Source organism: Ursus arctos, unplaced genomic scaffold (assembly GCF_023065955.2).
Source record: "Ursus arctos isolate Adak ecotype North America unplaced genomic scaffold, UrsArc2.0 scaffold_1, whole genome shotgun sequence".
Taxonomy (NCBI): Eukaryota; Metazoa; Chordata; class Mammalia; order Carnivora; family Ursidae; genus Ursus; species Ursus arctos.
In genome coordinates this window covers 64609326-64753504 of record NW_026622763.1, presented here as the reverse complement: position 1 = coordinate 64753504, position 144179 = coordinate 64609326, and the positions used below count along the sequence as shown (strand labels likewise).

General features: G+C 34.3%; 1 protein-coding gene across 8 annotated transcripts; it reads left to right on the top strand.

The window, feature by feature from the left end:
- The first annotated feature begins 80749 nt into the window (after positions 1-80749).
- Positions 80750-143884, top strand: TFPI (tissue factor pathway inhibitor). 8 transcript variants are annotated; one of them, XM_026492363.4, is made up of 11 exons: positions 80750-81012; positions 99303-99379; positions 102904-102998; positions 104393-104434; positions 107528-107647; positions 114160-114357; positions 121053-121091; positions 125063-125239; positions 126227-126412; positions 142490-142669; positions 143368-143884. In XM_026492363.4, the coding sequence occupies exons 4-11, from the start codon at positions 104425-104427 to the stop codon at positions 143469-143471; spliced, it is 1014 nt and encodes a 337-aa protein (XP_026348148.1). In that variant the 5' UTR covers positions 80750-81012; positions 99303-99379; positions 102904-102998; positions 104393-104424; the 3' UTR covers positions 143472-143884. The 8 variants fall into 8 exon arrangements, with proteins under 8 accessions (XP_026348148.1, XP_057159318.1, XP_026348150.1 ...); XM_057303335.1 differs by lacking the exon at positions 104393-104434 and having other exon boundaries at positions 107298-107647; XM_026492365.4 differs by lacking the exon at positions 104393-104434 and having other exon boundaries at positions 80751-81012.
- The last annotated feature ends 295 nt before the right edge of the window (positions 143885-144179 follow it).

The following is a 144179-nucleotide window of genomic DNA, read 5'->3' as shown; positions in this document are numbered from 1 at the left end:
AAATTTAGAGGACTGTTTCTTTTTCTTCAAAGTCTCATAAAATTAGGACAGCTCTTGGGATTATTAAATCCATATTGACTATCTCTAGAATATACTACAACCTTTCAATATGTGGATCCACACTTCCTTGACTTCAGGAAAGCTCTCTTAAGTTATCTCTTGGGGTATTTTCTTCATGATTTTTTTCCTCTTCTTTAACGACACAAACTGTTAATATCTTGTATCTCCTTTTGCTTCCACATCAATTTATTTTATTTTATTCTACTTAAAATTATTTTTATTCTTCTTAAAGTTGAAAATCAACTTTTCAAACACATTCTCCCTGTTGCTTTGTTTTCATATATATCCTTCCCCCTTTTCCTGTAGTAAATATGAGCTCATTTTTTCTTTTTTCTTTTTTTTTTAAGTAGGCTCCACACCCAGCAGGGAATCCACTACCCTGAGATCAAGACCTGAGCTGAGATGGAGACACATGCTTAACCAACCTGAGCCACCTAGGCACCCCTGACCTCACTTTTTCTGTTTTAATGTTTTTCTTCCTCCTCTTTCTTGAGCACCACTCATTTTTCATCTTTTATTGTCTTCTTATTTCACCCTTGAACCTGTGTCTCTTCCATAAGATCATTATGCATAGAGGCTGTGCATCATTCAGTACGTTAAGCCCATAGACAACTGAATGGCATGAGTTTCCTCTCACCCACGGCAACATTATTCTGCTGTGTACTCTTCATCCTCCTTTTGTTTACAATAGATCTTCCTTCCCTCTCTCCCTCTCCCCCCCAATCTTCCCTCCCTCCACCACTCACCCTCCCATCCCCGCTTCCTTTTTCCCTCCCTTTATTCATCCCTCTCCGTGTGGCTCATACTTCAACCCTTTTCAGCCCTCAAACCTAAAATAGCTAGTAGCTTCCAGGTGCCCCTCTTCTAAGACACATTCACAGGCACCTGGTTGCCAAAAAGGGAGCTCTTCGTGTTTCCTTCCATAGCCCCCTTCTCTGCCACTCTGTGACTCAGACAACTTTCGGTGGCTCCCGCACCCCATCAAGTACCCTCACCTTATTCCAGACAGGGGTCCATGAGGTTAGCTCCTTAGGTCATGGCGTTCTTCGCATAGTGCGTGCTCTGCCAGGGCGGTCTTTGCTCTGCCCTCCATGTGTTTTCTCTCAGACTGACTTTCCGCAGGTCACCTCCTGGATGCGCGCAGTCCACGTCTTCCGTCAGTCACATCCGCACCGACAATGCTGTATGTTCTCGAGCCGCGCTTCTGACGTCGTAGGTCAGACCCGCACTTACGACATTGTTTGTTAGATCCGCGCGTCTTACGTCATCGATCCAACCCGCACTTACGACTGTTAGACCCGCGCGTCTGACGCCGTCAGAGCCACATATTCAACGTCGTGTGTCTGATTCACATGTCAAACCTCGTTCTGAATTTGCGCGTTGGTCAGTGTTCGTTTTGTTGTTGTTATTAGTGAGGTGCACCACGTACAATCAACTCAAGTCTTTAATTTACGTCTGCTTGTATTAGCTGCTGGAATCTATATTGTTTGCTAAAATCCAATATGTCTGTGAACATTTACATGAAAAATGACTGAGGTGGGGTCAGAAGTGAGAGAAAATGAGTTCTAATGTGCATGTTGAAAGAGAATTGTCTAAAGAAACACTGTGAGGATCCTTTAAAAAGTTAAATATATCTCAGTTTGCAAGTTGATAATTTTAAGATCGGATTTTCATAAACTGAGACAGACTGGTTATAAACACAGAACTTGCGTTGTTTTATGAATATAATCCATGGCATTTTATGCGGGCAACAAAATTCTACCCGTTTCCTTGTTCATTTGGAGAAAACGATATAAGGAAGGAGACACAAATCACTACAAGTAGTACAAACACCTCTCTATGAGACTTTTACTTTTTTTTTTTTTTAAGATTTTATTTACTTATTTATTTGACAGAGATAGAGACAGCCAGCGAGAGAGGGAACACAAGCAGGGGAGTGGGAGAGGAAGAAGCAGGCTCATAGCAGAGGAGCCTGATGTGGGGCTCGATCCCACAATGACGGGATCACGCCCTGAGCCGAAGGCAGACGCTTAACTGCTGTGCCACCCAGGCGCCTCGAGACTTTTACTTTTTACTCTATTTTATGAGTTGTCAGAGAAATCACACTCTGATTATTTTAAGAAATAATGCAAGCCATCTGATGATTACAGTTGTCCATTATCGTTTAAGTCATGTTGGCAGCATGGTTTCCTGGAAATATATATATATATATATTTTAAGATTATTTTATTTGTTTGTTTGACAGAGAGTGAGAGAGGGAGAACACAAGTAGGCAGCGTGGTGGACAGAGGGAGATAGAGAAGCGGTCTTCACATGGAGCAGGAAGCCCGGTGCAGAGCTCCATCCCAGGAATCTGGGATCATGACCTGAGCCGAAGGCAAGCGCTTAATGGGCTGAGCCACCCAGGTACCCCAGTTTCCTGGAAATATTTAAAAAGCAAAAGCAATTGTAAACATTTTTTACTCACTGCTGATTCTTGCTGATTGCCTTTTATTTTTATTTTCTGACTAGAAATTCCTACCCTAAATGTTAGAGAAATAAAAGCAATACTTTTACCATTAATCAAGAATACATATTAATACTTAAGATTAGGGGCGCCTGGGTGGCTCAGTTGGTTAAGTCTGCCTACAGCTCAGGCCATGATCCCAGGGTTCTGGGATCAAGTCCCATATGGGGCTCCCTGCTCAGCAGGGAGCCAGCTTCTCCCTCTCCTCCCTGCTCATGCTCTCTCTAGCTATCTCTCTCACTATCTCTGTCTCTGTCAAATAAATAAAAATAAAATCTTGTAAAAAAATAAAGATTAAAAGTAACCATTTTTTGTTCTAGACACTGTTCTTCACTTGATATTATAAATGAAGTTACATTCATTTGAAATAGAATATTATATTATAATAAAGTATGGCATAATTTTGTAATATGGTATTATTATATGAAGTTTATAAATTTCCTTGATAGAAATACTTGATTTCCTTTAATGTGACTAAGTCATTTCTCAATTTCTCTGAGTCTCCCTCTCCAAATAAATAATTATATAAAATCAAAAAGTGATTTATTAAATAGTCATGTTCAAATGGAAATAATACTTTTCTTGTCATAGGTTTTTTAAATTTAGATATAAATACCTATCATGAATACTGAGACTTCTTAATGGAATATCTGTCAACATTGATCAAGTGATTCATGCATTTTTAGAATCACAGGAAAGATACTTAAGTGAGTAAGAAATGAAGAAGCCTCTTTTATTTATTTTAATTGCTTTATATAATTTGGATTGAATTATTTAAAAGAAATATGTTAGCATTTAGATCATGGGAAAAAGTTCAGTAGCTAACTTATCTTAGTATCTTGTCTCAGATACCTTATTTTGTAGTCATTTTAATGTCAGCTTATTTTCAGCAAGCTATTTGTTTTCCAGTCATGAAATATTTTACTCCCATAAATACTACCATCATTAAAAATTTTGCATCCTTCAGGCCATAGATGAGACAGACCCAATCTTCTCCACAAAAAACAATCAATTTAAGACTATGTTCATGAACATAAAACTTTAAAATAAAGTACTAAAGGCATATTATAATACAAACAAAATTACAAAACAATTAAGAAAATAAAAAGTCTCTCTATAAATTTCCCCAAGTAGAAAAAGATAATCATATGAAATGATGCTTCCATTGAAGTGAAAATATTCTGAGGAAGATCATAATTCTAATCTGCTGGATGCAAGATTTTATTTTTCAGGTTGTGGGAGAAGGTGAGTACAGTTAGCAAATGTAAAGCACTTACTATGTGCCAGAGACTTTAAAGGGCTTTGAATTTACATGTATTATAGTCTTCATAACAACCTTGTGACATAAATACCATCATTAACTCTTTTAAGTAATAAGGAGATAAGTAGAGAGAGGTTAAATAACTTGGCAGTAATCATACAACAAATAAATGGCTAAGTCAGAGTACAAACCCTTAAATCTAGCCCCAAAGCTTCTTTACTGAACTGCTGAGCTATGGCATCAACTCACATATATTGGATTGATATACCCATATTTTAGGGAATCTAAGATATTCTCATGCTGGCACTTTTTTTTTTTTTAAGATTTTATTTATTTATTTGACAGAGAGAGAGAGAGCGTACGTGCACACAAGCAGGGGGAGTAGCAGGCAGAGAAAGCAGGCTTAGGCTTCCCCCAGAGCAAGGAGCCTGATGTGGCTCCATCCCAGGACCCTGGGATCATGACGTGAATGGAAGGCAGATGCTTAACGGACTAGTCACCCAGGGGGCCCTGGCTCTTTCTTATTTTTACCACAATCAACAGAATTTTTCACACAACCATATTATGTCAGCCCCTAATCCAATTAGGAATTGTAATCTTATAAACCACAAACTTTGGTAACATGTATTCTTATTTTAGAGAGGTTAAATTGTGGGAGGCAATGCATATGAGAATTTATGAAATAGAGAGACAGTAGTATTTAAATATCTTTAAATATGCTTTATTAGTTTTGATAGGACCAGACATTTAACATTTTCATAGAACCTGTTTCTCCAAGCCTGTTTCAAGTTTTTGCTCAGTGTTTACCATCAGTGGCACCTTCTGGAGCACTCTAATTTAAAATTTCAATCTCACCTCCCACCCACAGTATTCCTAATTCAGTATGCCCTGCTGTGCTTTTCTTCCTTTTTATAGTTTTTATAATTTTGTAACATGCAATAGATATAATTAATTATGTGTATCATTAATGTCTGCCTTCACTGATCACTGCCTCTTTAGAATACAAAATCCTTGAGGGAAAGACTGTTGTTTTGTTCATTGACGTATATCTAACACATAAAACATTGGTACATGCCAGGAATTCTTTATATGTATTTATTACATGTTCAGAAAAATCAATCAGTAAATCATGAAAAAACAAATTCATACTGTATGATCAGTGTTCCTGTAAAACATGACCAGAAAGACATTTTTTTACTTACTTTTATCTGGGATATATTTGTACAATTTTCTTGTGTAGAAAAAGTGTGTAACTTCTATGTATTTAATGTAACATTAAAATTGCCAATACAAATCATCAGTGATCATTATAGAATAATTCTTCTATCACTTCATAATCTGATTAGGGAAAAGTCATTCACTAATCTGAACGGTGAAAAAAACAAACCAATTTACACATTTACTTGATGTCTCTGAGCCTCAGTTTCCCCATGTATAAAACAGAGATAGAAATAGTACACATTTCATAGAGTCATCATGAAAAATATGTGAGATAACTTACATAAAGGAATTTTAAAAGTAGTGTTAACTATTATGTTGTAACACAAGGAAGGATGACAACTTCATCTGGATGCTTATTTGAGGGATTTTTTTTTTTTTAAGATTTTATTTATTTGAGAGAGAGAGAGAGAGACAGCCAGCGAGAGAGGGAACACAAGCAGGGGGAATGGGAGAGGAAGAAGCAGGCTCCCAGTGGAGGAGGAAACCCGACGCAGGGCTCGACGCGGGGCTCAATCCCAGAACCCTGGGATCAGGCCCTGAGCCTAAGGCAGACACTTAACACTGAGCCACCCAGGCGCCCCTATCTGAGGGATATTTATAGAGGCACCTTGATGAGGATTTTTTTTCTCAGATTCACTTAAATAGATTCACTTAGTTATTGATTACTTCCCTTTAAAATGCCTTAGAATGGCAATTTGTAACATATGTAAATAGACTATATCTGTCTTTATCACGACATCCTAACCAAACTGCAAAAATATATCTGCATGAACATTTGTTTTCTACACCAATAAAATTTCACTAATCAATCTCATGCTGGTTGAAAATGATGTCTTTGAGACCAATAGACATCAAAGGTGTAAATAATGTAGATTTTACTTGCAAAAGTGTAGTACAATTATGATAAAAATCATAATGTTTTATATAAGAAACAAAATAACTTTTCAGACTTTGCCATGGTAGAGCAACATCAATTTGGATGATGACATCATACTGTAGTCCCTAAACTATTCTGAGAATGGAAGGATGAGGAGCAACTTATTACATCTTATACAATGAAAATGATAGGATTGTCTTAAGAATTTGACAACTCATAAGTGAAAAAAACCTGAATCGTGACTCTACAACAGATCTGATTATATTTTTATGTAAATTCAACATGTCACCATTTTGAATTCTTTGGATACAGAAAGACACAGAAAAAATTTAATAATTAGTGTGTAGGCAAAAAATTAAACTAGACAAAACTGTTACAAGTTTTCAGGGCTACGAAAAGAAAGATAGCCCATTTGGCACATAAATTACTGTTTATTGACCCAGTTTTATAAGTTTATCAATCATTAGTCCTCTTAATTCTAAAAATTACACAAGTTGGCTGATACTTTAGTCCTCTAATGTGATCATTTTTCATATAAAAATATTCCATAATGCTGTGATTCTCAAGCATTGATATATACTAGAAACAGCTGAAGAACATGTTTAAAATGATGTTTTCTGTACAATCTCAACTCTTGTGATTCAAATTCAATAGTTTTGGCATGAGGTTTGGGGGAATTTACATTTTAATAAGCAAACTCACTAATCATGGTGCTGTTGATGATAGACCACACTTAAAGCAAGACTGCACTAAGCCTATTATTCAAAAATTTAACTTTTTCTTGGTACAAAGAAACAAGAAGCTGAACTAATGTGGAAAAAAAAAGATACATAGGTGCTTTAGGGACAGTAAATTCACCTGATATTGGAGCCCTTGACACAAAATATCACTCCATCAAAACAATATGTTCCTGTGTCTATGCAAAACAAAGTTTCTAACTCTCTGAGGGATAGAAACCCAGTTTGAGAACCATGGGTGATGCGGGCTACAGCTGAGGATTGCTGCTGTAGCAAACAACTCTAGTATCTGAGAGGCATAAAACAACAAAGATTTACTTCTTGTTTATGCTCCATGTCCATCATGGATCTCTACTTATTGCAATCACTCAGGGACTCGGGATGACGGAGGAGCTGCAGTTGCACTGGGATTTTGGCCTCAGTGTCAGACAAAGGGGGAAGGCTCTAAGAGTTCCTGCTGTTGCAAGTAAATACCGAGTCCTATCTTCAGCAATTAAATACTTAGGACTCATTGGCCAAAACGAGGCACCAAACTATTTCCAAACATGAGATAGGAGTGCAATCCTACTATGAGTCTGAAAGGTAGTGAGGTGGAGGAAAATGGGACGATTTGGCTAACAGCAATTTTGACTATCACAAGTCACTATATTCTCTTCTGAGAACTGCTCCTAAAGCCTAGTGCTTGAACATGAGTGTACCATTTAGCTGTCTGCTAAAGACACTTTATGACTCAGGAAAATCTATACGTGAAAAATGCTGTGCATGAGCTGTTTAGACATCAACACTATGACTACTTCAAACAGATGGCAGAAATGTAAAATCTGCAGAAATTGAAGGAAGAAACTTTAATTATTAAAAGATATGCATATCGTTGACAGAGAAACTTGTCCTATTGACTAATTTTTTTACTAGATAATGACTCATTTTCTGACCAGTGCAGCTTCACTAGGTTTTCTGTAAACAAAATTCATCATCCCAAACTGCCTTTTGATTAGTTTAATTAGAATTTCTGCTTCACTGTCACTAAACAAGAGAAACTTAAGGAGTGGAAAGAGGTCGAAGATTTGCCATAACACTCAATTATTCAACACAGAACAATATACAATTTGTTCAGATAGTTGAAAATAACTGATTTTTTAAAACATAATTTCTTTCCTAAACAATACATCTTTCCTCTAAAATTTTAATAGACCCCATTTAAAATTTTGTGATATTCTTTATCTTTTGAAGCAATACTTTCTTCTTCACTCTTTTAAAATAATGCTATTGCTTTTATAATTTTGTTTAGTTTTATTTTATGATTATCAAGACACTAGGTTTTCACTATAAATGAGTCCGTATAACAACTGTCTATTTTTGTCTTATTAATGTGTATACCTGAATCTGTTCAGTTCTTTAAAAGAAACTAATGTCAGTAAAAAAAGTTGAAAAGTTTTCACACTGTGCTTGCAAAAGAATGATTTTAAATGATTTTATCTAGTTTAAGAGGAGCTTCAGTTTCTACTTTGTAAGAATTCACATGCCTAATGTATAAAATATATATAGAAGTGATTTTAAAGGGTCATTTATTTGAATAACCTCTTTCATTGTCTTATTAATTGCATAACATTATTTGGCCTCAATTATTTAAAGGAAAACTAAAAAGGTAGAAATGTGGATAAGATATAATGTTAATAATTATGAGTTCAAAAAGACTATTGATGAACTTGAAACTATGCTATAGGGCTAATGGACAATTTAGGGTTATGTTTTTTTCATGCTGATCAAGGCCTAATATACATTACGATTTAATACTGAAAGTGAGTTCAGTTTTATATGGATCAGTTTATTAAATAATCCTTGTAGAGCCCAATAGAACAAACCGTATGGGGATTTTAGTCATAAGCCCATATATCATATCAATGATAACAGTTTCTACAGTGCATTCAAATTCACCAAGAAATACATTGAGGATGTTCCAGAATTTACTAAGTCTCCTGGCAGCCCTTCTAGCTTTTCCTTATTGCTGAGTCTCAAACTCATTGTATTATGTTTTAGATTTCTACTATGGAATCATACTGCTTTTGGTATCAAAATTTCTGCCAGTTAGCTATTGCTGCAGTTATAAAACAAAACTCAAAAATATTTTATTATATCACAATTTTGAGATTCAGAAACTCAAGTAAAGGAAACTGGGTGTATCTTATTTCTGCTCCTTCGTGAATATTAAAAAGTTAAAATACACAAAATAATTTTTAATAGGGTAAAGGATAAGTGGAAGTAAAATGTTCCAGTGTCTTTGCTGTCTCTGAGAATTGATAAAAGTACTAATTTATACATTAAATAGGAATGAATCAGGGATATGACGCGGAATCTGTAGTATAATCATTAAAAATTGTTAAAGGTTGTTAAAAAATCAAGATAATAGGAAAAAAAACTAAAGTCTATGGTTACTTAAAGCAAAAAATATTAAAGGATGTAAAATGGAATACAAATCAGATGGGTCAAACAGCAAAAATATAGCAGAATGTTAGATTTAAACAAAATGTACCAATAACTACAATAAATGCAATTGAACCAAATATACTTGACCCTTGAACAACACGGGTTTGAACTGCACGGGTCTACTTATGTATGGATTTTTTTTACAGTAGTGTAAATGTATTTTCTCTTCCTTATGATTTTCTTAATAACATTTTCCTTTCTGTAGCTTAGTTTATTGTATGAATACAGTATATAACACACATACAAAATATTTGTTATATGTGTTAATTGACTATTTGTGTTAAGACTTCTGGTCAATAGTCTATTTGTAGTTAAATTTTTAGGAAGTCAACTGTTATATGCAGATTTGCAACTGTGCAAGGGTCAGTGCCTCTAATTCTCATGTTGTTCAAAGGTCAACTGTATTCCAAATGAAAGAAACATCAGATTAAAAAAAATCAGTCATATGCTGCTTATAATAGACATACCTTAAATACAAAAATACATGAATATTGAGAGTAAGCATTTAAAATGCATGCAAATTCAACCAAAAGGAAGATGATATAGTTGATGAAGGAAAGACATTAGGGTTCGAAGCCGACGGCCAAGAAAGAATTCTTGAGACGTCTGTAGTGCAAAAAAGTGGTTTTATTAAAGCATGGGGACAGGACCCGTGGGCAGAAAGAGCAGCACTGGGGTCATGAGGAGTGGCTCATTATATACTTTCAAGTTGGGAGGGAGTTAAGGATAGTGTCAGTCTCTAAGGAATTTGGAAGCAAGGTTCCCAGGACCTTGAGGGGGCTAGCTATTGTTGGGTAAAGTCATCTATTACTGTCTAATCAAATCTTAGTCATGAGACTCTTCAGATGTATATTGGTGGGTCATATGCTTGGGGGATGATCGTCAACATCGCGGGGGGGGGGGGGGGGATGTAGAGATAAGGGATGTTCCAAAGGAATTTTTATGTGTTAAAGTAGACTTACAGGATCCTGGGGATTGGCTAAGATTGACTTTTGCTCTTAGCAAAGTATTAACATCGATGTAGCTGAGTTCTAGAGGAATGTCTGCCTGTTTCAAGGACTTGTCAATGGGCTGTAAGTAGTAAGGAAATTTAATTTTTCTTTTGCCTTTGTTTTCCACATCATAGTTACGTTAGTATCAGATAAAAATAGGCTTTAAACAACAACAACAAAAAATAGTGATAAAGAGGGATATGCAGTAATGGTGAAAGCTCTTAAAATTTCATGTGCTAATAACACTGTCTTAAATGTATAATGGAGACAAATTAACATAACTTACAAGGAGAAAGAGACAAAACAACAATCATACTGGAAAAATTAGCACTTTATATTTTTGGAATTGAGGGAGCAAACAGACAAAAAATTTATTAAGGATATAAAAGATTTGAGAAACAAAATTAATCATGTTGACCTAATTGACATATATAGAACATTATACCAAGAAATTTCAGAATGCATACTCCTTTCGGGAGCACTGGAATATTTACCAAAATAGACCAAATGCTGAGCTAGATTATAACCCTCCACAGATGTTAAATTACACACAGCATAGTATCTTATCAGAATGGTATTAAGCTTGAACTCAGAAACAAAATATAACAGAAAATACCCAAAAGTTTGTAATTAAATTACTTACTTCAAAATAAAAAGCCATGGGTAACAAGGAAATCGTATTGGAAAGTAAAAAGTATTTTGAAAAGAATGACTGTTAAATGGAACCCATTAAACAAAAGGGTCAGCACTGATATAGGATTAATGGCAATTGCACAGTCTTTACTGACTACATGAGATGAAGAGAACTGAAAATCAGATCTAATTATCTACATCAAACACTGAGAAAAACAAAAATTAAACACTATGAAATAGAAGGGAGGCAATAATAAAAACAAAAACCAAAATTTGTGAAATGCCAAATAAATGTCCAATGGAGAAAATTAACAATACCAAAAGTTGGGGGGTTTTTTGGTTAGACTATAGTAAAACTGACACAAGATAAAACAGAAAATTTGAAAAATGTTTAACTACTTTTGTCCTGCCTCACCTCCATGTGGTTGAGTTTTTCTAGGTTCCCAAGTATATACAACTCAGGTGTATAAGTTTGAGGAAGTTAACATTCCATTTGACAACCCTTAACCAAAGTGGCATAAGAGCTAATGAAGGAACATATCTCATCTCCAGGACTAAGGCAGACAATTCTGAGGTGCATTTTTCATACCTACTTACCAGGTTCCACGAAATCATACCTCAGGTACTCTGAGTATTTAACAGCTTGGTTATGCAAATCTACATTGACTTTCCTCTTCCTCTTTCTTAATTCCCTCACTCCTGTTTTATGGGGTACTAATTAAATTACCTTCATCTAATCTGTGTCTCAGGATCTGCTTTTTTTTTTTTTTTCCTCCAACACAGGGAAAGACAGTCCCATATAGTTTCAAGTAATTTGGATCTGTAACTAAAAACCTCTCACAACAAACTCCAGGCCATATGGTTTCCTAAGTGAAGCTACTAATCATATACAAAATCTCCCACAGAATAGGAAAAGAGGGAAAACTTCCAAACTCATTATATAAAGTGAGCATAACCTTGACATCAAAACCTGACAAGGAGATTAAAAGAAAAATTGGGCCAATCTGTCTCACAAATATAGATAATGAAAAATTCTAAACAAAATATTAGCCCTGAATCCAGTAATACATAAATGAGGACAATGGATCATACCCTTTATAATATAAATGTAGTTAAGAATTTGAAGACCATCAATATTATTCACCATGTTAACAGAATGAAGGAGAAAAATCATATAATGAACTCAATACATACAAAATAAGTATTTGCAAAATCTGATATCCTTTCATGCTTAGCATGCTATAAATTGAATGAAAATTGTATAGTTTTACAAAGGTATTAAATTATGTCCACATATCCTAGAGCACATACCATCAATAATGATGAAAACTTTTCCTGTAAATTTGGAAATAAGCAAGAGTGCCTGCTCTTATCAAAACAGACTCATTAATAACAGGAAAATTAAAATCATGTGCAAACCGATAGACTGTAATGAGAACATAGGATTATTTCTGTAACAATCCTGCCAAGATAAATAATCTAATCTAATCTGAGGATACATCAGACAAACACCAACAGAGGGATCTTCTACAAAGGAAATACCTTGTAATCTTAAAATGTGTCAAGGTCAAAGTGATGTGGGAAACAAAGGCAGAAGAAAACTTATTAAATTTCCTTACTACTTACAGCCCATTGACAAGTCCTTGAAACAGGCAGAGTGACATTCCTCTAGGGACTCAACTGCCTAGATGTTAATACTTTGCCAAGGGCAAAAGTCAATCTTAGCCAATCCCCAGGATCCTGTATGTCTACTTTAACATATAAAAATTCCTTTGGAAACTTCATTTATCTCTACACCCCCTCCCCCGATGATACATGTTGATAATCATCCCCCAAGCATACGACTCACCAATATATATCTGAAGAGTCTCATGACTAAGGTTTTATTAGACAATAAAAATGACCTTTTCTTTTTTTTTTTTATGTTTTTTTATTATGTTAGTCACCATATAGTACATCCCTGGTTTTTTATCTAAAGTTCAATGATTCATTAGTTGCGTATAACACCCAGTACACCATGCAATACATGCCGTCCTTACTACCCATCACCAGCGTATCCCAAAATTGCTAGTCCCCTCAATCCTGGAAAAATACCTTAGAGACTTACACTAACCCTAACTCCCTCCCAACTTGAAAGTATATAATGAGCCACTCCTCATGACCCCAGTGCAGCTTTTTCTGCCCACAGGTCCTGTCCCATGCTTTAATTAAACTACCTTTTTGCACCAAAGACGTCTCAAGAATTCTTTCTTGGCCATCAGCTCCGGACCTCACCAACATTCCAAAACTACATTATTTGGTGACCATGAAGGAACCCCTCTCACGCTAGAGAGCTTTCTTTCTGTTCTCAACTCACTTAATAAACTATCACTTCACCCTTTTGTGTCAAAAAAAAAAAAAAAAAAAAAAGGAGAGATTCATTCTTCAAGTCTGCAAGACAAGAACCCTGCCACGCTGCAACAAAAAGAGTCAAGGAAAGACTGAACAACAAAGAGACCAAGAAAGATTATTGAGATGTGACAACTAAAATCAATTTGTGATTCTGAACTGGACTTTTTACTATAAAAGGCATTATTGTGACATTTGGTGAAAACCAGATGGGATGATTTTTAGGTCATGGTGATATATCAACATTAATTCCCTGCTTCTGATGGTTGTAATATGGTTATTTATTTATTTATTTATTTATTTATTTATTTATTTTAAGATTTTATTTATTTATTAGACAGAGATAGAGACAGCCAGCGAGAGAGGGAACACAAGCAGGGGGAGTGGGAGAGGAAGAAGCAGGCTCATAGCAGAGGAGCCTGACGTGGGGCTCGATCCCATAACGCCGGGATCACGCCCTGAGCCGAAGGCAGACGCTTAACCGCTGTGCCACCCAGGCGCCCCGTAATATGGTTATTTATGAGAATGTCCTTGTTTGCAAGAAAATATTCCAGGCTGACTAGTCTCAAATGGTTAAGGAGAAGAAAAGTCTTTTGTACTGCCTGTGCAAATTTTCTGTAAGATTGAGATCATTCTTTTTAAATCCTAGAACTTATAGGGGAAACCTACATGGGTAATGTCATTTTACCTTTTTAATCATTTAAATAACTTATTGATTTCAAATTTGGCTTTTTTTTTTTTAAAGGAATCAGAGTCTACATAGATGATCCTTTCCAGAGTTACAACTGGGTGAAATCAGTGTTTCAGAATCAGCTCTTTTTCAGGCATAAATGAAATAATGGGTGTTTACATTTTAATTGTACTTTCAATATTATTACTAAACATGAATATATATTTTTGGTCTTTTGCTTGATGTTCTAAAAATTCGTTACATTTATAAAATATACATATAAATCTGTATTGGTATAATAATATAACTTGATATGGTGCAAGAGAAAAATATAAACAGTGCCTGAAAGACTATGCTGTCTATTCAGAAATTCTGTTTCTGAAGATGGATGCTGATTTAATGACTATTGATGTAGGAACGAAAGGCAAAAGAAAAAATTAAATTTCCTTGCTACTTACAGTCCATTGACAAGTCCTTGAAATAGGCAGAGTGACCTTCCTCTGGGAGCTCAGCTGCCTCAGTGTGGACGCTTTGCTAAGAGCAAAAGGCAGTGTTGGCTTAACATTGTCCTGACACCCCAGGATCCTGTGAATCTACTTTAACCTTATGGAAATTCCTTTGGAAATTTCCTTTGTCTCTACCCGCTCCCCCCAGATATATGTTGGCAGTCATCCCCCAAGCATATGGCCCACTGATACACATTTGAAGGGTCTCATGGCTGAGGTTTTACTAAATAGTAATACATGACCTTTTCCTAACAATAGCTAGCCCCTTCAAGGTCCTGGAAACCTTGTTTCCTAAATGCCTTGGAGGCTTGTGCTGTCCCTAACCCCCTTCCAACTTGAAAGTATATCATCAGCCATTTGTCACAACTCCGTTGTAGCTCTTCCTGCCCACAGTTCCTGTCTTTTCCCCGTGCTTTAATAAAAGCACTTATTGCACCGAAGATGTCTCAAAAATTCTTTCTTGACCATTTGCTCCGAACCCCAACATTTCCACCTCAACTGTGTTTGTGGGGTTTTTAGAAAGATATTATTATTTTTTTATTTGGGGGAGATAAAGAGAGCACAAGCAGGGGGAGCAGCAGAGGGAGAGTGAGAAGCAGACTCCCCACTGAGCAAGGAGCCCAGTGTGAGGCTCAATCCCGGGACCCTGAGATCATGACCTGAGCTGAAGGCAGACAAATGATTGAGCCACCCAAGCACCCCTGTTTGTGGGTTTGAAAGAGCTACATTTGATATGATTTACGGTTTGAAGGATGGATTTTATTTTACTTTTTTTTTTTTTTTGGCTAAAATTGAGTAGAAAAGTGAGTGAACTACACTGTATATTACTAAAATGCTTTGGTATTTTTCTGATAAGAAATGTATTTATATGTATCAGATTTACAGACAGACCATTAATTTTCACAAAGCAATCTACAGTGAAATTTTCCCAAATCATTTTCTAGCTATATATTTATTGTATTATAAAGCATTTTGCCTGATCAATGAAATTGTGCATATACTATGTGAAATGGAAGCTAATTTTTCACTGGAGTAATAATGCCATTAAGATTAATAAACTAAGCTGAACTTCGATCAGTAGGATCAGTATTGTCACCATGATAATTACTTCCACAAAATATCATTTCTCCTTTTAATATGCGCTTTGTGTGAATGACATGACTTATGTTTATCATGAAATTGTTTTGGTAATCTTAACAATCATTGCAAAAATTTCATATTTAAATGAGAAATCATTTCCATTAATTCATTAAGGATGTCTTTATCAAATGCTTATTATTTTCCACACATGATACATGGAGGGTATTTAGGTTGAAATAAAGTTGCAGTTAAGATATGAGTATGTTCTTTTTTTTTTTTTAATTTTGTTAGTTAACATACAGTGCAATATTGGTTTCTGGAGTGGAATTCAGTAAGATACGAATATGTTCCTATGATCCTAAAAATTTCTATCCTTCTTCCTTCAAAAGACCTGAAACTAAAAGTAATTTTAATTTTTTAACTTAAAATACTTAAATATCTGTTATCTATCTACAGTTATTCACCACTGCATGAAATAGAAAGTAGTGTCACATTGGATTCATACTGTATAATAAAATAGGGGAAACAACTTAAAATTAATGCAGTTTACATATGATAATTCTCATAAGGGTGAAGCAAAGATAATTGGCTAACATCAGATAAGAGATAGACCACAAAGGAGATATAGGGCCTTGAATAAATTTGTGGGCCAGGGAACTAGGGCAACTTACTTGGGTTTTGTTTCTAAATCTATGGGAGGATTGTTGATGCTACTTTCTTCTCATCCTATTCCATGACTTTCCTATAGTGTTTTATGTCCAGGTAGTATTTTTAAAAATATTTTTTAAATATCTATTTATGGAAAGTGAATTTTCTTTTGTTTAATAACTGGTTTTTATGGCTTATTGAAATTTAATTTAAAAGGCATATTTTAAATAAGAAATAATAAAGGTGTTCAACAGATATAACAAAACAAGTAGTAGATGGTCAAGTCAAATATTAAGATGATAGCTCCAGAATGAATGAAATTTGAGTATGAGAGATTAAGATGATCAAGATTAAGATTCGATGAAAGAGTAACCAGGCAAAGAAGGAAGAACATTTCATTCTATGTGAAGGTTCATTAAGGGCAAATGCCTCATGTCAGGCATAGACAAGAGAGAAAGCCAGTAGGGCTGAAATGGAGGTACATAGCAGGGTGAAATATATGATTAGACATAGAAGTAGGGATTGGATTCTGTGTCACTATGTAGGCCATGGGAAGAATTTGTGTACTTACAAGAGCAATGGGAAAACCTTATGTATTTCAGTGGAAAGATGACATGTGTAGGTTTGTAATATGACGTGATTGCATGCCTTAAAGCAAGCAATTATTAAAAAGATACCAGACCAAAGATACAGACGTAGTGAAGAGAAGGGCCATATGCACCCCAATGTTCATAGCAGCAATGTCCACCATAGCTAAATCGTGGAAGGAGCCGAGATGCCCTTCAACAGATGACTGGATTAAGAAGTTGTGGTCCATATATACAATGGAATATTACTCAGCAATCAGAAAGAACGAGTTCTCAACATTTGCTACAACATGGACAGCACTGGAGGAGATAATGCTAAGTGAAATAAGTCAAGCAGAGAAAGACAACTATCATATGATTTCTCTCATCTATGGAACATAAGAACTAGGATGATCAGTAGGGGAAGAAAGGGATAAAGAAAGGGGGGGGTAATCAGAAGGGGGAATGAAACATGAGAGACTATGGACTATGAGAAACAAACTGAGGACTTCAGAGGGGAGGGGGGTGGGGGAATGGGATAGACCGGTGATGGGTAGTAAGGAGGGCACGTATTGCATGGTGCACTGGGTGTTAGACACAACTAATGAATCATCGAGCCTTACATCGGAAACCGGGGATGTACTGTATGGTGACTAACATAATATAATAAAAAATCATTAAAAAAATAAATAAATAAATAAATAAATAAAAAGATACCAGAAAGAATGTAGTAAAAAGGATAATAATTTAAGTAACACAATACTACCACTTCTTTGTATTTTAGAAACATAAAAGAGTTAAAACAGTTTCTTCTGATTAAATGCTCACTCTGGTTTTCTTTTTTCCTTCCTCTGCTTCTCTCCAGAGGGTTTCTGGGGTCAAGCATTCATATTGCTCTTTGAGTCCCCACTGGTCTCTGTGGCAGAATGGTCTTCCTCATAGGCTCATAGCTACTGAAGTATAAATGGTTCTATTCTGCTGTAAACTTCTCATCCAACTCTGGCTATACTGCCCTGAACATTGTGGCTCCCTATTTTAATTCTAACATTCTTTAGATCCACAAATATTCTCAGTATTTCTGTTCCATCCCTCAGCAATCCCCCCACCATTGCTAACTAGGAAATGAGAATGCATCCAATGCTCTGTGGAACATGTGTAACTCATGTGGGATCACTCGTGTCACCTACATTCTTTTCTTACCCACTGCCATCACCCATATTTACAATTGTAGGATATAGCACAAGGCCAAATGGGCACTTTCATGGATTTCATCTAGGGAACTGAGTCACTAGTTCCAGTGTTCTTATGGTTCCTCTTACCCTTCTAGAAGTTTCTACTGTATCTCCAGAAATACCATCATATCCATCCACCAGAACCACAAACATGCACACATCATCCTTGACTTTCCTCACATAGTGGAGATAGTAAGGAATTCATGTTGGATCCTTTGTCCTTCACCTTCTAATAAGGACAGGATTCTGCCCAAACCACCCCACTTCCATGATAGTCTGAGTTCTCTTTATCTCTTGCCCTAATATTCAAGGGCACTAGTCCTGGCTCATAATTTGTTAATATGAGGTTAATGAATTTAGGGAAAACTTCCAACTTGACATTATTATATTACTAGGGAATTTTTTATAAGTTTTTTCATTGGTCATAAAAGCTAAACACTGACTTTTTTTTTTCGCTCTTCTCATTTTACAAGTTTTAATTCTCTCTACTTAATTCTGTTTCTACCCCATATATAGCATGTGTTTGATATTAGTTAACCAAACAGAGGTTGAATGCAGGGACATTCAAAAATAAAACACTTACTGTATTTCAAAAGAGAGTTCATCATTACATAAGGAAGAAAGATACTTATTGTAGTGATATAGAAGGGAGAGGATTGAACTAGATTGGTAGTGATAGAAATGGTAAAAAAGTAAATGGATTTAAGAGACAAATCTGGCCCATCACCTATTTATGTAAATACTTTACATAAAAAAACACACTTACTCATTTATGTAGACTCCATGGCTGCTTTGCATTACAACAGCAAAGTTTAGTTGTCAGGACAGAGACCACATAATCAACAAAACCTAAAATATTTACTGAAAGGTTCTATTCCTTGTCATATAGATGAAGTGCCCATTGTTTACCTCTAACCCTCAAGTCTTTTTCAACGTGGAGCATCAGATGACTGAAGTTCAATTCTTTAATGGTGATTTGGTAGCTCCAAAATTTTCTAACAGATAAAGTAAGGTAAAGACAAGTTCTTTAATTTGTGAATCACCATGGATTTTTGGTCAGAATTTATTTAATGCAGTAATAATAAGTATAATGTCAAATTATGGTTAATTGTATCTAATAACAACAAAAAGTAAAAAGAGGAGGAGATAAATGTAGTTATTCCTCTCTCAAACACGTTAGCAGCAGGAAAAAGAGGAATGCGTTTATTGTTTCTCAGGATTCTGTTTGTGAAGGGTGAGTGGATCTCCCTTTAGTTTGTGTTATCAGGACCAAGCTAGTCTGGGTCACTCTTTCTGAAGGAACCAAATAGAAGTTCAATCCACGGTGCTCAGGTTGTGGCCAAGAAAGGAAAAAAGATTGCCTTTTTATTTTTTTTTTTTTTTAGAAGATTCTTGGTCTTGTTTGTACAACATGAAATTCAGACTAATTGGGTTCTGTAGGAGAAATAAATTTGGAATTTTAGGAGAAATACATTTGTCATTCAAATATAGTAGAATTCTGCTATTTTAAAATGGAATTGCCTATATTGTCATCTATAATTTGAAAAATTCTCTTATGATTTAAGTTTTACGTATGTTTACTTGGGTTTTTTTCCATTTCTTCTTCTGTTTCATTAAAAAGTACGTTATGTGCTTTGTTTATGCAGTAGTTTGGAATAGCAATTAGGAAACCATGATTTATATGCTTTGAAGTAAGTTTCTAAGAAAAGTTCACAGAACTGTAAAAATATTTGTCCTAAGAAGTCTTGTTTTACTAAGAATTTAGAAACTAAAATAGCCTGAGGAATGTAGGAAAACATGGACATTGCAAAAAGATAATTCAGTTCTTAAGAACGACATGAAATAAAGCTAAACCATTTTTAATCTCATTCCCTGAGTAAATTCCCTTTGACAATCTCCGTAAGAGCCTTTTATATTTGATAGGAATCTCTAGATTTGGCCAAAGAAAATGCATTTTAGATTATGCAATTTAAAAAAATATGATTGATTAATTTTTTTTTTAATCAAAATAATGAAAGTTTTAGCTAGTATAGAGGGAAAATGATTTCAAAGGAAATAAACCATTTGTGGGTGAATTTTAAGTATGTTTTAAATTAACTGCTCAACGTTGGACATATTTCTCTTATTTTATTCTGTTTAAGAATGTTTGCAATGATTTAAACATCTGTTCTTTGTTCTGAACAAATTTACACTAATTTACTCCCAAAATTATTTTTAGATATTCTTACTCTCATATATTCATGATCACCTTAATTGATCATGAATCAACTTAAATTTAAATCGATTAATTTAAATGTAATATATTTTGAAGACATGAAAACGATTTTAGGATTTTTTCACATGAAGTGACAATATATACAAGTTCGCACAGACCTATTTAAATTAAATATAAATATAAATTTAGACCAAAGTTAAATTTAGCAGATTTCAACCAATTTTATAGCACAAAATATGTTCCCAATTGAATTTATTAATACACCAAACAATTAGAGCTTGATAAAGTTTTGTGAAGTCCCTCTTTTCTTGTCAAGAGGCAATTCAAAGGTACAAACTTTCAGATTGACTTCGTAGATATATCCTAAATTAATTCACTATAGGAGTTATTTTAGGAATCATCAATACAACTCTCTTCCAGTTTTAAGTTTTGTGATCCAAAATTCCAAATTAACATAGTTTTCCAATCAGAAATCTATACATTTTGGTTTCGGATATTAATATAGATGCCTTAGAATAACAAAAGTGATTAATTCTAGGTCCCTTTAAGGGGCCTGTGTTGTATAGTAATGGATTTAAAAGAGCAAAATTTTTTGTTTAGTTATTATTTTTTTATTTTAAAGATTGTATTTTTTTATTTGACAGAGAGAGAGACAGCCAGCAAGAGAGGAAACACAAGCAGGGGGAGTGGGAGAGGAAGAAGCAGGCTCCCAGCGGAGGAGCCTGATGTGGGGCTCGACCCCAGGACTCCGGGATCACGCCCTGAGCCGAAGGCAGACGCTTAATGACTGAGCCACCCAGGCGCCCCTAGTTATTTTTTTCTAATTAGGTTTATAAGATACATGATTTTATTCTCCAAAGAATGAACCTAGTACAGTTGTCCTAGTAAAAGTTAAGATCTCAAGATTAAATGAATCCACGTGTTTAGAAAAGGCAACATAAAGGGATCTAAGTGGGTAGGAACTGGGCATGAAGAAAGCACTGTAATAGATGATAGATGTATGATAGAGCGTAACAGCCAAAGGCAACCATCACCAGACAATAGAAAGCAGATATGCATAAAATGTCTCAAAACCAGGAAACCTGATATATACTTGGCAAGTGCTCGTTCTGTAGGCTATTCCAGTCTCAAGAACAGAGCCCTCCAGGGATCTCACTATGACCCAATTCAAATCATCAGTCTCACTGTAATCAATAAACGATGATAACAAGCTTGTACAAACACCCACAGATCTCCTCAGACTCATGGTCACAAAGCAACACCGTTAATCAATATGTTTCATATTGTGACCAGAGCAGTGTCATAAATGTGTATTTCTTATTTCAGCAGGAGAGCTAAGGCTAATCCCAGGCCTCCTTAAATTCTCCCAACACAGTCGACCTACCAACTGATAGTCAAGGCCTCCTTAGGACAAATGCTCAAAATTCTTAGCTTGTCAATAGTACTTGCCTTATAACATTATATAGTAAGAAATTATATAGATAATTAAAACTATTATTATGGGTATTTGTAATACCCAAATGTTTGTGTCTGGTATGGAATTAAACAGACAGCTACACCATCTAATAATACCAGCATGAACTTTATCCTATTTTTGTACTAAATATAATTTTTCACCTCCCTAATCATAGAGCTTTCTCTACTTAATGTATACGTCTACTGAATGGTTAAGAAAACAGTCAATCTACCATTAATCAAGTCTAAGACTTCTTCAGGCCAATTGTCCCCCATAAGAATAATATCCTGAGGGGGCTTTAATTGTAAATCCAGATATTAGAAAAGATATTAGAAAAGACTCCCTCTATTCCACATAGCACACTTATGTTGGCTTTTATTTAAAGACAAATGAAAGAGATGGGGTACCTGACTGGCTCAACTGGTAAGCACCTGATGTTGAGGTCATGAGTTCAAATCCCACATTGGGCATAGGGCTTACTTAAAAATAAATGACAAATGAAAGGGAGAATACAGGCAAGCATGGGGTTCTAAGAAACATCCCATGAGCAAGCTTCCCAGGACTCCTTTATTTACACACCCTGACCTTGCTCTGTCTACAGCTTAGACCACCAAGATCTGTACAATCTTAGCTTGGGAGACCTCAAACAAGAAGTCCCAAGCATGGCTTTCATGCCTCTCTGGCTACATAATCTGCCAGACTGACTTAACTGGTTAGATTGGTTGCAAACCTTCAGTAAAGAAACTAAGTTTAGAGGATTTCTAGGAGAAGTTTAGAAATTTAAATAAATCATCATAAATCCTACTACCCTTACTTTAGCAAAGAATCAAAGATCAAACATCCAGGAATCCCCAAAATTAGTGTTTCCAATTCATCTGTAACCTATCTCACATATTTATGATAATCAATACCAGTATTATCATGTTTACAATACACATATTATAATAGTACAAATAGGTAGATAATAGGACATCAGAAATAGAGAACTCTTTTTTAAAAAAAATGTTTTGTTTTTTGTTTTTTAAGTAAGCTCTATCCCCAACATGGGGCTTGAACTCACGACCTTGAGATCAAGAGTTGTACATTCTACCATCTGAGCCAGTCAAGCGCCCCTAGAGAACTTTTATGATAGGTGACAAAAACCCAGCTTACAGAGACAAAGATGCTAAACAGTGTGTGGGGAGGGGATATTGCAAGGATTAAGTATAGGGAGGAAAAACATTACAAAAGTCCCAGGGTGTTGGGTGGGTATGTGCTTTGGAGCAGGGAATAAGGGCAAACTATTCAGTTAGGGGCTAGGGAAGAGAAGAACCAAGTGCAAAATTGACTCACAATCTTGATGTTAAGTTCCTTACCCAAATTTCCTTAAATTATTCCCCATTCAGAGTCTGTTTCCCCAAGAGCCAGAAGTACGAACAATTTTATAGGCAGGTGTTAACACAAGAGATTTCATGATACCACAAGAAGGTATAAAACATTCAAGTATATTTGTTGTAGTCAATGATATTTAAAGGTTTGGCACCATCTGAAGTATGGAAGTAGGAGGTCAGATAATCAGAGATAAAAATGCAGAGAGCTGATTGGTGACAGAAGTGTTATTCCCAGGCCAAATGGGCTTGCAAATACTCTTCTTCCCAAATAAACCCTGACATTGTGCCCCCACCCTGCAGGAATAGAGCTTGTTCAGGACCATTTTTCACATATATGAGCACAGAACAAGTGCATCTAAAAATAGGGATTTCCTAAAGAAAAAAAAAAAAAAAACCCAGAAGGGTTAATTTCTCAATGCCCAATATTAAGCCAGGATCACTACTCCAATGAAGACATGACTTATGAGGAGTAAGGGTGAGGATGTGGAGAAATAGGATGGAGATAGTCATCATACTCTCCAACATCTTCTACTTTGCAGCAGCAAGTTTTCTTTCCCATATGAAAAATGAGGTTTGGGGAATAAGCATTTCCTTCAACAGAGTCAATTCATCAGAACATAATGACAGTATTGCTAAATATTTCTTTGCAGAAAAAAAACTTTTTTGAGAAGTCTACTTCAACATTATATTTTTAAACTAGATGTCTTACAATTTATTATTGAATTATTTCCAAGATTATTAAATGTATTTTCTCATCTAGAAAATACAGCTTATACAATTTTTGCATAACAAATATTCCATATTTAAATTAATGTGTTGTATATGTATATATGAAAAATGAAAATGAATTATAATATAAATTAAAATCAAGAAGAAAGAGGCATATTTCAAATAACTGGATAGACTTGTTTTCAATAACCTAACAGATTAGCAGTAAGCAAGAGTCAGAATTATACCTTACTTCGTTGTTCTTCATGTTCTGCTTCTGTAGTAAAGATCTATCCTAAAATTCTTCCCAGCTGCATCGGTTTCATCTGATCAAGTGATGTACACTTTATATAATGAGCTAGTTTTCCTTCTCCCATTTTTCAACTCAGATTACTAAAAACAGATTACTAAAAACAACTCAGATCACTAAAACCTTATTGAGGCTAAACTATGTAATTTTATATATTTGGGCCCTCAAAGTAGAGTGGTTAAATGAATTGCTTAGGGGTGCCTGGGTGGCTCAGTCGGTTAGGCATCTGTCTTCTGCTCCGGTCATGATCCCAGGGTCCTGGGATCAAGTGCCATGTCAGGCTCCCTGCTTGGTGGGGAGTCTGTTTCTCCCTCTACCCCTCCCCCCTGCTTGTGCTTTCTCTCCCTTTCTCTCTCAAATAAATAAAGTCTTTTAAGGAAAAAAAAATGAATTGCTTAGGTTTTTTGTTGTTGTTTTTCTTCCTCTTTTTTTTTTTTTACCTAGTGAATTAGTCATAAAATCATCAATAAAACCCAAATCTTCTGAATCACAGTTTATTATACACTGATGCCTTGCAACATAAACGGTGAATTTCCTGGCTTTTGAAAGGTATGTTCATTAATGACAAAGATATCCTATATAGTATGCAAAAAAAAGGTTGTAACATCATAAAAATGGCAAAACACAAATTTTGCTATATGAATAGCTTAGCTCAAGTATCAACTCTGCTTATCTACAAATCAAAGTTAAACACCATTTAAAATTAACACATACTTCAATAAATAAGTATACTATTGACTTGTTCTATTTTAGCTCTATATATGTTTTCCATATTGTTTCATGTTACATTATACATTGCTACTTTATATAATCAATTCATTGCAAAAACAGAATTCTATATTTTTCCAAAATCTGGATAATCATATATTTTTTTAAATTTTGCATCATTATGGTATATTTAGCTTATTATATCCCTTTAAGTCATCTAACATTTGCTTCAGTGAAGCCATCTATGTTTTGTCTATATCCTCTATTTATTAAAGATAAAATTTCTGTTGCTGAAACTCTCTGAAAGATCTCTATGAATTTCTGTATTAAAATATAACTAAACTTTATTCTTGAATATTAATTTTTCTCAGGGTTAGAATTCCTTCTGCCTTCCATCAGGAAGCGATACAAATTACAAGAACATGATTTATACTTAAAATGTATTAATTAGTTTTTTATCATGTGAACTGTTCAGATGATAATACCAGTGACACCTTATAAGACAAATTATTAAATTGTAGGTCTGTAGAAGTCCAGTAAGGAATATGTCTTTATATGTGACCCCTAAGTTAACAATAATGTTTTATCCTAATGCATTTATTTGATACATTTTCATTTGCTCTTATCTAAACAAGTTGTTAAAATTTGTTATTTATGCTTTCAACAAAGCCTCATTTTGGAAAATATTGATTAAATATATTATATTTGTAATATAAATTTATGTTATAAATATAATAGGAATGATTAATTTAAGCCAGATTTTGTCTATGAATCATGCCACATTTGTGTATGAAGTAGGGAGATCAAAATGGGCCCTATCAAGAAGCAATTTGCTTCTTAATCATGAATCAACTTAATTTTAATAAAAATCATGAATAAACTTAATCATGAATCATGGTAAACTGAATTCAGACATTAGATGTGAATTTGAGATCAATGACTGGCAAGCATCTTAATCCAGAATGATATGGTTATTAAGATTCTGAAGGACAACTGTATAACTTACAATGTATTAGTAATGAATTACCTTCAGGAAAGTTAGAAATGAGAAACAAAGCCAGATTTATGATGCAGTTAATATGAGTAATTCCATCATTGTTTTTTCTAATATAAGAGGCATTTGTCAAAATTATTTAAGGTATTTTATTAGCTTAAGAATAGATTGCTAGTTAAAATAGGATGTTTGGAAATAATATGCATTCACAAGAAGGGAAAAATTTAAAAAATCTTAAAATGTTATCTCTAAATATTCCAAAGTTTGCCATCAGGCAACAAACAACTGAATCACTATTTGACACTCCCATTGTTACTTCTGGATAGATTGCTAGAATATTGAATTGAATTATTTGTGCCTTTTTTCCTTTCCTTTTATTTAATTTTTTAAAGTAGGCTCCATGCCCAGTGTGGAGCCCAACACAGGGCTTCAGCTCATGACCCTGAGATCATAACCTGAGCTGAGATCAAAAGTTGGATGCTTAACTGACTGAGTTGCCAGCTGCCCTTGAATTGATTTAGTTCTTGTTATTAATAGTAGAATAAGAAAGAGGCCAAAATATGTACATTGAGGAGAGGCAAGGCCAAGTTATATAACTTTTGCCCATAATACTAAAGTTTAGAGACAAAAAATAGATCAAGTTTTCCTTTTAGGAATACACCAGCTCCAGCTTTTTCCTTGAAACTATTGCTGGATCACTGGAAAAAGAGCAGAACCTAAAGCTTAAGACATAAAATGATTCCCAAGTGTTCAAGTAAATGGTTTATAGTGCCCAGCACAGTTCTACCCACATCTGATAGAATTCTCCTTATCCAAGAATGAGTAAGAAAAAAAAATATTGAACTAATGGTGAAGTCAAGGAATATGCCATAGGATATGAACAAAAGAAAAAACAAAAAATATGAGCATCAAATACAAAAAGTAAATAAATATCTATGAATTTTGGAAAAGTATTACTGCATAAATCAAAGTAAATCTTGTCTTTGAGAATATTTGTGTCAGTGTTACTTTGAAAAATGGAAGCAATTGGGGTGCTTGGGTGGCTCAGTCGTTAAGCGTCTGCCTTTGGCTCAGGGTGTGATCCCAGCGTTCTGGGATCGAGCCCCACATCAGGCTCCTCCGCTGGGAGCCTGCTTCTTCCTCTCCCACTCCCCCTGCCTGTGTTCCCTCTCTCGCTGGCTGTCTCTCTCTCTGTCAAACAAATAAATAAAATCTTCAAAAAAATAAAAAATAAAAATGGAAGCAATTAAGATGCCCCCAAATACAGAAATATTAAATAAACTTAGATGTTCCTACAGTGAAATACAATAGAACATTTAAAATTGATGGGGGAAATGACCACAAGTGGTGTTTAAAAAGATAGCGTGTATAAAATATTCATTTAGTGTACATATAAACATATCTATTGAAAGATAAAACAAGATGATAACAGCTATTCTCCCTGGATGAGCATTTGTGAGTAATTTTTTACATACTTTTCATAGACTTTCTGTATTTTTTTTAAAGATTTATTTATTTATTTGAGAGAAAGCGAGTGAGCATGAGTGGGAGGGGCAGAGAGAGAGAGATTCTTAAGCAGAGTCCATGCTAAGTGCAGAACCTGACGCGGGACTCATTCTCATGGGCCTGAGATCACGACCTGAGCTGAAACCAAGAGTTGGAAGCTTAAGCAACTATGCCACCCAGGTGCCCCTGACTTTCTGTATTTTTAAGCTTCCTTTACAATAACTAAATTTTGTAATAAAAAATAAATATTTTAAAAAATATTTTAATGGAAATAATGGAGCAAAAAAGCATAAAAAAGTAGCCCATGGTGGGAATAATAATTCACTATTAAAAGTTAACAATAAAGAAGTCTCCTTAACTCATTTCTACAAATAGGACAGAAGAAAATGAGTATTACATTACTCAGCAAATTGAGAGAACAAGAGTCCTAGGGCACAATTATAAAACAATATAAAACAATCTTTGTTTTTTTTCTTAAGACTGCCCCTGAAAACTCACTACATGAGACCTTTTCATCTCTGTCCAGAATTAAATCTGGGCAGCCCCACTGCTAGTCACTCTTTGTTAACAAAACCACCCTGACTGTTTTAGTGCTGAAACAGCCTCAGTCTATAATTAATGTACACAAACAGGTGTAATAAAACTCTCAAATTCAAAGCTAAAAATCTTCCATATCCTAAGCAGACCAGCTTCTCCTACCCCATCTGACAACTCCAGGGTTGGAGAGATATGTGGGAGAAGATGTAAATGATAATGGGGTCTTTCTTAAATGAAATTCTCTAATCTATTAGTTCCACTGTAAAGGAAATTTAAGACCTACCTGTATACTTATGACTTCCCCTGTCAGCTTCTGGTCCAAATAAACTCTCTTAATTGGGCCCTTCTCGTTCTCATTTTCTCTCTTTCTCTAATAGTCCATGATAGACCCAGCCATTTGACCAGTCATTAGTGGGATTTCTTTTCCAAATTACCCCAGACTGCTACTTTGCTGTCACAAACTCTTGTTTTTCCTAGGAAGGAAATAGGAGTTCATTTGTCCCCTAAACTTCTAAACTTCAGCAATCTATCAAATTCTCCAAGTAGTCTTATTTAAGTCTTTATTATGTCTGAGGTAAAGGGAAAGCATGATCTCCTCATAACAAATTTACAACTTTACCTTGAAAATCCTTTCAACTTTGCTTTTATAACCTCAAGTGGCCAAGGGACCAAGGGCTGCAAACACAATTTTTGAAACTCTTGCAAATCCTGATACGTAGACAAGTACTTCATTTTACTATTTCTGCCTGAACAAGGAGATGGAATGATTGATTGGTCCTTTGACTTCGGTAGAAATTCCCTCCCCCTCCTGCCAAAAACATATCTTGTATACGGACCTGGTTTATGCCTACTACAGAATAGCTCAGCACCACCTGCCTTTAGGGCTTCTTCTCATTGACCTATTTCCCAGCCAGTAGCCTCACATGGCAGTTCTCATAGTTCACACAGTCATAAAGATACAGTCTTATTAACACATAACATTGGCTCAGCCTGTGCTGGGGTGAGAAACAGTTTCCCAGGACCTCCGTTAAAAGCATCACTGAGCGAGTCCAGAAACTCCATCAAGGAAACAAAACCAATGGAGGCTTGTCTTCCTCCAGATGCTGTCAAGGAGATAGAAAGCACAACTCAGAAGTGTGGAGCACATAACACTAGAGGATGACTTTATCTCAGGGGAGACAGGAAATAGTGCTAGTCAGTGAACAGTGGTTTTAGAGTGCCTCTCTGGAGGTATTCTTCATGACTGAGCCAACATCTGAGTTTTCTTGGGAGTTGGAAATGCTTGTGCTTATTTTCCTCCTTCTCTACCTCATTTCCTTTTCTCCTAAATTTTCTTCATTTGAATAACATTCACCAATAAAACATTAGCATGAAAGTTTGCTCAGGCCCTGTTTTCTAGGTAGCTTAGGCTAATGTACCCTAAGAGAAAAGTAATTTACTGAAAAGAATTTAAGAACTTATTGTGAAAGGAACATGATTTGCAGATGGTCAAGAAATTACAAATGCCTATGACATCATGTAACAGCTATTTACATCCTCTAGAAGTACCATTTGAGAAACACTTCACTTAACTTTGGACCAATTTATTTCAAATCTAAAGACTTAGGATTCCTCACTTTTATAGTAGATCTATTACATCCAGAGATACCGTAAATCCACTCATTTGACTTTTGAAAATTCCAAGAGGTCATGATTCTGACTCTGAAGATATTAAGTGGCAATAAAATGAACAGCTCTTTGCATGAAGATATGTGTGCAGCAAGAATTGACCACGATGACTTCCATTTATTATGACCTCATATCATGAGAGCACTGAGCCAGTAACAGCTCAGTCAGAAAGAAGAGCTGACCCAGAGGAAGCAAGGCACTAACCCTGGCATCCAAATTGTTTTGTACCGAAACACCATCTCAGCTGTAGCTGGCACATTGACTCTACTTGCTGACACAAACCGAAAACTGCCACTTGGCATTATCTATCAAAGTCTAGAAGGATAAAGGTTCAACATAGAATGCAATATAATCAGGGTCAGCCTGTAGTTATGAAGACAATTTTCAGAATTCTCATTGGTGCTGAAATTACAGTCCCTATAGTCATGCAACAACCACACTCTGAGAACTTACAGTAAATATTAAAATAATTTCTCTGCATTAACATCAGTTTAATGAACTTAAAATTTGGGAGCAACATCTAACTACTAATTATCCTTCAATTGGTGTAAAAAGAAAGTCATAATTATAAATATGTCATAAGCACAATAATAATACCCCAAATGTAAGGGCATCTGGGTGGCTCAGTTGGTTAAGCACCTGACTCTCGATCTCAGCTCAGCTCATGATCTCAGGGTCCTGGGAACGAGCCAGTCAGACTCCCAGCTCAGTGGGGAGTCTGCTTGAAAATCTCTCCCCCTTGTTCTGCCCCTCTCCCACACTTGCGTACACATTCTCTCTCAAATAAATAAATAAATCTTATTAAAAAATAATACCCTAAAGGTAATGTTCTATTTTTGTCACTAAATAATCAAAATAATTTGTAGTCGCCGTAGGAAAAGGTAATGTTTGTTTAGTGCTTCTGCTGTGTCAGGCCCTATTCTGAGTGCTTTATGTATTAAATTTCCTTTATTCCCATGTGGTAGCAGCCTTCAAGATGGTCATCAGTGATGCCCATATCCCTGGTATTCATACCTTTGTTCAGTGCCCTCCCACATTGCACTGGGTTTGTTCTATTTCACCAATAGCATGCAGAGAAAATGATGGTATGCCATTTATATGATTAGATTATTAAAAGGCAAAGTTTCCATTCTGGGTGCTCTCTCTTTCTCTCTCTTACCACTCCCTATGAGTAAGCAAGTTTCAGTGTTGTGAGTGCTCCTATGGAAAGGCTTTATGGAAAAGAACTAAGACCTCCAGTCAAAGCCAGAGAGGCGGGGACCTGTCAACAATCATGTGAGTTATATTGGAAGTGGTCCTCCAGCCCTGCTCGATCCATGAGATCATTGTAACCCTGACTGTAGCTTTTGGAGTGACCCTGAGCTAGGGGACCCAGCTAAGCCTCTCCTGAACCCCTAACCCTTAGCAGCTGTGCAAGATAATATGTTTTTGTATAAAAGCTGCTGGATTTTAGAGTAATTTGTTAAGCAATAATAGATAATACATCCACAACAACTCTGAAAGGCAGGTGCTATTATATCTTCACATCACTTGTTGAAAGGAGTTTTCTTTTTTCCATTAAACTTTCTTAGCACCTTCATTGTTTATCCACTGATAATATACATATGTGTCTGTTTCTAGAGTCTCTATTCTCTTCCTTTCATTTATCCTTGCCAGTACCTAGCAGTCTTGATTACTGTAACTTTTAGTAAGTCTTATATGTTGTAGAGTAAGATCTCCAGCCTTGTTATTTTTCAAAGCTGTTTTGGCTATTCTAGGTTCTTCGCTTTTCCATAAAAATCTTAAAATTCGTTTATAAATCTGTATACAGAAGCCTGATGGAATTTTTCGTGGAATTGCATTGAGTCTATACATCAATTTGGGAAGAATTAAGATCTTAATAATATTGAGACTTCTTCTAATCCATGAACTCGAAGTATCTGTCCATTTACTTAGGTCTTTAAAATTTCTCTCAGCATCATTTTGTTGTTTCCAGTTGCACATCTTCTATTAGGTTTATTCTATGTAATTTTTGTTTTTGAGCATGTTCCTCACTAAGGTACTCAGTCTTCATTACTGTTCTTACATGCTATGTCTTCCACTGCCTCCCTATTTATCATATTGTTAACCATTATCTAAAAGTAACATTTTTTAAATGATTTATTTATTTATTTGAGAGAGAGAGAGCGTGTGCATGCAAGTGAGCAGGGGAGGGGCAGAGGGAGAGGGAGACAAGCTGAGTAGGGAGCCCAGCATGGGGCTGCCTCCCAGCCTCCTGAGATCATGACCTGAGCCAAAATTCAGAGTCAAATGTTTAACAGACTGAGCCACCCAGGAGCACTTTAAAAGCAACAGTTTTAAGAGAAATTTATAATGTTCATAGTCACCAAGTATCACTAATGAACTACATAGCTCCTCATATTTTAGTCAGTAGAACTAGAGAGCCATAAAACTAAACCATACCACACAATCTCTTAAAAACTGATGTCTTAATTTTCTCTAACATTTCTTTAGGCTGTTTCTAGGAATACTTTTGATTATGATGCATCTAAAAATATAATATATTCCATAATCCTACTTCTTTAAAAATATTGTGATATGTTATTTAAGAAGTATTTACTTACTCATCATGCATAAATTTAGAATGCTTTCCAGATCCAGATATTCCTGTTGGTCATTAATTAGGAGATGTAGAACTCATTAATTTGTGGAAAGATATTTTCAAATACATTCTTCTATCAGATGAATGCTAAAGGACACAAAAAGAATGACCATCAAGACGAAAAGTAGGAAATGGCAAAATGGCCAATGGTTACAGACCAATAGCCAACACACTGATGGATGGACAATTCAGACTAGTGCACAGCATTGCCACAGCCAGGATCGCTGCGCCAGCAGCAGCCGACAAGGAAATGAAACAGTTTCAGATATAAAGGCTCAATGATCAAAATCAATGTTTCTCTTTGATCTGTGAAAGTCCTAATAACTACCTTCTAAAGGACATGTGAAAAGAGTTTATCTTTGTGACCCTCTCTCCTAAATGCTTTTTTTCATTATGCTTATACTCAACAGCTCCCAGGTTCTTCTTTCAAAATCCATATGAATAGTCAACCCACAACACAGATAGGTCTATGGACCCCAGGCATCTGCGTACTTTAACAAAGGCCTTCAAATTCCAGACACTAGCAAAAGGATATTACATTTGTTATTTCATTTTGTTTAACCCGCACAGAACCCTGTATTGGGACCTCCATTCTGAAAGAGGGAAAATGAGAGTCAGAAAAGTAATTAATAAGGAAACCCATCTAGCTATTGTGCTTATAACCACCATGCTCAACTGAGTCCTTTAGTCAATAGTGGTTTATGTAAAGTCAACTAATGATCTCCATCACTGTCATTTCCGAATCGGAAAAACAGTGCCATTGGGAGGCCTTGCAGCATGAATGACAGAATTCCCACAGGAAGCAGACTATCACGCCTCAATGGCAGAAGTCTCTCAGGAAGTGGGCCACTCACTATACCTATTCTAACATGTTCATGCTATGTTCATATCGCTTGCTCTTCCAAACCTGCCTTCCTGGAACCATGAGTGTTTAACTCCAATATAACTAAGCACAGAGGGACAGGTGCCCACTCTTCTCCCTCCCTGCCTTGGAGATTCTGTGGCAACTTTGTGAGAGTCTATTTTGCTTTAAAATGGGGAAACTATAGTTTACTTTATATTGTAAAACCTCTGCTCTGTATATTTGCTCCAGGAAGAGATGCAAAAATATCACAGTTGAGGGAGGCGGGGGGTGCCTGGGTGGCTCAGTCTGTTAAGTGTCTGTCTTTGGCTCAGGTCATGATCTCAGGGTCGTGGGATTGAGCCCCATGCCAGGCTCCCTGCTCAGCGGGGATCCTGCTTCTCCCTCTCCCTCTGCCTACCACTCCCCCTGCTTGTGTGCTCTCTCTCTATGTCAAATAAATATATAAAATCTTAAAAAAATATATCACATTTGTACCATCAGGTTTTAAGGAGAGAGTCAAATACATCACCAGCAGTATGCAAAAGTGTGTATTGTTAGCAAACAGATGGCCTTAATTGGGTTTACTCTGATTTAAAAAGAAGTCCATTTCTGCCCATTTTACTCCTCAGTTTAACTTTTAATTTCACACTTTATTGCTTTTATTTTTGGTGTTCTTATCACTTGGACTGTTCCATTATCTTTGTTATGCTTGGTTAACAGCTATTTACTTTGGCAAGGCAGTCTTTGCTTCAAGCAGCTATCCTTTCTGATTTAGTCAACATAGTCTACTTCACTTAATATTCCAATAAAGAGTAATATGGGGACCTAGAAAGAAAAGAATCCATACATCAAAAATTGGCCCTTATAATAAATGATTATGATCTTGAACACAGAACAGTGTAGGCCTCCTCAAACATTTTTAATGGCAAAGTGAACTCTTCATTAGATAACAGAATATATCAATATATGATGGAATATTAGTCATTGATTAAGCAATAATCAATAAATACCTAAACTAAAAAAAGAAAAAAGAAAAATTGTGTAGCCAATTACTTCTTCAACTTGTTAAAGTTTTGCTTTTATTAAATTTCCATGTGTTGTAGTCCCCTGACCACATCATAAATTTTTTAGCAGGGGCTCCCAAATCACAAATATTACAATATAGAAATTTTAATTTTGTCTCAGCAATTTTTGTACAATATGGCATTCCCAGAGGTTGTCACTATAGAAATACATTATTCGATAGTATGTGTTTTCAACTGAACTTCAAAGACAATAATTTCACTGTTCAGACAAAAAAAGACTCTCTCCCTCAAACAATACATTTTTCTTTTTATTCTGGTGCATACAGTCAGAGTTGTGAGGCCATATTTCCGAGTATCCTGAAAACCTGTCCCTAGGTTACAAATTCAGGCTAGCTTTGGTCATTTTGGAGATTGTCTGCTGAGAATAACAACTCATATTCCTTGAGTTTGCCCAGCAATTCAAGGAAAAAGTAAATTAAATGGGAAATATAAAAATAACTTATCGTCTTCTTTGGTGTTTCTAAGAGCATCCAAAAGTTCTAGAGGTTGAAGAGGGATAAAATATTACCATATAAAAGTAATTAGAAAGTTATGGAAATTGTTTATGATTTTTATATTTGTGGGGAATAATGACAAAACAACAAACTAAATGCTCACTGTGTGCCATACTGCGTGCTGGGTGATTATGTAAAATGCTGAGGAAGCAATTAGGAGAGAAAACAGTCTCTAGACTCCATGACATCACATCCTTACAAATCCCTAAAAGTAGTCTCATCAGATGAACTCAGGTATAAAAAGTCACAGAGCAACCAAATAATTCATCAACTTATCTACATAGTCTTAAAGTTCACTTTTTCCCGAGTAAGATGTGTTGTTAGCTGTTTCAAAACACCTGCTAATACTGAAAATCAAGATTTTTGCCATTTTAAAGTAAAGATAATTCCCAAAGAGACATGGAAGTAATTTCCTAAATTACACTTTTATGTGTTTGGAAAGAAAGAAAAAATGTCCTAAATTAGGAATACCCGACAAAGAAGAAGAAAAATGGAAGTAATAAACATTTGGTATTAACATAAGAGGTACTCTTGACTCTTTCATTCTGACAAATACTTCATTGACCGGTATTATTACCCTCCTAACAGTCATTATTCTTACTGATATGATACTGCATTTGTGTTTACCACAATTCAAAACCAGGAGATAATTCACCTAATCTGGGAATTTGCATCAAGAAGCTACAGAGTTCTGACTGATAAAAGAGTTCTTACTCTCAGATTAAATGCTGCGGATATTACATGAAACCTTTCAGCTTCTGACTGCTGTCGCTAATAACATTCAGAAACTTCAGCTCTCACTTTGGTATAACAATTACTCATAAAATACACCTAGTCGTTTTTTTAAATCCTTTTTTTGAGATATCGATAGCTTACTAGCTAGCAAGATATAAATATACCAGGTTTCTTTCAGACAATTAAAGTATTAAATTGGTCGTCTGTCTGTGTAAATAGCCTTTGTTTTATTTAACCTTTTTTGTCACCCTAAAGTTGTCTGTACTATTAAAGAATTAAACCCTGAGTCATATAACTTGCAGGGACCATTTGGCCAGAATTTACTGACTAGATGAAAAAAAAAAATCTCTAACACAATTTATAATTTAGTCCTCTCAGCTCCTACCTGTGATTTCCAGAAAACAACTTAATCTTCTCTTTTATAATGTTCCATTCAGGCTATATTTAGCCTCTGAGAGTTACAAGATTTTCTTTATTTTCTTTCTACTACACCATTTATGTACTGAGAATGCTTAATTCTGACACAAGTTCCATAGAAGAAAGAGTTCTTCGAGGATCTGTGACAAACAGAGGTATAGAGTTCATCCATAAATCTAAGTGCTGTCGTCCATGCAGGACACCAGAGCAACTGGGGAGACCGGGAATATAATATAGACAAAAAGATGTGTCTTGAAGTAGTACATACTATGGCTCACAAATCCTTATCTAAGAAATTACTAAAAACAAAATATTATTTTCAAATTGCAAACACTGATTCTTTTTTGTTATAATGTTTTTAGAGAAATATTAATACAATATTGATCATCATATAGATATTGATATTAATACATCTATTTGATAGAGAAATCCATAGTGTTTCTTTAGGGAATTCATATTTTCATATCAGTTATGATCATGTCATGTTCAAAAATATACTAACATGGATAATCTGCAAATTGGATCCATTAATTTATTACACAAATCAAAATTAATTATATGCCCATTTAGGTACATGACTCATATACTCATATATTACAGAGAAAAGGCACAAATAAGGTGAACAAATATAAATATAACAAATTACAGCTTATTTTAGACAAATTTTAAAATAAAACCTTTTTAATGCTCTCTGATTTTGCACTTGATTTTCATCTTGCCTGTTGTGCCTCATACCCCAATACTGTTTCTAAAATGCCATTTACTGGAGAGTAATCTCTCGAGTCCCAGGAAATGTTTAAGGCTACACATGAGATAGATTTTATTCTTCCCCTTAAGAGCCATTGTTAAGAGATTACCACTTGCCTGTTAGATCTATTCCATCAGGCATATTGGCCATTGGTGTGACTACCAAAAGCAGTTTGCTTGGCAGTCCCTTCTGAGCATTCTTCAGGTCATTAAAAGCCAGTAGAACATGGTGTAGTGGAGCATTCTGGTTGTTGAACATGAACAAAAAAATAATAAATTTTCTCTGCTTCAGACTCTGCAGATAATTATTGCATAAATTCATATTGTAGAAGGCTAAAAAAAGGGTGAAAAGTGCTGTCTTTCCACAAGTCAATACTGTATGCTACCAAATAAAATACCCTTCATTAAAAGAAATTCTGTCTACATTTTTTATACAACGTGCTGTAAGCTAACTCACGAGTGGTTATAGGATGCCACACAGCTGAATGTTCCCTGCAGATCTGCTGAAGCATGCCTCCTTTAATCAAGAGTATTTGGATCTCCCTTTAGAAGCCTTGCTGTAATTTAAAGAATTTGGCCACAGCAATTACCAAGCTCACACATCATACAGTTTCATTAAAGTTCCTTTCACTGCTCATTAACAGCCTCCAGACATGACACAGGAATTCTCTATGATTGTTCAGAGGAATTTTAATTTTTATTCTAAATGTATCCAATGGATTATGCAATCTGTCAGAGTATTACATAGTTTGGGGATTGTGTACTATATTGACAATATGAGGACATAAAGGAACTTAGATATTCCTAAACACGGCGATGGTTAGGAATGATGTAATGAACTATGTGGCATCATAGAAGACAGCCTTCACTTCAGTATGAGATGGCTTTTCCCTTCTGGTTAGAAATTATTCTAGAGTCTCAGTTTTATAATTTTTTTTACTGTAACGGAAAGCCATGATATTTTTCATTCATCCAAGAAAGAGTATACTTTTTTGTTTGATTATTACTTTTTAAAGCAATAATATTTTAACAGAAATAGTTGTCATATGAGTCTCACTTTGCACTACCTTTACCACCATGGATAATTTAGGTTTACAGCTTGTCTTTTATAATTATTATTATTCACCCACATTGAAAGCTGTTATAAAGACTTGCTTTTTGATTGTCAAATATCCAATCAGTCCTGGGTTTGAAAATACAGCAAAGCTGCTCACTAGAAGCTAAAGAACAGGGTTTAGACTCAATCAGATACAGAGTCCTTCCCATGAGAAAGTTCCTTCTGCCTTCCTAGGTACTAACATGGATCCTAGAAGAGAACAAAACACATTGATCGACATTCCACTAAGACAGTCCAAAGTGAGAATGAAGTAACACCTGAAAAGGAAATTAGAGTCACCAAGGAAGGGGGAAATGACTGCTGAACAGCCACATTAGCAAAAAATGGACATTCCATAATTAAAGTAAATCAATGCTTCTGTCTGACATGGTTATACTTTTAGGTTCTCCATAAATATGAAGTGCCATTATACATTAGTATTTTAATAATATAATCCCTAGAGTCAGGCAGATGTGCCTCACATCCTAGCTCTACCATTTCAAGTTGTAAAACTTTGGCACATCTCATAATTTATTTGTGCCTTATTGCACTCTGTCACTAATTCCATAGAAGTCATCATGAAGATTAAAAAACTATATAATTCCAAATGTAGTCAACTAATTAGTCAGGACTAATTACTATTACTGTATTATTTACCATTGTTATAGGTTACACTTACAGAGTACTTGGCACCAAGCAAGCATTCAGTAAGTGCTAGTTAAATTTAATGACAGTAAAAATAACCATTATTATTTAATTAACAAAATATACACAAATGGATATTTTTGCAAATGATAATTAACTGGACTAGGAACTTCCTTTAGTTAAACAATTTAAGTATTATAAATTACACATGCAAATATTGTACAATCAAGGTGAATGAGATCACTTTGCCTTTTTAGAATAACAATGATAATGCTGCTAATATTATTATTAAACCTATGTCTACATGAACACCTATTTTGATCCAAACACAATCCATAATGCCATCTAATCCTGGGAAATGATGATGATTATGAAAAAAAATAATATCAAAACTTCCCAAGGAAGTGGACAGAAGAGGATACAGATTTTCTGGGGCCAGAAGATTTCAATATGAGAGGTTACAAATAATATAAAATTATGAATATATAATTAGGTACAGGATTTTGGAAGGATTCTTTATTAGCCATTTGGTTAGTCTGTCTCTGGAAGGAGTTACTATTATTATAATAATTTTTCAGATAAGAAACATGAGCCACGAAGTGTTGAGATAGTGCAACCAAAGTCACGCAGCTGGTGAATGTTAGAGATAGACATCAAAGCTGGTATTGTGCTTTCATTTCACAGATGAGAAATCTCAATCTCAATGAGTTTATGTAACTTGCCAGAGGTCCCAGAATTACTGAGTGGCAGAGGCAAGATTAAAACCCAGATCTGTCAAATTCTAAAGTTCATACTTTCTACGCTAAGCTTTTGATGCCAACTCATGAAGAATTCCAGCACAGGATATTGAATTTTTTTTTCAGATTTTCATTGCTTTTGATCAAAGAATCAAAAGAATAAGAGTTAGCCTAGACCCTGAAGGAAATAAGGCTAATTTCAAAGATGAATGGCTATCTTCTGAGGGCACATAAGCAGAGGTTACTTTGATATGTTTTATATTAGGTATCACTATATTTCTTATTTGCAACACAGTTTCACATATACCAGACATCTATTATGCCATAGAGCATTTGAAATTTCTAAACAAAAAAATTCCATATTTTTATCCTAAGGCTTTCCAAGTTCTAAATAAAAAATCCACCATAGGGTGCCTGGGTAGCGCAGTCCTTAAGCGTCTGCCTTTGGCTCAGGGCGTGACCCCGGCATTCCGGGATCAAGTCCCACAAAGGGCTCCTCCTCTGGGAGCCTGCTTCTTCCTCTCCCACTCCCCCTGCTGTGTTCCCTCTCTCGCTGGCTATCTCTCTGTCACATAAATAATAAAATTTTTAAAAAATCTTAAAAAAAATAAAAAATAAATAAAAAATCCACCATAATATAAATATTCTATTCTTCAGAGATATAGATAAGCTTTGTTCTAACTTTAAATTTAAGAAATTGCTTCATTACTGTAACTCTCCATAGAACCATCTTTCCCCTTGCATAGTATTACATATGTAAATTAAGTAAATTGATGGCTCTCTCCTTAAGAACGTAAATGAAAAAGTGAATTTTTGCCTGATGTATCTTGATATAATGTTGAGACCAGAATAAAGTTGGTGGGAAATATGAATATGTCCACTAAACTTATTTCTCATAGTGTGTACAGGCATTTAAAATTTTATGTAAATTGACAGGCTAGAGGAAGGCATGATAGCAGTCTGGTGTTGCTTTATATTCTTATACCATCAGGGTGTACATCAGATAAATGGAGATTTTAGAATTTATCAATTATCCAACAATTAGATTGATATGAAACAGTAGCTATAACACTTGAGATTCTTTAAGAGGTTTAGTAACCCTTTAAATCTTTTTTCTCTCACATCACTCAATACGAATATCAGCTATATGTACAGGCATAATGTTAATCAGTAACAGCCTTGAACTGTTAGTTCCCAAGAAGTCACTCTGATGAGAAAGGAAGTATAGCAATGAACTCATGCCCATGGAATTCACTGGTTTTACCTTATGCCATGCTGGAGTTGTGATGGGATGTTAGGACAACATAATGATCTTAAATACTGTTACAGATTAGTGGTTCTAATATCTCAGTCAGGTATTGGTCTGTGATTTTTAAAAATCATCACAGAAAAATAAGAAAACTAAGTTTTTCATTATTTCTTTCAAATAATCACCTTTTACTCCAATATTATGTTTTTCCTTCTTTTTAGATGTTAAAATATTCCTTCTTTCCTATGGGTAAAGTAAGTGGAAGAGTTATCTATCAGTTGCCTTAGAAAAATTAAAAATTAGTATTCTCTGTAAAGCACCTATTTTCTGAATAAAATGTTACTTGATGATAAAAATCTAAAAATACAAGAACCAGTATTACAAAGAAATTAGTATGACATATATTTTTGGTTAAAGGACTATGTATGTATCTTAAAACCCTTCTCAAAGTAACTAATGCCAGATATCTTCTGTTTTCTCTTTTTTGTATCTTCCTATGGATTGACACCTACGTGGGTATGGATTTGCCTTTGTGAACACCAGTGCTTCTGCAAGCCCCACCCCTTGGTTGATTTATAGAATTCTTTGTTGACGATTATGTTATGCTACACAAAATCTTCACAGACCAGGGGCATATTTTTTGACAAAGGAGGTGTAGCAATGAGCTCATACCCATAAAATTCACTGGGCTTGCCATATGTCACATATCCCAGGAGCAACATGCTTGATACAGAATGGTAAGCCGAAAACTCAATTAAAATGATTCCTGAGTGATTAAACCCTGTGTTGCCAGGATCTATCCTACAGATTGCTAAATATGCCATAACCAAGTGGCCAACTAATTGTGCCAAATTCTCCATTGGCAGTATGCACAGCTCTGTGATTCCAAAGCAATGACCTTCTCTGATACACTACTATAATTTATACATCTTCCATCGACAGGACCTCTGGTTCCATAGATTTAGAGGTACCATTTCCCAACGAAAGAGTATTTCCCTGGTCTTGGTCATGGTTCCTAAAAACAGAAATTGAGACTACCCCTGGCCATTTTGATCTTCTATGCCATTGAACCAATCAGAAGAGAAAAGGTCACTATACTGTGCATGCTGCTTGATGCTGATGACGAGGGGGAAACTGGGTTGCTCCTACTCAATGGGGCCAATGAGGACTATGTTTGTGAGATGCCCTTGGCTTACGTGCCTTTTAGTGTTTCCCTGCCCAGTAGTGTTCCTTCTTAGGAAACTCTAAGAACACAGTAGATATAAGACCAGTTAGGACTCAGTTTCAGCAGAAATGAAAGTTTGGCTTATCCACTGGTAAATGGTCTCATTTGGTAGAGGCAAGGGGTAAGAGAATCATTGAAGAGTGGCAGAAATCAGCTGTAACTGTCAACTTTAGCCTCATTGATGATGACAGAGAAAGGGACTATAGTAGCTATATTTTTATGTTACGTAATAAGTTATTTTCTACAACATCCCTTTTTTTTCTCTACCACTTTATGTGGAGAACACAAGAGTACTAGTTTTAGATTTTAGGTGAGAATAAGAACTCATTAATGGCACCCTTTGATGATAAGGTAGCTGATCAGACTTCATGCTTTCTAATGGAGAGAAAAACTTCAGAAAGAAAACAAGAGTGGACACTGAAGGGCAAAAAGAGTAGACTGGCATAAGTATATTTGCTCTTTCAGATTCAATTCACCTCCTTTCTCTACTATGCCCTGTTTCTTCAGGAGGCTGATCCCTATAGAACACATCAATAAGATCACCATTTACACTAGTTTGCGGTTCAAGTCAGTCTTTGGGGAGTCCTGGCGAGAAGTGAAAAGGAGACAGAGAGAGACAGAAATATAGAGAGAGACTAAGAGAGAGACAAGGAGAGAGAGGAGAGGAGAGACATATCAAAGTATGTATCCCCATGGTTCTCTCTTTGCGAAATTCCCTTGAACTGTCAATGTCCTTCACATAAAGGTCCCATCAACAAAGTGGCTCCTCTCAAGGTGGTCCGCTGTATCATGACTTTTTTTTCTTCTTCTGGATTCTAGTTTCCTCCCTCCTTTTGCCACTTTAGGCATAGGGGTACTGATAGTAAGTTGCTGTTAGGCCTAGATCCCACATTATTCTTGTGTTCCCCCCCCAAAATTTGTAATTAGTACTTTTGGGAATAAACTCTTTGAATTATCTAAATGTATGTGAGCTATTTGTTTCCTGTAGGAACTCTGACTATCTATTTTCATTTCACCCTAAGAGTAGAACATGCTGAAGATAGAGGAGATTCAGGTCACCAAAAAATCAGCAAGCAGAATGTAAATGCAGGAACAGGGAAACCAGGGCAGAGAGACAAACCCACAAAGTGCAGTACTTCACCAGTAGAAACACAATTTGTTTTACATATATTTATGTTATATATATATATATATATATATATATATATATATATATATATATATATAGTATAACATATAATTTGTAGTAGACACTTTATACAATATATTGAAACAATAGACTAACCAACATTCTTTTTAAAAATAGAGAGATATCACATAAACTTATGGTAAGAACTTTCTGCTGAAAACAATGATTCATGTAAAAGAGGCATTGCAACTCAAATCAGCATGTGTAAAGAACAACATACGACAAAAAGGAACCAGCAACAACTTGAGTAATACCACAAACAAAGGACATCCCATCAGGACAGTACAAGACTACTCATGTTTATACCTGTCTGAGGGGATTTCAGTCTCTTAATGTGGACAAAACTGTAAATGAATAATATTATATTCTTTTGTATAACATGAATTTTCAATTAAACATTATTGACTGTATTGTGATTTACATCTGATTTACAGTGTAAATTACACTGTGATTTACAGCGTACACAATACACTGTATTGTGATTTACAAAACTTTTAAGTGTATTCATAAGGTTCTAAATATTTTTTAAAAACTTAGAAAAATACGAGATATTATGGCAGGTAGAGTAAGTAGATGCAAATAGTGTAAATAGGGTATAGGTCAATAGGTTTATCATCTGAGCTGTGTGTTCCTGACCATATTGTGTTTTACTCTTAAGATACTGCGTCTTAGAATTAATTTGGAGAGGGAAATGATAGCACCATTATGAAGAATATATTTTCTTAAGAATTGTTACAGATATCTATGTATGCTGCAAGTTATTCATAAATGAAAAACATTTATGGAAAAAACAAACAAGCTAACTTTACTCCATTAAATGATGAGAGTTTGCCTCTAATATTGAAAGCTTACACTTCTCTAAGAGTTCCTGGTCATATTAATTTCCCATTGCACTTCATTTTTTATCTGAAACAAGATTATATATGAAACAAGATTAAACAAGTTATATAATTTTACTTATTAGTGTGATGTTCTGTAGTTTTTAGACAAAGCATATTTACATTCCTTTTAATATACCCCCATGAAAATAGTGCTTGTGAATTTTTTATCTTGAACCAAATGTTTTCTCTCTATCATATCTCTGAAATAGTTACTGAGTCAGTTATATTATGTGACAGATTTATTTTTTAAAAACTGAACAAACTCTCTAAAAAATGGTTAAGCTGGGGCGCCTGGGTGGCACAGCGGTTAAGCGTCTGCCTTCGGCTCGGGGCGTGATCCCGGTGTTACGGGATCGAGCCCCACATCAGGCTCCTCTGCTATGAGCCTGCTTCTTCCTCTCCCACTCCCCCTGCTTGTGCTCCCTCTCTCGCTGACTGTCTCTATCTCTGTCGAATAAATAAAAAATAAAAAATAAAAATAAAAAATGGCTAAGCTGTACAATAGGTCCATCTATTATGCTATGTTCTGGGTGAACTTCATAATTTATAATAATAATTATGGCATTAAAAATGCCAAGTATGGTATAAACTGAAGTTATTAGTGAAACTGGTGATAGAAAAATATATATGGACATGGACATAGATACAGATTTGATGGAGATAAAGATACAGGAAGAGAATTTTAATTTCAGTCACTACTTGATATAAAATAAAAGTACAACTTTATGCTATGCTTATGTTCTAAACTTCTAAAAATAAATAATGCTGACTTCTTCAAAAGTCAAACTAAAATAGACAATATCAATTTTATCCACAGGCTAATAAAAGAAATATCTCACTTTTTATCCAAAAAATTTTTAAAAGATTTATTTATTTATTTTAGAGAGAAAGAGAGAGCTGGGGGAGGGGTGGAGGAAGGGCACAGGGAGAGGGAGAGAAAAACCCTAAGCATACTCCACGCTGAGCACTCAGCCCCACCCAGGGCTTGAACCCATGACCCTGACATCACGGCCTAAGCAAAAACCAAGTCAGAGGCTTAACCAGCTGTGCCACCTAGACGCCCCTCAGTCAATAATTTTTACAGATGCATTGATAAATTATCATTATTAAGTAAAACATACAATTCAAGTTTCCAAGTCAAAATTATATTATAGTTTAAGATTTGAATTGAAATTACTTTGGGAGAATACTAGAGGGAGCAAACAATTGAGTTAGAGGCAGCAAACTTCAGAGGGCTCTCTCAGAAAGAGTCCGAGAGGGAGATAAGGCATTTATCTTGGGGGGTTTTGACTACTAGGAAACAGTGTGGTAGCCAATACCTAAAATTGCTTTCTAAAATCTCATCATCAATATTTTTAAATCTAAGTAATTTATTCATAACTACTGTGATTTGTTGCAGCTTATTAAGAACCTGGGGTGTTACAGATCTTGCCTGGTTTAGACAGTAGGAGGTTACATTATCAGCTTCATATGAATCATCTACATATGAAGAACAGAATTGTTTGTAATTTTTGATGCCTTATAACTTCACCCCTCTCTTAGAAAACTGGTGGTTTGCGTTGAAGTTTTCTCCCATTGAAAATAATTCTTTGTGACAATTACTATAACTAGAATCTATGTTTAAATTGCAAAGCATTGATTAAATATACAGCCTTGACAACTGACTTAACTCGTCCATGTCTGATTTCTGCATCAGCTTACTCAGCATACAGTTCAAACTGTCTAATGTCCTGTCTATCTAGGCAGGAAACTAAAAAGTTACATTTCCCAGATTCCTTGCAACTATGGCTCTGGTTGTGATTTAGATGTTTCTAAAGAGATGCATTTGTTTGAGACTTAAGAAGAAAATCACCAGAGAAGAGAGGCTAAGCCTAAGGTTTCTCTTTTCTTTAAATGGATCAAGGAGAAGCCAACCATTGCACAGCAGTTTTCTGATCCCTAGTCTCTAGCCAAGGCGGTGGGTTCCTAGAGCCATGAATTCTGCTGGTTGTTGCCTTGCTCCAAGACTGACAAGAGTAGTGTGATTCTAGAACCAGTGATCAGATTCCTCAGATTGTGTTTGTCATAGATAGAACCTTCAGTGGGCTGGTTCTGTGGTGTTCTGCTGGAAGTGATTCTTAGGAGTCCAGCTTATTGACCGATCCTCCAGCCTTTTCCATAATTGTGTAAGTACCATTCTCTATATTAAATCTCTCTTTGCTTAAATTAGATAGGAGGATCACCATTAACCTTACTTGAACCCATACTAAACATTAATGCAATGGGCTATTAAGCAGATAAAATGTGGGTGATGACTATAAAGCAATTCAGAGTTCAGTGCTTGGCTATCAGTAAATGTTAGAAAAATTCATAGAGACATCTCTTAGTGAATATATTTTACTTGTATAACCATATATCTTTTATTATGGAAGCAAAATCAAAGATTCTCTATATATTTTGCCAGAATTTTGAGTTAATTTTCCAGTGTCAATAAGTTATTTTTACTTTTGACTTGTGTGATTTTACTTCTCTTTATTATGCTCTTCGTTTCCACAAAAGCCTAATGCAAACATGGCCAAGCCAATTGAAATTTGAAGAATCAGTCTAGATGGGTCATTGCTGGTGGTGTCAGTAATTGATTTAGATTGTCAAAAGGTAAATTGAAAAGTGGTTTATTCTTGTAACTGATCAATGTTGTTACACTGTAATTCATTGATTTCACTGTGTTATACACATACTAATATTTATCTTTAAAATCTGGAATTGTTTCAAACACATATTTAAAGTAATTTTGTTTGGCTTTTCCTTGCATCCAATGAAGAATTATAGGCTATGAAAATACTTCCAATAAATGAAGGAAAATAGATGGCTTTTTATGTAGTCTTATTTGTCAGACATAAAGGCTCAAGAAAATGAAAAATAAAAGCCATTTGCTAAGTTATGCAGAAAGTAAATAAATGCATAACAAATTATTTTATATAATGTAATACTGAACAGTATAAACATGCACACACACATATATGAATGCCACCTGCATATACATATGTGCACTAGTATACATGAGTTATGATCATGTAAAAGGCAGAATTAACTGTATCCTCATCCAATGCAAAAATATTATCAGCTATACAAGGACTCTTCCTCAATTTTTAAAAAAGATTTTATTTATTTATGTAGAGAGAGCAGAGGGAAGGGGAGAGGGAGAGGGAGAGAGAGAGAATCCCAAGCAGACTCTGCCCAACACCAGCCTCTATCTCACGACCCTGAGATCATGATCTGAACTGAAATCAAGAGTCAGATGCTTAACTGACTGAGCCACCCAGGTGCCCCTCTTCTGCAATTTCCATTTCATGCTTTTTCCTTCACCATTGGTTTTTGTCCCCCTTGCTGTCCACTCTAATGTACATGCCATAGGTCTTTCATATGTATGTACCCTTATTGCTTTTAATGATGTTATCTGAAGTATGTGTTTTAATTTGGACAAATGATATTTACCTACAATATAATTTCTTCAATTTTTTTTCATTCAACATTATAGTTGAAGATCTTTGCTTTGTGTTCATCTAGTTCCAAATCCTCATTTCTACACAGTATTCCATTTCCAATCATTTTCAATTTTTCTGTTCATGGACACATAAGTGTCCCCAATTTCCTGCTACCCCAGTCATGCAATAATGGATAATGGCAGTGGCATTTGGGCAAACCCTCAGCAGCGGGACTGCAGTGTCAGAGGAAACACACAGTTACAATTCCACTAAGGCTTGGTAGTTAGCCTTCCATGGCCGCTCTTTCAGTTTACACGCTCGTCAGCAAGATAAACCTGCTCTCAATTTTCTGTATTCATTTCAACACTTGGTATTATCTGACTTGTTATTTATTTCATTCCCAATGCTTATAACCTGATAGCTAGTAAGAAAATATATAATTGTATCTATCTAAACCAAGAGCATTTTTAATAGTTAACTGCAAAGAAAAAAATTATGGTTACTATTATAGTTACTATGTAACTATTATAAAAATAGTTAAGATAACTGCAAAGTTAACTGCAAAGACATAAATCATGAACAGGTTATGCTAGGCAAGACAGGACACTCACCCTGCAACGCTGATGTTTTAAATATTTGTATTTAATTATTTGATTATTTGTAAAGTTGAACATCGTCTCATAGACACATTAGCCAGCAGATTAATTCTTCTAATAAATATCTGTCTCCTCTGTTTTTCTCCTAGTTTCCTTTTTCTTATTAGTTTCCTTTTTCTCATTACTCTATATTTGAGGTTCCGTTCCCTTGGTATCAGTTATCTTCTCCCACTCTGTAATTCACCTTCTTCCCTTCTCTATTGTTTCCTTCACTGGAGAAATGTTAAGTAAATCTATTTCCATTCTTTGGGGACTTCAACAATACTTCATTACATCATAGTAACAAAAAGTCTCTCTTATTTTTAGTATGAGCACTATATTTTACCTTTCACATTGAGGTTTTTGATCCACCTAATGCATACTTTTATGTTGATTTGATTTCCAGGTAAGCTTTATTTTTCTATAGGTGTGATAAGCCAGTTTCTCAGTCCCACCTCCTATACAATCTGTCCTTGCCCCACAAATTTGTTAAACCACAACAGCCATATAGGGAGTTCCCTTGTATTCATGGAACATTGGTTTCTGGACTGTTTTATTACATTGTTCTAGTGTTTGTTTTTTTTGTTTTGTCACATGCACATATATGAGGTTTTGGTTGTTATATCTTTACATGGTGTCTTAATATCTGATAAAGGAGATATCCTTGTGTTTAGAACTCTCTTTGCTATTTGTGGCCAATAACTCTTACATGAAAAATTTTAAATCAAGTAATCAAATTCAACAAACATTCTTCTGGAATGTTCATTTTAATTGTATTGAATTCATACATAAGTTTGAATGCCAGAAGCTTTATAGGGGGTATCTACAAATACCATCACCATGGTATTCAGAAGATAAGTTAATATCCTCACACATGATTCATGCTTATTTTTTTCCTTCTAAATCTGATGGTAGAACAACTGGAAGGTAGAATCTAGGTCATATCTAGCTTAGGAGAGTCGGAGAAATTGTGTTTATGTTTTATAGAAGATAAGCTGGGAAGCTGGTATCTATGCTGAGGGTCCCAGTTCAGAGCATCTGTCCCAAGGATAGTAAGCATTAAAAAAATTTACTCCTACCTATATCTCATGTTTCCCACCCACACACACTCTAATTTCCTCCTTACAGGGCAAATTTTAGGAAAAAATTCTGTCTTCCATGGTGTTTCTAGAGAAAAAAAAAATATATATATATATATATATATATATTGGCGGGCACAAGCATTCTGGACTTCTTGTCAGTCAAAGCCTATTGCAAATTAATAAATTGGTATTCTATGTTAGTTTGTCACATGACTTCTTTCTAGAAAAATGAACGTTTATCATTAGACATTATAAAAACATCAAGTTTCTAGATCTTAAAATAATGAGCTATAGAGCTTGTAAAGATAGCTGCCATAAATACTTCCGTCAATGTATGCATGCACCTTTAATGTGGTTTTACACTCTCCCATTCCCAGGTGATGTTTATTTCCCATTCCTTTGAATCAGGGCTGGCCTTCTAACTTGCAGTTTCCAGTATGATCTTAGAAACCTCAGGTAATTATTTGAAGAAGTGGGGGCCAGACTCCTGAAGGATGAGAGAGATGACAACATGGCTTACAATCAGCACCAAACTCAGAAGTGTGAATTGGACTGTCTTAGGCCATACAGCTCCGGCTGAGCTCTTAGCTGACCAAAGCCATGGTCCTGGTGAGACCAGAAAAAGACCATCTAGCAAAACCCATCCAAATTTCTGATCCACAGATTAGAGTAAATAAAATGGTAGTTGTTAAACCAGGCTTGGAAAACCACAACCTGCAGGCCAAATCCAGCTTTCGAGTTATTTGTGTATGGTACTTCAACCTAAGAATCATTTTGATATTTTTAAGAGACAATAATAATAACATGCAAAAGCAACTAACTGCATGCGGTCCACACAGTGTAAAATCTTTACTATCTCGCCTTTACACCTGTTTTAAGCCACTATGTTTAGGTTGTTTTTATGCAGAAATATATAAAATCCATGTCAAAACTTGAAACTTGCTTGTCAAATGAAGCAAAATGATTCTTTGTTAGAACTAAATTTAAAAGAAAATCTGCATACATCGAAGGGAATTTTACTCCTTCTCCCTCAAACTGCATGCATAAATACTCATATATATCACTTATAATGAAATTATCAAGAGCATGTATGGATATAAAAGCATTTGATTAATGATAAGATACTGTAAAGTATAAGGTGTGATGATTGATTTTGAGAATAGAGAGGCAATGATGACTAGCTTCTGGATCATAGAGGACTGTACAGCAAAGGTAGTTTCCAAAGTAACCTAGCATTAGAAAGCATGAGAAAATTGGGGCACCTGGGTGGCTCAGTCGGTTAAGTATCTGCCTTTAGCTTGGGTCACGATCCCAGGGTCTTGGGATTGAGCCTCTCCTCGGGCTCCGTGCTCAGCGAGGAGTCTCCCTCTCTCTCTCTGCCTCCTTCTCCCCTACGTGTGTTCTCTCTCTCTCTATGTCAATTAAATAAATTAATTTTTTAAAAAACCCAAAACAAAACACAAGAAAATAAATCTGCCAAGAAAAACATAAGCTTCATTTCAAGACACATTTTAATGTTTTACAGATTTTCCATTGATTTCCTACTTTTAAATACATGGTCAAGAATTAATTAAAGCAATAATTGCTTATTTCAGCTACACAGACATACATGTTGAATCATATTAACTTTGTTTAATTTAGCGTAGCTAATGTAGGGTGAGTATGTAACTTTTCTATTAACAGCATTTTAGCCTTACGTGCTATTTTTAAAGATAGATAGATGATGATGGATAGATAGATAGATAAATTTAGTTGTTCTTTGGTTACCATCATTTTCATAACACTAATATACTCCTTAAGTTATTATTAACTGCTTGGATTCCCAGGCATAAGCTTTCTAATTATGTTCCCCGAGTTGTGACCTAAAGACCTTAATCACCATTTATCTGAAGAAATGCATATTATATAAATATTTCCAATATGATGAAGTGCACATTTTTACTATGCATTCTTTGCTATACAAATTCTGTTATGCACATTAATATGTGCTAGTGTCTTGGTTCCATAAAAATCAGGAATAGTAGGTATGAGATCATGTCATGGTATAAGGTTCCTTCCGACTTCTGCCATGCTTAGCTGATGCCCTTATTTACATGCTGTAAGGTGGTTCATCATCAGTGGCATTCCCAAAAGTAGCTTCAAGGGAGGTTAGAAAAAATGACCTTTATTTGAGAAGCCATAAGTTTACTTTTAAAAATGTTATTACTGGGGCACCTGGGTGGCTCAGTTATTAAGCGTCTGCCTTTGGCTCAGGGCGTGATCCCACAGTCCTGGGATCGAGCCCTGCATCAGGCTCCTTTGCTGGGAGCCTGCTTCTTCCTCTCCCACTCCCCCTGCTTGTGTTCCTTCTCTCGCTGGCTGTCTCTATCTCTGTCAAATAAATAAATAAAATCTTTAAACAAAAATAAAATAAATAAAAATGTTATTATTATAAGAGAAGTAGAGAATGGATCTTCAGTAGACTGAGCACGTACCCCAGTTTGCTATGTACGTTCAGGTAAAAATATACCTGTTCTTCTGGAATCCATTCAGATTTAAGCCCCTTCACTGTCAGAACACTTCCAAGTTGGAAAATAAACGTTATGGTTATCCTAATATTGGAGGGAAAGTAGCAATCTCCCCTACAGACAGTATTATATTTAAAAATGCTCTCCTTAGTACCAGTATCAATAAATCTTAGATTTATACCTACTTACCATGGTAAGTAGTTTCAATTGCCAATTGTCTTTCTTCATTACCTATATTTTTATATCCCTATTTCTCAGATAAAGTCAACTTCTTTTCTTTATCTACTATTATAATTCAAATTTGATCCTATTTGTTCCACACGACTATCAGATAATTTATACTGATGGAAATATTCTTTCCATTGATAATAAACTAATTATAGATAGTTGCAGGACAAAAACTCTCATTACCATTTCTCTTATTAACATCACTGAAATGTATTCATTCCCATTTCACCATGGCAAATGAGGTTCTGGTATGCAAAGCTTTAGAAATCAACGGAATACCATGGTGGATGGTTGCATGAGTCACTCTGTATCTATATTAAACACAACCTATCCCTTAAAAAAGCCATAGATTTTATTAGACTGTAAAAAAGATTTATATTTGCAGGTTTTACTGCAAAAAGAAATTTCATAACTGTTTTTGAATATGTATTACTTAAGTGTCTTCCTCTCCCACTCCCCCTGCTTGTGTTCCCTCTCTCGCTGGGTGTCTCTCTCTGTCAAAATAAAAATAAAAATAAAAATCTTTGAATATGTATTACTTAAGTGACCAACACTGTCATTCACATGATTTTTATTTTCTTTTTTTGTTCCTTCCAAAATATTTATTCTTTGAAGTGAACCCCAATTTTTCATACACCTCTATCATGTAAAGTTGATCACGTACTGTGAGTTTCAAGTATTTGCTAGCAAACAACTGTCTCAGCAAAACATCATGGGTCGTTAAGATTTCTGATTCATTGTGCATAAGTATACTACTTCATATGTTTTCCTGCCTGTGACTTAAGACTACCATTTTTGTCAGTCTATATTTTTGAAGATTTTTGTTCAAAATCATCTTCCAAGGACCAATAATGAATGCTACTGATGGATATTGCTTTGCATAGATAGGACAATGTCTCTTCTATCTATGTACTCTCTGTAGAACACTCAACAAACCAGGTTCATAGCTAGATAATTGCTTGTTATATAAAGTATCTTTTAAATTAGAAAGGATCATACATAAGAAAGCATTTGTGGTACATTAAGAGAATGTACTGAATCTTAGTTGTTTTATTTTGTCTGTCTGCTTTATTTGATTCTGTGCTCTTTTCATTATGTTACGTTTAGGTGTTTAGAAATCCTGTATCCTAATTCTGAGCTGGAAATCCCAGAATGTTTTTGTCCTGTTGCATTTCCATTTAATACAGAATTCTAAAGTTGTGTTCCAGTTCCAAAATGAAAATGCGAATACCTAGAACAATTTTGTTTCCCTTGGAAAGTTCCATGCAACCCCAGAATTACTTGTATTCTGAGAGTCTTGTAGTCTCCCCAGCAAGCTGTTTTTTTGTGCCTATAAAACCCATGACGCTGAGAAAAGCTAGCATGGAGAAAATGGGGGATTCATTGTTATATAAATCCAATCAGGTGCATAGCAAAATAACTTGCATAAACAATTAACAAGACTCAGAAATATTATGTTATGTGACTAATATAAACACACTGGAAGTGCCATCCATTTAAGACTTAGGGATAGATATTTAACAGAGTAATTAGTTATGTCCTTCAGTCCAGAGAATAATTAAGTAAATTATTTATCAATTATAATTTATTTTAGAGTTTTATCCCTATCTCTCCAAATGAATTTTTAATAATATTCCTTATGATTATAATGACTTTTCATATTAAACATTTTACAGTGTCAGTCATTGCCTAACCAAAGTTTCATCATTAAATACATTTTTATGAATAATTTTATATATGTTATTGGACATTAGCAATCAATAAAGCTGATACTGTGCTGCTTTCAGAAAGTTTATAGCCCCATAGAGCGATCTAAGATAATGTAAAATAAGAGGTTCTAACTGAGCATAGGAGTCCTTAAGGAAAGTATGCTTAAGGTGGAATAGTTTAGCCTGACAATGGGGTGGTGGGTGGGACGTGTTCAAAGCATGGAAGGACAGCTATAGAAACTGTTTCAGCATAAGGCACATTTGCAAGAGAAACTGATCTGTATAGGCAGTTTTAGCTGCTGGTTATAGTATCTGGTGATTATATGGAGGTTGGAATAAACTGCTTTCTTTCAAACATCTTTTTCCTAAGGGAAAAAAATTTAAAAGGAAAATTTGGGGTATATATATCAGATTGCAATGGAAAGGTGTCTATAGGATGAATTTATTCCATATTAAGCACATAGATTTTTAGTACTTGAGTATATATAAATATATATTTATATGCATATATGATTTAAAATGTTTTGTAAGTAATAGAATACTTTCAAATTTTTAAACGTTCTACTTATTAGCCATGTACCATACATAGACTAAATCCTCTATCTTGAAAAAAATTATTGTTCAAAAAACTTTTTTAGTTCTGTATAGTCTTCCTAATTAATTATTTGTACTCTTTGAAATATGTCTGTAAGCTTAGGAAGAAACTTACATCTTACAAATTAAACAAATGTTTTCCTAATTATTGATATCCTATGTAGCTTGGACCTAAACCTAAACCTAATTGACAGTTTCTTAACAATGTGGATTTTCTTCTTTTAATAAAGTGCTTATTTATAAAATGTTCTAAATCATTGTCTTTATGAACAAAACAGTCATTTTGGTAAAGCAACAGTGACATCCAGTGACAACTGAGATTTATTCAAGGAATACTGTTTAGATTTGCCATACAAACAAAAGAAAAAGTGTTATTAAACTGCACACTTTTTTCTATTTGTTTTAAATGTCCAAAGAATGTATCCATATGCAGTACATATTAATAATCAATCAATCAATCATTTGGTGAAAATAAAAACCAGATGATCATTTAGAGAATGAAAAAACAAGCCATGTACTGAGAGAAAATATTTGCAAAGCATGGCTGATAAATGACTTGCACCCAAAATGTACAAAGAACTCTTAAAATGCAATGTCCTGTGTCACAAGGGAATTGCAAATTAAAACAATGTATCACTACACACCAATTAGAATGGCTAATATACAAGACATCTTATACCAGCTGCTGGTAAGTATACAGCGCAACAGGAATTCTCATCTTTGCTGGTGGGAATACAAAATGTCCAGCTACCTGCTGCCAAAGCTAAGCTAAAAACAGTCTTATCATTCGATCCAGCAATTATGCTCCTTGGTATTTACTAATATACACTGAAAACTTATGTCCACACAAAAACCTACACACAAATATTTATAGCAGCTCTATTCATAATCACCCCAAACTGGAAGCAACTAAAATATCTTTCGGTAGGTGAGTGGATAAACAGTTGTGGTACACCCACACAACAGAGTGTTATTTAACCATAAAAGGAAATGAGCTATCAAGCCACAAAAAGGCATGGAGCAAAGTTAAATGCATATTTCCAAGAAAAGGAAGCTAGTCTAAAAAGACTATGTACTGCATGATTCTAATTATATGACATTTTGAAAAAGATAAAACCATAGAGAGATTAAGATGTTTAGTGGTCATCAGAAGAGAGGGAAGAACGGATGAAGCACAGACGATTTTTTAGGGCAGTGAAACTGTTCTGTATGGCACTATAAAGGTTGAATACATGACATTATGCATTTATTAAAACCCATAGAGCTGTACAATACAGTTGTCAGCCTCAATATAAATTACAGACTTTAGTTAATAATAATGTATCGATATTGATTCTTCAATTGTAACAAATATACCACAATAATGCATGAAGTCAATAATGATGGAAACTGTTTGTGTGGGGTAATATGGAACTCTATACTTCTTTTCATTTTTAGTGTAAATCTAAACTCTCCTAAAAAGTAGTCTATTAATTAAAAACCAGTTAATCAAACAACAATCATTTACAATATTAATCTCTTTCACTGAATTAATGTCTTTCACTGAGTGGTCGATCATCACCAAGATGTTTTGTGGCATTATTCATAATTCTGATTGAATATATGGAGCAATGAATATTGAGTGAAACGGTGAATGTGTAGGTATATTGCAAAATTGCAAAAATTAAATCAGGTGTTGTGTGTATTTGGGATGTGAAGGACTTTGCAATCATGCTACTTTGTTCTGTCTGTGTCCTTGAGTAGCTCAATATTTTTGTTGTAATTTATCATTTCTAAAAAGCATCGTGGGAAAAGTTAATACAATGGGTTTTTTAAACAACTCACAATTTAATGCAATCATGATGGGATTAAAAAAATAGAATGTCCGTCCCACTATGAAACTAACAGGAGTACATACAAAATGTCACATCAATTGCAAAAATAATATTATAAGGGAAAAATAATTTGATAATAATTCACACTGAAAAGTAAATGTTAAGAGATTCTTAGCTAACCACAGGTTTAATACAGCCTATTCATACAAGGGTTTTTATTTAATCTGCCTTAATTTTTTTAATTTCTATTTTTCTTTTGTTTTGTGTGTGTGTGTGTGTGTTGTTTTGTTGTTTTTTGTTTTTGTGTTTTTTTTCCAAAAACAAAGGGAGGAAATAAGCCAACTGTGAACTCCAGCTGGTAAGACTGCACCTGGAGTACTGTGTTCAGCTCCTGCTGCCTCATTTTAAGAGAGCCATTGACAAGTTAAAGCATCTTGAGAAGAGGTAAGGTGTTGAAATTTGTAAATGAAAGCTGACAAAGCAGGTGTTTAAGCCAAGAAAGAAAAGCATAAATAATCAGTAATAGTTACCTTTAAATACTTGAAGTCTCCCTGTGAAATAACATTTTTTTTAGCCTTACAGGAGAACTATGAGCAATAGGTGAAAATTACAGGGAAACACATTTTATTTCAATGATTTTCACTTAAGATAACATAAGTTGTTCACACAGAATTGACTTTATTAACATAACATTAAGACACTTATTGATGTATTTTCTTTTCTTTTTTTTTTTTTAAGATTTTATTTATTTATTTATTTGACAGAGATAGAGACAGCCAGCGAGAGAGGGAACACAAGCAGGGGGAGTGGGAGAGGAAGAAGCAGGCTCATAGCGGAGGAGCCTGATGTGGGGCCTGATCCCACAACGTCGGGATCACACCCTGAGCCGAAGGCAGACGCTTAACCGCTGTGCCACCCAGGCGCCCCTGATGTATTTTATTTTCAATGTAATTAGAACCCATCTATTTTTATGGAACATATGTAAAATAGAATGATAGCAATCTTGAGAGAAAAATATACAGTTTTTGCTGGTAATTACCTATTACGAAATTATAAACAAATTATATCAATGGCTCTCCACATGAAAGGCTCAGAAGTGCATAAAATTCTCTTGTAATATTTAAAAATGATTTCTTTCTTGTTTCACTATGAAATTAGTATGTACATATTGTATCAAGTGAAAAAGGCAAAGATGTAGAGAAAACTTTAATCATCTCCACTCATACATTTCCTTTCCCACATTGCTGACTTAATTTCAAGTCTTTTGTATATTCTTCCATACTTTCTCTATATTCATATGAACATATTAAATATGTGCAGATGTTCTTTACTAAAATAGTAAAAAGGTACACTTTAACTTTGAAAAAATTCTCTTGACAAACATACTAACCATTCCTCAGACCATAAGCCTTATTCAATCTTTCTTCTGTTGATGGATGGTCTCATCGCTCCAGTTTTTTAGTTTTATATTGAAATCATGCTACCTGCAACAAACATCTCTGTATGTGTATTTAATTACTATTTATTTTATTTTTACACGATGTTCTGCAGGAACATTTTTTAAAATGGAAATGTTAGATTTAAGACTATTTTTTGCTTGTTTAATAGATATTACAAATTACTTTTCAAAAAATTGCAACAAATCATGCAAGAAAATGAAAGAGATTCCATTTTCCCTATGGTGTCATAGCACTGGATACTATCAAGTTTGGTAAATCTGAAGACAAAAGTATTATTTAATTATTGGTTTAACTTGCATACTTGTGAGGTTGAAAATATTCCCAGAGATTTTGTTATTGTTTTATTTCTTCTATGACTTGCCTACTAAGTTAGGGTAATCTAGGATATGCTCTGGTAACATATTAACCCAGGAACTTTGATGGCTTAATGCAGGAGAATTTGATTTCTCAATCATGTTACATGCCCAAAGTGGATTAGCAGTAAACCTAGACCCACAGTCACTCAGGGACTCAGACTGAAAAAGGCTCTACGGTGTTGTATCTGAAGCGCCTATAGTATTTGTTCCAAGAGAGTTTCCAAAAACTCAAAGAATTGCAGAGGAGACATTTCAGCTCTTTCCAGCCTTGATTTTCAAATAGTATCTATGACTTCTTACACTAACTAGTTTTATGGTACCAATCTGTTAGTAAGTCTCGGAAATACAAATGAGCTATATTTGGTGATTATTTGATGCTACTAATGATGTCTGCAACAACTGCCATTTTTCTAGCTTGATATTTGCCTTTTCTTAAATCAATTTATCAGACATATTTGTAGGAAATATTAATTTTGTATAATTTATATTACAAAGATATATTTGTTTAGCCATTATTATTATGATTTGTCATCAGCTATTCTGTGGTATATTTTGCTATACAATAAAAATGGGTACTTAAATATATCCCTTTTATACTTTTATTCCTTTTATATTTCCTGAATACCTCCTGTGTTCAGTTAGACTTATAGCACTTCATTTTTCTATTATTTTTGTAGAATATTTTTTCATTTTCTTTACATTTACATATTTACTTCACTGACATTGATTTTTAAACAATGAAGTAAGAATCTGGCTTTCCTTCCGCCAGATGATTAATCAACTCATGGCAACTTTTTAGATAGGCAATATCCCACTGAATTAAAATATTTCCTTTATAACACTATATTAGATTCCTTTATAGGCTTTTTAGATATTCCACTAGTTACTGTGCACCTTAATGAGACAATACACTTCCTTTTGCACACTATGTCTTCATACTCAATTTTAATATCTAGTAAGGCAAGAACAGAACCTCCTCTTTCAGTTCTTCATAATTTTACTAGATATAATCTTCTGAATTACAAAATCCTATTTAAAATCTAAGGTAAATTCAAATTACTGTGGAATTGCTTGAAATTATTCATTAATTTTGCAATCACTTCTATTTAGCTACATGGTTTCTTCATTTTGTGTAGGTCTTATTTAATGTCCATCAATAATACACCTTAAACAAATAATACAGATTTTCCATTTTTGCCACTAGATTTATTCATTGGTATTCTGTCATTTATTATTTATGTGTTTATTATTTACTACCATGACAGGGTATTTTTATTTCCATTTCTCAACGGTAACTGTTAATAAATGCTACACTGATTTTTTTTGTGTATTAACCTAAACAATCAACAAATCTCCTTATTGATGAACTTGCAGTTTCTTCAGTTTTCTAGGTATGCACTCCAGTTATCTACATCTATGAGTAAGTTTCTGTCTCTATTTTAATGCATATATAAATTGGTGTGGGTTTTTTTTTTCTCTTGTTGCATTATCTAGAAGAACATCACTCTCCAACAGAACTTTCTGTGCTAATGGAAATGTTTTAAATCTTCACTAACCAATAGGGTAGGTACTAGGCGTACATGGCTAGTGCAACTGTGGAATTGACTTTTAAGTTTCATTTCATTGTAAATCATTTAAATTAAATTTTCACATATGAACAATGGCTACTGTGTTGGACAGTGCAGATCTAAAGTACCAAAAAGAATATTGAAAAATATCATGATAATGGACATCCCTGTTTTTTTTTTTATTATTTTTAATTATCTCAGCATTTCACTATTTTTTTTAAAGATTTTATTTATTTGTTTGACAGAGAGAGACAGCCAGCGAGAGAGGGAACACAAGCAGGGGGAGTGGGAGAGGAAGAAGCAGGCTCCTAGCGGAGGAGCCTGATGTGGGGCTCGATCCCAGAACGCTGGGATCACGCCCTGAGCCGAAGGCAGACGCTTAACGACTGCGCCACCCAGGCGCCCCAGCATTTCACTATTTTATGTGCTGTTTGCTGGTTTATCTGTGTATGTGTATGTGTATGAATATTCTTCGTTGTTTTTAAGTAGTTTCCATACATTCCTCCTTCCTTACTAATGTCTAGAAATTTAATTCAGATTGGGTGTAGAATTTAAGCAAGTATTTTTTGACATATGTTTTTTTCTTTTTTAATGTGTATGTGTAATTGCTTAAGATTGGTGCCCTAATTCTGAACAAAACTTATATTCTGTCTAAATCCTTTCTGTTTCTGGTGTTATTCTTTCCACACTACGGGAAATTACATTTCTAATCAATGTATTTAGAAAAATAATAGTGCTAAGTGAATTATCCTAGAGCTTCCTAATGTGTTACAATATTAAGGTTATGATAAATGTGTAAAATGACATAAGAAACATTCCATTTTTCTATGACCTAGAATATTTCATATACATAAAGCTTTAAGGCTTTCTTTCATAAAGCTTTAATGTTTAAACAGGGCTCAGTTAGTAAACAATAAGAGGTTTGCTTTTGCATGTGTGATTAAAAATTAAAACACTGAAATAGAGTATGAACTGGGAAGAATAATATTTTTTAGTGAGTGAAAATTTTATTCCATGCATTAAAGTTTTTTCTAAATTTAAGTAATGAGGGGCCTGGGTGGTGCAGTTAAAGGTCTGACTCTTGGTTTTGGCTCAGGTTGTGATCTCAGGGTTTGGGGATCCAGCACTGTGTCAGGCACCATGCTAAGTGCAGAGTCTGTTTGAGATTCTCTTTCCCTCTCCCTCTGCCCCTCCTGCTCATGCTCTCTCTCTCTCTAAAATAAATAAGTCCTAAAAAAAATAAAAATAAATTCAAATAATAACTTTAAAATGAAAATAGATTTCTCTTTTTGACTTTCAATTATTGGGAATTTAAAGAATCGATCAAGAAAATAAAACATTAAATCAGAGTTACAGTGTAGTAGTTACTTAAATTCTTTTGCAGACCTTCTAGTCATATTAAAACTCACTTATTGGACACCTGTTTACATAAAACTTATCTAATAAGACTGTCACAGTGTAAGAAAGGATGACAGAACAAACCAGTAAATATAAAAACTATTGTAAAAAGTATTGTTTTTTATTCTTCTATAGAAATCTGGAGAAACCTGTAATCATTTGCAATATTTTTGTGTGACAAGCAACTGGTTCATAATTACTCTAAATTTCAGAAAGAAAATTGAATGTGACACTCATACCAACATGAAAGAGTTAAAATGGGCTTTTACTTGAAATGTTTCATTTCTAAGCACTGTCTTAACAGAAAGAAGTGGGAAAGCTCTTCTTGTAGGTAAAATAAACATTAGAAAGTCAGTGAGCTGAAAGTTCCTTTTTTGTTGTTCTCTATAGATTAAGTTTAAGACTCTAAATCCTCCTTTTCTAGTTCTCTAATCCCTGGGAGAGGTTGAGTCCACTCTAGCCTCCTCACAGTTAATTCTGTCACTTCCCCACCAAGCCTCTATCCTCTCAGCAATCCAGTAGAGCTCAACAAGTAAACATTAAAACAAAAACAAAAAGCCCACACTGGGAAGCAATTGTGGCAATGTCTGAATCTGTTTTTGAATATCCAGTGTCTCTAATGCTATGTATAATTTAGCTTCATGGTCATTTAAAAAAATAATTTTGCCATATTTTGCTGTGAACCTAAACTGCTCTAGAAAAAATTAAGGTTATTAATGGAAAAAAATGTTTGTCCTACAGAAAGGGAGATGTTAAAAAATAATCTACTCCGGGTGTCACATACTAGGTAGACCATTGGAATGATTATTTTAGATTATGAAATCTTGCACTGTACTTAGAACATAGTAAGTGTTTAATAGACATTTGTAAAGTTACTGCACCAAATATTTACAGAGGGACTGACATGATCAGAGTTTTGTTTGTAAAGGATCACACTGATATCAATCTGGAAACTAACTTACTGGACTCTAACCCTGTAGTCACTGAGACTAACAGGGCAATAGTTGAGTAGGAATTGAGGAACCAAGGTGGTAGCTCTGGGGATGGAAGAGATGGAAAAGATCAAAATACTGCTTAGGAGCTACCATCCACAGGACCAAGAGAGGAGGAAGAGTTAAGAAAAACTCCTAGGGTATCAAGAAGGCTAGATTTAGGAAATCAATGATACAGTCCAGCTTTATACATGTTCCTCTTTCTCTGATCATCCACTGATTGCTGATTCTTCTCTAGTTTTTATACATGTCTTTCTTCTAATCTAAAGACTGCACCTCAGTTACCACTCTTACATCTTGCTAACAGATACACATGTATGTATGAATCCCAAATATTTTTGTTTCTAATACTGCTCATCTAAACATGAATGTTATATATACAATTACCTACTGGATATATTCCCTTGGGTATTCCAGGGACATTTCTCTAACAATTTGCCAGCAACAATAGTAAATTATGTTGTCCTAATAAAGTCAGTGCATTATGACAATTTTATGAAATAAAGTGCCTTTATAAAGTAAAAGCGTGACAGAAAGCTTTCAGGTAGGAGAATAACTGCCGTTCGGGAAACGTGGCAAATGCAATTGTACACCCTCTAAGAAGATACGTAACCCAAGACAGGATCCTCAGAAATAATCTCACTGTGAAGCCGAAAACATTTCCAAAATTATTAGCATCATGAGCAACCCCTAGCATACATAGCCAACAGCATGATTAGAGTTCCCCAAACTTAAAAAATAGAAAAAAAAATACAAAAGAAATAAAAAGGCCAGAAAACAAGTATGTGTAAAATCATTAAATAAAAAAACAAGAAACTGAAAGCATAAAACAAAAAACAGCAAATCATAAGAAAAGGCAGAGTTGAAAGAAAATCAAATAGAACTTTTTTTTTTTTTGAAGATTTTATTTATTTATTTGACAGAGAGAGAGACAGCCAGAGAGAGAGGGAACACAGGCAGGGGGAGTGGGAGAGGAAGAAGCAGGCTCCCAGCGGAGGAGCCTGATGTGGGGCTCGATCCCAGGACTCTGGGATCACGCCCTGAGCCAAAGGCAGATGCTTAACGACTGAGCCACCCAGGCACCCCTTAAATAGAACTTCTAAGATTAAAATATAAGCACTGCCATTAAAAATTTACTGAATCAGCCAAACAGCAGATTAGGCACAGAAAAGAATTAATGAATTGAATGTGAGATCTTAAGATATATTCAAGAATACAGCACAGGGAGATAAATAACCTTTACTTCCTCTTTAATTGAGAAAATAAAAGCCAACAGACAAGAACTTCCAAAGACACCCACCACCCTATCTGCCCATGTTTTGCCCCTGTACCCATATACTCTCCAGCATGAGCTACATAATTTGGGGGGCCCAGTGCAAAATGAAAACGTGGACCACTTGATCAAAACTTGAGGTGGTGATAACAGAGTATTAAGCTAAGCATAGGACCCTTCTCAGTGCGGTGCCCTGCAGGATTGCAACAGTCAGGTCCTTTTCACTTGGCCATTACTTCTATTTTTATGGATAAGCTACTTGTTTCTGGGCTAAGGTCAGTACATTCTCAGGTCACCAAATTCCAGCTCCTCTTTGTTATTCAAGCTTATTCGTCCCTAATTAATTTATTAATTGAATGCACTACCAGACAGTATTTATTTTTTTTTAAGAGATTCGTACACCAATATTAAACTTCATACGGAAGATGGAAGGGGCAAAAATAGAGCTAAAAGAAATTTGGAATGTTTGAAACAGAAGATGACAATGAAGATTTCGAAGCTAAAGGTTTTAAAGTAAAATTTAGAAGAAAATGTAGAATAATATATTTTTCATGTTGTGGTAGGTAGAATTTTTTTTAAAACAAGATTTTAAAAGCATAAACCATTAAGGAAAAAATTGATCTCATTACCTGCTTCCATATAAATCCTTATATGACAAAAAGAAAAAACAAAACCAAAAAAGCAACCCACTCTAAACAAACTCAAAAGACAAGATACCTATTTGGAGAAGGTCTCTCTAACTCATAGAACCAAGAGAAAATTTTTCTCCAAATATGTAAGATACATCTATTACTTAAATAAGAACACGAGAGAACAGAAAGCCAAGTATTTTAAAGGGTCAAAGGATATGAACAGACGTTTTTCAGATGATTAAACCAATAAACACAAACACTCCCTTACAAGAAGTCTAAGAAAAATAAAATTAACAATAAGATAACATTTCTTAAATATTAGTATATCAGAAATTTAAAATTCTGACAACACTTTTTGCAAATATGTGGAGAAATAAGTAGTCTTATATAGCACTGTGATGAGATTATTATGATAGATCAATTTAGCAAGACCTTGCATAACTGAAAAACTGCTTATCCTACAATGTAGCAAGGCCACTCTTACATATCTATCCGGAACACACACTTAGATTTGTACAAGGTGTCATGTGTAAGAATGTTCACTGAAGCAAAACCAAGAGCAAGCAAGCTAATCAAACTACCCTTAAGTATAAGAAAGGAAAAAGTTAATTGCATTTTTAAATAAATAGACTACTATACCATTGCAAAGTGAAAGAAGTAGAGCCACACATGTAAATATGTATACATTTCAGAAATGTCACGATGTGTGAAAAAGGAAAGTTGCAAAAGAGTAAGTAGAGTGCAATACTATTTATGAATTTTTTCAAAAAAGAGTTGGCTGGGGGTAGGCGCTTGGCAGGCTCAGTCCAAAGAGCATGAGACTCTTGATCTTGGGGTCATGAGTTGGAACTTCATGTCGGATGTAGAGATTACTTAAAAATAAAATCTTAAATAAAATAAAATCAAATAAAAAACAACAGGATAAATTATTTGTGTAAAAATCATATATAGCATTGTACATCATAAATGGAGGGGCGCCTGGGTGGCTCAGTCAGTTAAGCATCTACCTTCCGCTCAGGTCATGAACCCAGGGTCTTGGGATCAAGCCCCACATCTGGCCCCCTGCTTGGCAGGAGTCTGCTTCTCCCTCTCCCTTTGCCCATGCCCTTGCTTGTGCTCTCTCTCTCTCATATAAATAAATAAAATCTTTTAAAAATAGATAGATAAATAAATAAATAAGAGAAATTCATCCTAACTTCAGGCTATTGACTACTTCTAAAGAGGAAGAGAGACAGTGGAATGGACTGGAGTTAAGGTTATTTCAGACAGTAAAATGAATTTGGGTCCTTATTGATTATGAATGATAAACACTGTCTACAAAGCATGAATAAAACAAGCATCAGGGGAAATGTTTCAAGATGGAAAACAGCCCCCTAATGCACACGGCATAAAGGAATGTTAAAACTCACTGAAGATTATTTCCATGCTTGGTGACATGTAGGTATGAAGCCTGAAATACCACTCAAAGTAAATGCATATCAGCTGTCATCCATTTTCGTGAAAGGAAAGGTACACTCCCTGACTTTAAGATAAACATGAAAAATCTAGATTGCTCTTGTCATTTATGCATTTCATTACTTAAATTTTTGTGAAAGAAAGAAAACCACGTATTGTTATGTTTTCATTGTTTAGTCTGACTTTGGTTTTAATGAATGTCACCTGGATTCTGAATGACTTCCACATCAAAAGAGAGAAAAATGACTGTTGTCAAAAAAGTGGAAATACTCTTCTCAGTCCAGGTGAGTTTTTGGCAGGCAGCCCGCTTTCTAAGCTCTCTAATGAATCATTACTATATGGATCTGACACAATCCTAAGGAACTCGGAAAAAAAAATCATGCCATGAAAATACCCTCTTCTGAATTGGTTTTGCTGTTAAGGGAATTGAATTTGCAAGTACAGTACTTCTAGTTAGCCTTGCTCTTCTGTGTGTGCAAAATGGACAACACCTGTTTATCACTATGTTTCCATGGGGATATAAAAGATGTGGTTTTGTGATTGCTTATTACATGCTCAGGTACCAATTAATCAATCTTATTCTGCTTACTTTCGAGAATGCCTGTCTAGCCTGAAACAAAACTCAATTTAAATTTGTATTTTTCTGTTTCTTCTTTTAATTCTACTCATTAAATTTTGGGAATACTGTTGACCACATTGACATTTTCCTATTATTCTTCTCCTTCCTTTTGCCCCCTAAACATTTTCCCCAAGGGCAGACCTTTTCTTCAAGTCTTCTGATAAATCTCTCTGCAATTATGACTTCGTCCCACCAAAACCACATGTTAACTCAGCCAAAATTTGTCATGTCAATGAAGAAAATTGAGTTTGTGTGTGCTATCACATGGCCAAAAGATGTGTCATATGCCTGAATATGTGCCCTGAACCCTCTGATGAAAAATGTACTAAAATGTTAAGTTCCAAGAAAACAGGAATGTTTATCTGGTTTGTTTATTGCTATAGTCCCTATATTGCTATATAGGCATATAGTAGGTGGTCAATAAATCCTTGGTAAATGGATTATTCAGAAAACATCTCTGTTTGTATTTTGGTGAAGTGGAAGGGATTAATGATGACTGTGTGCTGTTAATCAAGTCAGTGAATTATTGCATAAAATATTTTCTATCTTCTTAGATAAATACACTTCATAAAGATGAAATTGTAAAATATGTTGTAAAGCTATAATTTTTATATGGCTGAACATAAAAATAACAAAATACCAAGAATCTCAATTGAACTTTTATTCTGCATATTTGCATATTTGGTTAATTGGCCAGTGATGCTTTGGATGAATAACAAACTAAATACACAAGTAATTCATAAGCATTTATATATTTATTCCATACCATTGATCTTTCTTGCCTTCATTTCAGCAAAATCAATAATTATGTTATAGTCAAGCTATTGATATAATTTTGTTCTACTTTAAGTGTATGTGGTTTGAAACATTTTGTCAAATGCAAATAATTAAATCTGAACATTTAAAAATTTCATGTTTTCAAGAAGTTATTCCTTCTAGAGCATTGAAAATTATATATTAAAATATATGGGCAAAGTGAAAAATTTTAATGAATATCAAAATTTAAAATAACGATATACGTAACAAATTTTGATATGATTTTTAAAAATATGAGAGTCTTACTAAATGTTTTAAGAAAAAACTGTCAGCGCTTCTGGTTCATCTAGTTGCCAATGAAAGTATTATTATTATGCTTCAAGTGTTACATATAGACCTACTTACTAACACATTTCAGACTTATCTAAATTATTCAATATACCAAACCATTCCTCACAGTGCATGTGCAACTGTGCCAATACCCCACTAATCTGCATGTCCCTCCAGAAATGGGAGCTGGAATCAAATGAGACACCAGGAAACCAATACTCAGTGCTGCTGTGAAAATAACACTTACATCCTGAGAGCTATTCCATTCCCTCTGTGTGAGAGAAAGGATTTGACAAAGTAATTATTTTGATTTTATATCTTAGCTGAGCACTTCTGCCACTCCAATCCTCTCTGTGCACAAAGCAGAAATATGGGGTAGCTTAGAATGGAGAGGTCTGCAGGCAATACCTCGATTAAATGATCAAAGTGACTATCCATCATCAGTAATGAGGCAAACCAAAATCACATGCCCCCTGATGAATCCAGAACAGAACAGCCTCACTTATGTAATAGTCCCAGAAGAAATGCACAACTTAAATTAATTAAGAGGAACTATCAGCAAACCTAATTAAGGACATTCTAAACTTGCCTGTAATTCTCAAAGTGTAGGCCACGGTATTAGAAAAATACCTTATCTCTTTATGTGATAATATGAAATTAGCTCTAAGATATAGGTTTTAAATTTTTTTAAAAAAAGTTGGAGAACAGTATTCAATTTTGAAAAAAAATTATATGCACATATAAATAATTTCCAGAATGACAAAGAAACAGTTAATAGTAACCACCTCTGAAAGTGGAATCAGGTGGAGAGTGAGAGAAAGATGTTTATTTTCTACTTCTCACTTTTCTGTACCGTACGATTTATTTTTCACCTGAACATTTTATTTTTAAAAGATTTTTAATAACTTTAAAAATTTCTTTGACTATGGTAAATTTTGTTTTTTAGTCTCAGAAAATGGAAAATATCATCAGGGAAAAAATATTGTTTTAAATTTAGTCAACACAAGACTGATCAAAATACTGATCATGATACCTGAGGTGTCTTTCTGTTCTTAATCATTAACCAGCTATGGCTGTTAGGCAAAACACTTCAATTCTTTTAGATTTAATTACTCATATTTGTAGATGAGATTTATAGGTGAAATTTCTTTTAATTCTGACCTTAAATACTCTTAAACATAAATTAAGACATTTAACATGTTGTCAACAGAGGGCAGTAATTAACCACGAATAGCCCCATGGTCTCCATGAGCCAGAAATAAATCATTTTCATAGAATCTGAAGGAAGATAGTATTCAGAGTATCACAGTTTTCCTCACTATTTTTGAAAATTTTGATTCTATTCCAATTTTCTCCCATTCAAATAAATACTCCAACCAAACACTGCTTTTTCCCCAAACTTTTTTGGTCTTTGCATTAGGAAGATGAGACATAAAAGAGGCAATAATGTAAAGTGAGTTTTTTAATGATGAGACAAAGCCTTCTTGATGGAAATCAGAATGTCATTTACTCTGCCTTCTAATCACTTGCATGGTGGATGTCAATACAGAAGTGCCCACTGGAAGGATCACAGATGAGGGATTACTACAGATTTGGTTTTTTAAACTTTACTTGGTTACTTATTGCCTGTAAGTGCTAAACTCTGGTCAGTTGAATTAAGCTTTCCAATGCTCATATTCCTTCAAATTTAAAATAGTAACAATGGCTACTTTAGAGGATTAAGGATTAAAATAATTATTTGTAAAAGGTATAGCAGAATACTAGGTGTATATATATAGGTGCTCAATAATTTTTATTAATACCATCATCGTCACTATTATTACTGTTGTTATTATATTAATCATACAAATTTCCTTGTTTTAGTACACCTTGGTATAATAATAGAGGAAATATTGCATTTTATCCTTAAACATGTATATGTATGTATATATAAATGTGTACATGTATGTATACACATGCACATAATGGGCATATATTCATTTAACAAATAATAACTAACATTTTGTTTTCTTGGGCCAAATTTTGGAAATTTGGAACATGTTTTAATAATTAAAAATAAACATCAGCTTACCTTTTACCTCAACTTTAAGCTTTTTAAAAGGGAAAATCTAGGATACTAAATGAGAACTCTTATAAATAAAAAAATATGCACAACAAAAATGTAAAAAATGAACAAAGAATATAAATAACACTTCACAAAAGAAAAAATGAAAATGTTTAATAAGAATGAACATTCAACTTCATTGTTACTCAATGGACTGCAAATTAAATTTTTGTATGTTTTGCCTGTAAAACTGAGGAAAAAACTTTTAAAAGTATCTTTGAGGGAGTTAGCACATGGGTATTATCATAAGCAGTAAAATTTAATTGGTTAAACACTGATATTAAAATATAATTTTAATCATAAAATTCCATTCTAAAAGTTTTAAGAAATTAATCAAGATGTGAAATGAATAAAAATTTGCTTTTACATTTCAGATATTGAAATTAGTGAAAACCTCCACAAGATAAACTAACAATTTGCATAAATTAAAGAAATAGAATTTTACATGAAGCTCTTGGAATAACTTTTTTCTGAGCAGCTTTAAAAGGAGATATTTTATAAGGTGAGACTTTCTTTTGCTCCGTATAATCATCATTGCATCATAGTAACATTCAGTTTATTGCTCTAAAATGAAGCTTTCAAGAAGACAAGGGTTTTACCTGTCTTGTTCTTTAGTGTTTCCTTAGATCCTAGAACAGAGTTTGTCATATGGTTAATACTCAGTAAATATGTCCATGTTGTGTATTTACATGCTGTTTTATTTTACACTTTTAAAGTTTCCTGAGAAACTTGTAAGTAGAGATCTTTTAATAAAAATATATAAACTTTAAGGAGGGCATGTGATGTGATGAGCACTGGGTATTATACGTAGCTAATGAATCACTGAACACTACATCAAAAACTAATGATGTACTATATGTTGGCTAATTGAATTTAAATAAAAAAAGATATATACACTTACGAGAAATAACTTTTTAAATTTCTCAAAGTTTATCTGTTAGCAATATTTTTATGATTCTTACAAAAAATCTAGTCAAATTCTGCCTGCCAACAATTTCTTGGCTTTTGTAGCTATGTCTTATATCATTAGACAAAGGGAGATACATAATCATAAATCCACATTAGTGAGCCATTTTTCTTCAGAATTCCAAATGACACTGAGCAGTATGGTATTTTTTGTTTCTTTTAGAAACGATTAGTGAAAACACAAATATATACTTAACAAAGAGATAAAAATAAAAATATTTTTATTTTAAATAAGATAAATATTTTGAATGAAAAATTATTACCCATATAGTTATTTCATATAAGATACTTAGCAATTTAAGTGATCAGGATAAAATAAAAATAACAAAGTATACTCAATTTCTTTTTAACCCATTACCTGGTACCACTTAAAACTTTCTGATGATACATTGTCATAAACATAATTTTTAGACTCTAATACAATACAGATACATTCTAATGCACCTGTGTACACATTACATATAGCAGTTAGACTAACTTTTATTCAGATGAACTTGGACTCTGGTCTGAGTCTTATTTTTAAATAGATTTACCAAACTTTTGTATATTTTCTTCTCTACCTAAAACTCAACAACCCTGTTCTGCCTTTGTAACTTTTTCTGATACTATAATAACTAGAAAAAATATTATCAGATAAGCATCTCCATAGTTTTAAATTCCATCCTGTCACATTCCAAGAGACGAATCTTAGTTCCTGATAGATAAATCTCCTAGTGTCATAGTACTACTGAAAGATGTAGCCATTTGCCTAATAAAATATAGAGGTCCATGGATCTGTGGCAACAACCTGGCTGACTTCATGGGGAAAACAGTCCTAATTCCTTTGACATAAAATACATAATTGATATCAATATGGTGTCAGGGACTACAGGCTTTCCACATTTCCTGTGGAATTCTGATCTTTTACATTCACTTAAAAGTTGAAGCTTTCTAACGACAGGATGTTGGTTTACTAAATAATGAAATATTTGTAATTAAGTGGCATGGAACTATTAAAATAATGTAGACTATATACCGTGAAAAAAGATGTTAAATGATTAAAAACAGACTACATATGGATAGACACAATGTAATCTCATTTTGAAAACAGAAACATATAATGTCCATGCATGTGTATAGAGCTATCTAAGACTGAGAATATATAGAATAATTTTTGTAATGCCTATAGTTGGGCAATATATATGAGTAATGTTTTATTTGAGTTTGGTCTTTTCTATATTTTTCCTACTTTTTATAATTAATAGATACTTTTATTTAATTGGTTATTTTATTTTACTGATAGTTTATTTGAAATGAAAATCAATTGAAAGAATACCTCTTTCTATATCTAAAGGAACTTTGCAGAGAAGCCATCTAGCAGGCCCAAACCTCAGAGAGTAGAATTTCAGAGGAAGAATGCGGGACATGCCATTAGTCAGTGTAGGACCAGGCAGCTAGGTAGAACACCAAAATGTGATTAGGAATTGGGGTCATGGTAGAACAATGGTTCTAATTTGAAGTAGATCTTGCCCTCTAGGGGATATTAGATATGTCTGGAGGGGCACCTGGGTGGCTCAGTGGGTTCAGCATCCAACTCGTGATTGCAGCTCAGGTCAGGAGATCAAGCCCTGTGTTGGGCTCTACATTGGGCATGCACACTACTTAAGATTCTCTGTCTCCCTCTCCCCCGCCCTCCTGCCTCACTGTCTTAAGAAAATGCCTGGAGATATTTTTAGTTGTCACCGTTAAGGGGGACTTTGCTACTGGCATCTGATATATAAAGGCCAGCGATGCTGCTACAATGCATAGGAAAGCCCTCTGCAACAAAGAATTATCTGTCCCCAAATGCAATTGTGGAAAGGTTGAGAAATCTGGGATAAATATACAATTTAACTGGCGAGAAGTCCAATAAATCGGAGAAAGTTGTAATAGGTTAAGTCAGCTATGCTATTATCTGCTTTGCAGAAACCCAAACCTTCTCAAAACGAAATTCTGTTCTTATCTGAAAGAAGGAGTGAAGAGTCTAAGTCTAAGGACCTGGGTCTTCCTCAAGTTACCTGATCTTTGTGTGGAGAGCTGAGGTTACAATCAAAGAATGAGGATGGTTGGCTATTCTCTTGTGCTCTGATATTCAGGGCAAGATCACATTATCTCATCAGCCAGGCTCTCTGAGGACAGGGTCTATCAAGAGATTATGTGCTTTTTCTTGTGCTGCATTATATTTGTTGCAAGATTTATACTTGATGTTGCAAGACTTAAAGTGGTATCAAGATTACATATCAAGAATGCTATTTCAGCTTTCAATTTATTAGTCACACAGTTCACATTCAACTAAGTTGATGCTTCTGTCTATAAAGAGTAAAGTAGCTGTACCCCAAAAGAACTTTATTCATTTTCCTCACAATAAAAGCAAAATGGAGGCAAAAAAGAAACCCCCTCTGAGAGTAAAATTCTAAAGGCATTTGTTGCCCTGTGTGCATGGGACAGACAGCCAAAGAGAGTGCTCTGCTCAAATTCACACATCCTGCCAAGGCTTGTCACCTCCTTTGTGAGAAAGGCTATTAAAAAGAAGAATCAGTACATTTAGAAGAGGAGTGCTTTTATTAGTTCTATGTAGTTATTACATTAGCACTTACCAGGTATCAATTCTATGAAACTGGTAGTGAAGTTAGCCAGGAAACATTTTTGCCTTTCATGTACATTGACTTTGAAAATTATAAAAGAGAACAGCCTCATTTTATAAAAACTAAAGGACTCCCTACTCTTTTAGTCACATTGTGATAAAAATGGCCAAATAGAAGAATGTTTCAAGAACTTATTCTTTTTTTAATGTTGCCTTGATGCCATACTTTTTGCTTTCATTTAGGCAGATTTTAGAATTTCAAAAATTAAACATTTTGAAGACAATGAATAGTGGAAATGTTCTCTCTCCAGTCTTCTGTTGTTAAATGTTCTAACTGATTTTTAACTTAAATATTCACAATCAAGGAAAACCACAAGAAATAAAATATCAAAAATCCAAATAAGGATCCTCTACAATTAATAAATGCTAACATTTTCATATTTTCTCTGTATTTTATATATAAGTATTTACATTTTGCTGCACAGTATGTTATATAAAATATGGCATTATGCAGTATTTTTATATAAAAGATATAAAATATTACAAAAACTGAAGGCTGCACTATTTTTTATAGCCTTTCCCAGTTGTATTTTTCTTCTTTCCTTTCCAGAACAACTGACTAACATAAATGCATGTCCTTTACTTAATATACAGTATTACTTTGTGTGTTTCCAAAGTTAGGTAAATGATGTTCTTGATTTTGCATTTTTTACGATTTTATTTTTAAGTAATCTCTACACCCAATGTGGAATTTGAACGTACAAGACCAAGACCAAGAGTCACATGCTCTACTGACTGAGCCAGCTGGGCACCCCACGTTTTTTACTTACTGATTTATTTTTGAGTTCTGGACATGTTCACAAATATTCATGAATACCTACTTTTACAACTAATATTCTATCAAATGATTACCACAATGTATTCATCTATGTTGATTGATTTTTTTAATTGTTTTTAATTTTACATTTTTATAAAAATATTGCATTTGGTATCATTGTAAATATCTACTGATGCACAAAGCATTGTGTATTTATTTTTTGCATAATAGAGGTAGAATTTCTCTATTTCCAGATTATATATAGTTTAGAAATTGCTAGATATGGCTTTAAGAAAATTTTTTTCTATTTTACTAAGAAGGACAATAAGTAGTTACTATTATGGCTATGGAAACATATAAGAAAGGTAACATAATGTCTAAAACAGAGAGGTAGTGTGACCTAACAGTTAAGACTGTATGCTCAGAATCCAAACTATCTGGATTCAAATCCCACTTTCATTTATTAGCTCTTTGAATTTGCACAAGTAAATGACCCATTTATCTTTATCTCCAAATGGGAAAATAATATTACCCATTTCATGATGGTTTCTTAAATATGACACATGGAGAATAATGTCTGGCACCAAGTAAGCCTTAAGTAAACACTAATTATTGCTGTTATGCTTGTTATTTATATTATTGTTTTTATATGTGTAGCTACATTGTCCTTACTATTAATCAGGGAGTAAGAAGGACAAGGGTTTTAATACTGGAGGCAACTCTCCAGGTCTTTTAGTCCCGTTCTCTCATCCGACGTCAGGATGTCTTTAGAACAGCTTCCACATATTACTTTCCCTCCTCTATTACTTCCAGGATTGGGCACACTCCTTATCACAGAATGGCTCATCCTATCTTTTTAAACTGCAACTAGCAGAAAAGTTATCCTAATTTTAAGCTAAAAATATGTGTCCTCAAGATCTTCATCCACCTAATTATTCTCTCTGGAACAATATAGATGAAATTTACTGTCATTTCTACACAATCATCTCCTTAATACTTTAAGATAATAGGTACTAAGACTCTCCACACTTTGAGTTTCTCCTCTGAAAAGTAAATATCCTAGGTTGCATCAATATTTTTTAGACATATGTATTTTTAAGATATATAAATGTGTATGCCTTAAAAACTAAGTTTTATCTCACTACTCTGAACACACTCTGCTTTGACAATTGCTCTCTAAAATTTCGTCCAGATATGAGAGCAAAATATGGCAAAGTAAAGTGGGCATGTTACTTTCCTTATGCTCGATGATACAGATAAATTATTGTGACCTAAGATTGTATGATACTTTTTAAACAGACGTGTCACTTCCATGGGACTTATTTCACAGAGGTAGATGTATAACAAATCCTATACTCATCAACGAAAAGCAAAAGAATTGACCTCTTTATTTATGATTTAGAGATTCCGGATTCTCACAGGAGTTAGACAAACTAAATAAGATTAGGGAAAAAACACATTAATGAAAGTGAAGGTTCTAAGTAATCTCACCATGCCATCTAATAGAATATCTGATTCTAGATATCTAGAAAGAAAAAGCTAGGAATTCAACTTGTTTTATTTTTCTTCTGAGACATTACATTTTAAAAATATCAATAAGTAGCAATAATTACAAAAAGCAATGCCTAAGCACAGATGACAGAAAAATGTAGCTTTCCCTATTTTCTTAGTCAATATATTTTGTCTGATAAGGAAAATCATTTGCTCAAGATGTCTGTCTGTTAATAATGCAAGCTATGACTAAGAGTCCTGTGAAGATCTTCCGGGAATGTCAAATAACCCTCAGCCGTGACCTGACCTTCAAGGTCCCACTGTTACCACTACTTCCCAATAATTATTCTCATAAAAAAAGAAAGAATTACACTATTAATAAAAGTAACAACTAGATGGGGCGCCTGGATGGCTCAGTCGGTTAAGTATCTGCCTTCAGCTCAGGTCATGATCTCAGGGTCCAGGGATCGAACCCCACATCGGGCTCCCTGTTCAGCAGGGAGTCTGCTTCTCCCTCTCCCTCTGCTTGCTGCTCTGTCTGCTTGTGCTCTCTCTCTCTCAAAAAAATAAATAAAATCTTAAAACAATATATGAACTAGATAAAACAAAAGTAACATAATGATTTCAGTTCTAAAGTTTGTATGTAAGTGCTCATTTTAATTTCCGTGTGAAAATTCAACCTAGTTAGAGAAGAACTTGTTTTCCTCTAACTGTAGTCAGTTTGTGACAATAAATTCCTAAAAATCCTTTTGTTATTACTATATTGCCAAACAAGAATTTACTTCAAGCTGTAACATATTTCAAATTGATTGGTATTTAATTTTGTTTATGCTGCTGCTTACCATCAGTAAATTTCCAGAAAGCATCCCCCCAAATTACTTCATATCCTGCAATGAAGTGCATAGGAAAAAAAGAAAAAAAGAATAGAGCTCCAGAGAGACAGAAGGAATGCAGTTCAAGGGTCCAAGTGTTATATAATGTAATAATATGGATGCAGTGAAGATAATATATCTTTGAGGGAAGAAGGTATATAAGTAGAGAGTGTATTATTTATTTCTGCCTAAGTTATGTTTGAGAGCAAACTACCCCCAAACTCTTCAGGGTTTTTATCAAGAAAGGGTTTATTTTCAGTCACCTTTGTGGGTCATCTCTGTTGGTGCTCCATTTCTTCTTTATTGTGAATCCACAATAAAGGGTTCAAAAGAATAACCCTCATGTGGGACATGAGAGTCATCTCTTAGAGAAAATGAAAAAAAAAAAAGCATAGAACCATAAAATTCATAAACTTCCCATAAAGCTCATAAAAATCTGTTTAGCTGTTGCTTATTTGTTTTTTATCAGCTCATTCTATTAGCCGAAGCTAGCAATATAGCAAAACTTGATGTCAATGTGGAGGGAAAATAGACTCTTGTCCCTGGGTATCAAAGAGGGACCCCAAGGGAGGTGCAGCAAATATATTTGAACAAATAATATAATCTACCACAGAGAAAAGTAGAAAAAGAGGTTAAGGATTCCCTTTCTCCCTGGTGTATATCTAATTCCCTGCTTCCCTATGAGAAGAATTGCTTTTGGAGTTGCTTTTTTGGAAATCTCTTTTTGGAAATTAAGAAAATTGAGATATGTATGGTTAAAACAAAACAAATTTTTCACATTAGTAAAAATAGGGGATTCATAGCTAAATTTGTTTTGTTCAAAATGAAATAAATAGAGGCAATTTTGCACCATGCTGGTACATGTCATACCTATTACAGAGTTTCTATGAATACAATTTAATAAAATTTAGATACCATTCTTTTTTACATCTGAAATCTGAAAACGTACGTGGTTGCCATTTGTTGATCAGTTTTCAGAAATCCACTTTCAGGAAAGTGAACTACAAGCAGTACATATTTTAGATTCTGAATAAAAGATGAAGGCTGAGATGAAGAATGAAGCTCAAGCACGCATCCCTCAGCTAATTCAATCTGCGTAGTCACACTTTGTGTGATTAGTAATTGGATGAAATATAAAGCAATAGAATATCTAATCTTTCACATATGTTAGAATAGACAGGAATGCATGAAATGAGTGTTCTATGTGATAAAAATTTAATTTTAAGACGTTAGTAAAAACTTCTGTATAATTTGGTTTGTAATGTCCTGTCTATTTTTGTGGTTCTCTATGTTGCAACGATGTGTACTCTTTTCACAATTCCTTTAAGGAACTAACTTCTTTCCAGATTTGTCTCACTCATATAGAGTTACCTGAACTTGTTGAAACATTCAGCATATTTAAATGGACAAGATTCTTAATGAATAATATTAGGAAATGTTTCGTGACACATAGGACAAATAAAGAAAAAAAAAAGACTGTTTTATAGCTTGGATAAGAAATAAATGAACTCATAGTAAGAGCCTGGAATGTTATTTGAATTGTGGGAGAGTTAGAAGGAAAAAATTAACAGAGAATGGTAAGGAATGAAAAGGAAAGTACAAAGTGTTAGGTGGGTACTTGAAACTTCCAGATACTGATAGATACAAAGAGCTTTAAGATACAACAGCAAATAGTCGAGTTGTTGCTGAGAAAATTTTTTTTTTAACCAACTAATTTAGACTTAAACTTGTACACAGTGGAATGTATACTGGTGGTAAGCCTGCAAGAAGGAGCCCAGGCAAAGCTCAGGGAAGAGAAAAGCTAAGTCCACAGAGCCGGTGGTGACAGACTGTCTTATCTTAACAATAATTTTCCATCATGTCCCCAGGCTCTCTTCAGGACAAGAATATGCTAGTTTGTGTAAGCTATATGGAAACAAAATGGTGAAAAGTTTTCACTGATGCGCTAAGTGCAACATAAATATGAAATTGATGATCTCTGGGAAATTCAGGTCAGCTCAGCTGTCGCTCTTTCAAATAGAGTTCTTTACATAATAAAAACCAAATTTCTTAAGTGACTTTAGCGTGTCAAAGAACAAAAATTCAACCAACTACTTGGTTGGTTGATTATGAAGATCTAATGGGCTTTATTAAGCAATTCATGAATTTGGCAGCATCGCATCTAGAAATTAGAAGAGGGCTCCAAGGAATTGTACAAAATGGAAGGTTTTTCTAGGAAGGAGGATGGAACAAGAAAGTTGTTAGCAAATGAAAAGAAAGGATTATTCCAGGTAAGGTCACCTTTCCTTAGGGTTAAGGGCAGGAGGTTTTACTAGGTGAATAATCTGTCTTTGGGGAATGTGGAGGGCCCAGGTGACAGACCACCTCACCCGTGCTTATTAGGAAGTTCTTGACTAACCAGTTAAGATTTACATTTCTGGGGGAGATTGAAATTGCAATTAGTTAGGTAGTAAGCCCCAGTATAGTGACTTGGCCTAAGTGATGCCCTTTGGGGCCTGTGGTTTTCTTTTTAACAAGGGAATAAGGGACTGATACAAGGATATGTGTTTCTGAGTACTTAGAACTTGAACCAGACCTGGAAAGGACTTTGCTGTAGAGCTCAGGCATCCTCTCTCACCTCTCCTGCTCCCAGTCTTGCTCTTGCTTTCATTCTTTCCCTGTCTCCTGGAGGCTGCACATTCTTTTTCATTTATTCTTTTCACTATTCTCTCTCACGTGGCTTTCTCCACATAATCATCTTGCATACACCATTAGAGCTGCCAGCCCTTTCTCTAACTTGGCTTTTTAGTTAAGAGTTTGGCACTTCCTGCATACTTTTTCTATAGCTCTCAGTTCAAGTTCCAAAAAAGGAATCTGAATGGCTGAGTTTACCTCCACCTGAGCAGAGCCTGTAGATTAGCCAAAAATCAGTGTTCATTCCAATGAAAAAACAGGCAACTTTCCTCAACAATCAGAGCAAGAAAGGAACATTGAATGTGCTTGAGTGGCAGGATATGACGTAATAAGGGACAATAATTATGCAGCAACGTTTCATTGTTAAAACTGAGGTTTTAACACACAGCAAAGCTTTTTTTGGTGTGAAATACAGAATATGTGTGAGAAAAGAGCTCAAAAGAATATTAAACATCTATGCTTTGAAGTCAGACCACATGATTTGAATCAGAGCTCCACAAACCATACTCACCTTTCCTAAACCTGTGAAATGGCCATTGAAAGGGAGTGGAATTTGTCACCCCAAAAATATGCTTCTTCGGCATAAGGATTATTTTAGGCTTTTATTTTTCCCGTTTGTTTGTTTTGTTTTTTGAGTGTTTTTTTTTCCAAGTTAGAAAGATAGATCATATTTAATATTTCATTGGCTTGATTTAGAACTTTTATTTATTTATTTATTTATTTATTTATTTATTTATTTATTTAAATTTCTTTAACTGACATGTAGCTATAATGCTATCTTAGTTTCAGGTGTATAATACAGTGATTGATCATTATGCTTACCACTGTGTGCTACATACCATTTGTCACCATACAACACCATTACAACATCATTAACTATATTCCCTATGCTGTACCTTTTGTCCCCCTGACTTATTTATTCCTGTATCTCCTAAATACAGCAGAAAGTGTGTATATCCTACTTAGGATGATTATTTTTTTAAAAATGACAGACACAGGAAAAGCTTTGAAAATGGAGAAATTACCCTTTCTTAAGGAACATTTATGTTTATAAGAGAAATATCCATCTATCCAGGTTTTTCCTTCTCTGTAGCAGGAAGAGGAGGATAACTAAATCTCTAGAAATTTACCAATGGAGAAAGCAAAGACTTAAATTTGCATAGCAACCCAATCTTTGTTTACGGTCTTTTCCCAATAGCCTCCCATAAGTGGCTTACCCACCCCCCAACATTATCTTTTGTCTTTAGAGATGTTTAAGGTGGTGGCTTGGGCCACTTAAAGGAGTTATTCAGGTTTCCTAGGTGTCTCTTATGTATACAGAAGGTATACATGTGATTAAACTTCTGTTTGTTTTTTTCCTATTAATCTTTTCATTACAGAGTAGTCTCAGCCAAGAACCTAGAAGGGTAGAGGGAAAATTATTTTTTCTCTCCTACACCATTGTCAGGAAGGAAGAATTTTATTGGTCCTTTAAGGTCCTTCTAGCTGGAATAAGAATTAAATTGACGTGAGACAGATTAATGGGAGTAATTTAAATTAATTTTGTACATATGGGTAATCCACAGGCATGGAAATTCCAAAGACAGTCAGGCAAAATGAGGTATATGTGTTATTCTGAACTAAGGAGAAGGCAGTAGGGTTCTGGGACTACAAAAGAAAGGAATGTAATTCACTGGCAGATAAAAAAGAGCAAATGTTTGGTAAACAAGTGTTCACAGAACTATCAGAAACAATGAGACCTAGTAGACTTTGATCAAACAGGTCTTGCTAGGTTCTTCTCTGTCTACCATGACTATTCATGTCATAATGTAGTTATCTCTAACAATAGCTCTATTCCTGGAGCAGGTCTTCTGTGTAACTTCTTTTAGGAGATTGGGGGGGATGTAATGAATCTGCTGGGTTTTGATTGCTTTTAACTAAAAAGTAATCTTCATGTCAAAGTGGGCCATCTTGGGGTGGCCTGCTCTGGGCACCTACATCATAAAGAGAGGACCTTCTTCATAACCTAGTTGTGAGAATTAGATGAGGTAATTTATGTGCTAGACATTAATAGTCATTCAATAAATATTTAAAACACAGAAGAAAAGTTACCCCTTACCCAGAGATCAAAGAAATGAAGCAAAAAAAGTCAAAGGCACAAGAAACTGATGGCTTTTCTGATCAAATGACTTCAGCCTTCATGGCATAGTAGATTCTGACATCTTAGGAAAGCTCTAGTGATCTTAGTCTGATATGACCATAATTCCATTATGAAAATACTAAAGGTTAACCTCAATGACAGCAGCCGACAGCAGAGCAAATGGACATAATTTAAGTATTTACAAATCATGTAAAATGTTAATATCATCATCATCATCCAATAAGTAATAACAAACACAATAGTTAACGTTTCTTGAAGGCTTGCTATGTGTGGGAGCCTGTCTCAAGTGCTTTACATATATTATATGTATATATATATTTATATGTATTAATCCATTTATTACTAACTTATATCAAACCTAGAAACTTTGATTATCATTATTTTAGGGAAAAAGAAAGAGGCACAAGAGAGTTTAAATAATTGACCAAAGTTGCAAAACTAGCAACTAGCTGAGTTGCAGGGTTCACAGCCAGACATGCTGCAACAGAAAATGCAGCATATTGCCTCTCTAATCATAGGAAACTTCAGTAGCCCCCAGATTTTTTTCATAAGTATACTGATAATGTGGATAAAATAATTTGAAGAAAAAACAAACGGGAGAAAAAGTTAATTTTATTAAGTAATAATTAATAATAAATATATATTGCTTTAAAAATATATACTCTTGAGGGAAAAAGTGTTGTTGTTTTTTTTTAACTGATTACAAAAGGAATCCTAGAAAGTAAAAGAAAGAGTTATTCAAGAACAGTAATTGTGAATTCTTAGTGTAAGCTGTTTCCTTTGTTTCGTCCATAAAAGAAAAGCCTTTCAAAGAGTTTGGCAAAATTAGCCTAAATACTGTTGGAGTGACCTAAACAGGAAGCCTGGCTATTCCCAACTGCCAGTGATCTCTGAAACCAGCTCTGAGGCTCCCTCTGCTCCAATAGACAGGAGCGACTTTGGGCTGTATAACCGTCAAATTCTTACCTCGCCCTTTCATTGCTAGCAGGATCAGATTACATTTCTTTCACTATTCTCCACTCCCCAGTTTCTTGATCTGTTTAAAAGAAGAAGTAGAAAAGATAAATCCTCTCTTCAATGCCTGGAAGGGAAAACAACATAAACTCAACTCCACTTTGAAAAAATCTTTCCAAGAACTTTCTCCAGAGATTTTACTCGTGAGTATTTGGCAATATACTTTCTAGCCCATGAGAAATAATCTTTATTTCTTTTTTCTTGGGAGGAAAGCAGAGTACTGAGAGGCAAAGCCTGGTAGGGGAGGACCATTGTCGTTTAACCTACAATGAAAATTGACCCTTCTCTGTAAACGAAGTAAACTCGTATTGCAATGCACAATTAAGTTCTCAGCACTTTGTCTTCTCAAGCAAATATAGATGCAGTATATACTTATGCTTTTTTTGTCAGAAGTTGGTGAGACGTAGCCATCCTTACAATTTTCAGCTTGTAGTGGGAATTCTTTACTAATTGTGTCTGTTTAATTGGAATTTTCTGAAGCTTTGGTTTACTTCTAAATTTTATTTATTAACATATAAAGACTCTCTGGTATGTTTAAAGAAATTTTTTTCATTGCTTTTAATTGTTGATAGTTAAAATGAAGTATAAACATCAGAATTCTTGTAATCTAAATTAAATATTTTATGCCTACAGTACCTAATCTCTCTAAGGAAATGCTTTACAAGTCTTTAAAGACCAAAGCTCATATTCTAAGATACTTAAATAAGAATATACAAGAATAAGAATAGAACTACAGATAGTGCAATTATGTTAATTAAAGCAATAGATCACATTCCTACATGATGTACTGTTGTGTTCATGTTGGTTATGAAATGACATTAAAATTTGCTCTGGTAGCAAATAAAAGCACATAATATAGAAGTACACAACCACAGAAGTATAATGAGCCAAAGTTATTTAATTATGGAGAAAGCTCATTGGTGTAAGTATTACCAAGAAATGAAGGCCAACAGCAGTGCCATGTAGGAAAAAAAGAAAAGATAAGCAACAGCCACACTGAGTCACAGTGCTCTGGAAATTAGTCACAAAATGACTTTGTAAATTGTGTGATAAACACAAAGGGCAGAACCCAAGCAGGAAACATACAGCCCAGAGAGTCATATTTTATGTGTAAAGGCATAATATTTACGTCAGAAGGGAAATGTGTCAATTTTGAGCTATTGCAAAGTTTTTAAACCTACCAAAATCCTTTCCTAAACATTTTTAGATTTTTTATAATTCATCATTCTAGTGATGATTATTTCAAGACATTTTATCTGTATCTCATCTAATCTTTAAACTGAAAACTGAATAATGTCTTTGAAAATGTGTTGGAGTATGCAATTTAATTCAGAGACTCTGGGTTAATAAAATGATATAAAATATTCATAGGGATCAACAGAGATTAAAAACATTAATGTAAATACAGATAATTAATGTTATAGACATAAAACCAAAACTTTAAAATACTTTTAACAATTTGAATAGTTGTACTGGGAAACAAATTTGTCTTTAGGTGACTGACCACAGAATCTTGTTGAACTTTAATGACATACCCATTACTATTTGGTTCCTCTTTCTATTAGGTGTGCTGAATGGCACAAATTTTGTTTTGTTTTTGTTTTTTTAAAGGTATAGTCTGATATCTTTAAGAATTTGTTTTACCTCCAATGACTAGATCAAAATCCCTGTGGGAAATGTGGCTCCTGTCCAAATGAATTATGCCCTCAGTCAGTGCTTGCTAGTCTGATTGATTGTCTCTAACTCTAGGCTTCACTTGCATGTTGGTCATACAACTATTTTGACTAGAATCTTCTATTATAAACATTTTTGCTAAATTAAGAGATAAAATAATCTATGAAGTGGAAAATTGTTTTTTGTATTATAGTTTTCATAACATTAATTTACTCTTTTCTTCAGAATTAATTTCCTGATCTTTGTTATCTGTATTATTCAAATTCAAAAGATAATTGAACAAGATGACTAACTACTGGAAGAAAAGACCAAGTTCAAAGGCTTTACTTATTCCCAGAACACATAGCAACTAATCAAATAGTAAATGTGCTACATATTCTTTAGAAATGGTTGGTTTAAATTCAATGTCACAAACTTTTAAGACAGATTTCACCACATATCACTACCTAATTAGCAGGAAAAAAATGCAAAGTGAAATAGTAAAGGGCAGGAAAGACAATATGCAAAGGGAAGGGAAGTACTTAGAATAGGTTTTCAAAAATATTTATTAGTATACATTAGATAATTTGAATGATAATATTGGTTAAAATAAGTTAATGTATTACCAATTTATTTTTGCTTTGTAGACAAAATCGAGGACCTGTACTATAATCTAATTCACCTATTTCAATAAAGGCTGTCTGAAGCCCCCTCCTTTTTCTGTTTTCCATCTAAAATATTTAACTTGGGAAATTAATTTACAGAGTTGCCTTTTTTAAAACAAAAATACTCTTAAATGCATTTTACTTTTTATAAAAATATGCCAATATTATAATTCCTTCTGATTGTTTTGTGCTTTGGAGAAATCTGGATTCAAGAAATTGAGTGAATTAATGAAGTCCTTGTTTCTGAATATTAAATCTCACCAAAATGAAGAAAGGGTACGAGTTATTCCAGAAAGTTCTTTCATGCTAGACCACCTCTATTGGGTCTCTGAGATCCTCAGTGACTGGTTTCTTGGTGTGATATATCATTTTCAGGAGTCCAGTCTTCCTATTACTCTTCTTTCCTTGTTTTCACCTCTTCTCCAAGTGACAGGTATCATGTAGAACCAGAGCTTAAGATTCAACTACCAACAGGCACCTGGGTGACTCCGTCGAAGTGGCTGCCTTTGGCTCAGGTCATGATCTTAGGGTCCTGGAATCAAGCCTCACGTTGGGCTCTCCGCTCAGTCAGCAGCTAGTCTGTTTCTCCCTCTCCCTGTTATCTCTCTCGCTTTCACTTTCTCAAATAAATAGATAAAATCTATGGGGAAAAAAATTCAGCTACCAAAAGGTTGAGGGTGACCTAGTCTTTTCCACATTGCTTCTTCCCAGAACCAATAACAAAAAGCACTGGACCCATGTCAAATCTGCTCTATTCATGTCTCTTCAGGCCTTCCTTTGGGATTCTATGTTCTCTCTCAGTTGGAACAAACACATTTTAAAAACGAAAGAGTAAAAGGACACCATGGTCCATAGTAGAAGTCCCAGTGATGGAATATTTCTATCCCAATTGTTCTATCTGGGGGGCCAGTTTCCTGAGGTGACATGGACTTATTGTGAGGAATTCCTAAATCAAAATGTAATGGTAGCATTCTCTCCAGACTGAATAAATATTATATGTTGCTGATTAGGGTATTTCAACATCAGAAATGTGAAAGTATCAATCAATATGGCACTAATAAAATGTAGTGTTTTTATTACCAAACATAACGTGCCACGGACACCCTTCAACTGTACCACACCCTCAGACCACCACCACTCTGCTGCCATCTTGAGGCATCACCTCATTCCTCATTCCTCCTTCCTCCACAAGGCTTAGAAATTGAGTAAATCTTAGTAAAGCATTGAGTCTTCAGAATAATAGTGTTTGTTGCAAAACTTTGATAATATTTTTAAGGTTCATATAGAAAACTTTGAAGTATCTTGGAAAATGAATCAAAACAATTATATCAAAATATCATATGCCTACTTTTGCTCTTTTTTGTGCCAACTATTTTCAAATATACATGAAAACAAAATGAATGAATGAACCCTGAAAACATTATGCTAAGTGAAATAAACCAGACACAGAAGAACATATAGTGTATAATTCCATGTGTATATCCAGAATAGACAAGTTCATAGAGCCAGAGAGTATATTAGAGGTTACCAGCATCTAGAGGAAGGGATGAATGGTGAATTATTGCTTAATGCATACAGAGTTTCTGTTTGAGGTGATGAGAAATTTCAGAAATAGATAGTGCTGATGATTGTACAGCATTGTGGATGGAATTAATGCCACTGCATTGTACGCTTAAAAATGGTTAAAATAGCATATTTCATGGTGTATCTACTATAATAGAAAATAGTAAAAGAAAACTATTAATAAGAATTCAGTTTGAAGAATTCTAGATTCCTAATAATATTCCCTTTACATTTTCTTAATTAATAGAATAAAAGTACACATATTATAATGTTGGATACCTGAATTTTTAAAAATCGAAACAGATTCTTCCTGTTTTGTTTCCTGGTGAAAATAGGAACACATTTTTACCTAATATTGCTGTGCTGGAGGCTAATGTTTTTTAGTCATATTGTCTTTTTTGGTTTTGGTACCGGGGTAACTTGGGCCTCACAGATTGAGTTGGCAAGTATTCCCTCCTTCTGTCAAATTTTCTGGAGTAGTTAACGTAAAATTCATATTATTTCTTCTTTAAGTATTTGGTGGAATTCACCAGTGAAACCACCTGGGACTGAACTTTTCTTTGTAGAAAGGTTTGTGATTACAAAATTCAATTTAAAAAAAATAATTATAGGGCTATTCAGGTTATCTATTTCTTCTTGAGTGAGCTTTGGTAGTTTGTGTCTTTCAAGAAATTGGTCCTTTTATCTAAGTTGTCGAATTTATACGCATAAAGTTGTTTATAATATTAACTTATACTAGAATCTATATGATACAAAAACTCTACTTCTTGACATGAGTAATTTGTCCCTTCTCTATTCTTTTATCAGTCTATATCAAGGTCTTTGAACTTTTAACTTGTGTGTTCATATATAAAATGGCCTTTTAGGCAACATATAGTTTGGTCTTGATGTTTTTTTCAATCAGGCAATATTTGCTTTTATTTATTTTTTTAAAAAGATTTTATTTATTTGAGAGAGTGTGCATGTGCTCCAGTGGGGAGAGAGGCAGATGGAAAGAGAGAGAAGCAGACTTCCCTGAGCATAGAGCCCAAGACAGGGGCTTGATTCCATGACCCTGAGATCATGACCCCAGCAGAAATCAAGAGTGGGACACTTAACTGACTGAGCCACCCAGGCACCCCAGACAATATTTGCCTTTAAATTAGAACATTTACATTTGATATGATAATTGATATGTTTGAATTTAAGTCTCTCACTAAGCTATTGTTCTATTGGTCCTATCTATTTTTGTTTTCTTTTTTACTTATTTGGTGTCTTCTTTTGAATTTAGTATTATATATGATAATATTTTATCTCCTTTGTTGGTTTATTTTCTATCATTCTTTTTATTTTAGTGGTTGTTTTGGGTCTTAGAACATACAGCTTTGATATATCCCAGGCTACTTTCAAGAGATACTAAGCCATTTCTCTTACAGTATAAGAAACTTCAAACAGTATACTTCTACTCTTCCTTCCCTGGCCTTTGTGCTATTGTTGTCATACATTTTGTTTCCGTACGTTATTAGTAACACACTACAATGTCATTACTCTGGTTTCAGTGAGTTATCTTTTTTAAAATAAACTTTTTAATTAAATACACTTAGATTTAAAGAAAATTTATGAAGCTAGAAAGACTAGCCATATGCTCCAAACTCCTTTTACTAACATATTAGCATGATACATTTGTCAAAATTGGTGAGCTAATTATCTTTCAAACAGATTTAAATGTTAAAAAAAAATCTTTTATATTTGCATATGTAGTTACATGCTCTGGCATCTTCATTCTTTTGTATAAACCCACCTTTCCATTGGTGTCATTTTCTTTCTTAGCAACAGTTCTCTCTTTCCATGACTCTAATTACATGTATATTAATTAGGATGTTTAAAGTTACCTCACAGCTCAATTATTTATACCAGTTGAAGCAAACATAATCCCAAATGATAAATATTGTAGACAAAATTTATATTTAGCATTAGAATTTGATTTTATAATCATGCATGAGAACATGCACATTATTTGAGTTTCTACACATCGTGTTTGAGTTCTTTGGTTTTAATCTCATTTAGCATAGTTGTTCAGTCTATTAGGAAAGGAAATAGGTACACAATGAGAAATCATTATACATCCGCATTCTGATGTTAATGTGGTGTATCAAAAAATTGTGAGATAGGCAGTTTTTCCTAGAAATGCCTAGGCCCTTCTTTTGGTGCCAGTAATTTTATTCCATCCAGTTCCAGACTTCCCAGGATTAACCTCTTTTTGTATGTTTTGTATGTTTTCTCTTAAGGAAATCCTGATGAATGTATCAACTGAGGAAAGATGTTTAATCAAGGAGAATTTAGATTAGCCTCAATTCACATGGCAAGAGAGATTTTTCTTTCCTATTTGTGGTCAGCTCCTTTAAAGCCATTTTCAGTTTGCATTCATTAATTAAAGTCCTTTAAAAAGTTAAAGGTCCCTGAAACGATTGTTTGGCATTTCATTGTTATATCAACATTACTCTTCCCACTACCACTTACTGCATTCCATATTACCATCTCCATATTCAGGAGCCAGAGAGATACAAGTGACCATCTATCCTTGTAATAGGTACTGGATGCCTCACTTAAAAAGACATAAATGAGTGGGCATCCATGGATGGTCTTTAGAAATGTATGTGAAAAAAATATTTGTGCACATGTGTATTTGCATTTTAGAGAGGAGTCTGTAGTTCCCTCAGGAGCTTACATATCACCATGAAGGATATAGCTGAGATGCGATTAAATAGCTAAAGAAAACAGTACATAGAATTAAGATCAAAAAGAGTATCAAGTAGTAATATGTCCTGGAGAAGGCAAAATAAAGAAGTTATCTTTATAAAGCTTTTTTTTTTTAAAGATTTTTATTTTTAAGCAATCCCTATATCCAACATGGGGCTCAAACTCAACCCTGATATCAAGAGTGGCATTGACTACCAACTGAGAGAGCCAGGTGCCCCTCTTTATAAAGTTTTTGGTGTGAGATAAGCCATCAAGTTATCCCATCAAAAAGAAATCTTTGAGAAAAGGTCTTTTTGAGAAGCCAAAGTAGAGATTAAATCATTTTAAGATTTTTTCAATTCTATTATTTCACTTGAATAAGCGATTCAATTTTTAATATCTTTAAAGCTGAGCATTAACTATATGCTTTTTATTTTATTTTATTTTTAGATTTTATTTATTTATTTGTCAGAGAGAGAAAGAGAGAGAGTGCACAAGCAGGGGAGGCAGCAGGCAGGAGAGAAGCAGGCCCTGCGCTGGGAGCCCAACTGGGGGCTCGATCTCAGGACCCCGGGATCATGACCTGAGCCAAAGGCAGACGTTTAACTGACTGAGCCATGCAGGTGTCCCGCCATATGCTTTTTATATATTAGCTCCTTTGCATGATACAAAAAGTATGCAGTGTCATATATTTTAATAATGTATGAATGAATTTAATTATTAAAATTTAAGGTAGCTTACCAAAAAATCAAAACTCTGTTCTTCATTCCAGAATATTAAAATCAAAGGAACTAAGTAGGGTATTTACAAGAAGATGTTATCTGATTCCTGATTATATGAGTATGTATTAGATTGAATTTGGATAGGAAAAAAAGGAATGACAATTTGGACAAACTAACTCATCTTCATAAAAATGTAAAATAATGAGCATTCATTGTAAAGAACCAAGAAAAAAAAATAACTATTTGTTGGATAGTCTGAATAAAAAAGGAAGTGGCACCATTGCCTTTCATTCTCTGGCCCACAGTTCTCATTCTTTTATGGGTCTGACATTTTATAGTCTTGAATGGAAGTAGCTGAAGATCACGCTAATGGTTTCTGGAAGTCCATGACTCAGCTCCCTGGGGACTCCCTGTTCCTTTACAGCAATGATTCAGGGAAGTTGAACTCAGGATGTCATCTAAACATATGGGTACAGCCACCAACAGCTGCAATCTTTTTTTGTTTTTTTATTTAAAAAATATTTTATTTATTTATTTGAGAGAGAGAGCATGAATGGTGGGGAGGGGCAAAAGGAGAGGGAGAAGTAGACTCCCCACTGAGCAGGGAGCCCAATGTGGGGCTCAATCCCAGGACCCTGGGATCATGACCTGAGCAGAAGCAGATGCTTAACTGACTAAGCCACCCACGTGCCCCTGCAGTTTCAATCTTGAACTAAGCTCAGACTCCTCCAGACACTTTCCATTAGAGCACAATCATAAATTCCAGGATTTTTTCACATTAGGACTTATTTCACCAGCAATTAATCCCACTGAGAGTGAGAAAATTGATCATTATTGGTTCATCATGTTTATTATACCTAAGGATAAAAACTTTACATATTTGGAACTATAACACCTTTCCAGTCAGAACAAAAGTCACCTGCTTCCTGTCTCTTAGAAAGGCCCTTCTAACTGGACTTAGAATCAAATTGACATGAGACAGATTAACAGGAGATATTAAATTTAATATCATACATATGGGGAATCCACACAGACACGGAAATTCCAAAGACAGTCCTGCAAAATGAGGTATATATGTCATCCCAAACTAAGAAGAAGGGGGTAGAGGTCTCGGACTTCAGAGGAAAGGAATGTAATTCACAGAGCAGTAAGAAGAAGATGAGATGTTTGGTAATTAGTTATTAGTCCTGCATACAGATAGATCACTCAAGATAAAATTTATCTCTGCTAATAACCTTTATTCTGGGAAAGACCCTCAATTTAGATTTTTCTATGTAGTTAAGGGAGGGACAAAATTTTTTCTTGAGGTTTTAGGGTGTTGATTGCCTTCAACTCAGAATCACACCAGAGTGGCCCATCTTGGGGCTGTTTGCGCTGGGGCCCTACATCATTCATGCACTAACATTTTGCTCTCCTTTTCTCATATAAAATTGAGATAATCAGAAGCAGAAAATTGAGAAGACTCTAATATATTTATCTAAACAGAGACAAAATCTGGGACCACAACAGACTTTGAGGGGAAATAAGAAAATTGACCTGACTTTGATTCTTGAAATAAGAAAAGGTAGTATCAACCTGAATTCCATTAGCTACGAATCACAGTTCTAATTTGAATGGTCTCAACTGTCTTTCTATGTCTTTCCAAAGTTCATATACCCCTGCCCATAGATGTCGCATTCAATATGAGTTAATAGAATAATTAGAATTAATAAATAATTGGGGTGCCTGTTTGGCTCAGTTGATTAAGTGTCTGATTCTTGATTTTGGCTCAGGTAGTGATCTCAGGGTCGTGAGGTGGAGTCCCAAGTCAGGCTCTGCACTCAGTGCAGAGTCTGCTTGAGATTCTCTCTCCCTTTCCCTCTGCCCCTCCCCACTCATGCTCTCTCTGTCTCTCTAAATACATAAAATCTTTTAAAAAAGAATTAATTAATTATTTGTATAACCAAAAGATGATAGATTCATTAGAATTAATAAATTATTTATATAACAAAAAGATGATTGATTGATAGATAGATAGATAGATAGATAGACAGACATAGAGAAGCAAGGTCTGCAATGCCATTTTCCTATCTTACTCTACAATGAGTACCTAGAAAGCAAATACAAAAAGTAGGAAAGATAGAAGCAACCATAGATTTTTCTATATTGTTCTCTTTTTTTAATATGGATATTAATAATAATAGAGAAAGCCACAGTTAATATATTTAATTCTTTTTTTTCTCCTCACACCTAAATTTACCGTATTCATTTGTGTGTTTTCTGTTTACTTCTGTTTGGAGCTATTAGCATTAGAAGTTGAACAGAAGTGAATTCTCAGAAACCTTGACTTTGGTTTAGATATAGAATACTAACTTTGTTTTTTCCCTTTAAAGAAAAGAAATGAAAGCAGTATGCTATGACAAGCTTTGCTTTTAACTAAACTGGGTTAGTATGGGAATCAGAGTCACTGTGATGAGGAAAGATGAACTCAGAGAAATGAATGCCACCTTCTTTTGAAAAAAAAGTCTTACAAATTTAACTATAAAACCTGGAGAAATCATTCCATGCATATTTTTCTAAAAGACTTTTGGTTATTATGGGTAAATATATCACTAAGAATCTTTGGTATTTGGCATTATTTCCTTTATTATGTGTTTCTATTTGGTTGCCCTTTGACCACTCTAGTTTTAGTATTAAAAGATTTATATCACATTCTCTTCAGACTTTAAAGATTTTTAGAAATATTTTTACATATTTATATTTTCCCTATTCATAACTTTTAATTATCTCTTTATTCTCCTTCTTCCTCCCATTGCTTTTCAATTTTCCTTCTCTACTTTTTCCGATTCTCTATTCCCTCTTATCTAGCAATAAGAAGTAATATTTCTTATTATTGTTTAGAGGGAGATTGTTTTTCCCTTTTAAAAATATACACACAGAATATAAAAAGATTTTTTAAAGATTTTATTTGGTTTTTTGTTGGGGGGGGAGGGAGAGCGCACAAGCAGGGGGAGCAGGAGGCAGAGGGAGAAGCAGGCTCCCCGCTGAGCAAGAAGCCCATTGCCAGACTCCATCCCAGGGTCCTGGAATCATGACATGAGCTAAAGGCAGATCCTTAACAGACTGGGCTACCCAGGTGCCCCTAAAATTGTTTTTTATTGTTTTAATTGATGAGTTTCTTCTTGACTTATTTTACTTATAGAACTTAGGCTCAGAACAGAGAATAAAAATCCCCTAGTTACAATCTGATGAATGTTAAGTTTCTAGAGATTGTAAATAATCTGAAAATCACTTTAGGGGAAAAAAGGAAGATATTTGCAAGAGTGGGTCTTTCTTGTGAGAATAAAAAGTGCGGTTGCCTTTTCCTTGAATGGTCACAATTCCTATGTTTGAATTGAAGTTCTGCCAATTTGCAAAAGTAAGACTTTGGGGGGAAAAACTGTTTCTGGGATTCAATGTTCTCATCAAAAAATGCTTATCCTTACGGTTTCTTTTATCTCTAACTGTATATAGTTGTATCGCCCTACTCTCCACTTCAGTTTTTATTTATTTTTTTTAAATAAATAGTTTATACATGTATGCTATTTGTTTGTAACATGAAGATATTCACTCTTTCTCCCTGGTGTCACCATTTCCTTTCTACGGGATTTACTTTACTTTTATTTTTTACATTATAAAGGACAAGAAGTTAGGCCTATAGGGTGAACAGCTTTAAATATATTATTCTTAGAAGAAACTTTATAAAATCATATCTGACAACTGCTCCTGGATGTAAAAGCAAGAGTAACAACGCTTTTTATCAATGAGATTGTCACAATCTAAAATAGAGAGAAGTCTTATGATTTGACCCATTAACTAACTTTAGGGAATTTCACATTACACAATTCTCCGGAAATATGACTTCCTGTAATAAAGAGCCAGACCTAAGAGATGTTTTCCTGGAGGATTGGCCAATCTTTAGGTAAACATGAGTGGAGTCAATAGTCTGCAATTATTTCAGGAGATTTTTTTTTGTTGTTTTGGTTTTGTCAACTCTGTGTTTCTAATATTAATTTACTTACCAAGTCAGAATGTTTTGCTTCATTGTTTCCCATATTTTATCATTACTCTGCATATACTTCTAAAACATAATCTAAAAATTTGACTTTTAGGGATTCTGGCTGGCTCAGTCGGTAGACTGAGGAGACCATGCAACTCTTGATCTCAGAGTGGTGAGTTTGAGTCCCACGTTCGGTGGAGAGATTATTAAAAAAAAAAACAACACCAAAAACTAAAAGACAAATAAAACTGTTTTAAAAAAACTTTAAAAATTTGACTCTTTTATAGCAAAACATCAGGCATTATTTTAATGTCAAAACAGTTTTAATGATAAGAAAAGGGATTCTTTATAGACTGATATTATTTTCTCATCTCCTAAGCATCCTCCAAGCAAAAGCAGTTGAAACAAATTGATTAATAACCAGGTTGTGAAAGTAAAAAACAGAAAAATAACTGCCAGTTGGGTTACATTTGACTGGTGGTAGGACAAAACCACAGCACCACTAGCTTAACTAATGAGGCTACTTATCTCATTACGTTGTCTTACTATACGAAGCACAGAGGTGACATGCTTTAAAACTGATTAGCAAATCCAGATTCTTCTGTCATTTTATTTCCATCACTTATAGCAGGTAGTTTTTTCTTAAGATTTTATTTATTTGAGAGAGAGAGAGAGAGAGAGAGAGAGAGAGCACAAGCGGGGGGCGGGGCAGAGGGAGAGGGAGAAGCAGGCTCCCCGCTGAGCAGGGAGCCTGACCTGGCTCTTGATCCCAGGACCCCAGGTTATGACCTGAGCTGAAGGCAGACACCTAACCAACTGAGCCACCTAGTGCCCCTAGCAGGTAGTTTTTATTTCAGGGAATTCTCAATATTACTAGATGGTTGCTTCAGCATAGGTATTACATAAAGACAAGTGACCACAGACATCATGTGGCCTTTCCCATGTGGCTCCATTTAGAGCAAGGATCTTTTTCAAAAATACCCCATCTCCAGCCCTGGAAAATAGCATACTTTCTTTTTCTTATCATTGGCCAGAGAGCTATCATATACAAATAATTAAACCAATCACTGTGAGGGAAGTGGAATCACCAGTTAATGTGGATTAATGAAGAGTTTATTATTTATAAATTTATGCCTGGGGTAGATGTAGGCTATCTTTCCCTGAGAACTAGATTTATGAACATATTCAGGGCGCTAATATCAACCAAAAGTGGTAAAGAATGGTTGTTCAATATACAAACAAACAAGATAACTAAAACAACAGTTTAAAAAGTTCAAAAATATGAGGCATCTGGGTGGCTCAGTTGGTTGAGCATCCCACTCTTGATTTCAACTCAGGTTATGATCTCAGGGTTGTGAGATCCAGCGGAGTTGAGTTGGGCACCTCGCTCAGCAGGGAGTCTGCTTCTCTCCCTTTCTCACTGACCTTTCTCCCACTCACACACGTGCACTCTGTCTCTCTCTCTCTAAAATAAATAAATAAATCTGGAAAAAAAGTTCAAAAATAGATCCATAATCTCACTGGCCTAATGTATATTCCCTTATTAAGACATATTTTTCTGCATGAACAATTTTTACTTAGTTTATCTTGAAATAGACATATATTTTTGTATTTAGCTTTTATTTTACTTTTTTTAAGATTTTATTTATTTATTTGACAGAGAGAGACAGCCAGCGAGAGAGGGAACACAAGCAGGGGGAGTGGGAGAGGAAGAAGCAGGCTCCCAGCAGAGGATCCTGACGTGGGGCTCCATCCCAGAAAGCCAGGATCACGCCCTGAGCCAAATGCAGACGCTTAACGACTGTGCCACCCAGGCGCCCCTGTATTTAGCTTTTAAAATTCATATTACCATGATTATTCCCCACTATATCTTCTACTTATTATCATTACTAATTGAACTTTGTGTAATATTACATCTGGTAGATGGATGTGCTGCCATATCTAATAATTGCCATAATGTTGCATATCTATATTTAAAATATAACATTTTTATGCTAAAATAAACATGAGCTTGCATTCAGCCATTTTCATATATTTAAATTTCCAAGTGTGTGATATTGCTAGCTTAATATATCATCTACCTTTTTGAACAAAGAATGTACACATGCAGGAAAAATTATTTGATGATTAAATAATAAACCACTTATATATTTCCTCTTGCCAACACTCCTCAAAGTCTTGCCCTTTTTTGTCTTTTATGTCTGTCCAACTGATAAATTCCAACTCTGAATCCTTCAAAAGTTTAATTTTTATATCTGGCGAGAAGGAGCACTGATTTTCGAAGGCAGAAATTATTATGAATTTATAATTTTGGATTCCAGAAACCCATAAATCCTTTAATAGGAAATTTTCAGTATCTCCTTTTATTTCATCTCGAGAAAAAAATCAAACCCTCACATTTTTAAAAGTCCACTGTTTCTTGACATTTTGAACAATGTCAACCTCTTATTCACCCAGAAAATTGAATCACAGCAAGAAAATCTACTTTCTACTGGCTCTTCAACTTTCTCACAAAACACACACATGTACATGCACGTACCTGAAAATGTATCATATCCCTCTATCCCCTGACCCCCAGAAAAAAGAAAACCTCTTGTTTTAATGGGATATACTCTTTTCTTCAGGCCAAAGTTAGATCCTCTTTACCTGTTGCCCAGGATCTCTACTCATTTTACAGGATCCTCTATTCATTTTATTTTTATTTTTTTCAAAGATTTATTTATTTATTTTAGAGAGAGAGCATGTGTGGGAGTGGGGGGAGGGGCAGAGGAAGAGGGAGAGAGAGAATCCCAAGCAGACTCCCCACTGAATGTGGAGACTGATGTGGGGCTCAATCCCACGACTCTGAGATCATCACCTGAGCTGAAATCAAGAGTTGGGCGTTCAACCAACTGAGCCACCCAGGTGCCCCTCTATTCATTTTATTTTTGTTTTAGCTTCTTTCTCCCTCTTTCTAATGGCAGAAACATATAAAACTATACCCTCCACAAAGTTTCCCTTAAAATGCTCTCTCTTATTTATCAGGCTACACTTACAAAATGATATCCTAACTTGCTGTTTTCACAGCCTCTGTTCCAGTTCCTTCGATAGCTCACCTGCTGCTGCCCACACCACTGTACCAAATCTTTTGTAATTTTGCAAGGGTGCTGATAATGTCATTGTCACTAAACCCCCTGCATGTTTTTTAGCTCTTGCATTACTTTGAACCCTTTGTGCTTTAGACATTGTCAACTTGCAACAATTTCTTGAAGTCCCTCTTCCCTTAACATTCATGCCACTATAGCTTGCCAGATTTCCTTCTGCTTCCCTGGCTATTTCTTAGTCATCTTCTCAGATCTCTTTTCCTTATCCTCATTCTTTGGACTTTAGTTCTAGGGTATTCCTTTCCAATCTTCACACTCACCTCAAAGAGTCACAGATTACATAAAGTTTGTAAAAACACTTAGGAAGAATGCCTGCTGCATAGCAAATGCTATACAAGTACTTGTTAAATCACTTTCATCCACTCCATAGAAGTAATTATCACTTATACTTTGATTCTCACATTTCTATCTCTAGCAGAGATGTCTGCCCTGAGCTCCACATCTACATATTGGGCTTCTTATTTCATGGCTCCAATGAATGTCTTACAAATACTTCAAACTCAAACTGCCTTACATTGAATTCATCACCTTCCTAAAGCAACATGTTCCTTTTCTTAGGCTTCTCAACTCTGCCTGGAACCATCCATCAACCCTTTTGTTAAATCAGGTAGTGTAGCTGTCCTTGATTCTTCTCTCTTCCTTCCATGTAGTTTTAATCATCAAATTATCTTGATTTACTTTTTAATTTCCTCACAAATCAGGCCACTTCTCCCCACCTCCACTTCCAACAATATCATATATCATATGCACTTCTCTCTCTCTTTTTAAAAAAGATTTTATTTATTTATTTGAGAGAGAGAGAGGAGGGGCAGAGGGACAGAGGAGAGGCACAAGTAGATTCCTTGCTGAGTGGTAGAGCCTGACATGGGGCTTGATCCCAGGACCTTGAATTCATGACCTGAACCAAAACCAAGAGTCAGATGCTCAACTGACTGAACCACCCACATGTTCCTTCAACTTTGGTCTTTAGTCAAGATTTTTTTTTTTTTTTTTTTTACTGTTTGTAGATGTGGCTTCTATTTCCTCTAAAGTTTGGGGAAAAAAGAAAATATGATACTTTATAGATTTTCAGTATCTTTTTTATATGTTCCTTTGTGTAGATTTGTTCTAATCTATTCATTCAGTCTTTGACTGCTGGCTGAACTTCTGTGTCCTCTTCTCAAGTGTAAGGGGCAGCCCCTCCCCCCCCCACCCGGTTTTTTAAGGCTTTGACCTATGCCCTTCTTGAATGTGGTTAGCTAAGGCTTGGGTCAAAAACCATCTTCCCATATATATTGATAGAGTGATGTATTTACATGGATTTACATACACATTTACATAGTAATAAATATAATCACTGATGAAGTATAGAATTTAAACTAGAAATAGAAAACATTTAGACAACTCACTAAATCAAAAATTATAATAATGACCACAGTAAAAACTTATTTTGGTTAATGAATTATACTTATAGGATTAGCAAACCAGAGAAACTGAGTTTTATCCTGTAGTTCCTTTGGTGAGATTGCCTACTCATAGTCTTCAATTCACAATAAAGGTAGTATTTCAAAGACAAATACAGACAGACAGATATAAGTAATTAATATATTGAATTATATTTTCCTGAATTGGATTTAGTCTCTATCATATCAGTTTTGCTTATTTTAAGGAAGCTTTGGGAAAGTCCAGAATCGAGTCCTGACTCTCACTTACTAACCATCTAGGCATATGATGTTGGAAAATAAATCATGTATCTCTAACATAAATCCAGTATACCTGTCCCATTGGCTTTACAGCATTATTGTCAAGATACAGTAACCTAATAGATAAGAAACCACTTCAAAAATGATGTTTTATAATGATATATCTTTGTACTTCTAATATCACTTCTTAAAATAAATATATTCCATATAGTCAGAACCTCAGGACACTTTATCTTTTTTTAAAAATCTTATTTCATAGGTAAATAATCCTGATGCCAAAATAATGCTTATAATGATGACTCCGTGTCCCAAGAATGTGGGACCTGGGGGGAAGTTAGTAAAGAGATAAAAAAGGTTCTGAACTGACTTGTTAGAATTTGGTATGTGGCAAATGTGCAGTTACACAGCCTTAGACCTCTCTTGGGAAACTGCCCAAACATTTGCATTCCCACAATGTATTTATTCAAAAAATACTCTTTTCCTGAGAAAAGTCTTGCTCTCAAACCTCTCACTGAGATGATGCAAGTTTAGAAACTCTGCACTCAGGAACAAGAGTTGGAAGCCTATTAAGAATAGTTTTTAACAAAAATCCATTTCCGGACCCTAGTCATTATGAATATCTGGAAATTTTCCACTGAAAATACTATTTATACAAAATGAACTTTAAAACATAAAGAGAAAAGAGAAAATTATTAGAATCTCTATAGGGTTTTTATCTTTCCCCTTTCCCACCATAAGTTTTATCTTAATTTTTTCTTTCTTCATTCATTATCCTTGATGTTAGTATGTAGCAAATTCACCCAAAATGAGAAACAGTCAAAGAAGCACATAGGTTAAAGATAAAAACAGGCTCCAGATTTTAGTGGGCAGAGGGTAGCTCCCCTATGGATCAGCCAAATTGAGTGGATGGCAGTAATAAACACCAAGAAGATAACAACATTAGCCACTACTGAGCAGAAAATTGGAATTATTCTTCAAGCTATTTTTTTTTTCTTTTCTAGTTGTCAGGTTTTGTCTCTCCTGTCTTTCACTGGTACACCACAAAGAAGCAGCCAAAATGAAATTTCTTTCTTTTGGATAGGCAAAGTATGCATTGGTATCAGAAATTAATAGTAAAACTTCAAAAAAGAAGTTCAACAATATGTGAGAAAGAAAATTTGAACTAGGAAGTTTAAATTACATAAGCACCATGCTGATAACATATAAGGAAACACAATATGTAATTTTTCCAGATTAATTTAACGATAATAAAATAAGGGGCTCCTGGGTGGCTCAAGTCAGTTACATGTCTGACTTTGGCTCAGGTCATGATCCTGGGGTCCTGGGATCGAGGCCCACATTGGGCTCCCTGCTCTGTGGGGAGTCTGCTTCTCCCTCCGTTTCTCCCTCTGTGTACTCTCTCTCTCTCTCTCAAATAAATAAATATTTTTAAAAGATGATAAAATAACGGGAGTTATTAATGATAGATCAGTGACTGCCCACATGTTGTTTTATGCCTTTCCCCAAATAATGTATTAGAAATCTAATGCTGTAATTCCAACCTACTATTGGTCTCTTCCATTCTCTGTGAGCCTTTTGCTTTTTGAATCCTGCTGTAAGTTCCCATCCTTATCAATATCGTTTGCCATTTCCTCTGAGTTCTCTTTCAGTCACCAAAGCCAAATCGCCAACATGTTTCCAGCTCCAATTGACTGTGATCCTTAGAATATTCGCTTTACCTTAAGATCTGTACTGCTCACCTTATAACTTGTAGCCCAGCACTTCTTGGCTTCCATACTTACCCAAATTAGAACAAAAATGTCTCTCAGTTTGTCCCTAAACTCTTCACAAATCAGTGCTATAATTTCAGTTATTTTTTAGACCTTCAAAGGAGTCTGAGATAACATTCTCAAGAAAGAATTAACTCCATGAATACTGAGCTGCCATTTTTACAGTATAACATCTTGTCAAGAATTACTTACATAAATTGTGATAGCTACAATTTACTGAACTAGACACCATTCTAATTCCTTTACAATCTAATCTAATCTAATCTAATCTAATCTCTTTTTAATCCTCACAGCCAATGAGATAGGTTCTAGTAAAATACCCATTTTATAGATGAGTAAACAGAGGCAAAGAAGGAATAAATGTACTATCAAATTCCAATAATTGATAAGTTACTGAAATAGTATTTGAAGTTTTACAGTCTGTACCAGTTTTCCAGGGCTGCCATAACAATGTGTCACTGACTGGGTAGCTTAAACAATAAAAATTTATTTCCTCACAGCTCTGAAACCTAGAAGTTGGAGATCAAGGTGTCAACAAAGACTGATTTCTTTTGCGGTCTCTCTTCTGGACTTTTAGGTAGGAAGTCTTTACTCTGCATGTATCCATATCCTAATTTTTCCTCTTTTTAAAAATAAGGACACAAGTCATATGGATTAGGGTCCACCTCAAACTTGTTTGTCCTCAATTAGCTCTTTAAAGCCCTCATCTCCAAATATGGCACAGCCTGAAGTATTGGGGGTTAAGACTTCAACATACGAATTTGTAGGGGGACACACGACTGAGTCCATAACACAGTCTCACTCCAGACTCCTTCTGTTAATCACTAAACAAACCTAAAAAAGAGAAAAGAAGGAAGGGGGCAGCAGTGGAGGGTAGAGGGAACAAGGAAGGAACGAAGGAAGGAAAAAACAGAAGAGAAAGAGAAAAAAAGGAGGAAGGGAAGAAGGAAAGATATTACTTGGGATTACAGCATGGAACATTTACTTGGATTGATTTGCTGGTTCTTGGTTTCCATAAGGAACCAGAGTAACCTTGTAGGCAGAGTGCTTTGTAGACATTGCTGAAGACAGATTAACCAGTTTTGGGGAAGGCAGCTTAGTATGGTGATATGACCATGAGCTCTGGAGTTACAGAGATATGGGTGCAACCTTAGCTCTGTCTCATTCTATTTAGAAAATTTATACCCTTTTCCTGAGCCTCAGTTTTCTTAAGATGAGTATAGTATTTCATATAGTATAAGATTTTTAAGAGGATTATAGTTGATATGAAGTTTATAGACAAGCTTACATCGTCAATAAGTGAAAATCTCAAGGTTCTTCCCTTTCACTTTCCATTTTTGGCTCCTCGCTTCCTAGATTCATACAGACCACTTCCCTTTCTTTCACATACTCTCTCAAGAATATTAATATAAAAAAGAATGTTAGTATCATACTTAAATAGTGAAATAACAAATAATACATTTCTTTCACTTAATTACCTCTTTTCTAAGTATACCTTTTGGCATCTCTCCTATATACTACCATTTCTTTTGATTGGATTTTGGCAATCCCTCTTGTTCCTCTTTTGATTTAGAAAATACCTACCACTTAAGCAAAATTTTATAAGCACAAAATCTACTCTATTCACCTTTTCTTTTAAAAATTTCTTTTTAAACAAATTTTTCAATTGAAATATTTCATACTTCCAATACTTCCAGAAAAGTGGAATAAGCAATGTAAAAACACTGTTAGAAAAAGAAATATTGATGGATGACCACTCCATCACGTTTGCTTCTAATCTCTTTATTTTTTGGTGGGACTGGTAGAAATAAATAAAACTGCATGGATATATCCAAAGATCCATATTGTAACCTAATTTTAGCCCACAAAGTATATCCTAATTAATTCATTTATTCACCAAGTATTACTTAGTCATCATTTCAGGTACTAAACATAGAATTGTGAATGTTTATATAAAGTGTCTATGCTAAGAATGGAAAATGCTTTAGTGATAGAGACAGCGAACATGTACAAAAATAAATATGTAAGTGATGCTAAGTGCTATTCAGAAAACAAAGCAAAACATTACTAGTAGGAATGTGAAATGGTACAGCTGCTCTGAAAAACAATCCAGCAGTTCTTTAAAATATTAAGCAGAGTTACTATATGTTACAATAATTCCACTCTTAGTTACATACCCAAGAGAAATGAAAACCTGTGTCTGCACAAAAACTTGTGCACAAATGTTCATAACACTATTCATAATACCCCCAAAGTGGAAAAAGCACAAATTTTCATCAACTAATAAATGGATAAATTATTGTGTCTCTATACAATCGAATATTTTCAGCAATAAAAAGAAATGACATACTGATATGTGCTATAGCATGGATGAACCTTGAAAACACTATGCTAAATGAAAGAAGCTAGACACAAAAGGCCATATAGTAGATTATATGAAATGTCTAGAATTAAGTGATACAGTGACAGAAAGGAGATTAATGGTTACCTAGGGATGTGGAATGGGGAAATTGGGAAGCAAGGAGGTGATGGCTAAAGGGTGGGAAGTTTCCTTTTAGGATAATGAAAATATTCTAAAAGTGACTGGGGCAATGTTTGTACAACTTGTAGATATACTAATAGCCTCTGAACTATTGAATTATTTTTAAAAATCAAATTTACTAAAAATAAAAACTTGTGCTTAAGACACTTACATGAGGGCCGCCTGGGTGGCGCAGTCATTAAGCGTCTGCCTTTGGCTCAGGGCGTGATCCCAGCGTTCTGGGATCGAGCCCCACATCAGGCTCCTCCGCTGGGAGCCTGCTTCTTCCTCTCCCACTCCCCCTGCTTGTGTTCCCTCTCTCTCTCTGGCTGTCTCTGTCAAATAAATAAAATAAAATCTTAAAAAAAAAAAAGACACTTATATGAAAAAGAAGAGATAAGCCATAAACCAAGATAAAATATTTGTAATGTATATATTTGACAAGGAATCTATATCCATAATAGATAAAGAACTTCTACAGTTCAGTAATGAAAAGGCAAAGAACCTTAAAAAAGAAAAACCAGGTTATTGGGATATAAAATGATGAGGAACCGGTAGTGGTAACTTTTTAAATATGGTGCTCCAAGAAAATCTTTTGGAAGAGAGAATATCTGGAAAGGGTCCTAACTAAAAGAAGGAGTCTGCTATTCCAGCATCTTGTAGAAGAGTATTCTCATCATAAGAAATAGTGGTTTCAAAGTACTACACCTAGAATGAGTATGGTTTATTCAAGAATTAGCAGTTTCATTGAAGCCAAGGGATTAGTAGCCCAGTGTTCATGAAGCCAAATAATTACAGGAAAAACAGATAGGAAATAAAGTTGAAGGGGAAGCTAGAAATGACTTATTGGCACCTTTTCCCTTGATGAAATGACCCTGCCTCACGATGATGATGATTTTATCAAACATTTCCCAGCTCCTGTCTTACATCTTTAACTGCATTAAACAGGTCCACTTAGAAAACATAGCCTCAAATACAATCTGTCCAGACTGAATTCATCCCTAATATGCACACCAATCAATACTTATATTAATTTACCTATTTGTATGACTAGCACAATAATTCACTCAGGATATACTTGAAATCTCTGTCCTTCATATCCTGTATTTACTCAATTACTCAGTTTTATCAATACTTAACTCAAAAAGTCTCTCAGACCTGCCCTTTTCTCTGTAGTTCCACTGATAGTTCCCCGTTCATAACTTCGGTCTGATCCTCTGCAACATTCTAGCTGCCAATTCCACTTAAATTTGCCCTCTCGACATTTGCCATACATCCTGGATTTTATTAAAGCATAGATCACATCATGCTTTTTAATACTTTTCTAGTTTAGAAAATCTACTGACTTCTCCCCAAATGTAACATTATTTGTTAAGGTATTTTCCAAAAATATTTTATGGGAAAATAGCCCCTTGTCATATAAGTTTGGAAATGCATTTACTATATTCTCCCATAGAATATACAATTGCACATACCATAATAAGGATCCTATAAACATCCTACAGTTGAGAAACCTATATAAGCTTTTTAATTCAGACATAAATATGTATTAATGTATGAATACTATTTTTATGTAACAGCTAATAACATCTTGCTGAACTTATATTCTGAGAACACGTCTTGACCTAAAAGGATAAAATTGACACTGCAGATTAGCATTAAAGTGCATGGAAAAGTAAGTGATACAACATAACTATAAATTATTCTGTGGATTGTATAAAATATGTTAATTAAAAGGCATAAATTTTTAGAACTGGAATGGAATTTAAGGACAATGTAGTCAAAGTCATCTATTTTATAAATCGGGTTCAAAAATATGGGACACCTGGTTGGCTCAGTCGTTAAGTGTCTGCCTTCAGCTCAGGTCATGATCTCAGGGTCCTGGGATCAAGCCCCTCATTGGGCTCCCTGCTCAGTGGGGAGCCTGCTTCTCCTTCCCCTCTGCTGCTCCCCCACCTTGTGCTCTCTCACTCTCTCTGTCAAATAAATACATAAAATCTTTAAAAAATATATATATATATAAATTTATTTCCAAAGGTTATTTAACAGGTTGCTGGCAGAACTAAGTTTAGGATTTTTAGTTTGTTACCCCAAAATATAAATACTATTTTTATTCAAGTTAAACAATTTAACATGTGTGTATTTCCACTACTATGTGCCTGGCATATACAAAGATACTCTGACAATTTATCTAGGCATTTAACATTGTGTTTTTATTTAACTCAGTCGGTTATATGTAAATTCCTAAGGTCAAGGCTTCCTCTAGATTTCTTAATCTCTCTTAGTGTCTAACATATTATTACATACAACTAGTCACTAACACAACACATTTATATAATATATTCTTGCTTAAATAACTTCTGATGTTGAATTAGAAATTCAAAGGGATTAGCAAGAGTGAGGGCCTTCTTCCTGGTTCACAGTTCACACCTCCTCGCATGTGTCCTTACATAGTGAAAGAGATGAGGGATCTCTGTGGGGTCTCTTTTATTAGAACCTGAATCTTATTCCCTAAGACTTAATCATTTTTGAAAGACCCTACCTCCTAATACCATCACATTTGGGAGTTAGGATTCTATATAGGAATTTGAGGAACACAAATAATTCAGATGACAGCATAATCCCACCAACAATGGTGAAGGTTCGAGTCATCAACACTTCATAGTATCAGTTTTTACTAATTGTTGTTATATTATCTCACAATAGTGTTAATTTTAATTTTTATGATGACTAATTATGTTGAGTATCTTTTAATATGCTTATTTGCCATTTGCCTATAATCTTCTGAGAAGTGTTCAATCTTTAACCATTTTAGTTGGAAATTCATTTGTAATTCCTCATACATTTTCAATGTATAATCTTCAGATACATGAGTTTCAAATATTTTCTTTTCAGCGTCTTAATGGTGCTTAACTTGGTGAGTTGATTTTAATGAAATCCATTTAACAGTATTTTACTTTATAATTGGTGGTGTCTGTATCCTGATTCAGAAACCTTTGCCAACTTCATCATGAACATATTCTCCTATGTTTCTTTTATAAGATTTAATGTTTTATCTTTCACATTCAGATCTTTGAATTCCTTTGAATCAAGTTTTCTCTATGATATCAGGTAGGTAGTAGGTATTTTTAATGGGTTCAGCTATTCAAAAAAATGGAGTCCAGAAGGGCATAGTCAGTTACCCAATGCATAGCTTCAGTTTGGGTTTGCTGTCTTGTTTGCCATTTTGCAATGTAACTTAGTGATGCATTTGGAAATCTTAAAAAGGAAATTAATTACAATGATCTGTAATTAAGTCAGTTCACTCTAATTGATCTCTACGGGTTACAGTTTTATCAGGTCATAAGAAGTTGTGCTGTCTTTTCAGTGGTGTGCTGAAATCAATCTTTTTTTTTTTTTTTAAAGATTTTATTTATTTATTTGACAGAGAGAGACAGCCAGCGAGAGAGGGAACACAAGCAGGGGGAGTGGGAGAGGAAGAAGTAGGCTCCCAGCGGAGAAACCTGATCCCATAATGCTGGGATCACACCCTGAGCCGAATGCAGACGCTTAACGAATGAGCCACCCAGGTGCCCCTGAAATCAATCTTTTGCTCTGGGAGGTTGGGCTAACTTGAATTCAAGCTCTGGATCAGCCATTGCTTAGCTCTCGCTTGCTACAATGCATACTCAACCTTTTATCTGTCCGACACCCTTCCTTTTTCTGGAAGCAACAATCCAGTCCTCCTGAGAGCCACACTTGTCCACTCCATCATAAAACCGTATACTTATGTTGAGATTTGCAATGTTACCACATTATCCTATTCCCCAACCCTAAGCAAGTCTGTTTCAGCTCCTCCAGATCGATTCTCTTAACAGCTTTTCACCTCAAATGCATTGATCCAAAAGTGAAATGCACTTCCTCCAAATTGAAACCATCTGTTTTATTCTCAAGCTGTTTGACACTAGTCCATAAAGACAAGCAGTCACACTGTTTTGATGGAAGAATCTTTTAAGGTTTAAAACCCTGGAAATATCAGTGCTATGCATCCTCCTATGTAGAGAAAACTGGATTGCACTGAGGGAGACTAAAACTTGTCTAAGGAGTGCAGTAGCTGTGAGAGACTTCAAGCGGCATTCAGTTCCCCGACTCTCAGATCCAACCACAAACCTTCTTTTCTAATCCTAGATTGTTCCACCTTCTCTAGAATGAATAAGCTGATGGCCTTTTGACCCAAACTGTCTGAGCTGGCTTCTAATCCTTGCAACCAAGGAAAGTCTAAAACTACTAAAATTAGGAAACTCTGTAGGCCAATAGTTTTAAAGAAAGTAACTTCGTGGGTTTAGAGCCCAAGTTCTCATCAAGATCTTTGGGCACCCAACTTTAGCCTGCTCCCTAAATGATGGGATAGAAAAATAGGCTATATTTTGCACTCAAAATATAACAGGGTTGTATATCTCAAAGAAACTAATGGAAATAGAAGAGTCCTTGAAAAATATTTTCTTTTTTTTTTTTTTAAGATTTTATTTGTTTATTTGAAAGAGAGAGAGCATGAGCAGAGAGGGGCAGAGGGAGAGGGAGAGAAGCAGATCCCCGCTGAGCAGAAAGCCCAATGCAGGGGTCCATCCCAGGACCCTGGAATCATGCCCTGAGCCAAAAGTGGATGCTTAATCCACTGAGCCACCTAGGAGCCTCAAAAACTACATTTTCAAAAATAATATACAGACTAGAAGTTTAGCTGATTGACTCTTCAAAAAAATATATATATATATGCATACATATATATACCTATATATTTGTGAATTCAAATAGTTCATGGTATGACATAGAAAGTGTATAACATGGTTACTGACAGAAAATCAAATACATGTTAACATTTACAAAGTGTTGTGAAAAAATAGGCTGTACATTTCACTAGTGATTTTAATGAAGCTTAAAGCAAAATGGCATTACTTTATTTTTTTTATAAAGCTACATACACCTTAATGGTGTATATTGCAGCTATGATTCACTATAGGAGTAAACAGAGAATTCTCTAAATTATTTTAGATGGAATATCTGTTCTTGCATTTGTGAATGCTTACTGATAAGATTTCTCTTTCCTTCCTGACTTTGATAACATCAGTGGCTGAACATGTGCATGTGTTCCCTCTTTCTCTCTTCCTATGCTATACGAACACATTTCCTTTCACCTTTGAATCCAAAGTAGAAAGAGCCTTAAAAAAATTTCAGTGTGGTTTTCCATTATTTTTTACTGTGGATCTCTAAATCATTTTGAAAGAGGAAGTCTCACTCTCCTGTTGAAATCTGTTTCCCTTAGAGTGTAAATGTGTTGGTTTATCACTTAAAGTCACTCTTCTGTGAAACTCTTTTGAATCAGGTAACTCCCTAAATTGAGGGTGGAAGACTGGGGTAAAGGACTTGCTAGAATGCTAAAGATTTATTTTTTTCAGAAGTTCTGTCTGCTATTGCATAGAAAATCTGGTTAAGAAATTGGTTATAAGGGGCGCCTGGGTGGTGCAGTCGTTAAGCGTCTGCCTTCGGCTCAGGGCATGATCCCAGCGTTCTGGGATCGAGCCCCACATCAGGCTCCTTGGGTGGGAGCCTGCTTCTTCCTCTCCCACTCCCCCTGCTTGTGTTCCCTCTCTCGCTGGCTGTCTCTCTCTGCCAAATAAATAAATAAAATCTTAAAAAAAAAAAAAGAAATTGGTTATAAAAACAAATATCTTTTAAAGGAAACAAAGACAAAATTTGGAAAATGTATTTCTTTTTGAAGAGAAGGACTGAAGCCAAGGGAAGGAGAAATCAGGAATTGAAAGTTGCATTAATGAAATAATAGAAAAATGCCAGAAATATTAAAATATAATTAATTCTGACTGAGAAAGAAGAATAGCTGTGAGAAAGATGTGGGAAATAGAATTGTATATGAAAATGGATCTTAATACATACTTAGGCATGTTGATCAATTGTTGCCATTTTAATTTATATTTTCAAGGTTGAAATATGAGCTCCATACTTGAATATTAGACATATGCACTGAACATATGTGTGTCTACAATATTAAATACTACATACACATGTTTTAAATATGACTCATGGAATTTGTGGACAGTACACATTAAGTGTCATAGAAATTTACATTTGAGGTACGCTTAAGATTCCTACTAGTCTATAGATAATTCGACATTAACTCTTAATTAAATATATCTGGGTTCTGTATTTCAGGGATGATTTATACAATGAAGAAAGAACAGATTTTTTGGGTGTCTGTGTATCTGCTGCTTAATTGTGCCTCTGCCCCCCTTAGTGCTGTTCTTGAAGCTGAAGAATATACAGATATTACAGGTAAAATATTAGAAGCATTCATATTTTTCAGCTAGTTAAAGCTCAATTTTAATCCCAAAATGTAATATATCTTTCTCCATGGTATGGGAAAATTAGCTTTTAGTTGAGTGACATTCTTCTTCAGAAATGTCTTACATGAAATTTGTCAAAAAAACCCAAAAAACAAAAAACAAAACTTAGACCAAAAAAAAAAGTTACTTTAGTAAGGAAGACTACTTTTTCAGGCTGTAAGATTAAACACTGAAGTATTTCTGGACAATTGCTAGGAGCAACGTGCTGTAGAAACAGCCGTGAACCTTGATGCCATCCTTTGGCTGGGAAAAGTATGAGAAAGGAAAGGAAACTACAGACATTCTCTCCTTTTTGCCTTATTCTCAAGATAAGAACTTCCTAGATGAGTCCAGTGTGAGAATTTAGTAAGGACATTAGGAGATTTGGCCTCATACAAGTTAGTTCTAATCTCATAAAGCTCTGTATCTAAAAATAAAATATTAACAATCAGCAATAGAACAAGGAGAAGATTACGTGATTGTTATTATATATTTCTTTCTTAAAAGTAATGTTTTGTGGCAAATTAGTAAATTATTGATAGAAATCTCAAGTCATTGGTAATAGTGAGACAATATGAACAAAGTGATAGCGTCTATTGGTATGTATGTTGATGATATATCGAAGACTTCCATAAATACATTCTTAATTCATATATCTAACCACCCTTGAAAGGGATTTTGTTCAATGTACCTCCCTTTGATAAAGATTGAATAAATAAGGTGCTTGAAATTGGTAGGTACTAGGGAAGCAGCGATGACTCAGACCAAGTTCTTAAGAATCTGAGTTTCACGGGGGAGACTATTAAATTGTCACTGGAAAAAAATACTGTTATAAAAACTTCCTAAAGATGAAACACTATTTAATAAACACTACAATGTGCCTTATAAAATGAGAATTTGGGCATTATGAAATAAGCTCTAATTCTTCATTTGTCTCATTTGTCAAAAGAGATGGTTTCTAATATTCTGGAAGCTGAGAAGAGAAGGAATGTAAAGAATAAAGTCCCAACATGGAAAAAGCATGCAACCCATCTTGGAAATTGGGAGAAAAAAGGATCCCCAATATTCACCAAATCTAATGTCCCTCAGTTAGGCTGAGAAAATGCATGCCAGGTCATCCGAAGTTTCTTAACATTGTTGTTGCTGATACAGTCAGCCAAGAAACCAGAATTAACCCATCAATGATTAAGCTGGAGTTTAAAATCTCTTGATAAATTCAGAACAAGCCAAGCTGGCTAAGAAAACATTTTTGTCTAAAAGCTAGACTTGAAGATCACTAACCTGACTGGCTGCATAGTCTTAACCAGTTTTGGGGTTTTTTGGTTTTGTTTTGTTTTTAATCTTGAAATAGCATGATCCCACATCAGAATCAATTCAATTTTGAAGACAGCATTTATCACACTGTGCCAAGGTCATGCCATCTTTTTATAGAAGTGTACCATTTCATTGAATATGTACTATCATCTTAGAGAAAAACATACAAGATTTTGTCATTTCTCTCACAAGGCAATAGTAGGCTTTTTCTTAATCAGTCTAACCAGCTGAGAGGATGAAATACAATAAACTTTTTGATAATAAAAAAACAGTAGTGATGAGCTCTTTTTTTTTTTTTTTTTAATTCCTTTAGAGTGAGAGAGAGAAGATTCGCAGGGAGCATTTAGAGAAAGGCTGGTGTCTTTCATAAGATTTAGAATCAGGCAGACCTAAGTTTGCATGTGGGTTTTGCCACACAGTAGCTTTGCAAAACTAGATGAGTCATGTAAACCCTCTGACTCCTAGTGTCTTAATCAATAATCTGGCATGGAGAAGGCAGAGTGTGTGTGGCTGTATTCTTTCCTGCCAGAGAAATCGAATCTTTTCACAAGAGAATCAAACAGCATGTAGACCCTTAAATAGTAAGTTATTTTAAAGCTCTTGGCTCCCAAACAAGTTCCAGGAGAATGAGGACTCTAAGAGTCAGGGACATGACATGTCTCCAGATATTATCATGAGCCTACTACATCCAACATCCCAGGACAGGGGAGGGGTGAGTGAGATTGTAATCCTCAGACTGTGAGACATAAAATGCAAGAAATCAACTCTAAAAATGATACAATAAAAACCATAATCCTGTTCATCTGGCTGCATCAGATTAAATCCTATTACACTGTCCTGTATATGTTTCCTGGTTACATGGGGTTAAGCAGATCCTTGTCACTAACACTTTCTGTAAGTCTCAGTTTCAAGTGTCAGGAAAACTAGCCCTGACCCTCCAGACAAGCTTAGCTATCTTATTATGCACAAACACAGCACCTTGAACTTCTTGAATGTTTGTAAGTCTTCAGTGTCTGCAGGCTACATGAAAGTGGGAGGGGGGCTACTGACACCCAATCTACTATCATATCTGCCATGACCACACAGTGCCTGACCCATGACCCACACAAGATTAACTTTCAAAAAGATTTATCCAAGGTAAGAAATGAAAACCAAGAGAGACTTCCATCCCCTTTGGGTTGAGGGGCATGGCACTCCATCCAAGAGACCACACTTCATCACTGCCCCACTGCAGGGATGCTCTGCCAAGGGGGGGGGCCATAAGCTGACTGCACGAAAGAATATTCTAATATGTGATTTATCTAAGAAATACATTAAAATGTGGATGGCAAAGATTAATAATAAAAATAATAAAATATTGATAAATATATTATTAATAATTAATGTTTTATTAATGATATTAATAAAATTAATAAATTAACAAAATTAATTCTAGTGTTTCACTTGGGAACTTGCTATAAAATCACCTACCTTTCATAGCTGAAACATTTTCAGTTTTTATAAGGTGAATTTGAGAAAAAATATATTGAGTGTAAATTCTAGAATTAAATCTATGTGCTTGGCCTAAATGTCAATCTAGGAATTTCGGTCATACAGATCTGTGACAATATCACTCAATTATTAAGAATGTGTGAGATAAACCTGGTATAAAACTAGGTGGGGGTCAGTTTTAAAGCCAGTACTTATGGTGTGAACTGAGCAATTCATTTCTACAGCGCTGTATTGTAATTTGTAAATGGAGAGAATACCTTTCAGAAGATTGCTGTGATTACTAAATAATATAGTTACAAAACGTCTGGAACACAGTAATTACTATAGTAAACAACATTAGCTAGTATTACTACTACGAGGACCACTATGGGAAACCAGCTTTCATTTCTGTGGCGGACGGCCACCACCTGGTGGTGTAATTCCTAAATAGCAAGTTGAACTCGGGGTGGTAGTTGCTTAATAGAGAAAATGTAAAATAAGTTTGGCATGATGAAAAGGATTACCAAATATACCAAAAGTCGAAGTCAGAGGAATCATCAATGAGAAAGAATCTTACACAAATTTTTATAAGAACTAGTTCTCCTAAATATCTGTAGCAACTCAGGTATTAGGTAAAGCTCCCTGGGTCCTACAGGTAGAGAATTATACTGCAGGCACCTGTCTAAAGTAGTGTGTCTATAAAGATCTGAAGTCACATTAATGTGGGAATCAGGAACCATCATATTATCTAAGGAGTGCTATTGGAACTTCTGAAGTAACGGTATTTAGCTATAAGATTCAGGATATCAGAATAATATTATTCTTAGCTCATTTCTCAAAATTGTGTATGTGACTTCTGAGATTCTGAGATCTGATTCTACAATCAGATATTTATAGAAATGACAGGTCACATTTTTATCAGTCGCATAAAAATGTGTCTAGAGTGTACAAACGCATTGTGCTAATGCAATGATACTTGTCGTGGGCCTGCTCTCGGTAAAATGCACTGCTTAGGGTCTTAGATGCAAAGTCTTCTAGCTTCTCACAACTTTTAACAAGTCAGAATGTCAGGGACAGTATTCTAAATCTTTAAGAAGAGACTGTAAGTAGCATTTACAATTATTCACAAGTGTACTACTATTCAGAAAAGGCTGTGAGTTATTTCTTACTTCAAACTGACAATTGTAATTTCAGTGATGAATGGAAAACATCTTTTCATAAATCACTTTTCTGTTTATAGTCACATATTTATGGAAAATATTTTTACCAACTGTCTAAAATGCTATTTCATATATAATGTATATATAATATATATAGGTGCTATTATATATATAATATAAACGAATTTCTATAGAGAAAAGTACTTGTGTATATAATTTAAGAAAATTAATAATTTCAGGGAAGTCCAAGAACATTTAAGGAAAATTATAATTCTAAAGTACCCATCTTATTAGGTGCCAGAAACTTTTGATATGCCTTGGGAGACAATTTAAAGCCAATCATATTTAAATAATTTCTTCAGCATAAAATATTAGGTACATAATTAAAAAGAAAAGAAATGAGAAAAAAATTTATATATGTCAATGAATAGTTATTTACTCATTTTGGTAAACTATTTACATATATATTATAGAGATTGATTGGCTTTAGGGACACTATATAATTGGTGTAAAAATTATTTTTAAAAATCATATAAACACCCAAATTATATTTTTTTGATTGCACATAACCCCACAGGAAGCTGAACACAGACAAGTGCACAGGTGCATAAGAGTCAACATTAGTTAACGGTTTGACCAGTAGTAATTAGCTAACTTGCTAATTAGCCAATTCATGAAAGTTGTGTTTGGTGCTAAAAATATCTATGTCTTTTGTAGATGTCATAATAAATAAATCTCTGTTTTATGTTATTCTACCCTATCAAATTTGGGTCTGAACATTTACTGTTATAACATTTCTGTCAGCTCAATTTATTTCAATTGAGAAAAATTGTCAATTCAGTTATCAAAGAAATCAAAATGGTGATATGGCATTTTATAGATTAAACTTCCATTTTAAGTTTAAAAGTTGGATAAGTGGTTGAGATAAAATTCACATGCTCATAAATAATTACTGTCGAATGAAACAGCATAATAGTTTATGTATAGAAAGCTATATTTTAACCCTTCTAAGGTTTCAGGGCTTACTTACCATTTTAGACCCATGTAGAAAATAAAAAACAATATTCCAATTATTTTATCATAAAGAGTTTTAACACTACAGAAATGTGGCTAATATTTGACATTAATTCGATACAGATAATTAAGGTAACAAAAGCTGAAGGGTAGAAGAGATTTGATAAAATTATCTAATCCAACTTTTATGATACGTGTATCTTCTCTTTCAAAAAATTCACAGAAGTTTCGAAACTATAGGACATTCTAAATTGATTTCCTTCTAGATGGTTATATATTCACAAACTTGTTCTTTTATTTAATGCTTTTAAAATGTTTTATATATTTTTAAATGATGACATCCATTCATATTTTTTCAAAGTAAATTATTTTATAGTGCATTAAAACCCTTTTTTGGAAGATACCTGGACTTAATCAGTTTCACTTTAGCAGCATACTGCTGCCCTCTAAAGGGCAAACTGGCTTAGGTCATTTTAAGGCTTCAATGTTCTCAGAAGTGATCATAGTGAATACTGAAAGTCTTAGAAAATACGTTATAGACAATACTCAAGGAGTATTAATGACCTTATTTGTTCTTTATTATGTTGACAGTACCAACCACAATATTCAGTATCTATCTTACTGATAGATTCTATAAGCAAATGCAACTTACTTAAAATTAGGCCCCTATTAATATTATTAGACTCTATAAAATTTAAAATTTCTAATTGAGTTTTCTGTATATACAAGTCCATTCCCAAGATATGAAATTCCTCTGTGACTAAAATAAGTGATTGGATATTGAGGGGAAAAAATTCTAACTCAAGATCAAAAGAATTGCCTCAATTCTGTTTTAAAATACAGACAGCATTAAGTTTTTTCAACATTGTTAAAAACCAACCATCGTAAATAAGAATGGACCATGATATATACGTATTTGTAATACCAAACATGGCTTAATACAGTGATATATATATATATATATATATATATATATCATATATCACGATTATATCACATATAATCATATATATATAATACAGTGATATATATATTTATATGAGTATGTATATACTGCTGCTTTTAAAGAGTCATTTATGTGTAAAAAATGACACAACTGTGGCTGAGGGAGAGCAAATCAAAGAGTTGTCCATTAATGTCTGTCCTTAAAAACAGCTGAATTTAAAAAGATCTCTCTACTTGTAATGTCAACACATTGGTTACCGTACAACTACTATGCATTTCCATACTGGTCAAGTGGAGTATGTTTAAGCCAAACCCCTAACACGAATCTAGAAAATTATTCTACTCTTAAAGTTTAATTGTTGATAAAATCTGTTTCATTTGGTGTGTTTGTAAACTTTATTTACCTTTTTGAAAATTTTTAATAATTTGTCATGGTTTCTTCAGCCTGTGCTATTTCTGTCATGCTTTTTAAGAAACATTAGGACCTAATGAAAAGGAAATAAATAACATTATTACTGTGCGGATGGAAGGTTATATATCTTTTATTTTTGCCTTGTAGATGTTGAGTTGCCACCACTGAAACTTTTACATTCATTTTGTGCTTTGAAAGCGGATAATGGACCATGCAGAGCAATGATTACGCAATTTTTTTTCAACATTCACACTCAACAGTGTGAAGAATTTATGTATGGGGGATGTGAAGGAAATCAGAATCGATTTGGAAGTATGGAAGAGTGTGAAGAAAAATGTATAAAAGGTAGGTTTCTGGAGACATTTATCACTCAGGAGCTTTTAGGCTCCTTTAACTTTTTAAAAGCTTATGGTTATTAGATCTAATTATGGATTTGATAATTTTAGAAAAAGAAGTTAGAACTATAGCATTCCAAGGAATATTTTTTTCCTTCACATTTTCGGCATTCATGTTCAACTACTGTTTTTCATTTTTTACATCAGTTATCACAAGTTATATGAAGCCCCATTTGTTATCCTATATTTTTCTCCATAATAAAGAAGAAAAACCTTTAAGTTCACTGATTTTATATCTGCGGTAAAGTGGGTATAATTCAGCCTCCTGGGCAGCTATGAGTTGGCAGGAAAGAAAGCGTTAGTCATACTGACTTAGTCGTCCCTTAATCAGTACAGTGATCTTATAGCTATCTCCTGTCAAAATAATGAATCTGAGAATCCACTTTGAGGCTCTCAGTAGCTACTAATTAGAAAATTCTAAACTGCATCAGAGAGCAGAAATATATATATGAAAATTAAGTCATTCTCTTTAGGGCCTTGGAATATTGTAGAAAAGAAAATATGAACCTTACTGACCCAAATAGACTTTACCGCGCCCAACTTCTCATATTTTTACTAATTTATAATGTTTAAAAGTGTATCGTATTATATTGTTGGTAAGTTTTATGGAACACTTCTATTTTGCTTTAATCCTATTAAAACAACATTTCCCCCTGAATTTTACAAACTATAATGTGGTTTTATCTCATCTCACTGAAATAAATTCCAGATAATCGTTGGTCAAAATTTTGAATGCTTTTATGTCTGTTTAATTCTTCTGAATTGTGAACTACTTAAGGGATAGAAGTATCTGAATTGTCTTTGTCTCCCCAGCATCTAGCCCCAAATTTCCCCATAGCATGTTATTAGAGCTAGTTGAATTAAATGGTAGCACTATAGAGATGGTATCTTTAATTAGCAACACTAGGTATCTTGCTTTTTGCGAAACAGAGGGCTCTGCATTCTCACTTTGGTAATGCTTTCCCAAACAGCTTTTACAAAATAGCCTTGGCATCATGGTGCTCTTGGCCTGTGGGACAATCTCAATGTTGTGAAAAGAGAAAATTTCTCCACTGTGTGACTCTGTGAGGTGCTTTTTTTGTATATTCCAGAGCTGACAGAAAAGGATTGATATGAATATATTTCTTTGACCTTGAACACTTATTTCCTTCTTTTTTCTCCATACAAGTGCTGGGAATGTTACTAGCACATATCTGGCAGCTCAGTGGTCCTCTGTGGGGCCTCTGGTTTTGGTGACTGCCTGGTCATTTTCCATTTGTTATACTCGTTCTCATCTATACTGGGCCAAGTACTCTTTTGTGTTGAGTTGAATAGCACTCAGGTTCAGCACCTTGGCTAGAGGCCTAGTTGCCTCATTCTTTGTAAATTCTCGCTTTTTCACATTTTCATCAACTGGCCTCTTTCCCGAAATATATACCTGTTTCTCTTATTTCACCATCGTATAAAAGTTACCCTTTTCTTTAGAAATTAATCAAATATAATTATTTGGTTCTTCAGTGACCGCCTTGCTTGTAGTATCTTCTAAAACATCATTTCAACCTAGCATATAAATAGGAGTCTCTGGCTTCCACCTCCTTATTACACCTTCAAAAGCCACTTATTGTTTGACTCATTGTTTTGTAGAGTAAACTACTGTTAAGGATATAACTAGCATATAGAAAAAGGATTGCTAGGCTTTTAAAAAATCACCTAAAGAGAAAATTCCATCTTCAGCTATGATGGAGTAGCTGAAACTGAATTTTCTCTCATAATATAAATGACTAGAAAATTGGACAAAATATGTGAAGCAACTGTTGGCAAACATGGGTCAAAAGGCAGTGCAGGATTGTGATCTCTGAGAGAAGGGAAACGTGAGGGGAGTCCAGGCTCCCCAGCTTTCTGCATGAAGGCACTTCTGAACCACAGCCAAAAGAGGGGAGCCCAAGCACAGGACGGTAGTCGCCCTTGTAGAGAATACGGAGATTGGAGATTAGGAGACTGAGGTCAATGGGTTTTGGGGCATAATATATGGGAGAGAATGGACATATGTAGAGATAAAGCTAAAAAGTCGGAACAAGAGTCCCTTTGAGTTTGTCACGGAACAACAAAACTTCATGCGTTTGGTGAAATTTCATAAGTTTGAGAAAATAATTATACGGATTTGTAAATGGAACATCTCCCAGAGCACCCACATGACTGAGAGAAAACCCGATTATACATATGAAAAATTTGGGGAACTTGCAGATGATTTTAGAAATCTCATTGGATAAAAGGACAGTGTAAATACACACATACTGGCAATGAATAAAAAAAATAGGCAAAAGTTTTAAAAAAACAATTTCATTTAAAATAATAGAACATGAAATTCTTAGTGATGGATTTAAATAAAAAAATGCATCACATTTACAATGAAATCTATAAAACATCATTAAAAAGTCATTGGCAAATAAAGAAGACTTTACTGAACAGAGATATAAAACAATAGATTGAAAGACTCACTTTAGTTGAGATGTAAATTCTCCCCCAAATGGATCTGGAAATTTAATCCTATACCAATCAAATTCGAGCACATTTTTGTTTGTATATTAATTAGTCAACTCTAAAATTAATATGCAATACAAAGGACCTAGGATGGCTAAAACAATTCTGAATAAAAGCAAATTTGGAGGACTTTATCTGATTTCCTTTTTAAAAAAAAGATTTTGTTTATTTTAGAAAGAGAGAGCACACGCACACATGTGAGTGAGGTGGGAGAGGGACAGAGAGGGAGGAAGAGTGAGGAGAGATAGAACCTTGAGCAGACTGCGCTGAGCTCAGAGCCACTGTGGGCCTCAGTCTCACACCTCTGAGATCATGACCTGAGCCAAAACCAACAGTCAGATGCTAACAGCCTGAGCCACTCAGGCGCCCCAGATTTTATCCAATTTCAAGAGTTATAGCACAGCTGCCGAAATTGAGCAGAATGATGTGAGAATAAGGATAGACAGAAATCAATGGAATAGAATAGCCCAGAAATAGACTACACCATCAGAGTTAACTGATTTTCTATGAAGATGGACACATTATGTTATGAATAGAATAACAGTTTAATAAAAAGTAATAAATGGGATAAAAGCTTGCTGTGTTTCAATCCTGAATGTTGTTACTCTCTGAAGCTGTTTCTTCCTGTGCACATTGAGGATGTGATGATCACGCAGACCAAAATCACTAATGTTATGTATACTAGTATTTATATTACTTGTTCAAGGGAAAGATCCTTTCAAATAATAATGCGACTGTAGGCTTGAAAGCACTTAGAAACATTGGAAAATAATGACATCAACATGTTGTCGTTTTATCCTTCCATGCCTGTTAATGTCTCTATCTGCTAAATTATATATTTTTTTCATTATGCTCATAGTAGTTTAAATTTTTATGCATGTGTGTGTAAAACATGCTGCTTAGTTATTATGATAAGGTATGAATATTATGGAAGCAGCCAGTGAAATCTCTCAAAAGTGGCCCTCTTTATACTGAGAACCTAATTATTTTATAGCTAACCAAGATCAATGTATTATTTTGAGGAATTCTTGGTTGTTTTTGTTTAATATGTGTTAATTACTTACCATTCTGTTGAGAGAATGTTATTGTTTCATTATTCATATCTTTCTCTCTCTTTTTTTTTTTTTTTAGAGAAAGAGTATGTGACTGAGGGGGGAGAGGAAGGGCAGAGAGAGAGGGAGAGAGAATCTAAAGCAGGCACCACGCCCAGCAGGGGCCTGACAAGGGGCTCCATCTCAGGACCCTGAGATCATGACCCTAGCCGAATTCAAGAGTTGGATGTTTAACTGACTGAGCCACCCAGGCGCCCCCAAAATTGATATCACTTTTTAAGTGCTTTTCCTAGGTAAAGGGAAGATGGTATAAGTATAGGAGACATAAAATCAAAATACGATTTATGTCTTATTTATTAAGGCTTGAAAGCTGAAGTTTTGTATTATTTGGGAAGACCAGTGAGAATTCTCTCTTGTAAACTACCATGCTTGAGAATAAAAGCAAACCAAATATTTCAGAAAATAGGAACTATGAATGTAAGCACAGCTCTCCATTTGCATGTAAAGTTGTTTTATTAATTTTTTCCAAATATATATAATTTTTTGGTGTATTTACCTATGTAATAATAGAGACATGGAAATAAGGTTAATAATTTTTTTTTAAATAAAAGTTAAGTTTGTAAAATGGCTTCAAATACATGGCTTTCAAAATGTTTGCCTTCTGGGTTAGCTGCTTTTTTCCTATAGCCTAAACAACATTATCTTTGATTGTTATTTTTTGGAAAATAGGTGTAATGTAGTGTGGGAAATTAAAGAATTAGATGAAAGAGATCAAATTATCAAATTCTCATTCAGCTTTCTAGCCAGTCAGCCTCTATAGCATGGTTAAAAGTAGTACATTTAATTTCATAGAGTTTCATCAATTCCTGAAACAGGTATAAAGGCTCTAGAAAATATGCTGTTTATATTAATTGCTATTTTATTGGTTCGGCTAGTTGTGACTTGTGGCTTTTCATGGGGATTTAGATGGGAATTTTCCCCACAGAGAATTAAAGAGCATGTTAATACTTTTTCCATTCTCTTTATTTTTAACTTTGTCATTTCATGTTTTATTTATTTGGAACCGTGAAGACCTATGTAGTTATGAGAATCTTCTGCCCATACAGTCATTTTCCCACCTGCTTAAAATATTTTCTAGACCGACTTCAACAATATAGTCTTCAAAAGTTAGTCTTAAGCTCCTACCCACTGCTCCCCAATATAAGAGAAAAAGATGAAGAAAGAATGGGGGTAAAATTACAATTACTAAAATGTGTCATATAAGTATGAATTAATTTGTTGGATATTAATTATATTATAATATTCATAATATAATATTTAAAATGTGAATTCAAATATGTTGGGGTTCAAGGAATTACTAAAATGGGAATTCGTAAAACATACTCTCATTACTCCTGAAGACATCATTAATAAATGTTATGTTCTAAATAAATCTAGGAAAAGATAATTTGGATAATAATTTATCTGTTTTTTCAGACTATAATTGGTTGGCATAAATACCAATTAAATAGGGTGCCCATGTTATTTTCAGAATCCTCAAAGATAATCATTGGTATTACAAATACATTTAAATTCCAGTGTGTCAAAACACATATCTGCTTTAGTTCACATGCATGCCAAGTAAATTAATCCAACTTGGAATGGAATCAGAGAACAAACAAGCTATCTTTTTTAATATTGCATGAACATTGAAATCAAGCATTTCTATGTTCCCATCCAATGGCTACTGTCAGCAGGCAAAACAGTAAAAACGATTATTTAGCACTCTAGTCTGATGTACTATTTATCTGAATATATTCCTTCTTTGCCCTCCTAATTAAAACTAAAACAAATTAATTACATTAAAATATTTCAATATAAGCTTATTATGACAATCTACTATCTAATTGAAACACATTGACGGTTACTTACAATGAGAAAGACTCCTGAGGTTCCTTATTTCCATGTTTCTATTATTACATAGGTAAATACACCAAAAAATTATACATATTTGGAAAAAATTAATAAAACAACTTTACATGCAAAAGGAGAGCTATGCCTACATAGAAAACTAAACACATTTATATTTCCTATTCTCTGAAATATTTGGCCTGCCTTTTTTCTCAAAATACAATTAGATATATATGTATATATATCTTTTTAAAAAGACTATTTAATAAAACTTAGAAAAATTTTAAAAAGAGGCCTCATTACTTTCTTTTTCAAAGACGTTTTATTCTCCAAAGAATAACATAACTGCTGATTTTTGGCTGAAAGGGGCATATAAGCCAACTCACTCCCCCAACCCCCTATTCTCCGGCCATACAACTAATTATAAACTGCCTTCACCAAAGCTTTTTTCTGCAAAACAAGTGATTATACAACAAACATCACTCAGCCTTCCTAATGTTTACATGAGCAAATTAAAACTTCACATATTATATTGATTTGAATTCTATTACCTATCATTTAAATGAATCTATACTTGAATATAGTGAGTCAAAGACAAGTAGCATTCTAGTTTTTGAGTGGAGTAATTCCACTGATTCTTTGAGGTTAAATCAAAAAATATGTCACAGACACATTTGCTTCATTTCTCTTCTGTACTTGGAAATAATAATAAAACTTGTGATTGGGTTGAAAAATGCAGCGGGGAAGGAATCAGGAAAGGAGATAATTCTGATTTCTTCCATCCCAAATACCAATTCCCTATAGAAATTATCTGTTTTGATATGCAAAGTATGCTGCTTGAATTACTTTTATATTTCACATTATCTTAACGATTTTCAGTCCTAGGTGTTTTGAATAGTAAATGTAGTTCACCATGAATTCTTACTTTTGTCAATGTGTTAGAAAATTTCAACACCAATTTTGAGACATTATTATGTTAAAATGTAGATGGACTCATATTTATAAAAATTAAAATGATTTAATCTTTAGAGAAAATAAGAAATTTAAGCTATTTATTGACATTATGTATAAGAATAATTTTAATGATAATAAATACATCATCCTAGTTTGTTAAATTGAAATTTATATATAATTTATTTATATAAATTGTGGTAATTGATGCACATACTGTTTTTTCTTGCAGTTTATCCAAAGACTAGGACAGAGACAACATTAGAAAAAGGTAAACATTCATTTATATGCTAATTAGAATTTATGTAAGACACTTAGAAATTCAATTCTTAGTTTTCTTTGATATGGAGTTCATCATAAATCCATATGATCTTTGAAATGGTGCTATTCACTGGACATAAGGAAAAATTTAAAATAACATATATGATATTTGGTAAGGAAGTCTTCAAACACTATTATTTACTCTCATTCTAATGCAGCATGATATTTAGTATTAGATCAGTCTAATTCCACAGCCAAGGACATTCTATTTTAACATCTCCTGAACGGTAATTTAGATGTCGCTAATCTTACTTTAGTTCTCAGATCTCTACTCTGTTGATAATTTCAGCATTGTGTATCTTTAGCAAGTTATATCCAGTATTTCCCTGAATTGATATATATCTTTGAGTTGTCAAAGTCTATATGCAGAAGTAAATGGATATATTTAACAATAAGTGATTGCTCTTGTCAACATTTAGTGTTTGCATACTTTTTATTTTGTGATTTAAATTATTTATTGGATTTAACTAAAAATAATTTTCTGATTAATGTGTTATATTGGCACATGAAAATATATATCAGTAGATCAAGAAAGACACTCCTTTTAGTGAAGGTCTATAAACTGACTTGGTCCAATTACCACTTATGTCATTTACATTTGAATGAGAAAATACTGAACAAAGAGATCAAACTATTTAACTTGGGAAATGAAAGAGTTACAAAATTCAAAGTGTATTTTAATTTTTCTGACTTAATTTTGTGAGAAAGAGTTGAAAGCTTTGTGACTGATAAACTTAAGGTTTACTAGACTTTGAATCAAAATTTGTAAAATAAATTCAATGGCAAAGTTTGTACAAACACTATCAATGGATGTATTTATTTACAAATTTTAAAATAGATTTCTATAAATATTGAATTAATCTTTAAAGAAATGTTCAATGTTTCAATTAAATGAAATTCATTATCTGTAGTATCAAAGAATGCGGGATATTTACAAATAGAGGGTTTTATCCACCAATTAAAAGATGATATTTTCATGAAAGGAAATACCAACATTTAAATGTTAGGGTATTTTTTCAAAAATGTGAAATTAGGAAAAAAATTTATGCAGATAAAATTTACTATAAAGTTATGCTATTTAATGTATATTTAATGATTTGGAATTTGATCATTCTTTTTCTTCTACTAATTCATATTAATTGATATTTTTCCAAAAGTGCAGTATTTTATTTTTACCAAAGTTAATTGGCTCCAAACAGTCAAAAATTGACAGCGTATGGAAAACAATCTTATAAATGATAAAGCACAGTATAAATTACTAGGTGTGAGGCAAAAGAATAAGGTATGCACTATTTCCTTGACTGTAAAATGAGCACATTAAAGGAAACAGAGCTCTTTTACCTTTAACAAGTTCTAAATCTACATTTTTTTTAATGAGTTTTGTCAGATTGGCATTAACTTGATTAAGAAAAAAATATAACATTTCCTTAGATACAAGGTAAAAATGTTCTCCATTCTGAGTAGGTTTATGGATTTCTTAGTCATCCTAGAATAGTGGTAGTATTCAAGAGCAAAATAAGGTCTCCTCAATTTTGATTATAACCTACTCAGTTCATTACATTGCTTTGCTCAGTGAGATCACCAAGTCTCCAGAATCCCCAGTCTGTAGAGTTCAACTTCAGCATTAATAGGAGATATGACAGTAAGTAGGAGACCAAGGATGAGAGATTTGCTGTGTCAAAGGAAGAGCAAAGATCAAGAGGCAACTTGAATGAATACATTTGTCAAGAGTCAGGGAGGTAGGTTGGAAAGTCGCTTGGCTTAGCAGGTGGTCAGAGGGCAGTAAGGTAGATATGTACTTAATTTCCTAGTTAGGAGTTCCTCTTCTCTTCATTCTTAACTGATATTATATATGGAAATTAGAAAATAAAGCTGATCTATCAATACTATTCACAAGTGTTAAAAAATGTTCAGATGCCAAAACCCATTCATAATAAAGACCTCTAAACATAACCACTTCAAGCTAACTTTGTGATATGCTTCTTAGTATCAACATTGGAACAGTTACAAAGACAACCTCTTTGAAATAGTTTGGGTTAAGACAATTGTCAAGTATGCAGCCTCAAACAAAAGTTAATAGTAAATCTTAATGTGGCTTGTGGAAGTTTGTCTGTAGCTGAAAATCTGTATTCTGTGTTTTAACTGAGCATTAGTCTAGAGCAAGGATTGTATATCCAGATTTAGTATGAAGGTTACTTTATCTGAGGACTACGGGGCATGAATTTCTTGATTTGTAACCTTATTTTAAACTGTAGGCCCAAGTGGAATTATTTTACAAGTGTGCAATTTCAACTTCGTCCTAAAATAGATTTATGTCCTAGAATGGGGCCTCATAAATAATAGCAACTTCTAGTTGCATAATTTCTTAATTATACTTCTCAGCATAATTTCTTATTGTTTTCTATTCCTTACATGCAATAAATTTTACCTACTCCTTTTTGTTAAACATAGAATTCTTATATTCTCTGGTAAGATGATTTAAAATGTCATAAGAAGTACATATTAAGGCCAAAACAAATCAAAATGATAGTAATTGAATGTATTTTTTCCTCATTCTCTTTTTAAAAAGTATTATAAAAATTTAAAGAATTGGTTTTTTTCCTTGTCCCATAAATTACACTTAACCACAAATTGTTACTATGGGGATAATAGTAACATTCACGTTGAGAAACATGAGGCAATAAACAATAAAAAAATAACTTTCAAATTGGTACTTTGAGACGTTATAGAAGATAGATATTTTACACTACATTAAAATAGGATGTTTTATTTAATAAAACAATGCTCTCATAGAAGATCAGTCTTTCTGAAGATTTGCAGTTGTTGCAGAAATCATTAACATTATTAAATATCTGCTCTTTTTATAGTAAAACACTGCTAAGTGTTGCTTCCCTGAGATAGAACGAGTTGCTTTAAAATGTAAAAGGATACTACAGCTCATTTTTGTCACTCTGATAATATAGTTGCAGGGGGAAAAAATGGGGAAATTGTAGCTTTGCCTAATTCCAGCCCCATGTATCTTGTAATCACAATTTGAAAATAAGTTTAATTTTCTTCTTTACAGAGTATGCATGTAGACAAGGCTTGTAATGTAGATCACAGTGGCACAACTTGTGTGACAGCTGTGTTTGATCTGGTTTGGAGCACTATCAAAGAATGGGCATTAGATTTTTTTCAAAAGCCTCTCCAATCCCTGAACATGTATTTCCTTTCTGCCTTTGCACTGTTGGAGTCACTCCAATGCCGGGAAGAAGAAAAACAAGAGACGCAGTGGTGGAGGATGTCATGCCTAACCTAATACAGATTCCAGCATAAGAATTCAGGAACTTCTAAGAATAGCCATGAAAGCTTCCATACGCCTCAAAGCTTCTACTCCAATATTTTTTAAATTGAAACCATTGTAATGAAGCAACACATTATACTTCTTTCCCTAACGAGAGCCTACACCTGAAAAATATGAAATATTTCTAGATCATTCCTAAATGTCAATGCATTTAAGCCTAAAAAAAGAAAAAAATAACTGAACCAAAATTTTGCCACAGTATTTTGTAATATTATGAATTTTTGAATATTTCTTCCAAACCAAGGGTAAAATAACAATATCTTTTACTCTTTCAATTCATGAAATAGTTGATAGTTAGTGCCCTATAAATTTACTATGAGAAATTTAGAACTTGAAATTCCAGTAGTAACAATGTGTGACAATAGAAACATCTTCCTTATTCTTAATGTCACAATAGATATAGAGGACAATTTTAATATTGTCCGGTTGTGGATAAAGTTCTGTTTTTACCTTGTATCTTTAACTTTTCATGTTTACTCCTTAAATAACTTCAACTTAGTTATTTTATGTATTTAATCAGCATAATTAAATTATTCACAAAAAAGAATATTGCTTTCTGACATTTTTATAATTTCCAGAAAAGCCAGATTACTGCTTTTTGGATGAAGACAGTGGACTCTGTCGAGGTTATATGACTAGGTATTTTTATAACAATCAGTCAAAGAAATGTGAAGGTTTCAAGTACGGTGGGTGTCTTGGCAATCAAAACAACTTTGAATCACTGGAACAATGCAAGAAAACCTGTGAGGATTCAGGTAAGTTTATTTCCCATCTCATTTCACTTCATTTACAGGCATTCTTTAAAAAATAAGGCATCTTAAAGGATGTTCAAGTTTACCTAGATTTTGTTTCAGCCAGACAGATGAAGATACATTAGCATCCACTAAATTTGATAAAAATTAGTCACTGTGTTAACTTAAAAAAAAAAAAAAGGAACAGAAAATTAAGAAATGTATAAGGGAGCTTATTTCCATAGATTTATTTTAAGTTACATCATTTTTCTTTCCTGAGAATATTTTAGTACAATGTAAGCATAAGAATAGGGCTGCTGACCAGTGATGGGTATTAAGGAGGGCACGTACTGCATGGAGCACTGGGTGTTATAGGCAAACAATGAATCATGGAACACTACATCAAAAACCAAGGTACTGTATGGTGACTAACATAACATTAAAAAAAAAATAGGGCTGCTGAAATCCGTTAGGTTTATAACATTTGAGGACAAATAGTTCTTTGGAATCTACCACCTAAAATCAATCAGTTTTACCTGACCATAAAATTTATTAAAGGATTGCCTTGAACTTTAACTGTTACCTTTTTTTGACCAAGAACTACAAGTTACTCACATTGAAATATGATCTTATTAACGATATGTATAGAGATTTACTGCTCATTAATTTAACATAACAATGTGAATAAAATTTCTAGAAGTCTACTCTTTTTTAAGATTTATTTGAGAGAGAGTGTGTGTGCGCGGGCACACCCGCGCATGGGCTGGGGGAGGGGCAGAGGGAGAGAATCTTGAAGCTGACTCCCCGCTGAGCACCAAGCCCAATGGGGGTCTCAATCTCAAGACCCATGAGATCGTGACCTGAACTGACGTCAAGAGTCTCAATGGACTGAGCCACCCAGGTGTCCATAGATGACTACTCTTCTTAACACAACTGCTGTGCTTTACTTTGTGTGTATAATTATGAACTTATGACAATGTTGTATTTTAATTGGCTGTATTTGTTTTCCAGAGAGTGATCTTCGGATGGAAGAAACTGTGACTAATACAGTACTGCCTGAGTCTACGGATAGTATGGTACCACTTAGTTCTGTGCATAGTATGACACCACTTGATTTTACGAATAGTGTATCCTCACTTGATTCTGTGAATAATGACTCCGTCACTCCCCAGCCTACCAAGGTTCCCAGCTTTTTGGGTAAGGATCTCTTTTTTTTTAAATTGCTCCCAGAAAAATATTATAGTAACAATAGAAGTGGAATGTATATTAGAATTTTGCTTTTTAAAAGAAATATAGATCTTGTTACCTGATAATAGGTGTGTTGAAATACTGAGATTCAAAATGTTTGTCTTTCAATCCCATAAGGATGATAATTTTCCTCTATTTTAAAGTATGCTTTGAAGAAGGCTTTTAATTATATATCACATGAAAACTTTCCTATGATATTTAACTCTATGCCAAATTTATCTTATAAAATAATGCTCAGAATTATCAGCATCAATGTCTGATGGTAAATTATTATAATGGCAGCATTGTGTCAAAGGCAGTAAAGTGCTCTTTAATTGAGCATGGCATTGGGCAAGGTCTCAGGTGTTTAGTCACAGGACAGATTAGGAATTTGTTGAATAACCATCACCAAAGATTGTGTCACTCTGAAGGGAATTGTCTTTTGGATTTCTGCAAAATTCTTTCCTGGGCTATACCCTGTCAATGTATTTATCAAATTTAAACAAACATACAGGAAACATGCCCACAAAAAATGCAGAGCTGGAAAAATAGTAAAAATATTGGAAAACAGAACCAGAAACCACAAATATCTGGGCAGTTAAAAACAACCGAGAGAGGTAAAAGTTAACAGGATAAATATAAGCTCCTACCTATATTTAAAAAATGGAGTGTGCTCATTCATGAATTGGATATTTCACTTAGAAGCAGTCCATGTGAAAGTTTCAAATGTAAAGTTGAAAAAAGTTAGAAAGAGTTCTGTAGCTTTAAATTGTAGCCCTAGGGTAAAAAGAGACAGTGTGTGGAGCAGGGGTTCTCCACAGCAGCCATGTGTCAGAATCAGGTGGCAATCAGAATCAGAAAGTCTTTGAGCATCTCTCTTCACAACAAACAAATAAGCAAGCAAGCAAACAGCAGACAGAAGTTCTGCCCAGATGTATTTAAAGCACTGCAAATGTTGACTCTTCCCTATCTGGAATGAAGGATGTAAATATCAAGTTCAGTGCCACACTGACCTGAGCATGTCTGTGGACTTTGCCTTCAGCCCTGAATGCCATACCTCAGAAGTCACAAAGAGAACTGGAAACATTTTACAGAAGGACTGGAAAGTATAAGGAGATGTGAAATCCAAAGAGGGAACATTATATATGTTCTCAGTACTTGTAGCACTATCATGTGAAAGAAAAATTAAGTCTGTACATCCCTCACCCTCAGTCCTCTCTATTTCAGTCCCCTCCTCCCCACATCCCTACCCTTCCTGTTTCCCTCAACCCAGCCTAAAGATCAGGATTAATTTGTGAAATCTAAAGTAAAGGTTTCTTTCTGTAAAGTGTTTATTTTTTAATGTGAAGTCTTAAAAAATCAGTGGTTGCCATAGGAATTAAATTTCCTAAGTTGCAGGCATTCGAGCAGTGTTCCAATAGCTCTTGAGGTGTCATAAATGGCATGTGAAATTTCAGAGGGAGTTTGAAAACAGTATATTCAAATGCCTTCAGGTCCTTAGATTAGATTAGATTAGATTAGATTAGATTAGATTAGATTATTAGAGCAGTGAATTCAATGCCAGATGAATTTGAGTCTAGTTTTTAAACACTACTTTGTTTGTAATAATGATAATAATAAATATCTTTGTAGTTCTGATTTATTATCTGTGAAATTAAGTAATTTCATTGCATTGTTTCTTTGTGTCCTTCCAGCCCTGTGTCTTTCAGTGACATTTTGTTTTATCCAGTTAAGTATCACATGTTGAAAAGCATGCTAAATCTTATTGTGTGAAAGATGTGAACATTTAGAATAACAAACTTAATGGGTTTAAAGAGACATGTGATACAATATACCTACTAATAAAATTAATGCATGAAATCAGTTTCCAATATGTTTCAATATTTTTTGTTTGGATTGCTTCACTAATTCAAATAGAGATCTATATTCATTTATCATTATAATGAATGGAGTAAGTTAGGAGAAAGTTTTTATCAAGTATAAAAATCATGATTTTGGCATGCACACTGCCAAAATAGAAAGGAGGAGACAAAATAAATGTGAGAAAGTAAACGAGTTTTAAATACTGTCTGATTAATGTCCTAAGTTTTTATGTAGCTGTGCATGAAAAGTATAAAAAACAAATTAATGGTTATAACAGTAAATTATTAACTAAGGAAACATTAAAAATTGACAACATGGATTTAAAAGAAAACAAGATTAAGAGGATTTTTATTTAAAACAATAGACATTTAATGCTTTCATAGTAACTACATTTAAAATTAAGGAAAATCTTCCTCTTTTCTTTGTCTAGAAAATTATTTTCTTATTGTATATATTTGCCTCAAAACCTAAATTCCTCTAGCCAATTTGACCCCTTTTCTTCTTTTCCTAGGAATATTCATTTCTCATTCTTTTGTTTTGTAACATTCCTAAGTTAAAACATGAAATAATGTTGCAATAGCTGCTATAGAAGTTTGATACGAAGAGTGGCTAACAAGAAAAGGGGGACAATGAAGCTGGGCCCTCACTCTTTTTAAGATCTACTCGATCCCTTGTCCACCCCATCCAAGATGCAGAAGGTGGAAATGCAGCTGTCCCTCTTCACTAAGACCTAGATGATCCCTTCTCTACCTCATCCAAGTAGCATAATGTTGGAAGGCAATTGTGCCCCTACTTTTCTTATACCCAGACTATCCCTTTCTTACTCCACCAAAGGCTTTTGCTGAGGTCAATGAAGACACTGCTGATATTCCAGCTCAAAAATAATTACATCTGCCAGTCTTGCAATTATATTAATCTATTTTATTATAATTTAAGAAAATAATGGTTCTAAGTTTATATAAAACCTTGTTCAAGGTTTTAGCAAATGCATAAGGTTCTCTGGATTAGTTTCTTTTGAAAAGACGTAAATTGTTTTAATTATGATTCAGTGCATAGGAATAACAACATGCCCTACAATAAAAATTGTGTATAAGCTTGAGAATTTTTTTCCAGTGAGCCCTTTGACTGAAGATATTTGAATGCTTACTAAGCACAACTAAGGTTTGATTTTCTCCTTTTATTTCTACTTTTATTTCCAGATTTCATTATTAGCAGGCTATATAGGTGACCTCAAAGTTTGAGCCTTGCTCTTCCTTAAAGAGATTTTTATAAAATCTTTTGTAAGCACATCCATATGTACAAGTGAGAACAAATTATTTGTGTTTGGATTGGCTGAATTAATGAGTATATCCATGTAGGTAAAAATAAATGTTTGTTCTCACTACATGTGTGAGAGGAATCATTCTAAAACAATCCCTCTAAGGATGTGTAGTTCTGTGCATTATCTTCAGAATGAAAAACGACCACAATTAGTTTTTCTTGACTTTCCCCTTGTGATTAGGACTATAATATAGTAGTTAAAGACTGAGTCTGAAGAGTTCGGGTCAAATCCCAGTTCTTCCACTTATTAGCTGTGCAACCTTGAGATATTTTTTAACCTCTCTGAACCTTATTCTCCCATTGTAAAATGAGGATGGTAATAATATAGTACTCACCTTATAGGTTTTGTTGTGAGGTAAAATCAGTTAATATACATGGCTAACTTAGCACAGTGCCTGATACCTATTCCATGCTATATAAATATTACTCATTATTATTACCTCTGGGATTCAGAGCAATACCCTTAACTTCCTAGGCCTTAATTTCTCACCTGCAAAACAATTATTTGTAAGTTCCTCTTTGCAGAAGTTGATATTTCAGACACTCATAAGATCTCTACTTATTCAGATAAATGCATCAGTTCACATCCAGTCACAAAACTACAATTAACCTTTAAAAGAGAACTCACAATAGACCTAAATTAATGCATATATGGAAACACACACAGTTCAAATGTGTTTTGTAGAAACAAGTTGAGAATATTGTCATGTAGAAGGATCACAGGGCTTTGAAGCCAAAAGAACTTTAACTTTCCTTTGTCTTTTTAAAACTTCCAGCTTTCCAAACTTTCAGAGTTCTGCCACCATTTTCCAGGTATTTCAGCTTGAGCATTTGGTATTCTCCTCTGATTACCCCCTCCTTCTAGTCAGTCCTTCTATTGCTTTTTTCTAATAAAATGTTCATTCCTGTCTACTCTGTTTTCAGTCTACCTGTTTTGTTCAGACTATCAGTCCTGTGTGTTTTGATTATCTCCACAATCTTATGTCATCTGAACAGGGACACTAACGAAAATGAAAGGGGGATGCTAAAAAAAATGATGTATTTTAAATATACATATATTGACAGAAAACTGGGTCTGTCATTTTGGGGGATAGATAAAATAAATTATTTTAAAAGTTTTTCAATTTTCAAAAAATCACATATTGTTGGGACATGATCTACGAAAAAAATGAGCTTGGATTAATACTGGCTCAGGCAAACCAGGTGTCATAGACATGGGATAGATATCAAGGACATCAGATATACTATATATATATATTATATATATATATATAATATATATATATTCCTATATCAGACGTGTTAAATAATACATTTGCTGTATGTACGGATATAGACATGCATATATATGTGTGTGTATATGTGCATATGTGTGTATATGAAGAGACAGAAAAGACAGAGACAGAATAAGGGGGGCATATATGACATGTATGAGATATAACATTTTTGACATTACTGTCCTACTTTCATACATCCATTACATTAGGGTCAGAGGATCTTCAATCAAGCAAGTTTACATATTTCTCTTGCTTTACAGAAAAATAAAAAACAGATACATTCTTTGTGTTAATTTAGCCTCATCCACTTGTCTTAGATTTGTCTGCATTATCTGTTAGCCCTCTAACTATTCCAGATTTTTGTCTCACAAAATACAAGATTTTTCTGTCCCTTCCAAATAGACATTGCCATTAAGTAGAACTTACCTACTCTGTTATTAGTAAACACAAATTACCCATTCTTATGGCTCCTGATGTTTGGTTTCTCCTTCCTAAAATTCACTGGCCCTCCTCATGTAAGCTGCCTTTTCACTCCAACAAGGAAGTCTTCTTCCTCTCCCTTTCTCCTGGCTTCCTATTTTGATTCCCTTAATGCTTATATTACTTGATGCTGTTTTAGCTCTGCCTCACTGACTAGATTACAAGTTTTTTGAGGAAAGAGACCAATGTTTTATATGTTTTGCAGATCTTCTCTCCTTAGTATTCAGATCAGTGTTACACATAGGACAGGTGGCTCACATTTTTTATTGATTTTGTGATCCACAGTTATAAAAGAACAAATGATAGTTGAAAGAATGTTGACCATATTTACCAAGTCCTTCTGACCACCTTCTGCATTCATGCATCCATGTCCATTTAAGGGTAAGGTAGCATTTTATGCACATGTTAATATTTCTGCTTTATATCATATATGTGATGCCTTTGATAGCATACAATTAATAAAGTTTTAATATTTATGTGCATATAATTAATACAGTCCTCTCAATAGAGCTCACTGGTAAATATCTATCAAAGAAAAATTAATGTTCTCAAGTGTTCATACTGATTCTGGGCTTTTTTTTAAAGGAATTGTTTATTTGTTTTTCTGTAATTTTTTATTTAAATATAATTCAGTTAATATATAGCGTATTATTAATTTCAGGGGTTAATTTTGTGATTCATCAGTTGCATATGATTCTGGGCTTTTTGAATGGACCTGACCCATTGATTAAAAAAGTGATTTGGAGTGCCTGGGTGGCTCAGTCCGTTAAGCAACCAACTCCTGCTTTCGGCTTAGGTCATGATCTCAGGGTCGTGAGACTGAGCCCTGCATCAAGTTCTGCGCTCAGCGGGGACTCTGCTTGAGATTCTCTCTCTCCCTTTCCATCTGCTCCTCCCCCCCCCATATGCTCTCTCTCTAAAATAAATAAATCTTTTTAAAAAGTGATTTATTTTCTTGGTTCTCATAGCATCTTTACTTCTCTATGTCAACTCTTAATAGCTTCCTTGGGACTACATCAGCTATATGCTATTTTGGAAAAACAAAATCTTGAGATAGACTTCAAAAGCCTACCAGCAACTCATTCTCGCACTTGGTCTCTAACACAGAAAAAAAGAACACCTGTATATTTGACCTAGTCCTTATTGCTTCCTGGCAGCCACTAAGTCAAGGGAAAATGATTGGGTATCATTCTGCAAACCATTTAGGTACTTGAGGCCCTGTCTCTCCTCACTGTATTCAATGTATAACCTACTGGCCAGATTCCATACACGTGTGAAAAAATGGAGAGAAAAGAAAAACATAAAACATAAACATATATACATAAACACATACATATACATATCTTTTAAAAAAATTTTGGTTATCATTGGCCTTTTACAAGAGATGTTATATAAATGGCCTGAATGAAAGTCAGACACCACCACTGATACAGTTAATTTATAGATTTGCAAGAAAACATTGTTACCTATTTGGCCTCTTGTTGAAGATTTGCTTACACTTCACAACCACGGAAAGTTTCTGCAAAGAAAATATCCCGCATAATCTAAAGAGTTCCACAGTTAATCACTAGCGCTGCCAACAATTCTGAAAAACCCCACTTCATCAAAAATCCACTTAAATAGTCCCCCAAAAGCATCCTGTTTTTCATAATGTGTCCTCAGACCCAGAAGTATAGAAACTTCCCTCTTAATTTCAATATGCCTGCATGGTGAATCTGGTGCCTTATATGCTGATTTTCTGACAAGCTGGCTCTCTAAAAATAGGTAACTTGTGGAGAGGATCCATAAGACCTTCTACTTCCTGGCAGCAGGGCTGGTGAGAAACAAAAATGTAGCACTTCCCCTCTGCCAAGACTGCTGCCAGCCAGATACAGTCACCCTAGGTGACCACTGACTGACTACTTTTGCTAATCCTTTTCTTCCTGGACCATCTCTGCTTTTAATAAGGATACATTTTTCACCCTAGTCATGCGATTCCTCCAGAGAAGTGTTTCTGAAATTTAAATATACAGATACCTTTAAAAGAAAAAAAACCACAGACTTCAACTTTGTAAATCAAAATATTTTGTATGACCTTAATTATATATCAAGTAAAATACTGTATCTCATTATGTATCTGACCATTATACAACCATCAATCAAAATTTATTCACAAATACAACTACAAACTAATGAATTAACAATACTAATTTGATTATACTTTTAACTGAAGTATAGTTGACCTACAATATTATATTAGCTTCAGGGGTCCATTTATAGTGATTTGACATATTTATTATAAAATGATCACCATAAATCTAGTTACCATCAGTCACCATACAAAGTCATTACAATATTGATTATACTCCCTATGTTGTACTTTACACCCCCATGACTTATTTTATTTTATTTTTTTAATGATTTTTTATTATATTACGTTAGTCACCATACAGTACATCCCCGGTTTCCGATGTAAAGTTCGATGATTCATTAGTTGCGTATAACACCCAGTGCACCATGCAATACATGCCCTCCTTACTACCCATCACCGGTCTATCCCATTCCCCCACCCCTCTCCCCTCTGAGGTCCTCAGTTTGTTTCTCATAGTTCATAGTCTCTCATGTTTCATTCCCCCTTCTGATTACCCCCCTTTCTTTATCCCTTTCTTCCCCTACTGATCATGCTAGTTCTTATATTCCATAGATGAGAGAAATCATATGATAATTGTCTTTCTCTGCTTGACTTATTTCACTTAGCATTATCTCCTCCAGTGCAGTCCATGTTGCAGCAAATGTTGAGAATTCGTTTTTTCTGATAGCTGAGTAATATTCCATTGTATATATGGACCACAACTTCTTCTTTTTTTTTAAAGATTTTATTTATTTATTTGACAGAGATAGAGACAGCCAGCGAGAGAGGGAACACAAGGAGCGGGAGTGGGAGAGGAAGAAGCAGGCTCCCAGTGGAGGAGCCTGATGTGGGGCTCGATCCCAGAAAGCTGGGATCACGCCCTGAGCCAAAGGCAAGACGCTTGACGACTGAGCCACCCAGGCGCCCCTGGACCACAACTTCTTAATCCATTCATCTGTTGAAGGGCATCTCGGCTCCTTCCACGATTTAGCTATTGTGGACAATGCTGCTATGAACATTGGGGTGCATATGGCCCTCCTCTTCACTACATCTGTACCTTTGGGGTAAACACCCAGTAGTGCAATGGCTGGGTCATAGGGTAGCTCAATTTTTAACTTTTTAAGGGACCTCCACACTGTTTTCCAAAGTAGCTGTACCAACTTGCATTCCCACGAACAATGTAGGAGGGATCCCCTTTCTCCACGTCCTCTCCAGCAATTGTTGTTTCTTGTCTTGTCTATTTTTGCCATTCTAATTGGCGTAAGGTGGTATCTTAGTGTGGTTTTGATTTGAATTTCCCTGATGGCTAATGATTTTGAACATTTTTTCATGTGTCTGTTAGCCATTTGTATGCCCATGACTTATTTTATAAATGGAACTTTGTACCGCTTGATCACCCCTACATACTTTGCGTATTCCTCCATCCCCTTGCCCTCCTACAACCACAAGTTTGTTCTCTGTATTTATAGGTTTTTTGTTTTTTTAGATTCCAATATAAGTGAAATCATATGGAATTTGTCTTTTTTGGACTTATTTCATTTGGCATAATACCCTCTAGGTTCAACCATGGTCTCACAAATGGCAAGATCTCATTCTTTTTTATGGCTGAATGATATTTCATTGCCTGTGTGTTTGTGTGTGTGTGTGTGTGTGTGTGTGTGTGTGTGTGTGTGTACACATATACCACATCTTTATCCATTCATCTAATGATGGACTTTGGGCTGCTTCCATATCTTGGCTATTGTAAGTAACACCGCAGTGAACATAGGGGTGCATATATCTTTTCAATTAGTGTGTTTGCTTTCTTTGGATACTCACTAGTGGAATTATTGGATCATACGGTATTTCTATTTTTAATTTTTTGAGGAACCTCCATATTGTTTTCCAAAGTGGCTGCATTAATATACAATCATCAATAGTACATGAGGGTTCCTTTTCCTCCACATTCTTGCCAACACTTGTCTTTTTGATACTAGCTATTGACAAGTATAAGGTGATAGACAGCTCATTGTGGTTTTGATTTGCATTTCCTTGAGGATTAGTAATGTTGAGGCTCTTTTCATGTATTTGTTAGCCATCTGTTGGTCTTCTTTTGAAAAATGTCTATTCGGGTCGTCTGCTCATTTTTTAATTGAATTGTTATTTTGGTGTTGAATTGTATAAGTTCTTTATATATTTAGAATATTAACCACTTTTTAGATGCATCATTTGCAAATAGCATCTCCCATTCAGTAGGTTGCCTTTCAGCTTCACTGTGCAGAAGCTTTTTAGTTTGATGTAGTCCCACTTGTTTATTTTTGCTTTTGTTGGTTTTGCTTGAGGAGACAGACTCCTACAATACTGGTAAGACCAATGTCCAAGAGTTTACGGCCTATGTTTTCTTTCAGGAGCTAATGGTTTCAGGTCTTACATTTAGGTCTTTAATCCATTTTGAGTTTATTTTTATATATGGTAAAGAAAGTGGTCCAGTTTTATTCTTTTGCATGAGCTGACCAGTTGTCCCAAAACCATTTATTGAAAAGACAGTCTTTTCCCCATTGTATATTCTTCCCTCCTTTGTCATAGATAAATTGACCATATAAGTTTCAGGTTATTTCTGGGCTCTTTTATTCCATTGATCTGTGTGTCTGATTTTAGGTGGCACATCCCTATTATTATATGAATTTGGTATTAACTGCTATAGAGCAGATTAGGAATGAGGAATAGGTTAGAAAATCTTGTGCTACATTATGTTGTAATTCTCTGACTACCCTACTTCTGTTTGAATAATGACCAGTTTTTGCAGGAATAAGTTTGAAAAGCATTTTTGTAAAATATATTATTAGGAAAATCCCACTTCTGTCTTTTCTAGGGACACAGTGGAATGTGGTTTCTGGTCTTCTATCACATCTTATTGCTATTATATGGATATCTTACTGGCCAATGCAAATATGATCACAGAGTACACAAACACCTAGAAATAGAAATAGAACTTTGGTCTATTTCTAGAATCAGTCCACATTGAATATGCAAACACAATTATTCTTGCCTTTAAATATTTGAGCTTTTTCAATACTGTTTGGTTCAGCGCTCTTACTCCCAAGACTTGTTTCCAGTTTCTTCATTTGATGACCTATTTTGATTAGATATCTTTTTCCTGTTCAAACTTGATAAATTCCAACTTCGCGCATGTAACTTAGGGTAAGAAATATATAAGACATTCTGAACCTGAGCTCCAAAGAAGAGAATTTGAAAATTGGATATAAAAGGGAAGTTGTGACAGCTTTCTCTTTATCTGATAATTATTAAATTATCTTTGCTTAGTTATTTTTACTTTCTAATTAGTTTTCAGAGGACATATCATAGTGGTTAAGAGCATTGGCTTATGGACAGAAAGATGTGGGTTTAATTCCAGTCCTGCAATTTGCCAACTCTTTTTGTGGCCTTGAAAGAATCACACAACTCTTGGCCTCATGTTCCTCATTTGTTATATGTGGAGAGTACCAGCTCATAAAATTTTTGATGATTATGATGACATGTATAAAATTCTTATCCCCATGTTTAATATACAATAAGGGCTCAAAAGTATTAATATTTGAAGTTTTGATGATGATTACCCAGTGTCAATGGAAATTTATAGTAGGAAAAAATACTCAGGAGTATTATTTGTATACATTTTATTAGTGATAATTTTTTAATATAACTAAAGCCTGTAACCTTGATCTGAAGTATCTTCATTCAATATACTTAATGCTATGATTATCTGAAATGATACAAAGCCCTTCTAAAATTCAAACATAATTATAAAACACCAATACATATTTTGTGTCTTTGGATCATATTCTCTAATCAGAGGACATGTAAACCTGTGTTTCCAATTTTATCTTATGATCTGAGGCACAAATCAATTATACTTTTTAATGTCAGTCCAGTTCAACAATACTGAGTGGCTCCTATATAATGGGAATTGTCATAGGGACTAGGAGTCTGAATAATAAATAAGATGGTTTTGTTCTTTACAGACATGCCTGTGAAATGGGGTGAGGGGATAGATACAAAGATGACTTCAATGCCTACACTATATTGCTAAGACAGAAAGCTGCACAAGTGCTGTGGGGGGACAGAGTCATGATATTGTACTTTCATTGAAGGGTGTCAAAATTAAAATTTTGTTCTTTTCTAAACCTGGGATCTATCTTTTATCTAACATCTTGGATATATTTGTTTAGATGCTGGCTAATGCATGGGCATAGTTCACAATTCTGTCTTTATTCAGGGATTTTTCTAAGTAAAGCTACACTGAAAGAAAGCCAAGAGTCTTTAGAAATATCTGCACCAGTGTGCAAGGATGCTCATGAGCCATTAATGTGGAATTGAAAAAAAAAATCTACATCCATATGAGTAATGGGTTGATTAAATATACTGTAGTCAATTCAAGAAATGAACACTGTACATATTAAAAAGAATGAAATATATATGAACAAATATGGAAACATTCACAGAATATTATCAGGTATAAAAAGACACAGAGTAGTACGCTAATATATTTTTGCCCATGCAAACAATTTGGAGGAAAATATACACCAAAACATTGATAATGGTTAAGGGACAGGGGTCAAATTATTGAGAACTTTTGTTTTATATTTGTCATACTTTTGTATTAATTCAGTGTCTTACAGTGATAAATTATAATTAGAAAGTTAAAATCTTTATATTTTTCTTTACTAGAAAATTATGGGAAAAAAGAAGGTATTATTCAAAGGAAAGATTTATTCAATTCCCTAAAACACTCTCAGAAGACAAAAAATTTTTCAGCCATTCATGCGGTAATTCATAAATCCTAAATTCGTTGGTAAAATAAAAGTCTAAATATTAGGTATGTAAAATGGGAACAGAAAGACACCATGGTAAGGATTCAAAGTGACTATAAAATTTAAAGTTTATAATACAAATTTCAGAGAAAATTTACATAAACTACTTTAAATATAAAACTGATTTTGGAGTGCCACCTTACAGTTTAGCAGTCATACTAGATCATGGCCGTTCCTGGCAGAATATAAGTGGATCCTGAATTCTGAAACCTATCATAGACCCTCTAAATGGAAGCTATCCAACTTGTTATTAATGGCGAGATCAAGACAGAATGCATTTGGTTATTAAATTCCCTTTGGAAAATGAACAGAAGTCAGGTTAGTGTCTTTTTATTCTATCTTAAATACCTGTGAATAATTATAATCTAGACCAAAAAAACTACATGTACAACTACTTCAAAACCTTTATATTTTCTTTCATTGTAGATATCATTGTCTGGATTTTGAATAGGTGAGTGCCTATGTTTATCTAGAATAAATACATTAATTGAAAACAGTCAAGTCTATCTCCTCATGAGGTACAAGAAATTCAATTTCTTCATCTTTGGGGATTGAACTAGACTATAATCAAGGACTCAAAAAAATCTTAGAGCTAACATGTCCTTGAGAAACTATCTGCTTCATTATATTAATCATATTGTTGTTGTCTATGCTAAAGTAATCTAATGATAGTCTTTTTTTTTTTTTTTGAGAGGGAGAGAGAGCGGGAAGGGGAGGGGCAGAGGGAGAGAGAGAATCCCAAGCAGGCTCCATGGCCCAATGCAGAGCCCAATGTGGGGCTTGTTCTTACAATCCCAAGATCATGACCTAAGCCAAAATCCAGAGTCAGATGCTTAACCAACTGAGCCACCCAGGTGCCCCGATCCAATGATAGTCTTAACTACTTAGAGTTCAAATGATTTTAGGAGAAATAATTAGTTTACATAGCAAGTATAATTCATGTTCTGAAGAATAATGGCCTTATAAAAACTCCCCATCTGATAATTATTGTATTAAAAAATGTTTAAAGTTAACTATGATACAACATTCTTAGTAATTAATTTCAAACTTTAACCCACTATCAAAATACTTGTATTCTTAGTGTTAGGAACCACAATATTTACTGGGTAAAAGGTGAGTTGTATTTGATAATCTGTGTAGGTAGTGATTAAAATCAGGGCAAACAAAGTGAGATGGATGAACAACTGTCATCAGGTCAGTCATGGACAGATGCTTTTTGAGTAGAAGCCAGTATCGGGTAAGAGGGACAATTCAAGTCTATAAACCAATACCCAGGATGTCAGAAGCAACACACCAGACATCCTCTGGTTGAGAGGTCAAACAGTGTCAGGTAGAGGCAATCTGATGCTTGGGACAAATTAACTGGTAGTGAAACTCTCTAATGGCATCTGTGCTGGTCAACTATCTGTTTGCTTTCAAACTAATCCCCTGCCTTCTTCTTGCTCTGTCCCATACATATGTTGTACCCTTTCCCTTGGCTTTTAAGTAGATTTGGTGAATGGCAGACATTGTTGGAAGACTCGGTGACCAAAGGAAGACAGAAGCTAGGGTACCTCTCCCCACCAAACCTATAGTATATCCTCCATGGTTTCAGAGCCTCCTCCATTGTTACCTTCAGTCTGGATATTGTAGCCCCACATGTAACAATCTAGCTTGTTCTCTTTTGAAATAGCCTTGATTTTGTTATGGGGCTAAGTTTACTACAGGGTAAAGGAAAAGAAGGATGAATTTACTTCATGTCATCAGAAAATTCTCTCTGTCCTGGAATAAGGAACTTCAGGTAGAACATTGCTCTTAAGACATAATTATTAACATTTGTAAAGAAGAAGTGTACAACTTACAGGTACATCTATATATATATATATATATTATCTTCAACTTACTGTGGGCTAATAAATCTTGTATACAAAATGCAGAAGTGAAATTGAGGTATAAGTCATATCATCATACTCCTATATCAGCTATGAAGTATCTGTGGGTGCTTGCTGAGAAATAAAAAAATAGCAATTTTCTCAGTTTCTCAAATTAGGCTAATTGTTTGAGGAGTATTTCTTTTGTTTCTAAATACACATGATGACTTTGGAAACTCCTGGAGATAGAAGTGGTAGCAACTGATAGCCATCTCATATTCTAGGTTCTGGATTAATGAGAATCCAGAGCATATATATTGGAAGAGTTTGCACAATAGTAGGGCTCTATCACAGTATATCTCTATTATACTGTTAGAAAATTCCTCTTAACATAAACCATTATTGGAAGCAGGAGACTTCAATAGTTTCTAGAAAGTTGAGCATACATTCTCACCAAAGAACATATTGATTTTGACTTATGATGGCAATAATCATGCACTATAACTCCCAAATAGAATGATGATGATGTAAAAGATAAATTAGGCTACGTGATTTTGAATGTTTTAGTCTTACAGATCCGAAGGTTTTCTTTTAAAAATTAGTGTTTGTAGACCTAATCAAAGACCTAAATAATACAGTATTCTTTAGCTGATTACAGTTCTTGAATTCTGACACAGAATTTTCATCTCTCTAAAATGTCTTATATGTTCTTTCTATAGTATTCCCACTCCTGTTTTCCAGAATTTCTCTATTATATGAGCCATTATATCAAGACACTCTAATCTTCATTTAAATTATCAAGAAGGCAGGAGATAAATGCAGATTCCTATTTTTTCATGTCTAATTAGGATTATTGTTCATTAATTCGGATTAGATAAAATAATTTCTGCATTTTCCCCTCAAATCATTTCATTTTATTTCTTTTCTAGTCTTTTCATCTGGGGTTCACTTGCCATCAAACCATTTACAGCTTTCTGCCCAACCTATTGGCCTTCATTGGCTGGATTCCTCCTGCCAATTTTGTATATATAGCATACCCTCTTTGTCTGCATTTGCTGTGCCCCATCTCACTATTTGGCAAAGCCACTAAAGTTTTCTTATATTGATTTCTCACCATCTACCAACTTGCCTGCAATATTGGTTTACTAATATCAAGTGGTTTAAGTCTGTTGCTAGAGTACCAGCTTCCCCTCACTGACAGGAATTGCCAAAAGAGCTAAAAACTACCATTGTACTGAAACTATTTCTCTGCTTTGCCTTAAGAAAATGAGTGATCCTTTTATTACCCTGGTTGCATTTTCTTTCTTCTGTTCCTAAAGTGGTTGGTCCCATGGTCATCTGGTTTAAACCTGTAAATGTTCTATCTTACTGGCTTTAGCAATATTCCTCCTTTTGCAAAAACATCTAACTCATTGAGAACTGATACTTCAATTCACAAGAAAACTATTACTAAATCAAGTAATCTCTTCAGGGATCCTTCTCTGAAGATTAAAGTTAGAATTTGCTACACCTGAATTCCTATGCTTAAAATTGTGAATACATTACATCATTTAGAACTTTAATAAAAAAATAAATAAAATAAAAATAAAAAAACAAAAAAACAACTCTTCCTCAGCTTCAGTGCGCATGTCATTATATGACATATGTATAAGGATTGCTCATCAGGACTTTTAACCCTGAAGTTGAACATTCATGAACAAAAAGAATGTGTAAACATTGATAATTTGTTAAATTTGTTAACGTGAGTATGGTTAACAAATTTTTATAAAATTTTTTATTAAAGATTTTATTTATTTATTTGACACAGAGAGAGACAGCCAGCGAGAGAGGGAACACAGGCAGGGGGAGTGGTAGAGGAAGAAGCAGGCTCCCAGCGGAGGAGCCTGATGTGGGGCTCCATCCCAGGACCCTGGGATCACGCCCTGAGCTGAAGGCAGACGCTTAATGACTGAGCCACCCAGGCGCCCCAAAAGTTTTCTAAATTTTTTAATAGTGGTTTCTTTTATGTACAACTAGTTTTTTTTTTTCATTATAAAGAGTTACCATAGCATCTCCCTTTAACAAATAGATCTACTTTTTTATTTATTAGAGATAGGTCTTACTGTAGTGGACAGTTGGAGATTAATAAAGCATTTTTCTGGAGTTGAAATACATGAATTTCACTGGGTACTACTTTTATTCATTCAGATTGCTGTTTTACATAAATATACTATAAGAGCATAATCAAAAACAATAAATAATATGAAAGTTTCAGATTAACTATCATATGATTTACCATATTTTCTTGATGTTCTTAGAATTTTACGGTCCTTCCTGGTGTCTGACTCCAGCAGACAGAGGATTGTGTCAAGCGAATGAGAACCGATTCTACTACAATTCAGTCATTGGGAAATGCCGCCCATTTAAGTACAGTGGATGTGGAGGGAATGAAAATAACTTTACTTCTAAAAAAGCATGTCTTAGGACTTGTAAGAAAGGTATAAAGGACATTTTTCCTATTAATTCACTAGTGTTTAAGATAACAATTGCATTGAAATTATGAACAAATTTTAATATGAGAAAAATACACAATTCTATTTATAATAAGAAACAAAATACTATAAATTTAGGTAATACATGTCCCCTTTTCAACTACATTTACTTGATATTGCTGGAGATGTTAACTACAATTCCTCATAATATGTCTTTCACAGAAAAATAATCTATTTGAAACAAAACAATTTATTCTTTTAATATTTACATACTAAGTTTTCATTTTAAATGATTATACCAAAATATTTTTAAACTATCTTATAATACAACATTTTAATGTAGTTACTAGTTTTCTTCTGAATATAAAAATGATGCATGTTTATAGAGTATTAATATATAAATAAAAATCACATATAATTCCACCAACCATATTTAGCCACATGTTTGCTTTAAAAAAATGAGCATGTATTTCTAACTGAAGATGAGTAATAAAAATCAGAAACATGCTTATTCATTTTTGCTAATTCTTATATATGTGAAATGACTTCCTTAGAAATAGCTTGTTTTGCATAAAGACAAATTAAAGCCTTAAGAATTTTTTTTTGGTTTTATATATTAAAAGATGATTTGAGAAAATTTTAGACAAATGTTTTATTGTATTACTTTATTATGCAAAATAAATTTGTTTCTCTTCCTTCTGTAGGTTTCATCCAAAGGATATCAAAAGGAGGATTAATTAAAACCAAAAGAAAAAGAAAGAAGACAGTGAAAATAGTATATGAAAAAATTTTTGTTAAAAAAATATAAATTTGTTACATTATTACATCAGTTCTAAATATTTTGGATGAAACTTTTCACTATAATTTTTTTTTCTTTCCTGAAATCCTTTTAATGAATATTTCCATGAATTTTCTATGTATGTATTAACCACTATTAATACATTTGTATCAGAATTAATTTCTCTATCTAATCAAAGTGCATATTCAAGGGGTGACTACTATGAATTTACTTATTCTCAATCCCTTTCTATTTCCCATTGACTACAAATTATAATGCTGGCCATATCAAATCAGTCCATTTTTTCATTTGGTGATCATTTGAGAATGTGTTGTCATTTATTTGTTTTGATCATGTAGACGATGATCTCCTTTATAGCCTATGCACAGATTAAAACATACAGCTATTAAAGATGAAGCAGTTTTTGGATTTCACATCTAAAATGGTGACAAGCACTTTCTTCTGTAAGGTTCACTCAATTATGCATTTAACTAGAGCTGGTAATAATACAATTCCATCACGTGCTTCCCTTCCTGGACATACTTTTTCCTCCTTTTTTATAAACCAGTACCTCAGATCAATCTTGAGCAAAACCATTATCTGAACAAAGAGAGTCAACTCTATCATGTGCCTGATTTTGATTGATTTAACCACTTTTTGTTTGCTTATGACCCATTATATTAGTAAAAATGGTTGAATAGTTGTGTGTTAATTACAGATCATGGTAAGAAGCAGCTT

Bases quoted from the DNA above. Each gene is read 5' to 3' on its own strand.
- TFPI (XM_026492362.4), top strand. The intron at 121,092-125,062 runs GTAAACATTCAT...TATAATTTCCAG, and splicing joins AGAGACAACATTAGAAAAAG to AAAAGCCAGATTACTGCTTT. The intron at 142,670-143,367 runs GTATAAAGGACA...TTCCTTCTGTAG, and splicing joins TCTTAGGACTTGTAAGAAAG to GTTTCATCCAAAGGATATCA.